This window comes from Pocillopora damicornis, chromosome 3, assembly GCF_964200805.1.
Source record: "Pocillopora damicornis chromosome 3, jaPocDami1.2, whole genome shotgun sequence".
Lineage (NCBI taxonomy): Eukaryota > Metazoa > Cnidaria > Anthozoa > Scleractinia > Pocilloporidae > Pocillopora > Pocillopora damicornis.
This window is the reverse complement of record NC_142672.1, coordinates 14,797,213-14,918,699: the sequence shown is the minus strand read 5'-3', so window position 1 is coordinate 14,918,699 and position 121,487 is coordinate 14,797,213. Positions and strand designations below refer to the sequence as shown.

The 121,487-nt window shown below is 38.7% G+C and overlaps 9 protein-coding genes, 1 long non-coding RNA gene and 2 pseudogenes across 20 annotated transcripts; 7 read left to right on the top strand and 5 right to left on the bottom strand.

The window, feature by feature from the left end:
• The first annotated feature begins 7,352 nt into the window (after positions 1-7,352).
• On the top strand, positions 7,353-8,107 carry LOC149048435 (acyl-coenzyme A diphosphatase FITM2 pseudogene; annotated as a pseudogene).
• Positions 8,108-30,532: 22,425 nt separating this feature from the next.
• Positions 30,533-35,557, bottom strand: LOC113665754 (mitochondrial import inner membrane translocase subunit Tim21). Of its 2 annotated transcripts, none has more exons than XM_089201132.1 (6): positions 35,204-35,557; positions 34,209-34,271; positions 33,495-33,592; positions 33,082-33,146; positions 32,290-32,389; positions 30,533-31,507 (listed from the first exon to the last, which is right to left on the bottom strand). In XM_089201132.1, the coding sequence occupies exons 1-6, from the start codon at positions 35,487-35,489 to the stop codon at positions 31,418-31,420; spliced, it is 702 nt and encodes a 233-aa protein (XP_089057258.1). In that variant the 5' UTR covers positions 35,490-35,557; the 3' UTR covers positions 30,533-31,417. The 2 variants fall into 2 exon arrangements, with proteins under 2 accessions (XP_089057258.1, XP_027037276.2); XM_027181475.2 differs by having other exon boundaries at positions 33,073-33,146; positions 35,204-35,556.
• Positions 35,558-40,933: 5,376 nt separating this feature from the next.
• LOC149048434 (uncharacterized) lies at positions 40,934-45,973 on the bottom strand. 2 transcript variants are annotated; one of them, XM_089201096.1, is made up of 2 exons: positions 44,725-45,973; positions 40,934-43,713 (listed from the first exon to the last, which is right to left on the bottom strand). In XM_089201096.1, exons 1-2 carry the CDS (start codon positions 45,971-45,973, stop codon positions 41,957-41,959), a joined length of 3,006 nt encoding a protein of 1,001 aa, XP_089057222.1. In that variant the 3' UTR covers positions 40,934-41,956. The 2 variants fall into 2 exon arrangements, with proteins under 2 accessions (XP_089057222.1, XP_089057223.1); XM_089201097.1 differs by having other exon boundaries at positions 44,827-45,973.
• A 78-nt stretch (positions 45,974-46,051) lies between these two features.
• LOC149048433 (uncharacterized) lies at positions 46,052-49,747 on the top strand. The gene is made up of 8 exons (XM_089201102.1): positions 46,052-46,233; positions 46,321-46,398; positions 46,520-46,645; positions 47,028-47,175; positions 47,273-47,424; positions 47,661-47,734; positions 47,984-48,065; positions 48,482-49,747. The coding sequence occupies exons 1-8, from the start codon at positions 46,158-46,160 to the stop codon at positions 48,901-48,903; spliced, it is 1,158 nt and encodes a 385-aa protein (XP_089057228.1). The 5' UTR covers positions 46,052-46,157; the 3' UTR covers positions 48,904-49,747.
• A 518-nt stretch (positions 49,748-50,265) lies between these two features.
• LOC149048431 (uncharacterized) lies at positions 50,266-66,304 on the top strand. 6 transcript variants are annotated; one of them, XM_089201110.1, is made up of 6 exons: positions 50,275-50,358; positions 55,210-55,268; positions 62,375-62,807; positions 63,680-63,920; positions 64,747-64,815; positions 65,445-66,304. In XM_089201110.1, exons 3-6 carry the CDS (start codon positions 62,394-62,396, stop codon positions 65,660-65,662), a joined length of 942 nt encoding a protein of 313 aa, XP_089057236.1. In that variant the 5' UTR covers positions 50,275-50,358; positions 55,210-55,268; positions 62,375-62,393; the 3' UTR covers positions 65,663-66,304. The 6 variants fall into 6 exon arrangements, with proteins under 6 accessions (XP_089057239.1, XP_089057234.1, XP_089057236.1 ...); XM_089201113.1 differs by lacking the exon at positions 55,210-55,268 and having other exon boundaries at positions 50,266-50,358; positions 64,906-66,304; XM_089201108.1 differs by lacking the exon at positions 55,210-55,268 and having other exon boundaries at positions 50,267-50,358.
• On the bottom strand, positions 51,814-55,199 carry LOC149048432 (uncharacterized). The gene is made up of 2 exons (XR_016185129.1): positions 54,502-55,199; positions 51,814-52,548 (listed from the first exon to the last, which is right to left on the bottom strand). It is a non-coding gene; the product is annotated as an uncharacterized LOC149048432 (long non-coding RNA).
• A 2,688-nt stretch (positions 66,305-68,992) lies between the features above and the next one.
• Positions 68,993-78,490, top strand: LOC113682614 (uncharacterized). 2 transcript variants are annotated; one of them, XM_089201099.1, is made up of 4 exons: positions 68,993-69,486; positions 75,268-76,493; positions 77,524-77,631; positions 78,110-78,245. In XM_089201099.1, exons 2-4 carry the CDS (start codon positions 75,290-75,292, stop codon positions 78,160-78,162), a joined length of 1,365 nt encoding a protein of 454 aa, XP_089057225.1. In that variant the 5' UTR covers positions 68,993-69,486; positions 75,268-75,289; the 3' UTR covers positions 78,163-78,245. The 2 variants fall into 2 exon arrangements, with proteins under 2 accessions (XP_089057225.1, XP_089057224.1); XM_089201098.1 differs by having other exon boundaries at positions 77,524-78,490.
• LOC149048430 (uncharacterized) lies at positions 69,484-70,685 on the top strand. Its single transcript, XM_089201135.1, has 2 exons — positions 69,484-70,101; positions 70,324-70,685. The coding sequence occupies exons 1-2, from the start codon at positions 69,711-69,713 to the stop codon at positions 70,566-70,568; spliced, it is 636 nt and encodes a 211-aa protein (XP_089057261.1). The 5' UTR covers positions 69,484-69,710; the 3' UTR covers positions 70,569-70,685.
• Positions 78,491-79,077: 587 nt separating the features above from the next.
• Positions 79,078-81,655, top strand: LOC149048429 (uncharacterized). Its single transcript, XM_089201100.1, has one exon. The coding sequence runs from the start codon at positions 79,199-79,201 to the stop codon at positions 80,762-80,764; it is 1,566 nt and encodes a 521-aa protein (XP_089057226.1). The 5' UTR covers positions 79,078-79,198; the 3' UTR covers positions 80,765-81,655.
• Positions 79,163-84,563, bottom strand: LOC149048428 (uncharacterized; annotated as a pseudogene). The gene has a single exon (XR_016185113.1). The product of XR_016185113.1 is annotated as an uncharacterized LOC149048428 (transcript).
• A 1,727-nt stretch (positions 84,564-86,290) lies between these two features.
• Positions 86,291-96,714, top strand: LOC149048427 (uncharacterized). The gene is made up of 5 exons (XM_089199467.1): positions 86,291-86,369; positions 88,929-90,154; positions 92,904-93,014; positions 93,436-95,122; positions 95,220-96,714. The coding sequence occupies exons 2-5, from the start codon at positions 88,951-88,953 to the stop codon at positions 96,334-96,336; spliced, it is 4,119 nt and encodes a 1,372-aa protein (XP_089055593.1). The 5' UTR covers positions 86,291-86,369; positions 88,929-88,950; the 3' UTR covers positions 96,337-96,714.
• Positions 96,715-103,030: 6,316 nt separating this feature from the next.
• On the bottom strand, positions 103,031-107,452 carry LOC149048426 (mitochondrial import inner membrane translocase subunit Tim21-like). Of its 2 annotated transcripts, none has more exons than XM_089201133.1 (6): positions 107,114-107,452; positions 106,118-106,180; positions 105,403-105,500; positions 104,976-105,049; positions 104,189-104,288; positions 103,031-103,424 (listed from the first exon to the last, which is right to left on the bottom strand). In XM_089201133.1, exons 1-6 carry the CDS (start codon positions 107,397-107,399, stop codon positions 103,335-103,337), a joined length of 711 nt encoding a protein of 236 aa, XP_089057259.1. In that variant the 5' UTR covers positions 107,400-107,452; the 3' UTR covers positions 103,031-103,334. The 2 variants fall into 2 exon arrangements, with proteins under 2 accessions (XP_089057259.1, XP_089057260.1); XM_089201134.1 differs by having other exon boundaries at positions 105,481-105,500.
• Positions 107,453-121,487: the final 14,035 nt, after the last annotated feature.

The following is a 121,487-nucleotide window of genomic DNA, read 5'->3' as shown; positions in this document are numbered from 1 at the left end:
TTGTGTTCCTTGTGACTATAAAGAGAAAGAAAAAAACGATGTTATTGGAGGTGATATGAAGCTTGGGGGCCACCTCATTCTTATGCAATCTTACTTCAAAGTTGAAGTAAAATCATCGCGTAGAATGCCTATTGTTCTCGGGACATTTACTTGCAGTAGCGAAAAAGTTATAGATCCGTAATATTAGCGGCGAAAGATATTCTGGAGAGCTTTGATTGGTCAAAGATTACGCGCTCATTCCTCCTCGGGGAATATTGATTAAGCTCCTTTACTTGTCAAGGCGGAGCTACGAAACAATTGCTTAGAAAGTTATTGTTTATGCGATTGTTAGAAGAATATCACACATTACGTGCGTGTTTTACAACCTGGAAGAGCGTTCGATTTTGAAACCGTTCGTTACATATTCATCTATTTCCTCATCTTACTCACAAACACTTTGGTTCTATCACTACCCGTGTAGGATTTGATTTTCATTGGAAAAATCCACCTGCACAGTTTTTCTACAATAGAAAGGACGTTATTAGGTCTGTAAGTCATTCTGATACTTGTTTCTACGAAACGAAATAAAAGTCACACACGAGGCAGCCAGTAAAAGAGAGCAACTCACGTGCCCTCTGTCTACTCCTCGTGTTTGAGCTTCAGGCTGGTTGGTTCCCGTGCGAGTTCTCTTTGTTTGCATCTCACAAGCTTTTAGTTCGCCTTTTTCCTTTGGTGACCATAGCGATCGCAGGAGGATTCATTAAGCTTCTAGCCGAGAGGCAGGATGCTCGCTTGGAGTAAATCAAATACTCTATGAGGCAGCCAGTAAACTCTCTGCATTTCCAGGCTACTTCACAGCTCATTTGAATCATGTACACTGGATTGCTTTCCTCAAGAAAAGGTGGAACTACTTGTATGAGATGAGGGTGGATCGGGGGTTCTATGAGCTCTGTAAAGAGCTCCCGTCACGATCATTTTTTCTTTGATCAATCACCATCGCGTAGTTTAGTTGCATAAAGCAGCTGATGCGCTAAGATCATTTTTAAAACTCGCGGTAAATGGTCTATTTTACAAATGAGTGGTTTTCTTGAATAGTTGTTTAGTTTTGACAGCCATTGTTCTTTAAGTCTGGACTGAAAACAATAGTGTCGAACTCGAAACGCGCCATTTTTCGAAAGGAACTTCGACTACAAATTTTAAAACTGCGAGGAAGTGGTTACCGTTCACCAATTTCCCAAGTTAAAACGGATTCTGTTTCAGGAAAGATCCATCTTCTATTTCCCGCTCTTGGGTTTTTAGAAGCCGGTTTTAGTTTTTGAAATATCGCTTTTGAAATCGTCCTTCATTCTAAAAATGTCCGTTTTTTTGTCATTTTCAAAGGCTCAGGAATAGTCCTCATACGTTCTCGAAATTCCCCTTTTTAAGCTTAAATCAAGGATTAGCCCTTCCTCTTCAAAACCCGCTCTTGGGTTTCTCAATTCTTGCCTCCGGCAATGGAAAAACCGAATTTTCGGCCCTTTCTTCTCTAATTATGGGCTTTTCAAGGCGTGAGTGTATTCAAATCTCCCGCTTCAGTGCTGAGGTCACGCTAAATTAACGATCGTCTCCACATACAACTTTATGATTCTTACAAGTAAAACGTCAACATCTTAAGACTAATCTTCAAGGTTTGTTATCCCATGTGCACATTTTGATCTTCATTAAAGCAAATCTCAAACTTTAAGTTATCGGCCTTTTTTCGCGTTTTGTTCGCACTTTGATCATTAAAATATCTTCATCCGAAGAACCAGCAAACACCACGAATATCCACAGAGTTAGAGATGTTGGTAAACTTGTCATACTCTTTCAACCCTCTCCAAATAATATTACAAATAGCTGTCGATCGCCCAGTTGAAAACCCGCGGAAGCGCACAGAAAATGTAAAAATGGCGCCAAACGCGCCGCAACAATTCTACTGGCGCGTGCGCGGACAAAATGGCTCTCTGCTTTACGGTCGTGATAATTTAATCGTTGTAACGTATGATTAGTAAATACTTACACAAATACAAGTCATTTCTAAACTTTACAAAGTTACAACTTGTATCATGACAGTAGAAAATGATGGGATTTACCTCCCAAACGTAATTTTGGTAAGATGCCCGAAACGTAGAAAACAGGGTACGATATAGCAAATTTCGTCTGCGATAATCCACAAGTTGACCCTAACCTATGTGTATTGATCAAAATTATCGAGATGGAGGTATGCAGTAAAGTTGAGTGAAGTAAAAGAAAGTAAGCTTAATTAGTTTAAGGCTACTCTATAATATTTCATTCACCAAGTGAGAATGATTAGCAAATCAAAAATTAAATACAAAGATTTACGAAATCCGAGACTGAACCACATGGTTAACAATGAGACTCGAGGAATGCAGCAAATTAGCATATTTAAGGCTCGCTGAATTTTACACAGTTGTAATGGCTACGTAAGAAAAGCGGGGTGAGTTTCAAAAGAAACTGTGGTGTAGCGTTGGTGGGGGGTATTTATGAACTGGGTTGGACAATGTGAATTGGCTACCGTAAAGAGATTCTAAAGCTGACATTTTGAGTGTTAGCCTCTCGTCTACCTCTCTCTACGTGGGCAATTTACATTACCATCGCAGTTGATTAAACCAAATTACCCAACTTAAGAAACGGTCCCTCTGCTTCAAATTGTTAGCACCCTATTTCCCAATGAAAAGTGCACCGTCGATTATCGTAGGGAATAAGAGAAATGAATCGCATTTCGGGTAATTAAACAAGGCAACATGAAAAATTTTATTTATGTATCTAAGCATCAATTAAGTAGATAACTACAAGGTTTTCCATGAATCAGTTTTGGAACATAATATATCGTTTATTTCCTACAGTTATATTGTTCCTGTTTCTTCGATGACTTCTTCACGATCGCTCGGACTTGAAGAAAAAAGCCAACACCCTTTATCCGCTCACAAGTTAAAAGTTACAATCCTAGCATCAGAGTGGGGATCGGATCAAGGCGAACTACCTACCTTAAACAGAGAGCTAGCAATTCAGTTGGCTAAATTTCATGAAGTCGAAGTTTCTCTCTTCGTGCCAAAATGCAGCGAGGAAGACGAAAGAACTGCTCGTCGTTACAGTATTGAAATTGTTCGAGCAAAAGCACGGCCCGGATACGGTGAAATGGAATTGCTAAGTTTTCCACCCAATGATCTGCAAATTCACGTGGTTGTTGGCCATGGTGTGGAGCTTGGGCGCCAAGCCCAGGTTATTAGAGAATCGTGCCAGTGTAAGTGGATTCAAGTTGTCCACACAGACGCGGAGGAACTTGCAATGTTTAAGTCCTCTCAAAATACCATTTCATCAGGGGAGAAAAAGCACAAAACAGAAGTGGAACTTTGTAAACTGGCGGACTTCGTTGTTGGCGTTGGGCCCAAGTTATACGAGTCAATTCGCAGATGTCTTCGTGGGTGCAAGAAAGACAGCGCTATTCTTGAGTTCACCCCTGGTGTTTTTGACGAATTTGAGAATGTCAAACACGTTGAAGAAGATTTGAAATCGTGTAGCATTCTATTGTTTGATCGAGGATTTATTGATGACTTTGAGTTGAAGGGTCTTGACATTGCAGGCAGTGCTGTTGCTGAGATTGAAGACGCCCGTCTTATTTTCGTCGGCGCTCCAAAGGGGAAACAAGAAGACATAGCACAGAGTTTTCTGAGGTGCAATTTACCTGCTAGTCGCCTTACTGTAAGAGGCCTTGTGCAAGAACGAGAAAGCGTGAAGCAGTTGTTTTGCGAAGTCGATCTTCTACTCATGCCATCCAGAACAGAAGGATTTGGCCTAACAGGTCTAGAAGCTTTATCAGCGGGTGTCCCTATTCTAGTTAGTAAGAACTCTGGATTTGGGGAAGCCCTGAGTAAAGTACCGTTTGGTGCCTCTTGCGTCGTTGATTCAGAAGACTCCAAGGTATGGGCAGAAGAGATCAAGACCGTCTGGAGGAAAAAAAGGAAGACCCGACTTTCGGAGGCTAAAGACCTACGTACCTCCTACGACGAGAAATACAGCTGGTCCACACAATGTAAAGCTCTTATTAACAAGATGATCCACATTCTGAGTGGTATGCAGTAAAATATCCAACCGTTTACATAATTTTTCAGGTCATTTAAAATAATGACGATAATGATAATAATAATAATAATAATAATAAAAATAACAATAATAATGATAATACTACTTCTCCTACTACTACTACTACTAATAATAATAATGTTGGTAATGTAATAACTGTTATAATCAAAGCGCTTATAATAGTGTCTATAATAAAGGGTGCATTTTTTGGAGTCGGGAGGGTACGTTGTAATTCTGGCCGCGAATTACGCATAAACATTAGCATTGATTGACTGAAAAGTACTGAAACCAAAATGGGACTAACTTAATTTTTAAGCAATTTCAATTCTGCTGCCATAACCTTAATAAAAACGACGAAATTGAGTAAGAAGCCCGATTTCAATATCAAAATTTGAGATTATGATATTTATGTAATTTTTTCATCAAAATAGGATGTTATTTTATATTTCTATGGTTAGATTTGGACATAATAAACACGTTTTTCTATAAGAACCTTTTTTAATAAGAACTAGGGACTGCTCTTAGTCTAATGGCACGATTTACTAAACAATAAGTCAGTTTGAAGTCGAACTTAATCTGGTTGCGTCCAAATTGATTTGTTGAAATACTATAACATACAACTTTAAGAACATGTCAAAACGTTTTCAGGCTCAAATCTGAAAAAAAAACTTGAGAAAGTTCGGCCTCAACCCCCCATAATAAGGCGACTTTATGAAAACAAAAAAGTGCAGTCCGCAGGGAGATAGAAAGTAGTTTTTGCCAAGAAGAGATTTTTATAAGTAGTGCCTCTTGACAAGTTTTGCTCCTACGATCACCTGAAATGCTCTTAAGATAAAGCACATCAGTCGTAGAAATACCCAGCAATACTACACATAAAAGGATATAATTGACATGTTTACGATCGTCACATGTTATTTTTACTCTTTTTATCACCGCAGTTGGATAATAATAGTCACAATTATAAAGATCGTACGAGCTTGAATACGCTTGTCTTTACCGCTAAGTGAGTCGCATTAATAAAGTAAAGTTCTTTTTTTCTTGTCCTGCAGATTCGTCTTTTCATCAGGAGAGAAAAAGAAATAAAGAAGCATCCGTGTCATACATTGAAACCGAAAAGAAGATGAAATCCACAAAAAGTGGTGACAATCACCAGTCAGGTACTACTGTTTTCAGCAGATATTCAACAAGTGAGTTCACTGACTCGACGTTATCCCGCCTTATATTATATCTCTCTCTTTACACTCCACCTACACACACCTTCCCCCTAAAAAAAAAATTCGGAAACTCAAATTCGAACTCTTACAAAGTAACAGTACATCAACAAAGGGGTCCTTTTGTGCTCTTAACTTACGCTCACTCAAAATTTAAAATACTGCGGTAGACTTGGAATATTCTGCGTGTTTTTCCATGACTTTTTCCTAAGACAACTGTAGGGCCGTAATTCATTACGACGAGCAACCAAAACTCGTTTGCTGTTTATGATTTTTTCCTTGTCTTGCGACAGGTATAATCTGAGTTATTATACGACTGGAGTGAGGCTCTCCTTTCAAGATCTTTTCATGCACTTTTTTTGTCGATGATTCGTGAATTATCTTTGTTTGTGTCCGTTTTCTATTTGATCAGATGTTCTAGAAGGTGTGGAGGTGAATCCTGAACGCCCCAACAAGAAGCAGTCGAAAGAATACAAGCCATCTTATGGTGCGAACGGAAATGAATTTGGTTTTATCGAGAATGAAATTAATATAAGACCTATAGGGAGAATGAGCTTTTTGATAAAGAAAATCCACACAAACTCGTTGCTGAAACTGAAGTTCTTCTTAGTGCTGTTGATGTTGTTGTTTTGTTGTTTTGTTGTTTTTGTTTATTTGTCTGTTTTTGCTTGTTTGTTTGTTTTTAAGTTCCATGTAAATGGTATTGTTTTCATTCTGCTCTATATTTTTTTACGTGTATTTAAATACGGGTGGTCTTCTAACGAAGCATGTTAAAACTTTGCTCTCTTTACAGAAGATGAAAGTGGCCCTAAGCCAGAGGCCCTTGACAAATTAACAGGTACGCTGTCACCTTCTTGTCAATTGCTTCTTACGTTCACTGGTGGCTCACATTGGACAAACCACTCGTAGTTATATTTGCCAGTGTTCATGACGGTAAAAAAAAATTCGGGTATCAAATTGTACGTTTTCAGGTTTTATGATTAAAGGAGGTAAGTTTCTAAATAAACCGAGGTGAAAATATGGAAAATTATTGAAGTTTTAAAGCACAACCCTTCGTAACACTGCATTGATGCTCAGTAAGACATGATGTCTTACAAATAATTGTATCCGTTGGAGAGACGTTTGCTACTTACTGTCTTTGTATAAAGGAATAGAAGTATTAATAAGGGTATAAGAAATTTAAAAAATTTGATTTTAAGAGGCCGCGGGGAGGTCTAGGAGTGAAGCGCTCCCCGCGGCGCGCTAACGTCAATTTTGTCTTACTAATTGTTGTTGTTGTTGTTTTTTTTTTCGCTTCCTCGACTGACTTCGCCGAAAAGGAGGGACTGCTCGTAGTCTAATGGCACGATTAACTAAACAACATGTCAGCTTGAAGTCGAACTTAATCTGGTTGCATCCAAATTGTTGATTGAAATATTATACCACACAACTTTAAGAACATGTTAAGAACGTTTTTAGGCTCGAATCTGAAATAGAATTGGGAACGTTCGGCCCCAGCCCCCCATAATAAGGCGATTTTATGAAAAAAAAATATGTGCAGTCCGCAGGAGACAGAAAGCAGTTTTTGCCAAAAAGAGATTTTTATAAGTAATGCCTCGATAAGGTTTGCTCCTACGATCACCTGAAATGCTCTTAAGATAAAGCACATCAGTCGTAGAAATACCCAGCAATACTACACATAAAAGGATATAATTGACATGTTTACGATCGTCACATGTTATTTTTACTCTTTTCATCACCGCTGTTGGATAATAATAGTCACAATTATAAAGATCGTACGAGCTTGAATACGCTTGTCTTTACCGCTAAGTGAGTCGCACTAATAAAGTAAAGTTCTTTTTTTCTAGTCCTGCAGATTCGTCTTTTCATCAGGAGAGAAAAAGAAATAAAGAAGCATCCGTGTCATACATTGAAACCGAAAAGAAGGTGAAATCCACAAAAAGTGGTGACAATCACCACTCAGGTACTTCAGGTCGAATACTCACGCCGCGTTTGTTGAAAAATTTCATGCGTCCTAGAGATTTCTACGATTGGGTTCTAATGCCGACGCATTTAAAAGTAGCCTTTTATTTGTTTGTTGTTGTGGTAGGTTCATTCCTCCACGGTTTTCAACCGCTTCCTCAGTCCTATCTCTCGAACAAGAGAAATGTCTTAAACGTGTATTTTGTCAAGTTTGGCTGGGGTTGGACACTTCTTGTTTTAATTCCCTTCATATCCTTTACTTCGTCCGTATACACTTCTTTGAATCCGTTTGCGATACTGAAACATCTAAGTAGGATGGTTGTAGCCACGTGTGGATGGTATTTCTGGGTGAATCTGTTTGTTTACATCGAGGAGTTGACCGGCTTTTGCGAAGGAGAAGAAAAATTGATTTCAAAGAGGAGCTGCTATCAAGAGGGATTTTACTGGAATGGTTTTGATATATCGGGACACTGTTTTCTTCTAACTTACGGTGCACTGGTTATTAGTGAAGAACTACAACCCAAACTTCATTGGCGTCAATAACGTCGCCTGTTGTACAAACAAATCCTGAAAATATTAATGGCTTTCAACACCGGAACATTGCTCGACTAGTAACACCTTTGGTAGAAGTTTTTTCCTTCTTTGCAGGCCTCCTGTTAATCTTGTGGGAGTTCATGCTTGTGTTCACCACAATTTATTTTCACACTTTTTATCAGAAAGTTCTTGGAGCTTTGATAGCGATATTTACCTGGTATATCACTTACAGAGTCTGGTATCATGATGCACTGTCACTAGGAATGCCTTGGGTCCCTAGTGCTGAAGTGACTGCTTGAAGTTGTTTTCACTTAACTGTGAATTTTAGCACACAAATTATATATAGAATAAATCATAGCTTTGTTCCTGAATAAGATTCCTGATACTTTATGTAGTTCCCAACTGAATTTTTCAGACTCCTTTTTTTGCAATGACTTTTATTGCAGTTCGTTTGTGGGAAGAAATTTGTCGCCTTTTATTTTGAAGTTTGCCCTCAAAAGATATTATTAATAATTATGTAATCCCAAGAACCTAAACCTTCTAATTGGAGAATCCAAGAAGTGAGTTTTGGCCTTCTGTTTAGTGTTGTTTATTGTCTGATATCAGTGCTTATGTCTAACTAACTTTTCTGTAGCCTGCAGAGCAGGCATAATTTTGGCAAGTGAGTGGTCAGTATTTTCTGAAAAAAAAGTTATGACCACCAACTTTGATTTTAAAGGTAGCGGAAGGCTGGGGAGAGAAAGAAATTTGTATCAAGGGGGTGGTAATGGTCAAAAATAAGGAGAGGGGTGGGGGAGTGAAAGCCATTGTTGTGTCTTTTTATTTATTGAATTAATCTGAGCTAATACAGCTAAGAATATTTGGACGCTCCTGAGAAGCTGAGCAGATAAAACTTTGATAATGTAGGTAAAAAGTATGAAAAATATTGATTGCATTATTAGGTGGGAAGGTCTGATTTGAAAAGCTAATGTTATCCTTTGAACATACCCCAGATGCTCTGTCTAAAAGTAAATGTCAGAAGAAGCAAGCCAATCACAGTCTGTGGTAGAAGAATGGCACAATCAGTGACCCAAGCAGACTGACTGGTGTAGATACAAACAGTAACTTGAGAAATGCTGGGCCATTTTTATGCATTTCTTAACCAACTACATATAGGGAATAACAGGTCAGGGAAAGTGCATTTACTTTAACCAGATTTATAGCCAATCTTGATTTTTTTTGTTATCTATCTCAAACTAGTTTCTATTAATTTTATGTTATCAACTGAGTTGAAAATGTAAACTGGCCACCATGGGGAGTTTCAAAGTTGATGTTTGGATTGTAAGCCCTTCGTTAGAGCAAAGGACCTGGGGCTTTTAACATTAGCTTGAAAGTCTTTACGGTGGACAATTTACGAGATTGACTCAGTTGATAATACTGAATTACCCTCTTATTCTCACCCACCGTTGCAGCACCACAGTTTCTTCAGAAACTTACCCCCTTTATTACTATTTCCTGGTAGAACTGCTCCTGTTATTGAGAACATTGAATTTTTTACTGGAACCTGGATTTTTAGTCGAATTTGATAGTACTGACAGGTCTACTTCCAGGGGTGCTTACCTCTTGGAAACAAATTTGTATTTCGGATGGCTTCCCAGAACCTATTATGCTCCCAATCCACCCCCATCTAAGTTTGTTGAGTGACTGCTTTATTCCAGTCTCTCCCAAAAATGCAAAAACTGTCAAAATACACACAGGAAAAAATACAACCATTTTCAAACAAGAAAGTAAGAGTTGTATGTAGGAGATGAATTTAGTTGATATGGTATTTTTGTAGCGTTAGTCTTTATTTTGTTTCCTTCTGTCCAGGGGTCTGTTAATTTCGCACCTAGATTCTGCAGTGAGACTGTAATTAAAAGATCTGGATACGAGACTAGGGATCTATGTCAGGAACTGTAGTTTGTAGTAGTTTTTAGTGACCACTCTGATTTTTTCGAACAATCAGGGGCTATGTGTCAGATTTTCGATAAAAGTGGCTATCTTGTTTCTGTCGTTCAAGCGGGCCACCTACGCGCCCAAGAAATCGATCGACAGTCGGCACTACAAACGGCTGAGAAGGAAAATACTAGTCGCATTCCATTCACTCCCTCGTTTCACCCTCACAACCACGCAGTTAAATCAATCATTCTTGACTTGAACGTTAAATTACTTCAAAACGATTCAGAGACTGGTGCTACCTTTTCGTAACCTCTAGTAATTTAATTCAAACGTGACGAAAACATAGGCAACTTTTTGGTCAGAAGTTCATTGCAAACCAATGACCAACCTGGAACTTTCAAATGCGCTCGCTAACAATGCAAAACCTGTCCTTTCATCTATAACGTAGAGAAAATTTCGGGCCAAGAGATCCATTGAGATCACGGATCACTTTACTGCACCTCCGCCAATGTCATCGACTGCATAACTTGCACTTATTGCAACAAGTTATACATTGGTGAAACAGGAAGACGACTAGATGACCGAATCCGAGAAAACCTTCGCCACTTAGAAAGAAATGACAAGGACGCATCCAAACCAGTCGCTAGATACTCTAACAGGATCTCCCTAATCATTCTAAGCAGCATATGGCAGTTTGCGGCCTTTCCTTACATCTAGGCAGTTCGGAAACCCGCAAACTGTAGAACAAAATTTTCTTTCAAATCGACAATCTTAATCCCCTACGGTATCAACGAGCGCTTTTCATTCAACTGATTTATTCTTGTTTTCTCGTCGCCATATTCCCACAAATAGCGTGGCTCCCACACATAACCCATTATTCCTCCAATTGCTCTGACGAAGGGCTAACACTCGAAACGTAAGCTTACAAACTCCAAACGGGGGCCAAATTACATTATCAACACAGTTGATAATACCAGATAACCTTGTTATACTCTCCCACCGATGCAGCACCACAGATTCTTTAGAAACCTACTCCCTTTTCTCGTGATACTATTTGATCTTAGAATTCCACTGCCTAAAAGGGCCATTACAACAAACTTTCCAAACAAAAAGCGGACCCCTTTACCCCCTACGCCCTTACCCTTATCTACTACTCCCTTGCGTTTTTTTCCGAAAAGCAATAAAATATTTAATGAATTATAATAGGTGTTTTTCTTTATTGTATTTCTTCCTTGTGGATTGAGGGCAATACGCAATATCTGCGAAAATAAGCCCGCAAAATTATCTTACTTTACTGCGTAACTAAGCCTGGCTTGTAAACAGAGAAGTCCTGTCCTGGAGCTACACTACAAATAACTTAATCTGATGACGTCATTACACGTACCTGTGGGCGCCCCACAATATAACTGCCTCTTTCGATTTCGGTAACAATGAAGCCAAGTTGCTGAATATGGTTCACCGGAGCATTCTTAATGCAGGTTTGTAGCTATGAACTTTCAACACTTTCAGCTTAATAGGAATCATGTTTGGCTAACATAAGTAAGTTAGATTTATTTGTAAGTTGCCTGTTGATATCGCAACTTCTGGTGGATCGACATTGATAGACATCGTTCTCCACGTGCGTGAGTTCACTTTATAATTTTACCAAAATATTATGAAGATAACCTAACAGATCTCACGGTTTTGCTTTGCGAGGCTCGGCTCCTTTAAATGTGATTTAGCCGATCTCAGAGCTGCAGTTAGTACAAAGTTAAGTCTTCAAATGAGGATCGGTTAGCGAGTGCGCGGGTGATGCATCAACAAACTGATTTTCGAACTTTGCAGTTTTGGCAGACAGTTATTGATGTGTTGGGATTGTATTTTCATTAAGCTGCTTGTATTATTGGAAATCATCAAAATTGCGTAAGGGTGAAGTTTAATCAGGTTGTTCGCGAGACAAGTGTCTTAAAGTTTGTTCTTAGTTTAGCAAGCGCGATCAGTTTACACCGTACAAAGAATTGAATTTCATCATAAGTGCATCATGTTTTTGTGTAAAAGATAAAACTCTTGTAAGTTTTATTCATTCAGTACTGCTGCTTATCCGTTTCTGCAAGTAATGTTATCGGAAGTAACGAATATTTCACTTCATCTCTCTGGAAATCAAGCTTGACTTCTCACATGGCAAAAACTTTACGAGCGTGATAATTTAATTGTTGCAATGGATGATCACTTGATGCTTACACAAATACAAGTCATTTCGAAACTTAATAAACTTACAACTTGTACCATGACAAAAGAAAATGATGGGATTTACCTTCAAAATGTAATTTTGGTGAGATACCCGAAAGATAGTAAATAGGCGGATACAATATAGAAAATTTCGTCTGCGATAATCCACAAGTTGACCCTAACTCTTGCGTATTGATCAAAATTATCGAGATCGAGGTATGCAGTAAAATTGAGTGAAGAAGAAGAAGAAGAAAGTAAGCTTTATAAGGTTAAGGCTACTCTGTAAAATTTCATTCACCAAGTGAGAATGATTAGCAAATCAAAAATTTAATACAAAGATTCACGAAATCAGAGGCGGAACCACATGGTTATCAATGAGACTCGAGCAATGCAGCAAATTAGCATTTTTAAGGCTCGCGGAAGTTTTGACAGTTGCCATGGCTTTGTAAGAAAAGCGGGGTAAGTTTTAAAAAAAAAAACCTGGTATTGCGTCGGTGGGGGTATTTACAAGATTTATTAACTGTGTTTGATAATGTGAATTGGCTATCGTAAAGAGATTCTAAAAATGACATTTTGAGTGTTAGCCTCTCGTCTACCTCCCTCTACCATGGCCAATTTACATTACCATCTCAGATGATTGAGCCAAATTATGCTACTGAAGAAACGGTCGCTCTGCTTGAAGAGTTTGACGCCAGCAAGAAATCATTTGCGGCTGGCGCGGCTACTTTTCGTGTGCTTATCTATTTTGTTTTCTCTATTCTGTTGATCAGTTATAGAAATTTGATTTTTTCACACGTTTCTTCGTAGCTCGAGATTTTAATTGGTAGCACCCTATTTACCGGGGAAAGTACATTGTCGATTATCGTAGGGAATAAGGGGAACGAAATACATTTCGGGCAATTAAACAATACAACATAAAAAGATGATTTGAATTAAAACTTACTTTCTTCTTCAATTTTGACTTAATTCTTCCAAATCATGACGAGCTTTGCTCACCAAAAGAATTTATGCAAATGAGGCTGAGGCGGATCTGAGATCCGCCTGGCAATTATTAACTGTAAGAGAAGAACTGACTTCGCGCCCACAGAACGACCGAGGTGTTGCGGATGAATTTTCAGTAATTACTTTTTTGGCACTTTTCGGCGTCCAAATTGCATGGCGAGAGTAACCCAAAACCTTAAAGCAGACCCTTCTTGTCACAATACGAATGTTTTCCAGATAGGGACACGCGTTAATGTCAGCTCCACTCGCGTGATTGCATTTTTCAAGGTTAAACCCTCGCGTGGATCTAACAACTCAAGTTTACTTCAAAGCGCACAATGTAAGCCAAAGTAATTTTATAATTTAACTCCATGATCGAAATTTTGTTTACAAAGGATAATAATGGATCGACATCGACCTAGAGCGTCAGCTTCACTCGCGGGGAGTCAACCATTTTCTCTTGCCCCTTGCGCAACATAGAATGCAAATTTGCTGACCCACTCTATTGATACACACAACTCGACAGTCGTTAAGAGTTGAAAAAGATGAAGTTTTTTTACCAAAACCATTTGTTTCCGATTTTTAAACGCTAACAAAAATGTAGTAATGGTATGTCCACTCCGGAAAATAATACCGCAAACAACAGCAAGCCCTAACCGCGATGAGAACACTCATGGATCACACAGCGCAACAGAACTCATTTTGTTTGTTTGTTTGGGTTTTTCCCGATAATATTGGCCTGTAAAGAAATATATAATGGAGTTATTTTGTACCCTCCGCCGGCACCGTATAATTGGCTAAATGCTAAGGAAGCAATATACTTTAAAGAGATCATTAAAGGAGTAAAATCTTTAGAAAAATTTTTCCTGCGGGGGTTTCCTGGCGCGCCACTGCGAACACAGCGAACCTCATGTATAAGGCTGCGAGAAAATAAACAAAGACAAGTAGAAAAAGTTCTTTACTCACAAATCTCTTTTACAATCTATGACCGATTTTACATCTCGTGTCTGAAGCAAGAGTTGGAAATGTAAATGCAATTTAATACGTTACGAGAAGAGGTATTTTACTCGTTGGTAATTTTATTCCTAAATTCGTTATTTATTTTTAAGTGAAAAATCACGGGATTTGAGGACAGACACCACCAAGGCAAACACAACATCGACGTAAAAATTACCAGTCAACGGAACGTGCACTTATGATGTGTAATTAAGTTAAGGTTGGTTGGTCATCTAAACAGGAAAACTATCTTTTTCTATTAAAATAATGATTGCTTTTTCATCACGGCTTTTCGTGGTTAACGTTCAATTAAATCTGCAAAGGAAAAAAATCAAGACAAGTAAATTTAATTATGTCGCAATTCAAAATTAGTTTGTCATAAGAGAGAGACAGAACCAAATAAAAAAAAAGGAAAGATTTTGCCTTCAGATAACAACAGCCCAAATAGGACTGACTACCCAAGAGAGACAGAACCAGGTTAAAAAAAAGGGAAAGGTTCTGCCTTCAGATAACAACAGCCCAAATAGGACTGACTACCCAAGAGAGACAGAACCAGGTGAAAAAAAGGGAAAGGTTCTGCTTTCAGATAACAACAGCCCAAATAGGACTGACTACCCAAGAGAGACAGAGCCAGTTGAAAAAAAGGGAAAGGTTCTGCCTTCAGATAACAACAGCCCAAACAGGACTGACTACCCAAGAAGGACAGAACCAGGTGAAAAAAAGGGAAAGGTTCTGCCTTCAGATAACAACAGCCCAAATAGGACTGACTACCCAAGAGGGACAGAACCAGGTGAAAAAAAAAGGAAAGGTTCTGCCTTCAGATAACAACAGCCCAAATAGGACTGACTACCCAAGAGAGACAGAGCCAGGTGGAAAAAAAGGAAAGGTTCTGCCTACAGATAACAACAGCCCAAATAGGACTGACTACCCAAGAGAGACAGAACCAGGTGAAAAAAAGGAAAGGTTCTGCCTTCAGATAGCAACAGCCCAAACAGGACTGACTACCCAAGAGAGACAGAACCAGGTGAAAAAAAGGGAAAGGTTCTGCCTTCAGATAACAACAGCCCAAACAGGACTGACTACCCAAGAGAGACAGAACCAGGTGAAAAAAAGGGAAAGGTTCTGCCTTCAGATAACAACAGCCCAAACAGGACTGACTACCCAAGAGAGACAGAACCAGGTGAAAAAAAGGGAAAGGTTCTGCCTTCAGATAACAACAGCCCAAACAGGACTGACTACCCAAGAGAGACAGAACCAGGTGAAAAAAAAAAGGAAAGGTTCTGCCTTCAGATAACAACAGCTCACATACGATTGACAAAACCGGGAAAAAAATTAAAAAATGAAGGTTCTTCCCTCACGGAGATAAGTCTGATTACACGAGAGAGTGGGTAAGAAATAACAAAAGAACGAGAGTATCTTCAGGATTCTGCTTTCGAAACTGCGAAATAGTACAGTGCGATTAGTAAGAAAACACACTAACCTGCCAAGAGCGCGTCATCTTACAGGGAAGGAATATTTGAGCTGTGATGTCAGGGTTCATTCCATAATTAGTTCATCTTGCTTATGTTAGGTTTCAACAGTTTGATAATACACCATGTGATTTTAAGCATCTGTCACCGAACTATCACAGAAATAATTCCTTCTCTTGCTTCGAAAGCACAGAAATAAAGGTAAACCTTGCTTTGCTGATTAAATGGTTTGGGCATCATCATTTTCCGCTCAAAGGTTATTAAGCAGCGAGATTTATCGCGCGTCATCATATAGCTCTAGACAGATATTATCAGGCATACAACCTTATCTAAAAGCCAAATTGGACAGGCCAGCGAGTAGAATTTCTTCCTCGCGAAGTTTTACACAGTTAAGACCTTACCTTGAGGAAAGAACGATGGCCCCTTTTCGCAGATACCGCCGAATATACTCGTACCTTCGCACAGAATTTTCGCGGGATAAGTTCCCGCGCTTACCTGATGATTGGGACTTACTAAAATGATATTTCATACTGAAAGAGCTCCTCAGTATGGACGCCAGAAAAGTATTATCAAAATATCTACCCAATCGTTTCAAGTGTTAAATGATACTCTTGTATCTCCAGAACATACTGCAGTCGAAATCTCTCTTGAAAACAAGGTCCTTACCGAGCGGCTCACCGGCTTCCATGTTGACTTAGGGTCAAAGGTCTGATCAGAGTGAAATATAAGTAGGCTAACACAATTTAATTTTGGTATTGTCGTGACAGAATAGATAATCGCTCTTTGCGTCACAAACCAATAAATCTGTAGATCACGAACAAAACATGCTGGGTACAATAACTGTTACTTGATAGTCATGTCACGCACTACAACCAGGCTATCCTCAAATGCCATGACACACTACGGCTTAGCTAAGCCGTTCTTGTCGCTGAATCATTCTACAGTTATGAAAATTGCCATTCACGCCATGAATGCGTAGTTATCTCCAAAGAGAAAATTGTGCAAAAGAGTCCTAAATTTACGTAGCACTCCTAACGCGCAAGCCGCGCGGATCCTCGCGCCTGTTTACATTTAAATTGTTAACTTCAATTAATTTCACGCTCGAAGCCAAACACCTCGCTTTCACTTGCTAATTGAGCCCTCTCGCTTTACTTTGACAAGCCTATGGATCATTTTACGCATCCCTGGTGAGAATTCTTTTCTTGAGCAGAGCTCGTCATGATTTGAATCTCAGTAGCAAGCCTTAAAATCAAGGTGGTAAGGAATCGAGGGCTGTCCAAAAGCTTGTTTACTTAGAATGGAAATTCAGTGCGAGAGGGATAACTCGAAGCATTTTACCAGAAAGAATAATTCTCACTCGAAAACCCATCAAAGTCATTAAAAGTTGATGTTATTACGTAATTTATGTATTTAATTGATGCAATGTAGTTTATGAATTGATGCAATGAAATTTATGTATTTAACCATCAATAAAGGTTACTTCCCACCTTCGCGGGTTTCCTTCGGGGAAAAATTCGTACGCGCGCTAGTTTTCCTAAAATCCCAGCGAACTATACATCAAAAGAAAGCTCTTTAACTGCAGTTTACGATAAAAATATTATTTAAACGACTTTTCCTTTAAAGAAGTGTCAGGAGCCGGTAAGGTGTGAAACGGCCGAGAGTGCTTCTATTTAAACTATCAGAGATCGGATGTCGCAGCACGAGCAAAATGGCTCCACCGTCTTTTTCACAAGGCATCCATCAACTTCATGTGTCAGGCTTTTTCAATATTCTGATTGGTTGTCTAGATATCGGTATCTAAAGTTGGAGTAACTAAAAATATGCAAGGCGTGTTGCATAAATGGACGCCACGGAACAAATATTTCAAATATCACAATTTCCCGACATTCTTTAGTTTTTCATTATTCCTGGAAAGTTTTGGCGAAATTTGACGAAAATCGGTCAAATCTAAATACCCTATGAATTCCTCAGAGTGGTTGTATTCCTCTCAATATCAAATGCGAGAGTTTAGCTCATTAAGGTTCGCAAACATCTCGCACCACGCAAGGAGATTATCTCGCCTCCTGAAACCACAAACCAATGGGACAACGGGACCTTCTGGCGTTAATAACGATAGATCAAGATTTCCCAGGAAAAATAACCCATTGCAGACCCATTTTTTCATCTCAGTCATTCAGTGGAGCGTTTAGGAGGACAACACAATGATGGGCAAAGTTGCCAAAGGCAAAGGAAAAACCCACGGCAAAAATGGAAAAAACCGGAAAATGTGCTAAGAAGCAAGACAACAAATCGACAGACAGCTTTCAAAGTTACGATTCGAAGGGACTGTTTACTTGCAATAAATAAAAGAACCTCGTTCGCGACTTCTTACGCCAGCGTGGAGCTCCACCAGCACCAGTCGCTTTCCCAAAGGATTATTTTTTTCTTGACGGAATGGTACTCTTTCTTTTTTCTATTGCCTGCCTTTGGCATGCTGGATTTGGTGAAGCCCTAAGTGAAGTACCGTTTGGTGCCTCTTGCGTCATTGATTCCGAAGATTCCAAGGTATGGGCAGAAGCGATCAAGAACGTCCGGAGGAAAAAAAGAAAGACCTGACTTTTGGAGGCTAAAGACCTACGTAGCTCCTACGACGAGAAATACAGTTGGTCCGCACAATGTAAAGCTCTTATTAAGAAGATGATCCACATTGTGAATGGTATGCAGTAAAACATCCCACCTTTTACATAATAAATTGTTCACGTCATTTGAAATGATGATGATGATGATGATGATGATAATAATGATAATAATTGTAATAATAATAATAATGATAATAATAATGTTGACAATGATAATAATTGTTATAATCAAAGCGCTTATAAAAGTGTCAATAATAAAGGGTAAATTTTTTTTGGATCCAGGAGGGTACATTGTAATTCTGGCCGCGAATTACGCGTAAACATTAGCATTGATTGACTAAAAAGTACGGAAACGAAAATAGAACTAACTTTAATTTTCAAACAGTTTCAATTCTGCTTCCTTAAACGAAGAATTTAAAGTAAGAATTTCGATTTCGAAATTTGAGATTATAGTATTTATGTAATTGTTTTATCAAAATAGGATATCATTTTATATTTTTATGTTTAGATTTGGTGTACCGAATAACACTGTGTTTTGTAGTGGACACGGGGGTACCTCATTACAATAACCACTTTTTTCTATAAGAACCTTTTTTAATAAGAGCGTACAGGCTGAAATTAACCAATTTTTTGAGAACATACTGAGAACATACCCAGGCTGAGAGTCAGTCGACAACGTCCTTATTTTTCTTAATTTTATTTTTTGAGAAGTATAAATAAGGTAAAACAAATGTAAAATTTGATTTTAAGACGCTGCAGGAAGGTCTAGGAGTGAGGCGCTCCCCGCGGCGCGCTAACCTGTTAATTATTTTTTCACTTTTTCTTTCTTCTTATTTTTTTTTTTTAACTTCCTCGAAGGACTTCGCCGAAAAGGAGGGACTACTCGTAGTCTAGTGGCACGATTCACTAAACGAAATGTCAGTTTGAAGTCGAACTTAGTCTGGTGGCGTCCAAACTTATTTCTTGAAATACTATACCACACAGCTTTAAGAACGTGTTAAGAACGTTTTCAGGCTCAAATCTGAAAAAAAAATTTGAGATCTTTCGGCCTCGGCCCCCATAATAAGGAGATTGTATGAAAAAAAAAGAAAGAAAAAAGAGTGCAGTCCGCAAGGAGGCAGGAAGCAGTCTATGCCAAAAGAGATTGTATAAGTAGTGCCTCTGACAAGTTTTGCTCTTACGATCATTTGAAATGCTCCTTAAGATTTTGCACTTCAGTTGTAAAAATACTCAGCGAGACCACACTTAATAGGATAAAATTGACATGGTTGCGATCGTCACATGTTATTTGTACCTCTGGTCCGTTGATTGAAAAAGCAAAACTGTGTTCTCGGAATGCGCGCGTGCTCATTTCTCTGATTACGTGATTTTTATGCACAATAGAAGGAGCGTGGTGCAAAACTGAGGAATCACCCTAAGATAATGATATTAAAAATGATAATTATAACATTAATAATAATGCTAGTAATGATGATAATTGCTATGATCATAGATAATTACAATAGTATCAATGATAATGAGTAAATATATTTGGATCTAGGAGAGTTAATTGTAATTTGGAAGCGAATTACGCCTAAACAGTAGCATTGATTAAATGAATGACAAGTAAAGAAACTAAAATGGAACTAACTTGAATTTTCAAGCAACAAAGTAACAAGCCCGAGTGCAGTATCGAAATTTGACATTATGATATTTATTTAATTGAAATAGGATGTCACAATTTGAATTTTTGTATAGGTTTGGTATACCGAATAACATTTTGTATTGTGCAGTGGACAAGAAGGGTACTTTATAGGATTTAGGGTTAGGGCTAGGGTATAGTAATTGCTTAGGGTTGGGGTTAGGGTAAGTGGACTTTTTTATGAGAACATTCAGCCTGACATTAACCAATATTTTAATAGTATTCTAAGAACATACCCGGGCTGAGAGTCAGTCAAGAACGTCTTTATTTTGCTCTTTTTTTTTTAGAAGTGTAAATAAAGGCAAAAGAAATCGTCGTGAAAATTTGGTGTAACAGGACAATTACCTCAATAGTTATGGATATGTTTTAACATTAGGAATGTGGTTTTCCAAGAGAATTTAAAGTGCAGTTTATATTCTCGAGGGTTTACTTATTGCACGATAGATTACGAGCAGTCCCTCCTTTCCGGCGAAGTCCGGCGCGCGCTGAAAAGGAAGTACTACTCGTTGTCTAATGGCACGATTCACTAAAGAACGTGTTAGTTTGTAGTCGACGTTAGTCTGGTCACATTCGAATCGATTTATTAAAATACTAACAATAAAAAACATTTAAAAAAATAGTAACAAGTAACAAAAGAGAGACAGAGAGCGTGTAGTCCGCGGGGTTACGGGAAGCAGTTTATACTGAGAAGAAATTTATGTCTCAAGTGCCTCTGACAAGTTTTGTTCCAACGATCACCTGAAATGCTCATTAAAATACAGCACACCAGTCGTAAAATATGCAGCGCTATCACACATCAAAGGATAAAATTCTCATGGTTGCGACCGTCACATTTTATCTCTACACTTTTCATTACTTCAGTTGGATAATAATAGTGACGAGCTTGAATATGCCAATTTTTATCACTGAGTAATTGCATTGACAAAGTAAAGTTCGTTATTCTCCTCTTGTAAATTCGTCTTTTCTCCAGGAGAGAAAAAGAAACAGAGAATCATCCTTTTCATCCAATACTCAAGCTACAAAGAAGATGAAATCCATACATAGTCAAGATACTCACCTTTCAGGTACTTCAGGTCTAAAACAGTAACCACACAGCGTGTAAATAAACGTTCTTTATCGGACTTCAAAGCTCAAACCCCCTCCCCCCCTCCCCTCCCCCCTCCCAAAAAAAAAGGGAAAAAGAAAAAGAAACTTGGAAGTGCTATGAAGTACCGGTACTCTTACAGAGGGGTTCTTTTGTGTGTGCAATATTCTTATATCACTGTCTAACAAAAACCGATTGCAGCATCGCTTTGTCTTTTAAATACTCTTACAGACTCAAAATATTCCGCATGTAGTGTTCATGGTTACTATATCAGCTTAATAATGATAGAACCGTAAAATTGTGTTAAAAGATGAATCCAATTCCACCATTTTGGAAAATGTAGAAATTATATTCTTTAGTAACGTAAATGTCAAATCTCCACTTTAAAGAAATATCTTTTCGTAGATATTTGTGAGCCAACCAATGTGATTGAGAGGATTCGGCAGCTGTACAAAATCCACGAAGGCCGACTCTGGCCAGTTCCTTGGTGTGAAGAATTCAGTTTCAAGCTGAATGAGATTTTCACCAGGCTCCGAATTGTAGGAAAAGATAAAACCAGAGGAGAAATGAAAAACGACATCTTCAACATGACAGCTGTCCTCAAACCACATGAAGAATGCGAAAAGCCACGAACCGTTTTTTATTGAAGGGGACCCAGGTACGGGTAAAACAACATATTGTCGAAAGCTGGCATATGACTGGGCAACTACTCAAGAAAACTGGGACGAGTCATTTCCAATGATTGTTCTGCTGCTAGTGCTAAGATGTCAAGATATCAAATCTGACATTTGGGAAGTCATCAGTGACCAACTTCTTCATGATAAAATGGATGAAAAATCGAAATCAAACTTATATGAGTTTATTCTTGAAAACCAGTTCAAGGTTTTGTTAGTGCTCGATGGCTTGGATGAAGCAGACCAAAGCAAACAAGAATTGTTCGTAAGACTCGCTCAAAGTAAACTGCTTCCAAATTGCCTCGTTCTTTTCACATCTCGACATGAGTCTGGTAGGGAAGTTAGGCGCCTCTGCGATACTCTGTGGGAGATAGTGGGATTCACCAAAAACGACGCAGAAAGTTTCATTCGCTAGTACTTTGGCAAGGACGAAGACCTGGCTGAGAAACTTGTCACAGAGATTCGGTCAAGATCAGATTCGCGCAAACTGATATCCAATCCAAAACCTTTGCTTTGCATTCTGTGTGAGGATTTTAGAGAAGATTTTCCAACCAGCAGGGAAAAATTGTACATTAAAATTACGCAGTGTGTTTTGAGGAGATATTAAGGAAAGAAAGGATCTCTAAGTCCCTACGAAAGTGAAGATTTAATACAAGTGTACGAAGAAGATCTTTTGTGCTTGGGGAAGCTGGCGTTAACATCACTTCTTAAAGGCGAGCCATATATTGAAGGAAGTGCAGTTACGGGAAGTAATACAATGGTTCTAACCAAGCTTGGGTTTCTTTCTGTCCAGGCCGGAGGTAGCAGACGTAAGCCTTGCTTCCGTTATGGATTTCCGCACAAAAGTTTTCAAGAATTTTTCGCCGGTTTCTACCTTGCTTCTAAATTCGTAGTTGGAGACACTGATTTGGACATTGATGTAACTGACGCAAGATTTTTGCGAGAACTAAGGCATGTTTTCCTTTTCATGGGTGGGATTATAGTCTCAAAGTCTGAGGAGAGCGCAATATATCTTTTGCGTGCTATACCTAACATGCTAACTAAGCCTCGATACTTCTTCTGATGGATTCAAAGAAGTCAATAGAAGAGTGGAGTCGGCATGTTATTTCATAAGGGAATGTGCCAAGTACAAGAAAAGCCTCCAGCCCCTGTTGCTGCGTGAATTTGGGTCTCACTTTGAAATTGTACCTTCATCTTTGAAGAGGTCTCGTCACTTGAATCTTATTCTTGAAAATCTCTCAGGCAATACCACCCTGACAACCTTAAACCTATGCAACTTTGTAATTTGTGACACCGGTGCCGAGTCCTTGTCTAAGTCTCTCTCAGACAACTCAGGTATAAACAATTTAAACCTGAGTCTTAATAACATTGGTCATGATGGTGCTAAGTTCCTCTCTGTAGGTCTTAGAGCCAATACCACTTTGACTATTTAGGTAACGAAATAAGTGATCCTGGTGCTGCTTCCCTCGCTGAGGCTATTTCAGGCAATAGGACATTAACCAATCTAAACTTAGGTTTCAATTGTATTTCTGACTCTGGTGCTACTTCCCTTTCTAAAGCTCTTTCAAACAATTCAACTTTGACGAATTTAGACTTGAGTGCCAATGACATTGGGATTACTGGTGCTCCTTCCCTTTCCAAAGTTCTTTCAGACAATTCAACTTTGACGGATTTAGACTTGAGTGCCAATAACATTGGGATTACTTCTGCTACTTCTCTTTCCAAAGCTCTTTCAAACAATTCAACTTTGACTGATTTGAACTTGAGTGACAATGACATTGGGAATACTGGTGCTACTTCCCTTTCTAAAGCTCTTTTAGACAACTCAACTTTGACTGATTTGAACTTGAGTGACAATGACATTGGGAATACTGGTGCTAATTCTCTCTCTAAGGCCCTTAGAAAAAATACCTCATTGACAAACTTGGACTTAGGGGATGATGCGATTGATTATTCTGGAGTTGTTTCACTCACTGGGGCTCTTTCGGTGAATATCTCATTGGACTTGAACTTGTCTGGAATTACCTTCAATTATTCTCATGTACCTCCTCATGTTCAAAGCCGTCTTTCTGTTTCAAGGCATCAGGAAAATGACGGTTGTGCCGATCGTGATGATGGAGATGAGATATTTGATGACGATTCCAATTCCGGGAATAGCATTTATTCTGGTGGAAACGAGTCTTGCAGTGATGAATCCACGGGTGAAACTTGTTCTAGTGGTGACACGTCATCTAGTGACGATGAGTCACCAAATAGTGAAGACGAGCAGTTTATTAATGACGCTGATGACGATGGTGAAGTTTCTGGTGAGGCTTCCGGGAGCGACGCGTCTCAGACGTCTCAGAGTTACGACTCTTTTTCCAGGAGTGACACGTGTTCCAATGTTGACCCGTCTTCCGGTGATAACAAGTCTCACAGTGATAATGAGGAGGACGAGCAGCCTATTGGTGATGCTCCTTCTAGAGAAACGTCAGATTCATCTTGAGAATAGCCTCTGTAATATTTCCTCTGTGATGTAGATTTTCTTTTATTAATTCGAAGTTGTGTAGGAAAGGCTAGTTTTAAACTTTCAAACTTAATTATTATGGCGCGCAATTGCTGTACAATATTCACTTGAGTTGTTGCACACAAAGTTAGTATGGAACTATAACTTTATTCTAGGGAATGACTGTATCATAATCTCTTTTGGTAACTCATAAGGCGTCCGTAATAACTTCAATATGTTGTAACTAAGACAGGTTAATAGTCATGATCTGGTTGGATAATTCGACGTTATGTCAATATATTTAGTGTGCGCCATCGTGCCAATAAGAAGTTCTCACCTGAAAACTTTGGAGTTTAACGACTATATTTATTTTCACAATTAAAAACATGTATTCAATTATTCATTTAACTGAGCACAGCGTCTGTTGATAATTGAAAAATGACTGCAACCGAAAATTTCAATTTAGGACGGTTTGTTTCAGAAATTACCAGAATTTCCTCGATAAAATGTTCAATGGCACATGGAGTGACTGGTTTTCAAGTCTGTCAGATCTCATTTTAATTCTGTAATTAGTTATTGCAGAAAAAGGTGAAACCTTTTTATCTGTCAAAGGTTCTTGAAAGTCAGAGTTATTAAAAAACAAACAAACATCAACAACGACCACAACAATTCAGCGTGAAAATGGCATTCGGTAATTTCATTTAACGATAGGACTAATTTCACGATTCTAGGGTAAATTTACAAAAAATTATGAGCACTAACTTCTCGGAGCACAGAAGCTGAGGGATTTGGAGAAGTGGCACCGGAAACAGCATGGCTAAATTTATTGGCTACACTGCGCGTTATCCCTAACTTTTGAGAAAGGCCCGACCCTCTGTTCATCTAATAATTTCGTGTTTAAAGACAAATTAAGCTTCCAATTCGATGTAGTTTCTCTCTCCCCCCCCCCCCTCCAACCTCTTTACAGTCACAATACAACAACAAGCAGAAATATCATGAGGGTAAAAGGAAATGTCAATTAAGGGATTACTTTATTCCATACCAAATTCTCCGCAGCAACATCGTTTAAATTGTATGTCAGACTGTAGAGCAGAGAATTTCTTCGAATTACCAATGAGATCTTGAAAGTGAAAGAGTCAAAAGCAAAAATGTCACATCAACCACGCGATTGAAGCTTGTGCCAGGGACAATAAGCTTCACGTAGGCTCTTTGCTCCTCCCCGAGAGAAGGGTGATCAGCGGCTGGTAATCGAGCCTAGGCTACTCGGAAGACGAGAAAAACAGCACGTATCAAGAAATGGCCCATCGTTCCGGATCAACTTTTCCAAACAAAAGTCCTGAGTAATTGGTAGTCCTGAGGGACTTTAGCCGAAGGGAAGCGGAAATTGCAGTGACTCATTTAAACCACCTCTCTCCATATGTAAGTCAAGTCGCCTGGTTTTTACCAGTCAGTTTTGTCAACGTACAAATATATTTTTGATCTTACTACTGGTGTTAAATACAATCGAAAGTGACGGTTTTCTGTGGAGAGCCTCGAGGCGATTAAAGACCTTGTTTCTGGCGCACAGCTGTTTTCAAACGAGGCGCTTATGATTTTTAGAACCAACATGTTTACCTAACACGAGGATCCTTCTTTGCAAAAGCGCCGAATTCGTGAAACTATGTTGATGATACAAGATATACTGATCAAAGCAATGATTTCTAGTTTTTGCGAGAGCATGTCTTTGAGTTATTTTCGTTTTCAATCAAACGCGTGGCAAGATGAGGGTGTGATGTTTTTCTCTCACAAGTCTCACAATGAAGAAGGTGTGAGTTTTTTTTATTTATCTTTTGCAAAAAAAGCAGGTCCTGCTTAAAATTAAGTCTCTCTCATTAAAAACTATCAGAGTTTTACAGCGGATTTTAACAATCTTTGTTAATGGTAAGGAGCTGTCAACAGCTCCTCCAAATTTTCGCAGAGAGCGGGCGCTGGCGCACAGCTGTTTTCTAATGAGGCGCTTACTTTCTGGAACCAACAAGTCTACCTAAGAAGTGGATTCCTGTTTTACAAAAGCACAGAATTCTTGCAACGATGTTGATGACACAAGATGTACTGATCGAGGAAATTATCTCTAGTTTTTTAGAGAACATCTATTTTGAGTTATTATCGTTTTCAGTCAAACGCGCCGCAAGACGAGAGTGTGATATTTTACTCACAAGTCTCACAATGGAGAAGTTACGAGTTTTTTTCTTTTTTGGTTTGTTTTATATTCTCTTTCGGAGAAAAAAAAACAGGTCTTGCTTGAACTTCCATAGTTTTACGACGGATTCTAACAGTCTTTATTAAAATTATAAAGCTATCAACAGTTTTCCCAAATATTCCCTTTGTAGAAAGCAGACGTTAGGACTTTATGTTTGTTCTCAATCAAGCGAGGCGGCATTTAACGAATCAAGGGGTGTGATTTTTTCGCGTGTTAAGTTTTTGCTGGGCCTATGCATTTACGCTACGGTAAACAATTAGCATTTGTATGGTAAATAGAGTGTTTCAGTAAGCAAATTCATTATCACTTACGACGAACTCATGAAAGATACATCTGTCTTGCTAAAATGCCGAAGTATCACCAAGTTTCGAAAGTTTTGGCTGTGCGAACGGTCAATAGAGATAAAGAATATCTGTTGATTTGGAAAGGGTACGGGAGCAAAGCTGGTAGCTTGGTTAAAGAAGAGGACTGTAACAGTGCCATTAAAAACTGCGCCGCATCATCACTTGAAGGTGAGTTGATCGCACGGATGAACTTTGTTTTTATTTTTAGTTCTTTGTTGTTCAAACTTGTTCTCTTCTATTCATTCCAGCTAGGGAAAAAGTAGTAAATTATCTGGTATGTGAGATCGGGCAGAAGTTGTCTACGAGAACTTCTCCGGAAAAAGGTTACGTCAGACGAACAACCGGGAAAGTTCCAGTTGACCAGAAGGTCTTTGAGGAGCTTTTTCACTCCATTGGTCAAGGTAGAAGCAAATTCAACGTTAAAGTCGAGGACCTCGACCACATACTACCTGTTGGGTGGTCAGAGCGAGCCATCCGTACCACCACATATTTAACCTAAGTTATTGCAGTAAACATGCACATGCTGCGCTGTCTCTACCAGAGGATGGTGTATTTCATCCTCAACAGAACCAAGGGGAATAACAATTTCCTCTCCTTGTACGTTTAACTTGATCTGAAACAGATCAAAGGATGTGTTCATAAACAGTATTGAGAGGGAATTTTACAAGTTAAAAACTGTCTTGTGCACTCATTCCATACACTCAAATGATAAGTTTAGACCAAGTACTTATAAGTTAACTATTAACAATCCTACCCGGAGTTAAGATTTTCAGATATCCGTCGTCATCCGTGTGCACTCTTCTGCGGTTTCAAGTCTCATAAAATCGGTTTTCAATACTAATCTAAATACTAGTTTAAGTCAAAAATTCGTCGAAATATGTATATTCAAGAGAAAACAAATTTTTGTAGAGTGGCACCCGGCTACCTGAGGGAATGCAAGCGTGATGAAACGGTGGCTTGATAATTATTTGCGGAGGTAACCGTATTAAAAATAAAATAAATAAAATCAATCAGTAACTCCAACGGTGTAGCAACAAAGAATATGAAATAAGGTAAAAACGAACATACCTCGATGGGAACAGACTCTTGGAGTCCTTTTAGCGATTGCACCACAAGGTTTTTTATCCTCCTCTTTTTGTTGTTTCTGGCTGCCTTTGTCAACTCGAAGAATCGCTTTTGCGAAGCATTAAACGATGCCTTTTTGCGTTCTTGGGAAAGGGCGTCATTTAGCTGGACGACCAACGAGTTGTTCTGATGTCTTAAAAACTCATTTTGGCCTCTCAGTCTCCTGATTTCAGCTTCGTACACTTGAATAAGTGGTAAGTGCGTTGTAAACGCGCTGGACACGGACATAACCTTAAACTTTGAGAACATTTCTCTCGCCTAGATAAGCGTGAACTAATCATCTGTTCTTCTGCTAGGTCTTTTATAGGATTGTCGCAATACTTAGTCAACCAAATCCCTAATGTAAGGCTGCCCTCATCTTATGTTAATGCTGATAATTGACGAAGGGCTAACACTCGAAACGTCAGCTTTTTTACTCTTTACGGTGGCCAGTTTACATTTTCAACTCAGTTGTTAACACTTAATTACCTGTTTTTAATTTTGTCTAGTGTTTTTAAAGCGCCTCAACGTTAAATTGTCACGATAGGATTTCAATTGAGTTTCTGTTAGGAGGCGGTTTATAGTGCGGAAGCAAATTATGGGAGGCGATTGCGCAGCGCTTTATTTAAACTAAGAAAATAGGATAGCCTACGTAGCGCGAAATTTGATTGCCCAAAAATTTGGTATATGAATCTGACAGCGTCAGTGATGTGATTGAATACACGTAACCTGTTGAGCAAAAAAAAAAGAAAGAAACTAGCAGAACATGACTATGCGAAAAAAAATCTCACCTCCTGCTATCACACAAAAGGGTGAATAGATATCAATTAGATGTCGGTTTGTGTAAACACAAAATAATTGTGGGAGGAGATAATTCAGTTTTTCTTGTTTACGAAGCGCGAAATTTAAATATGCTCGGATTTAACAGTCGAGTCGAATGGGAGAAATTGACGAGCGTGTGCGACTACTTCCACTCGCCATTGTTTTTTTTAACTCCTTTCGTTGAATTGAAATACGAAAAGAGAATTATACCCGTAAAACTACATGAATTAACGACGCGTGAGGCTTCGGACGTTATTACTAGGTTTAAATCACACGCTAGAGGAAGGAGAATATGAACCTTTTTGTGCACATCAGGAACGAAATCTCATTCACGCAACGCGAAATTTAAATACACGCACATTAAACAATGGAGCAAATGACGATAGTCTTCTACATGATTCAACGGCGTGGTAGGCTTCGGACGTTAATACCGGTTACACATGCTCTCATCACCTTTGCAACGTGAGCCTCTAATTGAATATGTCTTTCGCCAGTTTAATGCAATATAAAGGAAAAAACGGTGGCATCTCTTTACTTCAGATACGAAAGCTACAGTCACCCCACCATCCACCTCACCGTAACTATTTGCATTCTAAAAAATCTACCAGAATCACCCCCACGGGGAGGATTTGTCTCATCATCAGTTTTGCCGATGGTTTAAATCTGCCGCTCGGAAATTTTGACAAATCCCGCGTATATTTTAAAGCTGTTTCCGCCATTGTTCCAAAGTAGCCATATACGGTCATTGTTAATCGTTAAACAAAGCCTGATTAACTTTAAGCTGATCCGGCGAGTGAAAAACAACGGAGTCAGGAAAAGAAAAAATGCGAGGCGAATGTTCTTCGGCGCGGAGGCTGTCCAATGGGCTGCACGATCGTCCTTATGCTCTTCTTTTTCTTATGCGAAAAAGGAAAGACAAGACAACAAAAGCAAAAACACGCTGTTGACAATGTTCGGTTTTGCAGCCGTTTTCCTAGCAAGCGCAACTGCCTTTTAATTCGACTAAAACTAAGCCGGGAACTGAAGCTATCGCAATTTGGACAAGCGATTTTTATTATTGTTGTAGGGTTCCCGTATTAAAGGAATTGTACATATTTACAGAGCACCTTCGGGGTATGATTTCGTTGCTCTTCACCAACTAATCATCTCAGTCGTTTATACCAACCTAAGACTTTATTTCATTATCAGTTCATCTGGGACTTAACTGACGAAAGGTTTGCATCGATACTGTAAAGCTTGGCATACAAATAATGTCCTGTTTGATTTCTCTCACCGGGAAGCTTGTATTCCTGTTGCAAAAGGATTCGTTCACCAAGGAAAAGAATAATTCATTACGCTCTAAACTGTGGCTGTTCCACCACCGCGGAGGCATGTCCAGAAATGTATGCATCAAAGAAAATGGCGAAAATTCGTCAAAACCGTCACATCCGCCAAGCTGATTTTACTTTGACGAATTCGACTAGAATTCGACAAGAATTCGTCAAAATAGTCAATTCCGCCATGCTGATTTCGCTTGACGAATTTGATTAAAATCGTGGAAAAGAGTAGAAAAGATATTCTGATCTGCGAGTAATAAACTATCCTATTTGTAGAAATCAATCCCCCCATAGCCCCAGGCCGCGAAGCCATCTATTTAACTTTGAATTTTCGCGCGGATCTTGCATATAAGAGAGGTGTGAACTCGCGTCAAGGTATTCGCAAGTACGTTTTTCAGCCGTATTTCAAAAATTGTCTGGTAAATTACCCTTTCGTCGAGTTTCCCGTGTTCCTTGTGTTATTAGTATTGCCTTTGAACATATTTCTTGTTATTTGTATTTCCTATGTTACTTCCGATCTTGTAATTAGACGTTCGGATCTTGATGTACTATGTTCGTAATAGCAGGTAATTTAGTGTTAACAACTGGGTTGAAAGCGTAAATTGGCCACCGTAAAGGGTACAAAAGCTGACGTTTCGAGCGTTAGCCCTTCGTCCATCGCTCTGACGAAGGGCTAACGCTCGAAACGTCAGCTTTTTTACCCTTTACGGAGGCCAATTTACGCTTTCAACTTAGTTGTTAACACTAAATTACCTGCTATACTCTCCCACCGACGCAGCACCACAGTTTCTTTACAAACTTACCCCTTTATTCATATGTTCGTAATACTTTATTTAGAAACCACCGGTAATGGGGTGGAAATAAACTCCTTTTAAATTTATCGCCGGTGCGTTGGTTATACTATTGATCTAAAAAAGTAATCATCGATGAAGAAAAAATAACGACAAGAACAGAAACAAGTGCTCCAGTCAGTTAAGTCGTTCCGCACCCAGCTCGGTCGTTTCATACCCAAACTAATAAAGTATGTTTTTCATGTTGGCAACTGGAGAAAAAATATTAGACATACACGAGTAAAAAAATAAATGTACGAATCGATCAGCGGTTTTTGTTCGAACCGACTTGAATTTGGGTTCGAATCGACTGAGTTTGGGTACGAAACCAATGGGCAGGAAACGACCGGATACAAATATAAGTAGTCCTAGAGCCGGACTCCAGCTTGGTGTTGAGAGCAATACTAACACGGAAAGGACGAGTGCAATTCACTAGAAACGAAAGGAGACTGGTGATAAACTGTTGGTGATGGTTGATCTCATGGCCGTTCTAGGCTTGCTACCTGTCCCACTTTGCTCACACTTTCATTCGTTTATTTATCTATTTTTTTGCTTTAGTTTTTTACTTCGGCGTTTATAGCTTATTTAAAAGGGGAAAACGCTTATCATTTTTTCATGTTTATCCGTTTTTGCTATTCGTGGACGTCATACAAAAATAAATGAAAGAAACCAGCACGTCTAATATGATTGGAAGTCTGTTTAGTTCCATGACGTTGACCAACATTACATACGTCACGGCCCACGTATCACTCAGCCGGCTAAAGATGATTTACCATAAGTTGCTCAATTTGTTGGTTGTCGTCACACACTTGGATATGTTGGCTTTTTTGCAGGGAACACCTCATCGATTATCCAACACTATGATAGTCTCACCAGGTGATCCAGAGAGTTCAACGAAGATGAAGCGATAGTCGAAGCCCCCTCGTGATCCCTGGAACCGAAAAAGATGAAAATGAACACCTATATCCGTTCATGTGAAAACTTAAACTGTGCCAAGATCTCAGTCAACAGAAACAAGCCAAAAAGCAAGCGTGCGAAAAATGTCGGGGATCACGCAAAGAAGAAGTAACCTTTTCCCTGACAAACATAACCACTGTATGTCACTTGCCACTCTTTCACATCTCTCCGTTGACTGAGAGCCTAGTGGAACAGGCCATTGCTAACTACATGTTGAGTGCATTTTACATGCTCAGGTTACAAGGGAAAGGGGCAGACGATGAGTTGATGCGTGTAACTGATTCTGATGGTCAGAATCTGCCATTTAAAACTGCTATTATCGCTTGAGCGCTCTCTACTTGAGGATTGTAAACCCAACACCAAAAGTTAGAACATTGACCAATCCGGTTAACATTACTCTGGTTTCATGAGCATCAAACAACTTGGATTACTGTAAATAATCCTTGAAAGGATGTTTGTTCTTCGCCGCAGTTAACTTCTTGGAAATGTGTTACTTTTCCCTAGAAGTTTTCTATTACTCACTTACACCCCTGGGTGGAGAGAGGTACTGTGAGAGGAAACACTCTTCCTCAAGAACACCACAAAACAACACGCTAAGGTTTAAACCCAGACCTATGATAAAGAGTCCACCACAGCACCTGCCAGGACACTGACTCCTTGACCAATCATAGAGTATGACCTCACAGAAGCAAGAGTTCTGCAATTCTGCTTTCAAAACTCAGCCACCTACTTCTCAAAACTAGAAATTCAAGTTACCTCTTTCACATCAACATGAACAGTTCCTTTCCGTTTGGGTCCCGACACATAAAACTTTACTCTCATGTAGTTCTCACCATCCACTAAATATTCTTGGTAGCTGTAAAAAAAACAATGTGAAAGTATAACAAGAGTAAAAACTGACTGACTCACAAAGCTGTCAGAGTATTGCCCTGTGCCTGAAGCTAACAGAAACTCGAAGTATTGCAACTAGCCGTGGATGGGTGGATGAATATGAGTCCATCACAAATTACCCATTGCAAGTGATTTTTAAGGTTTCCCAGACCATTTACCAACATCTTGTAATACTCCTGAGTAGATAGAGGAAGTAGGACCATAAAGTGCTGTGCCCTTGAACTTGAAAAAATTACCCCTACCATGGCTTAAACTTAGAAGTTTTGAAACAGAATCCAGTGTGCTAATCCTAAGGCCACTGTACAGTATTTTCCTACTGTTACGAAGGAAAATCAGTCAACCAACCCAACATCAGAGTGAAAGGGAGGTATAAGAGTTCAAGAAAGAACCATGTTTTAGTCTTGACCAGTTTCTACTTATGTGAACATGCACACAATACATAGGCTGGGTGGATAAAAGCTATCAGTGAGTGGTCACTGGTTATCTGATGCTCCAGCAAATGCACATTGCTGCTTATGCAAATACTGTCTTCCTGCAAAACCACACTGGAAATATTTTTGTGAATCTCCTGCCGATTCAAATCCCATTTCAAAATTTTGTATTTTCGTCATTCTGAGCTCAAAGTATCTGACAGAATACAATAAGTACCTAACATGCCTTCTTCTTCCTCTTGAACTTGTTTCTCCATGTGCCATTATTGGTTCTCCAATTGCTTCAATTACCTGTATTGAGAGGCCATAAGATCAATAATTATCTGAAAATTAGGACCCATGAACCAACAGAACTAAAAAAGCTAGCAATCAATTTTAAGTTGTCTTGAGTCCTAAGTAGGTTATGACAGGAATGACCACCAATTCCCCTGAACTCCAGAATGGAGGAAAATAACTACTATTTTTTCTAGTGGTTATGCCCAAAACATTAAACCCCCTTAGAATAATATGGTGACATAATAATTGTTCTAACTGAGAAATGTATAGAAGATTTGAAGATGCTGATAAAGGGTCTATGTTTCTTAACTGTGGTTTTTAAGTTATGTACAGTTCACTCAAGTCAAGTTTTTCATTCCTCACCTCTGCACTTGCTTTGACCTTCTTAAGGGCTTTAGCGTAAACTTTATTTGCACTGAAGCCAAAAAACAACTCACTCACCACAAACCAAATTAAAATACCTGAAAAAAGAATATGCATTGTGTTTAAGCTCCCCACAGCACAAACCCATCTTTTTAACCCTTTCCACCCTAACATCAGTATACATATCCTCTTTAACATTCTCTAAACATTTCCTAAGGTGCTGAAAAGGAGAATTTGTTGAACAATCAAGAGCTTTTTTCACATGTGATCAGTTCCTTTATTCTCCTGACCTTAATATTTGATTCAGGGGTGATACTGTAAGGAGAGATTAGATGCCAGTCACTCTTAGGGGTTAAAGGGTTAAAAGGACAATAACTGAGGATGAAGGTATTTTTCATAATCCCCCCCCCCCCTTTCACCCCCTCCTGTATTTTGAACACTCGCTTGCAGAAATATTGTTGTCAATTAGGATTCAGTCATAAAGCTTGCATCTTAACCTTGAAGACCAGCTGATGTATTGTACTGAATACAAATTTAGAAGGGGAAAAGTTCTAGCAAGTTTAATAAGATAGGAAGAGCATAAGCAAAAGGCACAATCTTCAAGTCTAGATGTTCAACTATTAATTCCACAGCAACAGCTTTACCCTTTATATTTCCCTTAGGTCTGGATAAACTACTGAGTAAAAGTGATAATCAGATTATACTGACAGCTACCTGTGATGGCAAATCCAATGAGAATAATACCAAAGTAGCTGACATCTTTTCCAGCCTGTACAACTGGAGCAAAAGAGAAGAAAGAACATTAAATAAATAATAAATAAAGTAAATCTAATTTTACTATCACACACAGGAACACAAGGGAATGTAGAATGAATGACAGAAGAGAGTGCAGTCTCTTATTAGAGACATTTTAGCTTACTAATTTTTCAAAAAAAAATTTCACTAGTAAGAGTACACATTCCGTTCAAATAGGCAGACCCCCTTCCCCCAAATACTTGTCTTTTCTCTTAAACATGCATCCTCTTCCTTTTTCCCCTCTAGAGGGTGCAGCTCAAAAGCCAGTTATGAGGAATATTTCTTCTGTTTCTCTACAGTTACATTGTATGTTTATTGTTGCATAATTGTAATTTTCAAAATAGACTTGGAAAAGCTTCTGACTGTTCAAAAGATGCCAACTTCTTGATATCTGAGATCAGGGGGTATTTAATTTTGATCCCCTTATCCTCACCTAAATTTTTTTTTAGACTGCCTAAGTCTTCTGGAGTAACTGGTGTAAAAGTGAACTATTTTTCAGAAAAGGATGATCAAATTTACTTCCCTTTGGGAGATTTTATGACCTAGACAGGAGATTGAGAGATTTCTCTTGTATTTAGAGACCCTTGGATTGTCCCTAGTAGTGGTTAAACTTTTTAACAGAGAAGTATGGATTTCTATAACTGTTATTTTTATCCTGACTACCGAGGCAATACTACAGAATTATGTTATGACGATATGATATTGAGAGCCTCTAGGCCAAGGTACTCCGCCAAAAGCCAAAATCCAGCCTCAAAAATGGAATTGATGGATTCCTTTGAAATCCTTTTTCTGAAATAAAGATTATTACCTTGATCGCTCCTTTTAGACGAGGGGGTTGGGAAAGAGGTGCGGAATGGAGAGAATTATACTTCAAGGCAACAACATTTTGACGTTGATTAAAATTTTGAGCTAACCTTTAGCACCAACTGTCAGCTGTGTTTGCGGCTGCTCTTGTGATTCGACTAACTCTTGAAAAACGGAACTTTCTTTCTTATCTTGCGATGATTTCGCGGAGAAGAATCTACGTCGAGGTCTTGGAAATGCACTAGAGCACGTGAACATGTCTTCTCGTCCGACTCCATATTTGATGAGATCCTGCTTCCGAAAGACCAGAGGAGCAGAAGAGCTCTGTCTTAAGATGATAACTCTTAAGGGAATACCTTTTGGTAAAATGGTGCATACGTTTTTCCATGGAAACATCTTCGAAGCTCAACTTTCAAAAATTCTCCAATATAGACGCCATATTGATTTCTGATTACAATGTATCATGGGAGGCCTCGTCCCAGACTCCTGCAGAGCAAAAACCCAGGACTAACAAATTTGATTTTTTAAAGAACTTGAATGTAAATTGCTGTTTCTGGTGTTTTGTTTGAACGTGGCTTGCATTCATAGGAAAAATTTTAGCTCTCATAAGAGTAAGAATTATTTTGCAATCTACCTCAACACCTGTTAATTCCCAAATTACTGAAATTACTTGCCTTCTCTAAATTTTGATAATTTCACGTTGTTGTTTTGTAGAGGACAGCCAAGGAATGTACAAAGTTTTAAAACACACGTGCTGAGCTATTGTTCTGCCCATTAGATCTTTTGTTTTGTCACGTCTTCGTTGCCGTCGTCGTCGTGATTTGCTCAAGTTCCCTATTAATCGGGCACTACTTTCAACTGAACTAGGAAGCCAATGGTTGAGAGCGATCACCTAGATCACCTCGTTACAGAGATCAATGAAAAGCTTGTGGTGCCACTACCAGGTTTCCAGGCTCAGCTACTTATCCCAGGTAAATGACATTGTATTGGCTACAATAATTTTTGGATCATGTTCATTTGACCACTCAGTGGTTTAGCACATAAATCACAGATTACTGTTATAGGAAAGCTTGGCCAGTTGACGGAGGAAAAATCGAAGCCGATCCATGTGCACTACGGAGGTGATATGGCCATCGATTAGGAAGAATTCACACTCGAAGTGAACAGATGAAGGTACCGCTAGTCTATCAGGGAGCCAACCGATCCTCTCCCACAGACGTTGGTAGAAACTCTAGATGTAGCTAATGCTGCATTCTACCCAGGAATCTATGTATCAGTAAACACGCTCTTGACGTATCCTGTGTCGGCATGCGCTGCTGAGCGCAGCTTTAGTTCGATGAAAAGGTTGGAGACTCCACTACGAAACACGATGGCCGACCATCGCTTTTCATCGTTAGAAATATTTCACATCCACAGGAAAAAGAAATCGGTATTGAGAGTGTGCTCGACCAGTGTGCACAGCACAAAGAAAGACGCCTCGCTCTTTACTTATAAATGATAACTGTACTATAAAACGAAAAGCGCTGCTGAGCGCATGCTCGAGGATCCACAGCCAAAACAATGTTGTGTTTGCGCCAAGTTTGCTCAAAATAAGGGCAAGACGCTTTGTTCTTTTCTTGTATTCACACAACTATTTTGAACAAGAAATAAAGAACGCAGTATTTTTCACTCAGTTTACTCAGGTTTCTAGATCATATGTACTTGTGCGCACTTGAAAAAATGACCACGCTACGCGCCTGCGAACAACTGGCTTCCCCATAATCTTTCATTAGATGAGAAAAATTATGTCTTTAGAGAACCAATCAAGCTTTTGTTGTTCAATTAACGAAAGGTCTCCAGTTAAATCTATTTTGTACTTTCTCTGTTGACCTCTAACTTTTGAAGAGCTCAACTCCTTTCTCAGTTCGGTTGGCCACTTCCAAATCCTCGTCGTCTACCGACTGTATCGGTCGTTTTTATACTTCTGAATAATTTTCTTCTGGTAGGGCCTGAATCGTTGGTACAGCACCAGGAAGAAAAATGAATACCACAAACAACAGAATGTTCGCACGGTTCGACGAAATCGGCTATTTTCACTTGAACAAATTTCACAAATTGCCGCCACAAATATGCGTCATTTGGAAATCTTTGCATTGTATGCCCAGTTTTGTTTTAATCAGTACAAAACTGGACGACACAGCTCTTCACCATAATGAAAAAATTGAATATATTCAAGCAAACTATAAGTAAAAAAATCATGACAAGACCGGCAAACAACGGCTGTGGAGAAGACTCCTATGTGTCTCACGCGATTATGAAACGAAACTTTGGAGGTTCCACCCGTAACGTCACAGGAAAGATGGCGAATGTTTCGAATTTGGAAGAGATTTTACGAAGTGAAAATGGACTTTTGAGAAAAAACGAATGGTATCTTTGGTGTACTTGATATATTTACTAAACATCTATGTGAAAAGAAAATGAACGTTCTATGGGTTTACATGCCCTTTAAAACCATCCGCTCCCTCAGCTGCAGTATTGTGTAGACCCCGCAATGATTTCCTCTGTGTGGCCCCTTGAACTTCTAGCACTCTCCACATCGTAGATTTACTTATCGGCTGAAATCTAGTTTCTTTTCGATGATCCATTTATTGATTAATGATGGTGCACTCGGCCACTGTTCGCACCACGTTAGGTATGACAAACTCTTCACCGTTCCCAAGTTTTATGGTGCGAGTATCGTAGGTTACGTCTTGATAGTAATATAGCCTCATAGTGAACTCTTAGAAGTGATTTAGCTGACGCTGTTGTACATGGATTCTATGACGCGGGATTTTTTCAATAGGCGCTCCAGGCCCCTCACTCTTCGCCTGTGCTCTTGCCTTCTTTATTTGTCTATCAGAGAGGTTTTCAAATTGCTGATGTATGCGTTTACGCTCGTTGGCTGAGAATCTATCAGCATAAATACTCATTATTTGAGTCTTAAGTGATTTTGTGGGAGTGTTCTGATAGGCGAATATAAGGATTTGAAGGCCAATATCAATAGCTGTCTTGCACTTCTGTTCATGGTCTACGACCGCTTGGTATAACGCTTTACCATCTCTTGGAGGCATGACATCGCACACAAGCTGGTACGCTTCCTCAGCTTTTTGAAAAAATTCAGATTTTTTAGGAAAGGAGCATTTTTCCCAACGATCTACTTGGGATTCCAAATGTGTAATCCTGGGCTTCTTTTACAGCATCAGCGAGGCTATCAATGCACGCACTGAAGACTTGAATTGGATCTTGGACACTTCCTCTCGCTGGTCTGAAATCCTGTATTTCTACGCTTTCGTCAAGCGCCAACACGGCTGAAGGAGTCCACATTTCATCATTGATACTGTGGGATAGCCTGGAAGAACTTGGTAATAGGTGAGCTCATGGCTAGTTTGAATTTCTCTAGAGCAGTATCTTTGCTTGGCCTTCGATAAAAGATATGAAGTTTTAGATGAATGTTTACACTTAACTAGGTAACATGCTTTCAAAGTCAAGTGGGCGCGAGTGATTAAACCTAGCACGCACAAGTGAGAAGTCACGCGAGAGAAAGACATGGCGTCTGTTCTCTCAGATGCTTGCTAAAGGCTTTTCGCCGAGAGCCTTGTACGCAGGTTAACTATTTTAGCACTAGGAACATCTCTTTTGTAGTTTACAAAATATCTACAAAAACTGAATCGATACAAACAGAGGTATCTTTCAGTGTGTCTTGCAATTAACGTAACCAAAAGGCAACTACCTTGAGATCCTTGATACAGACAAGGCTCTAGTAAGCCTTGATAAATTACTAAAGTTATTTATTAACATTTACCGTCCGTAGAGCATTTTCATTTTGGAAAAAGGTTATGTATCTCAGCTTATGTACACAACAGCATGCATCAATATCAAACTCTATTTATTCGCACAAACTCTTTTACCTCACATAAACGCAGGAATCACTGGCTTCTTTCTCTGTGGATTCCAAAGAGACCCAAGCCTTTTTTTTTTGCACAGGAGCATTGTGCTTGTTGCGGCAGTTGATACAAATAACTGGACGTAGGAAAAAGTGGATTAATATACGAACGAGCGATTGGGGAAAAAACGGGAGAGATTGGTTGAAATCAGCCACTTATTTTAAATCACTTGTTCCTACCTGAACCTACGTGAACGAGAACGACATACATCTTAGAAATGGCCTTTGCCCCCTTGGAATCGCTACCAGGGTGTGTCGGATACTGGCACGCTAATCTTTGGCGCCAGAACTTCCCATAGGTGTGCCTATGCTTTGCGCAGACCAACATTTTTGCCATAACTGAGTCTTGTACATCGAACAGGCCAGCCCTTGCTAGGATAAGCTCTCCTTCCGCGACACTCTCTTTTAACAAATGGATTAAGGAGAGATGACTTTCTACTGAGTCAGTACACTGAAGTAAGTTAAACAAACCGGAAACTCATCGTGAGTCTCCGCACGAGCTTTCTAAGGAATGCGACAGAAAGCTGGACATCTTATTGCGAATACTACTTCATGAATTTAGTGTTGTTAATCAGAGCAAACCAGTACCGAAAGAGGTAATTGGATTACAGCTAATGAGATTACGCGCTTTACAACATAGATATGGCTAATTGTTGGAAAAATGAGGTGACACGTTACGAAATAATTTATTTTCGTTAAAAACGCGGGGTCCCTTTCCCTAAGAACTCTCTAAATTTCTGAATAGAACTGTCATAAAGACAGGTGTGAGGACAAAATTTTCTCTTATTCCTGCCGACTAGAATTCTGAGCCAAAAGACGATGTTATCGCTGATTTATTTAGATAGTAGAAGTAATTAAAGATGATTACACAATTGAATTACGTGACAGAGTCACTGGTCACGGTGTATTTTAATGTGCGCTGTTATCGCCGGTTACACTCAATAAAATCCTGTAGTTTGATTCTGGAATGTTCCTACAGGTTGAATAGCATAAGCTGTCAGAGGTCAAATATGAAATAGCAGAAGCCAATTATTTAAAAAAATAGATTACTATTAAAGGGGGTTGACTGAGCGCTAATCAAATTATGATATTCGATACGTTGTTGTTGACGTCTTTCGTCACAAGATAGTGAAGTTTGTCAAATTTTGGCCTTTTAAAATGCTAAAAGTATCAATCTGTGTGGTCTAAGAGCTCTGTCCTACTATATTTTCAACTTAAAATGGTCAAAATCTAAGATTTACTGGGCTACTTATGCGAGCTCCGCTTTTAGGCTTGGCTAAATCTATATATTAGAAAACGGTCGGAGTTTGCTCAATGAACTAATTTGCATAATCGGCTGTTACGCTAGCAAAATCAGTAAAAAAAAGTTTGAAGTCACCACGGCGAAGAAAATTAATAAGTGCAAGATGTTTTTATATTTTTCTGCTGCCAAACATCTTATTAGTAGAAATCAAGCGGAGTTTCCAGTGGTCTGGTCTGGACTTGAGCAATATCAACCAAGAAAGAAGGAGTACTTTTGACCAATTTCAGAAACACAGGAAAAAAATAGAGATACCAAACTGGAAAATCATTGGTAAATAGCTAATTTAAGATACCATTATTGGAATATTATTGGCAAATATTGATGATACCAATATAAATCCAACATCGGTAAACTTGGGAAACACATACTAAATGATCATTGGAGTTTTCTTGGAAATTTGTAGGTAAATTGATATGTTTAAAATCCAATCTGGGAATAAAATTGGTATGTTTGATTTTCCAATAATGTCCTTAACAATGATAATCCAAAAATGGGAAATTAATTACTATAACAGCATACCAACATTGGAAGATTACAGGGAACATACTGGTATCATTATAATATTATACTCCAGGCTTGGAATAACAATGGAATCTATAATTTTGTGATTAAAACCTTCCATTATTAGCCCAATGTTGGCAAAATAGTCAATTACAAGGTGTACCAACATGGGGATATTTAACGAAAATTACTGGTATATTAAGCATTTAATACTCCTAGCTTTGTGAATTCCTGGTATAGTAATATCTGTTTTCTGAAAGATGCCATTGATACTGGTAAATAGTGGTAAATAGTCAAGGCTTTGTGATACCAACATAGGTGTATTTCAGGAAATTGACTGGATTGTTAATCAAGTAAACAATTATATTCCTAAGTTGGAGTAATAATGGAAGAATATAAACTTCTAACTTTAACAATCCAATGATAACAATGATAACAAAATATGGAAATTTGTGATTTTCCAGGGAATTCACTGGTGGTTTCTTTCTTCAATTAATTCTGCAAACTTGGAATAAAACTGGTACATTGTCAATAAAAGTAAAGGTGTGGTAGATGTCCCAATGTTGGAAAAAAAGCAAGTTATTGTTTGTGAAATACCAGCATGAGAGTCATCTCCAGACCTTAATTGACTAATTAATGGAAATGCTCTAAGATATCACTGCTAGCTAACTTTGCAACCATCACATTGAAATAAATGATTAAATCATGGTGCATGAAGCAGGCCATTACATGCCAAACAGCATGTTCTTAGCAATAAATACCTTGAAATAAACCTGAATTAACAAATTACTCTTGCGCATACAAATTTAATGTTTAGAAGTGTTAATTCTTATTTCTGCTTTATACACAACTTATAATTATTGTAGTAACTATGAAGTAGGGTAGCATTTTGGGGCTTGGAAATAGACTTGTTTACTAAAGGTTTACACATGTACAATAATATTTGTGCTTAAAGCTCAAATTCCTCCCAGCGAGTGTAACAAGTGGCCCATTCTCCCATTAAGTCAATTCCAAGAACACTATTCAGATGAACATCTTGGGCTGGTGAATTCTCTGGTATCCATATTGTGCCACTATGTTTTACAAAAAATTGAACAGTCACAGTTCTCTGCCTCTAGCAGCCTCATCTGCATGAGGAACGAGCATAACTTTCCTGCTTACATTTTGAAGTGGTAAAACTATGTCAATGTCAGTTTCAGAAACAACCTTCATACCATTGTCACTTAACCCCTGTTCATCAAATTTCTTTGCTCTGAAAAAGTGTTGCCATTTGTTAACGACAAATGCACAGAAAAAATTGAAAAGCTTAACAGTCACCTCTCCATCTTGAGCTATGACGATGGCATCTTCCTTTTCTCTAAAAAGTAAGCCATCATAGCCATGGGTTGGAAACCAAGCACTACGGCAACATATGCCATCTTCTTCAACACTTGCAATAGGTACAGAGTGTTCATTAGCAATGGCTTGCTGTATCATTCCACTCACCGGAAATGGGTTTGCGCCCCCAACAAGAATGCCTGTTACATCAGCTTGACAGTGAACCTGTTCGTTGGCAAAGTACATTTTCTTGGCCTGTTCAATAGATTTTGCCCATAATTTGTTTGGATCAGTTTTTGCTGGGTTTGGTACTTCTTCTCTGGGATCTTTTCTAAACTTAAGAACTTCACGCCGTTCTTCATTGGATGCAAAAGTACATTCAATGTTTTTGTGGTTATTGGGCTGACGTACGTATCTCCTAACTGCTCTCTCCTTGTTCCAGCAAGAGTAATTGTCTTGTCCACTGAAATTCACTGTATCTTCTTTAAAATGAAGAAGATTATGAACAATCATTGTGCAAGCTGTTGGACCTTTTCGGTCTTCAAGTAAAATGGCAAACCTTAATGCCATTTGCCAGAAAGTTTCGGCATCATTTTCTGTCCACCCATGCCTTGCATGGTTCTGGAGAAACTCCACCATTCGCGCAATGCATAGCCATTCTTCTTGTTGATCTTGTGAAAGAAGTCCGTTGAACACAATCTCAGATGCTGGAAAAGCAAACTTGTTCAAATCATCAGCTTTCCAGTAGCCAAGACGTTTCTCTATACCCCTTGGGATGCGTGAACTTTTGAATTCTGTGGTCCATGGAAAATCATTTAAGCGTTCATCTGCTTTAGCCCAGTCAACTGCATTGTCCTCATCTTCTTTCAACTTAAGAATAGCATTCTTGACAATGTTAAGATGAATCGTATGCATCTCATCAAAAACCAAGTCTCTATCATACAAAAAGCCATAAAGATTATGCAGTCTATGCAAGATTGACAGTCCAGTGTAACCACTCTCTTTGGAGAGTCCCTGTCTTACACTGCTTCTTTCCTCTGTGGCTATTTCACTTAACAATTCCAAGTTGTCAAGAATACTTTTCTTTTCTGCAGGATAGCGTCCCTGTTTACGGAAGTTGGGGTAATAGTAGTGGAGTGTTTCTGCAACATACACACTTTCAGGTTTGCAACGCCGGCAACCTGATTTCCCCATCTTAGTAAATTTCCCAACTTCGCACAAGCCACAGTGATCCCCTGAAAAACACAAAATTAAATGTCTTATGGTTGTTCTTCCAGCAGGTTTACCACAAGTTGCTAGATTATAATTGACTTGGATGCCATTGATGAAGCCGTCCTCTATATCCGCTATAAGTGGTTCCAAAAAAGGATCTAAGGAAATTGGTCTTTTCTTTGGAAGCATATGTGACGGTACAAATCCTACCATGTACACCTCTTCAGCTTTGCACCTTTCTACCTTTGACATTGTTGCTATAGTGATCTCAATTGCTCCACAACCATGGAGTGATGAACTAAATGGTTGCCATCCATCCCAATGTGCTGAAAAAAAGAAAAAGTTTGTTTATTAGGCAAAAGGCATGGATAAGTGTAATTCTGAGTGGCTTATCGATCTCAAGCTTCAACTGTAAGCAATAAGACTGGTTTCTGTAATAACTTGGTTTACCCAGCTGTCTAAGAAATGTTAATGATCTAATAAGATGGGCCCAGGCCACCTGCGGCCACGCCCATCTCATGCTCTGATTCAGGATTTTATTCCAGGGATGTTATTCAAGGCTACGTATTTTCATTCGCTCAGAACAGGTCATCTTTCATCAGCCATGAGTTTAGGTGATGACAGATGTTGCTCAGCAGTTTATATGAACATTCCCTGCTTAAAGGAAGGGCTGGAATGTTACGAATTTACATGTTGCACCCTACAGATATACAGTATTTTACAGTATATTTTCAATGGGCTGAATGAAGCACTGACCAAGAACTGATGCAGAATTTCAATTTCAAAGATGCCAATGTGACTTTTGAAATGAATGCAGATTTGTGGCTCATCAGGCAAATGACCCTGGAGATCGATTATGGGAGCCAGCGAGTAACTGGTACCTCTTCAAAAAGTATTACATTGTCCTATAGTGTGACAGTCACCACACTATAGGATAATGCAATACTTTTTGAACAAGAGAAGTAGTGAAGTAATTATTAATTTTTTATATATTTTAACACTCTCATCTTTTATAAACCAAATTTATTAGCCTTGTTCAGTTCTAATCAGAATGTTCATTGAGTCCTTCAGTTCAGATATGGAAATAGTTTCAAGACCCGTCTATGAACCCACAGAGTTTCTTGTTATTTAAGCTTTGTGTAAAAAATAAAAGGGCATATGAATAATAGGACTATATGTTTGTTAACTGATATTTTAAAATGTGCCCAGATATATCTATTATTTGTGTACGCTTAATGTCAGCTTGCTTCTATGATACATGTAAATACTGGGGAAATGTTGAAAAATTGAACAAAAAATGGGGAAATGGATTGTTAACAAATGAACATTGTACTAACCATCATATGCAATATTCCTTGGATCTCCTCTAGTTGTTTGGATCTTGTATATGAAAGTATGAAAACATTCATGGCACTCTATTTCACACTCATTAACACTACCAGCAAGTTTAGGTGAGCTTGTGATAACCTCAGCAGAAATAACAGTCTTGCAGTCAAGTTGTGGACATTTAACAGGGAGAATCCACTCTTCATCCTCATTCCAAAAGTATGACAATTCAGCAAAACGTTTTTCATCCCAGAACTCCTTTTTGAGGCCCTGACCCCAGCCTATTTTTTTATCAGGTGGCAACCAGTGGGCCCTTTGTTGCCAATGAGAAGTCATTTTCATGCACATTGAAGAAGAGGAACACCACCTTTTAACCTTGCTTATGATGCTTAGGTAATAATAAGGTATGTTTCCATGTTTTCCACAATAAGGGCAACATTCTTCTTTATTTTGAAGCAAACCATACTGACAAGGGTGGCTTGAGTCTAAGCATACCCAGTACAGTTTTGGGGTGCTGTATCCAATGGTCTCAGGCAGAGAACATACTTCATCCCATTTGGAAGGCCAGATAGTGTTCGCCTCATCAACTCTATTGTTGTTTCTGGAATACAGTTTCTTTCCCCAGTCTAAGAGGTCTTCAAAATTCTTTATAGAGATTGCCATTTGATCCTTCATTTCAACAACTCGTAAAATTGCATCAAAAATGAACTTATCAACATCATCCCCTTCTTCATCGTTTCCATTATCAACATCATGATCATAAACATCATCATCAGGCCCGGCGGTATCAATTTCTTCCCAGTTATCCATTCCATTAAACTCACTGTAACTTGAACTTCCGTCGCTGCTTATGGAGTTCATTTCGTCAACATCGTTTACGTTTTCAGCAAAGTTACAAAATTCATCAGGAGTGTCTTCTGAATAAAATCCACACGCGTAAGCTGTAATTTGCTCACAATTGTCAACACTTTCTCCCGTACGACTTTCAATGTTCACCGGTTCTGCCGTGAAACAGCAATCAACTTCATCTTGAACTTCGTTATTCGAAAACTTGGCTTTCTTCGATCGCTGAAGGTGTCTCCATGCTGTTGTAGGATAGACTGGCTCGCCTGTGCACACCTCACAAGGACAATGAACATGACCATTTGATTTTAAATTTATGTTTATCGCTTCTTGGTTCACTGTACAAAAGCAAACGGAAGGGCAAGTTTCTTCGTCTAATTTTTTGCACGCCATTTTTTCCCGCGACAAATCTTCCATCCCGGAGGCGACGTCATGGTGACCAGCGGTTCATGGCTTTACGCATGCGCGATAGAACGAAAATTCTCCCGCCATTTTGCGCCCGAGTTTTACGCCATTTGTCAGTGATGCGAAGGTGTTTGGCACTTTTTTCCGGGTTTTGTAGTGTAGGAAAGAGTTTTATTTTTCTTTTAGCCGCCCAAATATGTCGACAAGTGTAAATACGGAAGAAAGCAGCGTTAATATGGATGAAGGTGTTGCTCTGCCGGAGGATTTCAGAGGTAAATAGTTCGCACTGCTTTATAAACCTACCGCCGTACTGTAGCTGGTTGTGCACAAGCATATTTTTCTTAAATCTTTATTCTCAGAATGGAGTTGTTCTGATCTAACACAGTGGATGACAGACACTGACAAATTTAAAAAGGAAGAAATTTCGCTTATAAAAGGTATGTGCTGCCGCAATATTGGAACTTGATATGCAGCAAATTTTGTGATAAGTGGACCCTGATATAACTGAGCTAAAAATTAAGCTTTGATCCAGTTCAGTTTTACGTTGCACTTTGACAGGAGCCGAAATTTCCGGAAAGTCGTTACCAATGGTGGACCGCCAAGTGTTAAAAGATATTGGCATAACGAGTGTTGGGAGACAGCTGGAAATTATCCAAGCGTTTCAGGAAGTAATTCAACCAGCAAGTAAGCCTTTGTCTTGAGCAGTACTGTAAAATAACTGTGAGGTTTTAACTTTTCTACCAGCGGGATATTTGGGAAGTTAATTGCATTTCTCCGAGAGCCAGAAATTGATCAAGTTAATTCAGTTACTTTGCAATAGTCCATTTTGGATTTCTTTGCTCCTTCTGGATAAAATAATGTAGTCCTGACAGTGCAAATTTTAAATTAACTGAATATGAGGCACACTCTGTATAACTTTTGTGCCTACCATGTTTTCATTAATTAGTAGGAAAGAAGCAAAATGACCAGTAGTAGTGATGCAAATGATCTCCATGTTTTAGTCTTTATTTAGGTCAGATTTTAATTTAATTTCTTTCAAAATAATTTCTTTCATTAATAATGCCAGGCACTGAACAAATGTGTGCTGACAGGGATCAAGAAGCAGGAACCTCAACTTTCAACGTTTCGACGTTCAACAATCAGTGGAAAAAGAAAGTGAAGAAATCAGACCAGCGTAAATGGTCAGAGTGTAACAAGAACTTATATCGTACAAAGTAGGTAGAAAACCAACACTTAATACTATCACAATTAGATTCTTTTACTTACAACAAGGCTAGAAAATGAATAACTTTGATTGACCTGATATAATAGGATTGCTGTTGTAGGAAGAGAAGTAGGCAAGATTTGGCCAGGAAATCAGAAAATCTACTTCAAACAAAACCAGGCCAACCTACTGAAGTTGGAAGAGCTAGCATCAAGACTAGCTGATACTTGCTCCATACCTGAGATTGGATTTGGACGAGGTAATAAAATTTATGTAGCTGATTCTCTGTGTGAGTAAATTATAGAAAAAAAAAATAACAGCAAGTCAAGGAAGTTCTTAAAGGTCAAAATATAAACTGTATCTACACTTTGTAGCTCTCCTAAAGAACTTCTCATTATACAGTTTAGAAAATCAGAAAGACTTATATAGCTTTTAAATATGTGTATTCCTCAAGTCTTTAAACATCCTGATGATTTATTCCTTTCCTTTTTCTAGAAGCCATTCGATCACATATCCTCCAGTGGTCTCAAGAAAAAAACCGCAGAATAGCTGATGGCTATGATTTTGAGGTATAGTGTATGCTCAAATAGCATTTTCTTCATATCATGTGTTAATATGCCTGTGAACAGGCTTCCTCTTATGAGGAGTACATCTAGTGAAGAAAGAAAATCAAATGAGTAGTGTCTTTAACTTGAGCCCCATTTATACTTCCTTCTCTTATCCCCTTTAAAAAGTTCTTCCCGTTTTTCCCAGTCTTCCCCATAGCCTATAAAGATGGAACACAATTAGATCAAAATTTTGTTACTTCAACTTTTTAGGTTGAACATACACGTGCTAAGAGGGCAAAAAAGTCAGGCATGGAAAGCCCACCAAGCACAAGTACTAGTGGCACTGACAATAGTAAGCAAACCTTCCAAACTTGTTGCTTACAAACAGTTAGACAAGTTACTTTTAATTGTGTGCTTTTTTACAGTCAGTAAGAGGCACCTTTTTACCCTCAGAAATCTAGAAAAGTCCCATAATTTTCTCTGTATGCTTACTTTCACCAAAGTCTAACTTGAAAGAAAACTGGTGGCCAAGTTGTTTTGAAGAGAGGTTAACTATATGTGGTCTTATACTAGTACACTTGCTCAGAACATTCTTACAAGACTTGGCTTTGAATTATGATTTGTGCAAACCTTTACCGCAGTGTATATGACTGAAATGAATCAGGCTTGTCTTTTTATGCATGTTTTTTTGTCCTTCATTTGTCAAGTGTCAAGTGATATATGGTACAGTTTTGTCAGTGACATTTTTTCAATTCAATCTACTTTCAGGTGGAGATACAGAAACATTGGAATCAGGAGATACTGAAGCAGAGCAGGATGTGGAACGTGACATTGAGAAAATCTCAAAGACAGCAGCCAAAGTTGTTTTGTTAGTTGCATTCAGTGTTAATTCCTTTAACTACTTATCTATTAATAGGAATCTTAATCCTCTAGCAAAACATCTGAAAGTCAAAACACGGGGAATGGGTAATTATGAAATGGCATGTTCAATAGCGAAGCAATTGTTAAAGCAACAGTATATTGTTCCAAGGGACCCTGCACAAGAGTTAAATTACAATTGTATTAAAACAACAGAAATTAAAAGCAACAAGAGCTTAAATTTCTTATTTGATAAGTCACCTAAGCCATCTTCAAGTGATGAGGAAGAAAATGATGAGAATATGGTTTTAACCCAAACTCAAAGTCATTAGACAGTTTCTGATAGTTTCTGAAATAAGGACATGTTGACCAAGTTACCATTATGGGTATAGTTTAACTCATCTTTATATCAAATTAAGTTGAAATTTGAAATTAAGTTGATACTGAAACAGAGCAGGATGTGGAGCGCAACATTGATAAAATCTCAAAAACAGCAGCCAAAGTTGTTTTGTTAGTTGCATTCAGTGTTAATTCCTTTGACTACTCATCTATTAATAGGAATCTTAATCCTCTAGAAAAACATCTGAAAGTCAAAACATGAGGAATGGGTAAATATGAATTGGCATGTTGAACAGCGAAGCAATTGTCAAAGCAACAGTATGTTGTTCCAAGGGACCCTGCACAAGAGTTAAATTACAATTGTGTTAAAAGAACAGGAATTAAAAGCAACAAGAGCTTAAGTGTCTTCTTTGGTAAGCCACCTAGTAAGCCATTTTCAAGTGATGAGGAAGAAAATGCTGAGAAAATAGATTGAGCACAAATTCAAAGTCATTAGACAGTTTTTGACAGTTTCTGAAATAAGGACATGTTTACTAAGTTACCATTATGGGTATAGTTTAGCTAATCTTCCATATGAAATTAAGTTGATGTTATTAATCAAATATATATATCTTGAAAAGTGATTACAAGTATAAGTGACAGTTTAAGTGCAAACCTTTTGTTTGGTTTATAAAACTAAATTCAAGAAGCTACAAACTGTGCATAAAATATGTTTTATTGGTTACAGCTTTATTCAGTTTTTTTCTTGACTTACAGATCTGTTTTAACTGAAAGAAGGAGATTATCACTTTATAATTTGATTTTGGAAAAAAATAAAGTTTATTTTGGTAAGGCAAATGTGGTATTACTTTGCTGGATTTAATATACCAATAGTTTTTATTGCCAACGAGCCAGCCGAGCGAAGACACTCGGCTGGCGAGGCGGCAGAGGATAGTGCCGCGCGAAGAATGGTGTATGCGAAAAAATTCTCGATCGGCGTTGAAAAGTGTAAGTGTAATGCCCCATTCACACCAAAGCTTAAACATGTTTAAAAGTTGTTTTGTTAAACACAGTTTAATTTTTTTTTCTTCATAGAAACTATTTAACCGAATATTTTTGATTTGAATGTAGCACATTGGAAACACAAGTTAGCTAGTACTTGAATCCAATGGAAAATCAAGTTTTTCAGTTCTCTGTTTATAATTTTCATTCAATGAAAACCAGTTTAACAAAACATGTTTTGCTGGTGTGAATGGGGTGTAAGGTGTAAGATGTAAGAATGTCTCAGTTTAAGCCAATTGCAAGGAAGGAACTATTCAAGCCAATGAAAAGACGTGTTACATTGTAGTTTTTAACCAATCAAGAGGCGGTACATCTAGACACTATCGCGTGGTTGTTTGATGAGCTTGTTTGTGGAAGCGTCTCTTCGTTTGGTTTGAAGTGCAAGCAGCTCGATCTTGTTGTAGAAGGTGAGTGTTTTCTTTGTTGTGGTCGTTATTGAATTGTAAAGAATTTCATAGGCTCAGAATATACAGCGGTCAAGAGACCAATAGCACTAGCGTGTTATACAGCGGTTGAGAGATCAATAGAACCAGCGTGTTCGCTACTGACTTGAACCAGCGAGTTTAGCAATCAATAGGACCAGCGTGTTCATCAATTAAACTAAAACTTCAATCGACCAGCGTTCCTTTACAAAACTCTTCATCTAATTTGAATATCGAGGAAAACTGATGAAACTAGTAAGAGCAAATCCAGAGTTCAAATTCACCGTTTGAGATACGAAATCGAACCAGCGTGTTCACCACAGAATTGAACGAGCGTGTTCATCAATCGAACTAGCGTATCAAACTGAAAGTTCATCGATCGAAGTAGCTTGTTTCCTCTCACTTTGCTCAGAATATACAGTGGTCGAGAGACCAATAGCACTAGCGTGTTATACAGTGGTAGAGAGATCAATAGAACCAGCGTGTTCGCTACTGATTTGAACCAGCGAGTTCAGCAATCAATAGAACCAGCGTGTTCATCAATCAAACTGAAACTTCAATCGACCAGCGTGCCTTCGCTCTGACGAAGGGCTAACGCTCGAAACGTCAGCTTTTTTACTCTTTACGGTGGCTAATTTACGTTTTCAACCCAGTTGTTAACACTAAATTACCTGAAGGCTCAGAAGGCCTATTTGCGCAAGACAAGGCATCAAAATGGTGCGCTGATCGAATTCGACAACCTTGGACTCGTTTGAGGGCAGAATTTCGACCAGTTCTCTTTAAGGTTCCTATTCATTTTACTTATCATTTATTAATTTCATTGGTTTTATTTTAGTAGAATTCACTCGAGTGCCATCAGAACAGCTCTTTGATCGCGATTACCATTGTGCCTCACTTTGTCCGCCATTATGAGTACCCGCTGAATTCCAAATAAGCGAATGGAATTTATCCCCTTTTTTAGCGCGCCTTCGAAACAAAGCGTTTTAATCCAAACTGGCTGAGTGTCATTGATTAAAACTAATTAAACTCAAGAAGTTCTGATTTCAACTTAATTTTAATTTATATACGGCTCATCTAAATCTGGACATTTGGAAGACCTCAAAATCCACTTTCATGAGTCAATAAATACCTTTTAAATTTGAACTTAATCTTAATAAAACGTTGCATAGTGTTAGCCATTCCCCATCTTACTTCTCTTGCGTGGTTTTCCAAATTTATTTCATTTTCATCTAATTTTTTTACCGCGACTTGGGCTTCTTCGTGGTATACTCGAAACATTTGCGAATCAGTATGCAGGTATGTCAAATCTCATGTGTCAATTTTATCATGGAAATCCAAATTAGTGACACGTGAAGGGACCAGAATTTGCTGTAAGCAATGCCATATAAGGTCACCTTTTCATTGAAATTTTGTTTTTTACATAACTCCACACGTCAGTGATTTGAATTTTGCACGCTTTTATTTCGCGCTATATGCAAATCCGGCTCCTTTAAACAGTTTATCGGCTCGTTGCTTTGCAAGTCTCGTTTTCCGCGTCGTTGCAGTGGTGAGATCAGGTTTCCGCGTCATTTTGTAGTGGTAAGTTTTGTTCCCCGTTCTTGCCTACTTATCGTTCAATGTTTTCGCTTTTCCTTTGAGTGCTCGTGTTAAGTATTTCCCTCTTTCTTCGTGAATAAAGGACAATGCTTCGAAATTAAAAAAACCCTAGTTTCGTGCTTCGTATCTCGATAAAACATGCTAACACAATCAATTATTGCTAAATTCATAGCTCATTGATAATGAAGGTAATTTTCATGTTTTGAGTTTATGCTCGCAATTTATGTTCTCAGTTCAGGCTCGCAGTGCATGTTCAAAGTCTGGGACCTCAGTTCGCTGAACTGAGGTTTTAGACTTTGACCTCTTTGACTTTGACCCTAAAATTGAGAGCCCAAGCTCTTGATGGTCTTCGTTCTGTTCGCTCGTGACTTCTTCCATCGTAGGATTTGCCTGCGCCATGGCTATTGTATGCAGTCGACAAACTCCCGCTAATATCTTGAATTCCTCCAATCTTCACTATAGCGACGCTTGATCGCCGCTAGCTGGACCGTACGAATCTCACTGATCGACACAACAAATATCGCCCCAATTTCTTTCATGGAACGCCTCCTTTATTAAATGTCGTATTTGACCGTGAAGCTAAAAATAATTGATTCACAAAATTAGCGACAAGAACATAACGGAATCGCGCCCATTGAAAAGCGTCGCCCGAGAAAAGTGGGGTACCCATGATGCTTTGCGGGCGCAATGACCTAGGAATGAATGTTGTGCCGCGTAGCACTGGGAACACAAATGGTGAAACAGAGAATTAACTCTGAAGTGTTATTTAAACCCATGAATAACCCATTGAGCGTTAGCCCTAATAAAGGGAAACAGGGAACCACACGAGGCAAAGAAAAAATCTTTTGACCTCGGTGGGAATCGAACCCACGACCTCCGGATTAGATCTACCGTTACTCTGCCGACTGAGCTACGAGGTCGCACAGAGAAAGTCGGGGACGATTTAGGATGGTGAATCGCGGCGAAGAGAAAGTAAGGGTACATATGAATGTTGTGCCGCGTAGCACTGGGAACACAAATGGTGAAACAGAGAATTAACTCTGAAGTGTCAGAGTTAATTCTCTGTTTCACCATTTGTGCTTCACATTTCACTTTCATCTACAACCGCAGTACAAATATGAATTATTTCATATAAACTTCACATCATTTCACTGCACGGGAAGATATGAACTCAATAAATTGACCTCGCTCCCAATGTGTGGCTTCATAGCTCAGTTGGTAGAGCATCGCACCGGTATCGCGGAGGTCACGGGTTCGAATCCCGTTGAAGCCCTGATTTTTTTCAGGCTTCTTCTTTCCAATTGCTTAAATTGGAAAATTTACTGCGATGATCACATTTCACTTTCATCTACAACCGCAGTACAAATATGAATTATTTCATATAAACTTCACATCATTTCACTGCACGGGAAGATATGAACTCAATAAATTGACCTCGCTCCCAATGTGTGGCTTCATAGCTCAGTTGGTAGAGCATCGCACCGGTATCGCGGAGGTCACGGGTTCGAATCCCGTTGAAGCCCTGATTTTTTTCAGGCTTCTTCTTTCCAATTGCTTAAATTGGAAAATTTACTGCGATGATCACATTTCACTTTCATCTACAACCGCAGTACAAATATGAATTATTTCATATAAACTTCACAGCACTTTAATTATCACTTCAGACCTAGGAATGAGGTTGCAAACGCTCACCGCCAACTTCGGTCGCTTTTGATCTGAATTGACAAATTCCCAAACGGGAGTTGTGAAATTTCGCTTTGCGTCCGTTTAGAGACAATGGAGATACAATTGGAGCAATTAGCATTGTTTCAAAGTGACGAAATGCTCTTTTCGTCGGTAAAGAGCGAGGGCCGCGTTTGCATATCAAAAGAGCGTGAAGTGTTCATCCGTAAGCTTATGAGCGTGAGCGTGCACCTACGTGGAGCGGGAATCTACAACGTATACTTAAGCTTTTCGAAAAGTAATTAGACTACCGAGGTGTTATCTGAAACTGACGGCAATAACGGGCCAAAAAGGAAGGTAAAATTCCGCACAGCCCCACACTACATTATAGGTTCAGTTCTTGGATAGAGTGACAAAAACAATACTTTACCATTGGGAAAACAGATTTGTTTTACGATAGTATGGGGCAGTACGGAAATTTTACTAAAAGGAATATTTCTGTGATGTTTTGCTTTCTTGGCGAAGTTGATGGTCGAACCTCGCAAATCTGCCGCATTTGAGTCTTAACACAAATTGAAAACCCGGCATTTGAAAGGTAATTTAATTTTACATCTGACCGATTTTTAAACAATATAACCTAATCAAGATAAAAGCGCTACGTTTCGGTTGTCTGCACAAGAAACAGTACTTTCGAACACTGCTTACACGGGAGATTACATGATTGACAGTCGGATTGACAGGCCTGCGTGAAGTTACGCATGCTCTCTTTCTCTTTTCTAGCTTATTTGCATTTTCCCGTGCGACGTTTTTCAATGAGCGCGATTCTGTAATGAATTAGCTATAGAAACACTCGAGGTAAATTAAACTTACATTGTTGCCGGATCTGGCGAGAGTTGACACAAAAAAGACCTTTCCTTCCTTCGATAAAAACGACAGACAATTTCTTTCTATTAAACCACGAGTGCTTGCGAAATCGATCGAATTATTGAATTGCACAATAGATCCGTTCTGTTTGGAAATGCGATACCACTTACGGAACGCGTGACGAGGCACCTAGTGTGACTTTTACAGATTATTAATTAAACGATTACTAAATCAAAACAAGGGATAAACCCGTGCCTTAGGGGCACTTACAGTAATTGAGCGGTGTAATTGAGAGCTTTAAGTTGACTAGTATTTCGGCGAAATGGGCTGCAACTTTACTTCAAGGAAGGGACTTGTTATTTACCTTAGCTTGCTTTATGGTCTCTCTTGGGTGACTGGACATGAATTGTATGTTTTAAATAAATGATAAGAGAAAAAGTCAATTGATGGCGCTTTACTTGTTCGTGAAAAAATGTTCTCACTAAAACGACATTTATCCTTCTATTTCTTCTCTATTGATACAACGTGGCAAATATGTTTGCATGAAGCGAAACCTTTTGGTTTTTCTAGTCAGTATTTCAAATGCGATTATCAATGATCTCAAATTTGTTTACCGCGTTAGAAGCATTTCATTGTATATTATTTTATGAGATATTAAGTGTGATGACCGAGAGCGACAATAAGCAAAAATAGTGTGATTTGTTTTGAAAACAGCACTGAATGGCTGTTTGTCGGAGAGGTTACAAAACACCGCTGCCGGACTTCGCGAATGCGTAAGTAGGTCAATTTTGACCAAATTTTCTGTTTATTTACCACAGGAGAAGTCTTATGCCATGCTTTGCCTTTGTCTTTCAAACGGCCGATATCTGTTTCAAACTTCTCTCTCATTACATACCTAATTTTCATTTGCGTCGACAAATTTTGCTTTAAAAGAGATCGTTTTTAACTCGTGAATTGCGCGCATGCGCAAGAGCGAGTTATAGATACGATGTGGGGAATGCCATTCGCTCGCTCGCTCGATTGGTCGATTCCTGTAAACTTTTTTTAGATTTTAGGCTTTTGAGTGCATTTTATAGTTTTTGGCGAGCAATAAACAGAGGAAATGGCGACCTTTGTTGCTAAGAATAGTGGTGGGGTGAAAAAGAAGCCAATGATAATCTTAAAAGAGTTTTTTTTTTTCGTTTTAGTTTCAACAAGCGGCGCCAGCGACTGGCAGGCATGCAAGGATTCACACTGAAATAACAGAACAACCTTCGTTTTTCATAAAATTATAATTTACAGTCCTTGAACTTGAAAACAATCCGAAGATTCATTGAAAATATCACTTACTGCGAAGCGCTCGGAGTTTACAGATGTTCAAAAGCTTTTTCTGTTATAGCGTGAGATTGAGGACAAAATTGATCATTACGTTTCGTCGCGTGTGTTTTTCCTGTGAGAAGCAACAAAAGATGCCGGCGACTGACGAAATAACAAGTTAACACGAAAATCAGATAACACCTAAACAAACAATTTTAGCTACCGATTTTCAGTGAATTTTTAAAGAACAATTTTCTTTTAAGTTTCAAGACAATTTGAAGATTCAACATACAAACAACGTACTAAAATGCGAAAGTTACACACCACAAAATTGATAAATAGGCCTGAAATGAAATTCTATCTTGTTATTGATCATACGTTGCCTAGCACGTGACCTAAATCTACCCAGGCGGAGATCCAAAATGACGGTGGCAGGCTTGGCTTAGTTATATCACTCAAAACTCGTTCCCGTTTGTCTCATTTGATAAAGAGGGAATCGTTAATGTTTTCATTAAGACAGTATTGCCTTGATTTTCTAATATTTACAACGAAAGACAGTAAATTTCACTTTTCACCCACATTTACTTCCAACCTTTTCTTTTGAACCAGAAACAAAAATGATAGACGTTTAAAACACATGACATCATCCACCTTGTCAAATGTAATAGCATGATCATTTCAATTGTAATGCCTTCTTATCCCAACGTTACTTTGTTTCTTTGCTACATTAGCGAACACTGAACTACTGCTAGTACTCTAGATATGACAATCAACCACAAAATTCCCTAAACCAGATAACATTAAACATAATCTAAAAAATCACGTGTCAATTCACGAGTTTGCTCACAGAGCACTTTGATTGATCATTTCCTGACGTTTGTGTCAACAATTAAGGTTTATAAAAACTTTCATGACGTATTTGTACTTGAGGCGAGAAGAATTTAGCAAAACTAAACGTCTAAGGTGATCTTAAGACGGCAATACTTCAAAAACGCTACCTAAAAGATGAACTTTCATTCCTCCTGAGAATTTTAACAGCGCCTCATTCCAATAACTGTTTCTAATGGTGCAAGAAAACGTGACCACATTGCCGTCAGGTTTTTTTGATAGTATGGATAGGTTGATGATTTCACGTTGTTTTCTGCGTAGAGCGATAAAAAGTGTTCAAAAAAAGAGTGCTTTCGATTGGGAAATCTGGTTTCCAATAAACCGGAAATCCAAAACACAGAAGCCGAACGTTGGAAGCGAGCAAATCCTTTGGAGGTGCCGTTATTGTAATTTGTGACTTGTCAGTTCTGCAGGTTCAACTCAAATATTTGTCATCCGATGTGCCGTGCAGAAGACCGTCGAACAGCTTTACCATCCATATCGCGCTTTCGCATTCAAATACAGTCAGTACATCACTCATTTGTTTTGCTCAATATTTTTTATAAAGGCTCCACAACTCCAGGTGCAATGTCATAAACTGTTGCACCTGACTTCAACTCATTACACCTTCAAAAAATATCAGCTTTTCTACCACGATCAGGGCCATCTTTTAAGGAAAGACCAGACCAAGCTTTCAAATTTTTTCTGTCCTTCAATCGGAAGTTTTTTTTCGTAACAGCGGTGATCAGAAAAAATATCCTCACCAGTGAACTGAGGAAACGAATTAAATTATCAAAACACAAAGCATTTCTTAGAAAAGGGTGTTTGCGAACCAGTTTCGAGCGACTGAGACACCATTTTGATGAGATCGAAAGAAAGTTTGTTGCTTTAAAATGTGGTTAAAACAAATAAGAAGTGATAATCGCATCGTTCGGTTTCGTTCTGAGCAACATAACATTAGGTACCTTCCTAGGTATTGGACTTAGGACTTAGAATTTTTCAATGAATAATAAATTAAGTATTTTCGTCGTATTTAGACTGAGCGCAAAGCGAATGAAAAAAAGAGTTCTTGCGTTATGGTTGCATATGTTTTTGAGGCCTCTGAGCTCAGATAGTTACTATAAACTTTTTATTAAAAAGTGAGTATATTTTTTAAAGACAGAATTTTCTCGGAAAAAGCTGTTTTCAGATTTCATAATTCGTTAACACATTAACATAGCTCGTTAACACGCTAACCTTAATAACTTTGCAAAGGAATTTGATCACAACCTGCAAAGGAGGACTAAACAGTTCACATCAGTAAGTGCCGTTCGAAACAAATATGCTACGAATCGGGACACCTCTAGTTCTGCAGGTTCATATCAAATATTTATGGCCCGATGTGCCGCGCCAAAGACCGTCGTACAGCTTTATTATCCATATCGCACTTTCGCACTCAAATACAGTCAATACATCACTCATTTGCTTTGTTCAATATTTTTCTTGAAAGCCAGACATCTTCAACTGAAATTTTATCAATAGTTGCAGCTGACTTGGACTCAATTCCGCGTAGATGATATGTTTGATTTCTAACACGATCAGGGTCATCTCAAGAAAAGACTATATCAAGCCATGCACTGTTTTGTTTCCTTTAATCGAGTCTTTTGAAATAACAATAATGGTCCATAAAGAAACTCAACAGGAATGAACTGGAGACATTAATCAACTTTTTAAAACAAAATACGTTTCTTGGAAGAGACTGTTTGCGAATCATTTGCGTGCCACTGAGATGCCATTTAGATGAGCCTAGAGAAACGGAGATCCTACTAAGTTTTTCTGCTTTGAAATTCCGTTAAGACAAGAGAAGAAATAATAATCACATCGTTTAGTTTGGTTCTGAGAAAATAAACATTGTGAATCTTTTCCGGGCATTGGAGTTAGTTTGCTGACTCCATCTTGTTAATGAATAATGAATGGTGTTTTTGAGAACTTGGACGTTAAGGAGATATTTTAATTAAGGCCAAAGTGAAAGCTGCTACTTTCGAAATTACAAGTAGACTTAAAAAACCGAATTACTGACAGTATATTGTAAGATCTATGGCTTTGGAACCTGGATGCCGATCAGATTTTCTGAGTCTCCTGAGATAATCTAGCGACGGATGGCCAAGAAGGAAACACTACTGTAACTTAAGGTCAACTTTTGAAGGCATTAAAATAGGAAACTCAGCATGTTTTTTCTCTCGGAAAACAACTTGAAAGCTCCAGAATCTCGTTAATAAATAACGTTTTTGAGAACTTGAAGGTTAAGGAGATATTTTAATTAAGGTCAAAGCGAAAGCTGCCACTTTCGAAATTACAGGTAGATTTAAAAATAAGAATTACAGACGGTATATTGTAAGATCTACAGCTTTGGAACCTGGATGCCGATCAGATTGTTTTGATTCTTCCTTGTAATCTTACGACAGATGATCAAGCAGAAAACACTGCGGTAACTTAAGATCAACTTTTAAAGGCATTAAAGGTAGGAAACTTCGAAATGTTTATTCTCTCGGAAAACAACTTCAAAAAGCTACTTAACTCTCACTGATTGATCGTCTCGACTAGTTTGAGGTAGGCTTAATTAATGCTTACCTTTGGACCTTTCCCACACAAGTCACACCCTAATGACTTTCTACAATCACTATGCGATCACGTGCATGGTCTCTAAATTGAAGTCACAACGAGTCTGATTGGAAGAAAATTACCCTTATTGTTGGATTCTGGGAGTCTTCAGACTGAGACAGCTGCGGAAAGATAAGGCCTCCAAATAGAACAACTAAACACTTTAGTTTGCTTTGAAGGTGGAAGTTTATTTCCTAGCTGTTCAAAGTTTATTCAGCTTTCCTTCGAATTCGCCTGCCTTTGTGTGATTTCTGGTAAGTCATTCTAATGTCCTCCAGAGCATCTAATCGTTCAGAAGGCCGAGTTTTTGTTCGTGTCGTTGGCTTTCAGCACTACACATCGATTACTAGCCAGCACAACCTAACTCTCTTCGCTGTTCGACTTAGGTTTCTCTGTTGCTGACACGATTTAAATCGACCGCTTGTTTCTTTTAAATGTAAAGATTTACAAATCTTAATCTTTTAATGCTCAGTGTGAGGAAATTTCGATTGGTTCCGACAAGTTTAGCATATGTGTTACATTATTTCAAATACTATCATCGCGCATCTACACTCGACGCGAGCATAATTTAGCAAAATCCATATCATAAATGGCCAAGAAATAGAACAAAAATCTTCCTATCGAGTCAAGCACCTTTAGATGAACGTGCAAAAAGGACTGAAAAAGCTAGGCTGAAGGCTCGAAGGCTGAAGGCTCGAAGGCTGGAGGTTAGGTTCGAAGTGTGGACTTCGGTGTGGTTCCTTGCTGCGCTGTTGTCCATTCTCGGATCAAAGGAACTCAACATTGACTACAGTGCATGCTGTTTACTCAGGCCTGAGCAGTGTTACGAAACTGCGCAGCTTAGCAGAAGCTCGGCACAACCTGTTAAATGACGATAAAAATAGTGTTATGTACTAACTTAAATTCCGAGGAAGAGAAATGGTCAAAAAACGATTCTAAGATCTGTAACATTTATTGAGTATTTTTCTGTGCGAGACTTTTACTAGCCACCTCATTTGTCTTATATTTTCGAGTGTTACTCGTATACATAGGCTCGAAACTTTGGGAAAGCTGTCAAAAAATTATAAACATTATTATGCAATAACTTGAACTCCAACAGGGAGAGAAACGGCCAAACAACATCCCTGAGAGCTGTCGAGTTTGACAAAAATTTATTTTGCGAGACTTTTACTTTTTGGGACCTTTCCCACTTATGTTTATACGTTTGGATGATATCACGGCATTGAAGTGATAAAGTAGAGCATTGGTATCCAACAACGTTTTTCGGAAAATAGCAATTGTACATAACATTTCATTATTTTTTCGATTCGACGACTACTGCTTGCTTTTCTCTTTGTAAAATAGCTCTTTCGCAAAAGTTGATGTAGGTTTGCAACCTGTTGAAGGGTAAATTCTTCGTATAAGGAAACGTTGAACTAATTTTTGATTTTTTGTCACGTTTTCAGCTGGCTTCAAGGAACTTTTTCACTCTAAACTGAGCAGATCTTAGTTTAAAAAAAGGAATTTCTCGGTAAAAGCTTTTTTTTTCTTGCAGAGCTCATTAAAAATTAATTAACTCGAGAGAGCCATACATTGTGCAAGATTACTTCGACTCCTTGATGGAGAGAAATGATCAAAGGAAGAGCAGAGCAGATCGTATTTTCTCTTGTTGAAGTAAAAGTTCTTCAAAGCGCAAACTTCTTTTGATTAATACGGTTAATGACGGTTGATTTTTTTCGCAAATTATAACTTCCATGTCAAACCAGTCGCTGTTAACAATTCCCAACTTCAGATATGAAGGCCGATAACTCTATTTGGGGAAAATTTGAATATATTTAGGGCGTTGGCCTACACTGAGGGACTGTGTCTGTGTTGTTCGTGGAGAATAAAGTTACGCCATTAAAAAGAGGACGGTAACGAATGATGCATCTTTTTAACGAATCATATGAGAAGTTCTGTTTGGTTCCAATGGAAAAGAAAGTGGTCACCTAAATGACATAAATCGAATCGATAAACCAAGTATGGGCCAAACTCTTCGAAGAGTTTCTGTGCCTCAGTGATGGAGCTTCGGAGAGCGGAGTCCGAAGGTTTGAAGTTCGATTCCTCATGCGCACCCGTGGAAATTTTTATTATCCTCGGCCTGTGACAAGACGAAGAAACACCTTTCTCTATTTTGAGTTTTCGAAAGATAATAAGTTTCTTGGCAGAGGCTGTTTGTGAATTGTATGTGACCGAGGTACCTGTTTGAAGAGTTGAAGAAATGAAGCCTGTCTAAACTGATTCTGGTTTTAAATTTCTTTATGGCAGAAAACATGATGCAGCTTTCCAGCCCTTGGAGTCTATTAATTGTGGTCTAAAGAATAGCGTTTTTTTAAGAGATTAAACGTTACCATTTTAAGAAAATATTCCTATTAAGCCCAAAGCGAAACTTACCATGTAAGAATCTCAGGTAGACTAAGAATCGTACCATCTACGGCTTTTGGGCCTGAAGGCCGGGCACAATCATGTTGTGCCGATTTGTATCGACGATTAAAGGAATCTATCAAACATTCCGGTAAGCTGCTATGCGTGTAGTGTAGATCATGTGAACTTTCAGTTCAAATTTTGGCCTTAAACAGATTAAACTACATCAACAGCTGGCAAATCTTACCACAGTTCCCACTTCGAGTTACCTTACTTTGTTACTGGCTCATTCTTAGTCTGTCATTCGACTAATTTTCATTATTCTCGCTTAACGGGAGATTATGATGGAAGGGTTGTTCCCGAACATTTTTAACTCACACTTAAATTACTTTTACTTGTACCATCATTAGGCGCAAAATTTGCTGTTCTCGGCATCAGCTTTTCCATTCGCATGGAAAAAACATACAACAAAAAAATAGTGGCGAGCGGGACCGAACAAGTCATGTGATAAATATCCATATTATCCTATATATTTCTACCACTAGAGATTCTATTCTTACGGATTTACTTTGTGTTCTGTTTAGGTGTTATTGAGAGCCTTAAGTTGATTAGTATTTAGGCGTAATGGGCTGCAAATTCACTTCACGAAAGGGACTTGTTACCTACCTCAACTTGCTTTGTGGTCTCTCAATAGGTAGGGAAGTTTTGATACGATGGCTGACTTTTCAAAGATTTGCCAGGAAAGCTTAGAATCTGTAAAACAGTTTCTGGAAGAAGCCAACGCTAATACTCCAGAAGTAAATCAGCGACTGGAAAGACTTAACGAAGTCGCGCTAATTTTATCCAGCTCGATCCAAGATGAAGAGGTAAAAGTCAACCAGAAGTGGCTAGAGTCAATGAGAAACCTTTGCAAAAGACTTCTGTTTGGTGGTTGGACGAAGTTGATTATGACAATGGCTTGTCACTCAAGTTTTCTCAATGGGGTCGAAACCCAACAGAGAGCTGATGAAACAATTAAACTTCCATCACACATGCAGAAAAAGGTCGACGAGATAACGAAATACTCGAAAAGATGCCAAGAAATTTTGGAGAGGACCGACGAAATAATGCATTCCCTAATAGAAAAAGTGAGAATTCACTTAATTACTGTTGGGGTCATATTCAATAATCATTTTTATTGTCTCTGAATGTTCTATACCATCGGGCCTAATTCCTATTTCTCCATTCCTTTTAGAATGTAACCAATTTACTCCATTAATGATTTCTATTCTTAGTTTATTTCACCCACTCTCGGATCCATGGGGTACACCCTAAAAATCTACTTGAATTCGGCTTATTCGCGGACCCGTGTACATTTGCGAGCTCCAAATCTGCGAATTTAGCTTAACCCACAAAGGTAAACAATTTTCCTATCTTAAGAAATCCGTGATCTGTGCTGAATTGAAATCAATACCATCTAGAGGTATAAGAGAAGAATTAAAGGACCAGTTGTATAAATATTTTTTACGCACATTCATATGCAAGTCCATAACTTGCTTTTTCTTTTTTAAGCCAGAATATACGAATCAACGTTAACGAGCGTTCTCTTTGCTCTGTTAACAGCAATATTAAGGCTGATAATAGCATCTGGTATACATTTGCATTCTTCCGATCTTGTCAAGCAACAAAACCACAATTATCTCACTTGTGTTATGGCTGCTCATCAGTTCAAGCCAGTCCAATCGAGAGAAAAAAACCGGCAAGCTATAGAATCTGTGGTTCAAAATTTGTGATAACTTGAACGTGTGTAGGCGGGGCAGAGTGTGTTTCAATGATATGGTTATGAACACAAAAAATTTTACCCACACGGCTGACGCTCATTATAGCATATGGTTCCTATAGTGAAGGTGTAGATTTTCGCAAGCATAGTTGTTGACTTTGATATTAGCCTCAGGTCATTTCAACTACGTTTTAGGTACGGGATCACTTGTGAATGTTGACACTTTTAACTATCCTACAGGTGTGTAAGGCAAAAAACGATAATTTCGAGGGAATCGCTGATAAAGATATTCGTACTTTGCAAACGGCTCTTGAAAATCTGGAAGGCGACCTAGAAGCGAGTGAGATATACTTGAAGAGTTCTCGGGAGGCATTCAACGAGCTCAAGTCAGATATAGATGCAGAAAAAAAGTGGAACGACAAAGTTAAGGTTGTTACCATTGCAGCTGGATGTCTTGCCATCGCCATAACGATTGGTGGAGGTTAGTACATGCATAATTTCTAATGAACTACGTACTGGACTTAAAATCTTTTGTTTTTCTAAGCCTGTGCGTGGTGCCATTCATCTCTCCAAGGTCTAAAGTTTTCTCTAGTTCTTGATCTTACGGCCGTTTTAAAATATGTCTTGGCAGCTAGAATTGTGAAATGATATTGGAGGCCCGAATTTGCCAGATAAACACAAATTCTTCAGGAATTATGGCTTATATTCGGACTTACTGTCTGGAGTTCGAGCGAATAAAACTTCAGAGTGAACCAAAGCCTTGTCACTCCAAAAGATTTACTATTATAAAGGTTTATGTTACGTGATAGAGCGGGCGCTCAAAAAAATATTTTAAATCAATAATTCATGACGACATTAAAAATGCTGTGCAGTTCACCTGTACGTATTTTTTATTTATTCATCTATTTATTTTTATCTACTTCTACTTATTTATTTATTTATGTTTTATCATTTTCCATGTTTCGTTTCTAGAGGTTTTATTGGTTGTCCTTTTGTTGTAACTTGGAATCTGCTTCATCGCGCTGCAAACCATTAACTTTTACTTTGTATAGTAAGCTGAATTAAGTGCACATTTTGATTGGCTCAAACTTACTATCCATTGAAGGACAGACACATTAATGATGTCATCATTGCCTGGTTTTTGCTTCTCAAACAACACGGCAGACGCCCGCCAACACGGAATTTATTTGTTAATCACAAAAATGATTTTGAGCATCCCTTGCTCAGATTCCTCCTTCATTTTGAGCATTCTATGTTTTTTCTTTAATATTTTCAAATTGATTTAACTTTATTTTATTACTTCCTAGTTGTGTTACATGTGAGTTTACCGATTGCAAGCCAAATGGGAGCCGTTCAGAAGTTTAATGAACTTCTAGGTAAGTTGGGACCAGCTGAACTCAGTACATTTATGATCGGAGGTGGGCTTGCATCAACAGTTTTAGCCGTTTCTATTTATTGCTACATAGATTTCTACGACAAAAAGCTCTATGAAAAGCTTTCAGGTGTCAAGGCTGATTTGCGGAGTGCAGAAACAGAGTATAACGCCCAAGCAGAGAAATTCAATAAGAATTTGAAAAAAGTGAAGGAAGCGTTAGAGTAATTACCCCTTTACCAGTTAAAAGCTCCTTGACATGATTGTTAGACAAAAGTTTCAGAACATAAGAGGATTAAAATGTAGAAAGCATCCCCTCACATTCCAGAAGAGAAATTCTCTGGTAGTTAGCTCTTAAATTAAAGACGCTAAAGTAACCCCCTGGGACTGTATCGTTTTGGACTTAATAAAAAGTTTATTTGTGAGAGTAGAGTAACAACTAGGATAAACTTTTCTGAAATTAAAAATTCTTTATTGATAACACAGACTAAATTTTACCCCTATACGACTAAACTGCATATAGTGATTACAGGGGAAAAAAGTACGAACAAAGAAACAAGCAAGCAGAAATTTCAAAACTGGATTTGGAAAAAGGTTAATTTTATCTAATAATTGTGTAATTTGTTTTCATAGTCCCACCATTTGGTCTTGCAGTGGTTACCGGAACTGCTTCCTTCTTGGTCTGGATAAAATCGGTTTCTGGAAGACAATATTTTCCGAAACTACATTTTGTTCTAAAAGAAAAAAGTTACTGGAATTTATTGACGGTCTTTCACAATTACTCGCAACTAATGCAAGAAAGGGACCGCGTACTTCTCAGAATAGAAAAATTAGCAAAAGAGTCTCTTTGATTTCTGGCTTTTATTTTGCTAAAATATACTTTTCATTCGTTTAGTTTGGAAGGTTGATTTGACAAGTACAGTCCTGCTATAACAGTCGTGGCCGAAAAATATGCAATTTAGGATATCTTCGAGCTCAATCTAAACGCATCAAGGTTTTTTATAACATCTTTCTGTTCACCAGTCAAAAATCAGTTAGCGTAATAGTTGAACGTTTCAAAAACTGGGGTTACTTTAGCACATGGTGTAGTGTTTTATAAATAACGGTAATAGGACCGAGTGGAGTCCAATTCTTTCTGTAATCATAATTGACAAGTTTTAGCTGTTTTTGGTAATGTCGAAAGTGTAAGGTTTCGTTAATTCTTGGTTTTTTTCAAACGAATTATTTGATTAAGGGATGAAGGGATTGATTAATCACTAAGTTTATCAGAATATTATTGTAATATTAAGCTAAGAGACTGGGTATAAACTCTGGGTCTTTGCAATGTATTATCATTTGTTTAAGAGAAGAGTGTAATTAAAATTCTTCTCGATTAATTTGTATCGGTACAAGTAAGCACTCTACAACAAACTTTGCAATCGTGTTGTATTATATATAGGCTCCTATCGCACGGTCAAGAAGTGCTTATATTAATAAAATCCATTTCAAACTATGGATACAACACTTATGGTAAAACACTTCTGATGCCCTATCCACGTCTGTTGGGTTGAGGTTTTAAGGGTCGCGCTACATGCCATCTCACCGATTTCAATTAAACTTTGCCAGTTTGAAGGGTCTATCCCAAAACTCAAAAAGGCAAACTGGTTCCTGTTTTGGTTATTTTCGAGGGAAATAGACCTCCCCTGGTTTTTCTTGGTTTTCACCATGGAAATCGCTTCAAAATAGGCTTGTCAATCAAGAGAGGCAAATAAATGACCGTGTTTTTAGACTTTTCGGCTGTTACTTGGTGTAGAAGAAACAGTATACGTTACAATAGAATTTCATCAGAACCGGAAATAAGAAAACAATGAAAACAATAGCGTGACGTATACTGTGTCTTCTACACCAAGTAAGAGCCGACTTTTCGATCCATCCAAATATTAGATAACTTGGATGTCATATATCACCCTTGCCAGAAAGCTACAACACTAATTCTTAATTCCCCTTTATAATTCATCACTTCATCTCTGAATACCATCAAAAAATCCTCGGGCACTGCTGCATTTTTGTCTTGGATGCCTTTTAAAATCTGTGACTATGACAAGCTTCTCTTAACCACACCTGTCTCGCAGTTCTTGCTCTGGGTGGTCACTTGAGCAAATAAACCCACATCTTACAGCTCGTTATGCAGGTGGGCGGAATGTTGATGGGAAAATCGTAGCGTTTCCTTCTTTTGTCCCTCTGCGGAGATTTGCTAAAATTAGCAAATATAGCTTTTGAACGGCACAAAACATTCATAAGTCTATAATTTGATTGTTTATTATCATTATCGCACAGATCACAACAGGAGAGGAAATTTTAACGTCACATGTCGCGTGCTTGTTGACTTATAAGTTCCCTTGACGTGGGTAACAACTTCGGCTAATCCAGACCGCACGGATGACGGGACACTCGGCCCCCCTCGTTTGAAAGGAAATATCATTAGCCCCATGAAATTCATAAACTACGCTACTTTTCCAGAAAATGGGACTGGAAAATCTTGCTTCCACTTACCACCATCAAGAAATTCCACCTTATTTCCCCTACTTGTAAAACTCCTTTGTGAAGTCTGCTATTGTCAGACAAAACGTGTGGGAGATAAATACAAGTTTTTACTTTCTCAGTTTGTGCAGTAATGCTCTCTTATTTGTTCCGTCAAAAACAGAAAAAATGTGAATTCGCGTCGACCTCGAGTGAAAAATTAAGCCTACCCTGTCATAATCAGTGGTTTGATACCGTAAGTATCAATCACGGTACATCATTACGCTTTGATCGCAGAAAATTCCTCACGCTCTCGACAATTATTATTGCATTTGAAAAATTATTTCACTCATTCACGTCTCGACTCTGGCCGGCGATAATTGACGACGATGCGGCGAGGTGACCTCCTGACTGAGCCCCTTTAAATTATTGTCAAATGCTTTAAGAACTTCGGCTTCCCTCGGTTTGCACGCAAAAGAAGAAAGACAAATTCCGAACGCTATTTCATAATAGTTTATTAAATAGTCAATTTACGAACTGTTTAACAACAGCCCGAGGAAAAAAAAAAATGTAATTTCTGACGTTTGAGTGACATGGGAACGAATTAGTCAGAAATTAATATTCTGATGGCACGTTAAAGAGGTCCGCGTGGCATCACGGAAGTTTCGGATTATTTAAGCGTTTCGCGGGACAATTATGTCATTCTTGGTCGATCAGTCTTATGTTCAACCTCTTTCCCTTTTGTATTTGGTGCAATTTTGGTATTCCAACCCTGTAAAATATCATTATAATCATGGATTTTTCTCTCTGACTTGTATTGCAAACAGTGATCAGTTCAATAAAGAAATTACACTTGTAGATTCTACAGTTGTAAAAAACGCATGTAAAGTCCGACTTGTAAATACAAGAATTCAATAAAAAAAATTCAAACACTGGAATTTACACGTGTACAAGCAGTCTTACTACAAGTGGTAATTACAATTGTAACCGTACAATTGTAAATAGCACTGAGTGGATATGTAAACTACAAGTGCAAATTATTTCAGCTCAGTGCGGAAAATTTATTTCGTAGACCGCGTCGATTTTTTCCCTGTCGTTTCATAGGCGGCCCAAGCTCACGTCTCGAGAAAAAGCCAACGATGAATTCATGAACGCGTCACGCGTTGTGTGACTCGGTGTTAAGTTACGGGAGGAACCGTTGAAAATTTGAACACGTTATAAGGCATAGTATGGGGAACGACATATGGTCGATTTACAACGATAAATATTTCGAAATCTGAATATTTTACACGTAAAATCAATAAAAACTTACTCATGCCCTGTGTATCCGTCGTAGTTTCTAGCGATTTCTGCTGTTTTAAGCTTGCTTTACCATCACTGTTATCCATGTCAAAAGACGAAGTCAAGGCTGCACACTCCGATTTCGACCTTGGTCCACGCGGAGGTGATTTGCGCCCCGAAAATCCTCCCGATCGGCATTTTTCTCAGCCACACTTTACGATCTAAGATCGCTGCACCCTGGGACATGTCTCAATACCAAAACTTCACGCGCATTTCGCTGGAAACGAGTGTTTTCTACCTGAATTTCCAAGTTCGCTTCTTTCTGATTATGCTTTGAACACGAAGACTGGACACGGCCACGAAAGAGACTTGGGTACGAGGTCAATTTTCTCTCTCAAATTTTGTACGTTGTTTATCTGTTTTACTTTCGACTCGCTGTCTGATTGGTTGATTAGGACAATAGGTTAAGGCGAGTTGCCTCTGTGGAGATGGGGTAAGTATTGTACATTAATCGACCGTACCACTCGCGGTAGAGAGAAAATTGACCTCGTACCCAAGTCTCTTTCGCGGCCGTGTCCAGTCTTCGTGTTCAAAGCATAATCAGAAAGAAGCGAACTTGGAAATTCAGGTAGAAAACACTCGTTTCCAGCGAAATGCGCGTGAAGTTTTGGTATTGAGACATGTCCCAGGGTGCAGCGATCTTAGATCGTAAAGTGTGGCTGAGAAAAATGCCGATCGGGAGGATTTTCGGGGCGCAAATCACCTCCGCGTGGACCAAGGTCGAAATCGTAGTGTGCAGAATTGACTTCGTCTTTTGACATGGATAACAGTGATGGTAGAGCAAGCTTAAATCAGCAGAAATCGCTAGAAACTACGACGGATACACAGGGCATGAGTAAGTTTTTATTGATTTTACGTGTAAAATATTCAGATTTCGAAATATTTATCGTTGTAAATCGACCATATGTCGTTCCCCATACTATGCCTTATAACGTGTTCAAATTTTCAACGGTTCCTCCCGTAACTTAACACCGAGTCACACAACGCGTGACGCGTTCATGAATTCATCTTTGGCTTTTTCTCGAGACGTGAGCTTGGGCCGCCTATGGTCGTTTCAGCATGTTGTCGAAATCTCAGAAATTGCTATTAGCGCAGCTTGTGAGGGATAACAAATCAGTTGTTTTGGCTCCATTTTCCTCGGCTGTAACGAAAAAGGCGAAACAGGAGGCGTGGGAAAGCATCTTAAGACAACTGAATGGTGTTGGAGCGAACGTCGACAACATAAAAACCCTGAGAGATGTTATCTGGGCAAACATTCGCCGCGGTACGATAAAAAAAGTCAGTGACTCGAAAAAGACCGGTGCAGGAGGGAGTGAACTCACAGAGCTGGACGATACAGTCCTTGATATACTTGGAAGAGAGAGCGCAAACTTGGAGCCTGTGAAGGTTGAAGACACACCAATTGTGTTTGAGAGTGAAGAGGTTGTCTGCACTACACCTGAGACCGAAGGTGAGATAATTTAGAATAACCAGAAACAACATTTATAAATCAAAATGTCCTTCTTTCGTTCCTCTGCGAGCAAGTTGTCAATTTGAAGCTAGGTCAGGCGCGATTATCGCGTTCCCAAATGAAAATGTTTCTTTCTTACTTTAATCGCAACTTAGCTTCGTTCAAACGCGATGAGTTTAAAGATGAGATTTTCATGTATCTACCAATCTTTTGTTCATTTAGATGCAAAAGCAAAGCATGAAACAAAACCTTCAGCCAAACCAAAGGAAGCCAAAGAAGACAAGACATCAGTATTCCAAAAGCCTACCATCAAATCGAAGAAGGGGCTGAAAAAGGCCACTGTCAGTTCCACAGCAGAATTAGAAGAAGACATATTACGAATTAGGAAAAGAAAACTACTTTTAGAGTGTTCAAAGTTGTCCTTGGAGATTAAAATATTGAAGAAAGATTTCGAGGCGATGGATTAATAGAAATAATTTGACTGTTAAGTTTGAGAATTGCGTAAGTGCGATCAAGAGAATGAAAGCTAATAATGTCAATAATTTACAGAATTGTATCACTTTGTTAGAAAGTAATCACGCCGTTAATAAAAACAATTATTCTTAGAAGGTTGGTGGTTTGCAATCATTTGTTTAATTATTAGAGGGAGGGCAACGGACAAGAGGATATCAATAATTATTGAAATGACTTCAGGGTTTAGGGTTAGACCATGGTTTAATGAATTCAATGACAGCTTCTGTTCTTTTCAATTTCATATTTGGGCTAGGGGATCGTCCTAAGCATATCATTATAGTTTTATAAATACAATATCTGCAAATAATGAAGATCGAATAAGAAATGTAAACTAAATGTTTTTAAGGCCCTTAACAATTTGATTTCACATCGATCGACATTGTCTCACTTTAATTCAAAGAAAATGCGCCAAGAGCTCTTGTAGTCTGTCCTCCTGCCCCTCGTCTTGCTCGGCAGATTCCCCTTCATCAATTTCCAGATCTTCGTCATCCAAAAGATCAGCACCATCATCGTTAAATAGTATGCAAATGTTGTGTAGTATGGCTGCACACTGGATAAGTTCAGCAGCTCGTTCCATACTTCTGACTCTTAAGCCTGTTTGTAGAGTGTAGAATCTTTTTTTTATAACACCATTGGCTCTCTCTATGGTGCTTCTGGTTTTCTTGTGCGCCTCATTAAACCTGAGGCGAGCACCTTCTACATCTCCACTGAAAGGAGGAATCAGCCAGCTGTTGCACGAGTAGGCAGAGTCGCCTAGAATTACTGCTCCAGGGAATGGCCTCTGAGCATTTTCTTCAAATGCAGTCCACAGAGTACTCTCTTTGAGAACTCGCGAGTCATGCCATCTCCCAGGACATCGGCTGCTACAGAAATATATTGAGTAATCTGGGCCGCAAACCATGGCCACATTGAGGGATTTCGTATGATGCCGATTCACGCATGCATCTTCATCACCAGCCGGGGGATTTACCAGAACATGGGTTCCATCCACGCAACCAGCAACACAAGGAAACCCAGCTATATCATGAAACTTTGAAGCGATTCGAAGGGGCTGCTTGGGCCAACAAACAAGTTCTCGCTGTAAACTTAGTATTGCCGGCGTAACGCGGTCTATGACATTCCAAACCGTTAATGTTGAAATTCCATGGCACGAATGCATCACATGGTAAAACGAGTTCGTACCAAGGAAGTGGAGAAATACTAACAATTGTTGTCTCGCCGTCAACGCTCTGTTGCGCCGTATTCTGTGTTCCAATGGCGGACCCACTGCTGCCAGTAAATGTTCGAATGCATCGACTGGGAGACGAAACTTCTGTCGAAATTCGCGTGGATTTTCTACGTCGAAAAGCCGTCTTTCCTCAAAATTCCTCGGCTGTCGTCTTATTCTATTTCTCAAAAGTTCATCTATTTCTTCTTCACTCGAAGATGACATGCTATCTCTTTAAATGAGGCCAACAACAATTTGCTCTCGAAGTTTACAAGTGACTTATGACTTGTAATTTGCTCTTGTATTTTACAAGTGGACCGCAGGCCAAAAACAAGTTGGACTCCTGTAAAACGTCTTTTTGAACTGACCTAATTTCACATTCTACACGTGTAGCTCTACACCTGTAACTACAAGTCGGACACTTGTAACTTTGGCTTGTAAAGACAGTTATTGAATTGGATTTTTTGCGCGCTTGTAAAAGCAACGGTCCAACGTGTAAAATACAAGTGTAAAAGTTTTATTGAATTGACCCCAGCTGGAAGCTTAAAACACTCAGGAACATGACAGTATTTCAGCGGATCACTCCTATTCTTTTCCAATGAAATTTGGACAAAACTTTCAAAAACTTTATCCATAATTTTACAGTTGCCAATAAAGTATAGACACTTGTTGCATATAAAATAAGCTAGTCGAGGCACGTTGCGTGGAGAAAACCAAAAATTGATAATTTGAACCAGTAGTAAGGTTCTAGTACTAATGACAATCTCTTGAATACCAGCTTGCCACAGTAAATATCACAGGTATCCAGTCTGTCAATAGTACCAACTATATGTAATGGGGTTACTTCTCCCTAAACAGCAGAGAACATAAAAGTTAATTCCCATCATCAGAAATAAAAATTGAAAGATCAAGATATTTCTGGCAAAATGGAATGCAAGTCAAACTGGTTTGAAGAAATTTTAAACTGAAAACGACAGAAATACTGTAGTAAACATTCCAAAGAAACAAGAAGTTCCAGCCACTATACGAGTGATATGGTATCACTCGTATCATATTTTAGGAACCAGAAAAAGTTTGATAATTTTAATCTGCGAGTTTCATAGTACACTTCGACTTAAAATTTATTTCGCATAGCAGAAGTATTCTACTGAAATAAACAAAACAGAATGAAGCTGGCGCCATTCGTTTCGAGTAACACATGAACATGAAGAAAACGGCACCAGTTTAAACTCATGAGACAAAGCCCACGCATTTTTTTTAGGTAAATGAACTGGTTAAACCAAAAGCTAAATAAATAAACAATGAACTGACGGTGGTGAGGGACTTGGGGGCCATGTGATAAATAAGTTTTACCGAAGTTTATCCTATAGCTAGCTCTTCAAGCTCAAAAAGGCAATTAGTAAAATTCCCACCAAAACACAGCAAAAAAATAAGATAAAACCAGAGATGATTGAGCTAAGACTATGACTATTGTTAAGACGCATGCCTACATACCATGTACAACAGTATTGGAGAGCAAAAAGGCCAAAGACGGTTGTGAGCCATGACTTGGAAAATCCACCTCAACCTTCCAAAAACGAATTCGCCGAAGGTTGTGATAAGAAGAACTCAATCCTAAAGCTGGCAATTTTTTTTTAAGTCTTGTGTCCTATGTGACTACAAAGAGAAAGAAAATACGATGTTATTTGAAGTGATATGAAGCTTGGGGGTTACCTCGAACTTAATGCAATTTTACTTCAAAGTTGAAATAAAATAAGACTACCTTCTAAATTAACATCTCTCATCGGATCAAATATCTCACGATCGTCTCCACATACAACTTTATGCTTCTTACAAGTAAAACATCAAAATCTTCAGACTAACCTTCGAGGTTTGTTATCCCATGTGCACATCTTGATCTTCAGTAGATCAAATCTTAAACTTCGAGTTTTCGGGCTTTTTTCGCGCTTTTTGGCACTTTGATCATTAGGATATCTTCATCCGAAGAACCAGCAAACAACACGAGTATCCACAGAGTTAGAAATGTTGGTAAACTTATTATACTCTTTCATCCCTCTCCAAATAATATTACAAATAGTTGTCGATCGCCCAGTTGAAAACCCGCGAAAGCGCACTGAAAATATGAAAATGGCGCCGAACGCGCTGAACAAATTCTATTGGCGCATGCACGGACAAAATGGCTCTCTGTCTACAGTCGTGATAATTTAATCGTTGCAATGGATGATCAGTTGATACTTACACAAATACAAGTCATTACTAAACTTTACAAAGTTACAACTTGTATCATGACAGTATAAAATGATGAGATTTACCTCCAAAACGAAAATAGGATACGATATCGCAAATTTCGTCTGCGATAATCCACAAGTTGACCCTAACTTTTGTGTATTGATCAAAATTATCGAGGTTGAGGTATGCAGAAAAGTTGAGTGAAGTAGAAAGTAAGCTTTACTAGGTTAAGGCTACTCTGTAAAATTTCATTCACCAAGTGAGAATGATTAACAAATCAAAAATTGAATACAAGGAATTACGAAATCCGAGAACGAACCACATGGTTAACAATGAGACTCGAAGAATGCAGCAAACTAGCATTTTTAAGGCTCGCTGAATTTTCTACAGTTGTCATGGCTACGTAAGAAACGCGGGGTAAGTTTAAAAAAAACTGTGATGTTGCGTTGGTGGGGGGTATTTATGAACTGGGTTTGACAATGTGAATTGGCTACCGTAAAGAGATTCTAAAGCTGACATTTTGTGTGTTAGCCTCTCGTCTAACTCTCTCTACGTGGGCAATTTACATTACCATCGCAGTTGATTAAACCAAATTACCCTACTTAAGAAACGGTCCCTCTGCTTATGGATTTTGACGCCAGCAAGAAATCATTTGCGACTGGCGTGGCTACCTTTCGCGTGCTTATCTATTTTGTTTACTCTATTCTGTTAATCAGCTTAAGCACTTTGAATTTTTAAATGTTTCTTTATAGCTCGAGATTTAAATTGTTAGCACCCTATTTTCCAGTGAAAAGTGCACCGTCGATTATCGTAGGGAATAAGGGAAATGAATAACATTTCGGGTAATTAAACAAGGCAACATGAAAAAGAGGATTTAACTTAAAAATTACTTTCTTCTTCAAATTCGACTTAATCCTTCCAAAATGTTTAAATCTCGGTAATAAGTCTGAAAATCAAGGTAATAGGGAATCGAGGGTTGTCCAAAAGCTTGTTTACTTGGAATAGAAATTCAGTGCGAGAGGGATAACTCGGAGTGTTTTACCAGAAGGAATAATTCTCACTCGAAAACCTATCAAAGTCATTAAAAGTTGATGTAATCGTGCAATTTTTGTATTTCATTAATGCAAGGTAGTTTATGTATTTAAGCATCAATTAAGTGGCTGCAAGGTTTTCCATGAATCAGTTTTGGAACATAATATATCGTTTATTTCCTACAGTAATATTGTTCCTGTTTCTTCGATGACTTCTTCACGATCGCTCGAACTCGAAGAAAAAAGCCAACCACCTTTATCCGCTCACAAGTTAAAGGTTACAATCCTAGCATCAGAATGGGGATCGGAACAAGGCGAACTACCGAACTTAAACAGAGCGCTAGCTATTCAGTTGGGTAAATTTCATGAAGTCGAAGTTTCTCTCTTCGTACCAAAATGCAGCGAGGAAGACGAAAGAACTGCTCGTCGTTACAGTATTGAAATTGTTCGAGCAAAAACACGGCCTGGGTACGGTGAACTGGAATTGCTAAGTTTTCCACCCAATGATCTGCAAATTCACGTGGTTGTTGGCCACGGTGTGGAGCTTGGGCGCCAAGCCCAGGTTATTAGAGAATTGTGCCAGTGTAAGTGGATTCAAGTTGTCCACACAGACGCAGAGGAGCTTGCAATGTTTAAGTCCTCTCAAAATACCGTTTCATCAGGAGAGAAAAAGCACAAAACAGAAGAGGAACTTTGTAAACTGGCCGACTTCGTTGTTGGCGTTGAGCCTAAGTTATACGAGTCCTTTCGCAGATGTCTTCGTGGTTGTAAGAAAGACAGCGCTATTCTTGAGTTCACCCCTGGTGTTTTTGACGAATTCGACAATATCAAACACGTTGAAAGAGATTTGAAAACGTGCAGCATTCTATTGTTTGATCGAGGATTTATTAATGAATTTGAGTTGAAGGGTCTTGACATTGCAGGCAGTGCTGTTGCTGAGATTGAAGACGCCCGTCTCATTTTTGCCGGCGCTCCAAAGGGGAAAGAAGAAGACATAGCACAAAGTTTTCTGAGGTGCAATTTACCTGCTAGTCGCCTCACTGTAAGAGGCCTTGTGCAAGAACGAGAAAGCGTGAAGCGGTTGTTTTGCGAAGTCGATCTTCTACTCATGCCATCCAGAACAGAAGGATTTGGCCTAACAGGTCTAGAAGCTTTATCAGCGGGTGTCCCTATTCTAGTTAGTAAGAACTCTGGATTTGGGGAAGCCCTGAGTAAAGTACCGTTTGGTGCCTCTTGCGTCGTTGATTCAGAAGACTCCAAGGTATGGGCAGAAGAGATCGAGAAAGTATGGAGGAAAGAAAGAAAAAACCGACTTTCGGAGGCTAAAGGCCCACTTACCTCCTACGACGAGAAATACAGCTGGTCCACACAATGTAAAGCTCTTATTAACAAGATGACCCACATTCTGAGTGGTATGCAGTAAAATATCCAACCGTTTACATAATTTTTCAGGTCATTTAAAATAATGACGATAATGATAATAATAATAATAAAAATAACAATAATAATGATACTACTACTACTACTACTGCTACTACTACTACTAATAATAATAATAATAATAATCATAATATTGTTGGTAATAAAGGGTAGATTTTTTAGAGTCGGGAGGGTACGTTGTAATTATGGCCGCGAATTACGCATAAACATCAGCATTAATTGACTGCAAAGTACTGAAACCAAAATGGGACTAACTTAATTTTTAAGCAATTTCAATTCTGCTGTCATAACCTTAATAAAAACGACGAAATTGAGTAAGAAGCCCGATTTCAATATCAAAATTTGAGATTATGATATTTATGTAATTTTTTCATCAAAATAGGATGTCATTTTATATTTCTGTGGTTAGATCTGGACATGATAAACACGTTTTTCTATAAGAACCTTTTTTAATAAGAACTAGGGACTGCTCTTAGTCGAATGGCACGATTTACTAAACAATAAGTCAGTTTGAAGTCGAACTTAATCTGGTTGCGTCCAAATTGATTTGTTGAAATACTATAACATACAACTTTAAGAACATGTCAAAACGTTTTCAGGCTCAAATCTGAAAAAAAAAACTTGAGAAAGTTCGGCCTCAACCCCCCATAATAAGGCGACTTTATGAAAACAAAAAAGTGCAGTCCGCAGGGAGATAGAAAGTAGTTTTTGCCAAAAAGAGATTTTTATAAGTAGTGCCTCTTGACAAGTTTTGCTCCTACGATCACCTGAAATGCTCTTAAAGATAAAGCACATCAGTCGTAGAAACACCCAGCAATACTACACATAAAAGGATATAATTGACATGTTTACGATCGTCACATGTTATTTTTACTCTTTTTATCACCGCAGTTGGATAATAATAGTCACAATTATAAAGATCGTACGAGCTTGAATACGCTTGTCTTTACCGCTAAGTGAGTCGCATTAATAAAGTAAAGTTCTTTTTTTCTTGTCCTGCAGATTCGTCTTTTCATCAGGAGAGAAAAAGAAATAAAGAAGCATCCGTGTCATACATTGAAACCGAAAAGAAGATGAAATCCACAAAAAGTGGTGACAATCACCACTCAGGTATTTCAGGTCGAATACTCACGCCGCGTTTGTTGAAAAATTTCATTCGTCCTAAAGATTTCTACGATTGGGTTCTACTGCCGACGTATTTTAAATTAGCCTTTTATTGGTTTGTTGTTATGGTAGGTTCATTCATCCACGATTTTCAACCGCTTCCTCAGTCCTATCTCTCGAACAAGAGGAATGTCTTAAACGTGTATTTTGTCAAGTTTGGCTGGGGTTGGACACTTCTTCTTCTGATTCCCTTCATATCCTTTACTTCGTCCGTGTACACTTCTTTGAATCCGTTTGCGATACTGAAACATCTAAGTAGGATGGCTGTAGCCACATGGGGATGGTATTTCTGGGTGAATCTGTTTGTTTGCATCGAGGAGTTGACCGAAGAAGAAACATTGATTTCAAAGAGGAGCTGCTATCAAGAGGGATTTTACTGGAATGGTTTTGATATGTCGGGACACTCTTTTCTTTTAATCTACAGTGCACTGGTTATTAAGGAAGAACTACAGCCGAAACTTTATTGGCCGTCAATAATGTCACCTGTTGTACAAACAAGTCCTGAAAATATTAATAGATTTCAACACCGGAACATTGCTCGACTAGTAACACCTTTGGTAGAAGTTTTTTCCTTCTTTGCAGGCCTCCTGTTAATCTTGTGGGAGTTCATGCTTGTGTTCACCACAATTTATTTTCACACTGTTTATCAGAAAGTTCTTGGGGCTTTGATAGCGATATTTACCTGGTATATCATTTACAGAGTCTAGTATCGTGATGTACTGTCACCAGGAATGCCTTGGGTCCCTAATGCTGAAGTGACGGCTTGAAGTTGTTTTCACTTAACTGTGAATTTTAGCACACAAATTATATATAGAATAAATCATAGCTTTGTCCCTGAATAAGATTCCTGATACTTAATGTAGTTCCCAACTGAATTTTTCAGACTCCTTTTTTTGCAATGACTTTTATTGCAGTTCGTTTGTGGGAAGAAATTTGTCGCCTTTTATTTTGAAGTTTGCCCTCAAAAGATATTATTTATAATTATGTAATCCCGAGAACCTAAACCTTCTAATTGGAGAATCCAAGAAGTGAGTTTTGGCCTTCTGTTTAGTGTTGTTTATTGTCTGATATCAGTGCTTATGTCTAACTAACTTTTCTGTAGCCTGCAGAGCAGGCATAATTTTGGCAAGTGAGTGGTCAGTATTTTCTGAAAAAAAAGTTATGACCACCAACTTTGATTTTAATGGTAGCGGAAGGCTGGGGAGAGAGAGAAATTTGTATCAAGGGGGTGGTAATGGTCAAAAATAAGGAGAGGGGTGGGGGAGTGAAAGCCATTGTTGTGTCTTTTTATTTATTGAATTAATCTGAGCTAATACAGCTAAGAATATTTGGACGCTCCTGAGAAGCTGAGCAGATAAAACTGTGATAATGTAGGTAAAAAGTATGAAAAATATTAATTCTTGGTTTTCACCCACGTGACTTTCGTCTTGACGACGGTTGCTATCCGCCATGTTGGTGCCCAAACAAATAGTTACAAATGCGCTTATAGTAAGGTGAACGTGAGATAGTAGAAATGGTTCTTTGTGTAGTTTTCGGCTGTGGCAGTAGAAGCGATCGGGAGAAAGGGATTGGATTTTATCGAATACCATCAGTTGTCAAAAATAAGTCTACCTTCGAAGAAGAATTGACAACAGAGAGGAGAGAAAAGTGGATACAAGCGATAAGTCGGGGCGACACAAAAGCAAAAGACGTTCTCAAAAGCGAACGAGTATGCGGCAAGCATTTTGTCTCTGGAAAGCCATCTCCTTACTGGGACAAGCACAATGTAGATTGGGTGCCAACTTTAGAGCTCGGAAAGAAAAGTTATGGCCGTGAGATAGACTATGAAGCGAGAGCAAAGAGGCAAGAAAGAGCGAAGAAAAGAGAGAAACACGCCATCGAGCAACAAGAACACGAAGCGGCAGAGAAGCGTCAGAAACTCATCGAAAGCAGTCTTCCTGTGGCCCAGATCGACTTTAATCAGCCAAGCACCTCCACAGAAGAAGAAAAAACTGGAAACGAAGATGCCTTTTCCGGTGACCTTACGGCATGTGATGAAGGCAGTGAGTCTGATGAAATCAGAACGCAAATTATGAGAGATGCCGAGTGCCAAGCAGACACAGAGCTAAAGGATTCGGAATGCCAAACCACCGAATTAGAATACATGTTTCAAAAAAGCACGTATCGGGCACCGGATAAAGAGTTCTTTGACTCTGACGAGAAGGTTCGCTTCTATACCGGTCTACCTTCCTTGGAAGTGCTAATGGTTGTGTTTGACCATGTAGCTTCACATGTAAAAAGGCAAACTCAGTCACTCGATAGGTTCCAAGAGTTTATTATTGTACTCATGAAACTTAGGCTTAATGTACCGTTACAGGACCTTGCCTACCGTTTTGTTGTATCGATTTCAACTATTTCAAGAATATTTTTCCATTGGATTGTGGTAATGGACAAGAGACTGTTTCCCTTTGTTTACTGGCCAGACAGGCATCAACTTTGGAAGACAATGCCCCAGTGTTTCCAGTATGCCTTTGGCAGGAAAACAACTGTTGTTATCGACTGTTTTGAGGTGTTTATTGAAAGACCATCAAACTTGCTTGCCAGAGCACAGACATTTTCCAGTTATAAACACCACAACACTATCAAGATTCTTGTTGGTATAACCCCCCAAGGAACGATTTCTTTTGTTTCAGAAGCCTGGGGAGGTCGTGTCTCTGATAAATTTGTAACCGAGAACTGTGGTTTTCTGGACAAGCTTCTTCCGGGAGATATGGTGATGGCTGACCGAGGATTTACCGTTAGTGAAAGCATTGGTCTCAAGCAAGCAAGACTGGTAATCCCAGCTTTTACAAAGGGAAAATCTCAGCTGGACCCAGTGGATGTGGAGCAGACTAGAGGAATTGCAAATGTAAGGATCCATGTTGAACGTGTGATTGGATTGCTCAGACGAAAATTTACGATTCTAGAAGGTACCCTGCCAACTGACTATCTTATATCTAATCATGAAAACTCTGATCGCTACACTCCACTGGTGGATCACATGATAAGAGTTTGTGCAGCTCTTGTTAACTTCTGTCCTCCTATTGTACCTTTCGATTAGGCAAACCTCCCATTTCAAATAGTTATGTTGTGTACGATTGAAGATAAATTTAGAAACAAAGACACATGGAACTCTCCAGAAATGTGGATATTCCAATAAATATTTTTAATGTACTTTACCATTTTTTTAATTTGTAAACCTTGGATGTTACAGTGCAATTCAAAAAATGGTGAACAACTGAAATATGCCTGAATTGTTACTGTGAACATTGTTTATTACTTTTTCATCAAACTGTGTTCTATCCAGAATACCCCAATCAGGTTTGTGCTACTTGACTAATACCCACGACTTATTTTGGTGTTCACATTTTTTTCTTAGTTGTACTGTAAATAGTGAAATAATATTGTATCTGATGATCGAGGAATTCTCCATGAGGGTGTCAACAATATACTTCAAACCCTTGATCATTCTTTAAAAAAAAATTTAAAGCCTTGGAAAGAGAAACCAAACCCTTGTTTATGTCCCCTTTTAATTAGATATTGCTTGTTGATTCCTTCCTTTGAAACTGGAGGGTTGTTTGACATTGTCTTTATGTGGGTGTGCCATTGTCGAAATGAGAGGAAAAGAAATGAAACATTGATTTGACTTAATGTTGGCATGCAGATTGGATGAAGAATGCATCCAGCCCTGTAATCTTTAATTTATAATTATGTTAAAACAAGAGATATTTTAGCATTCAATTACCATTGGCTGTTGTGTGTCTTAGTAGGGAAAGCAAAGAATACCATGAAAATTACAACTGAGGTACAAACAACTTTGACTGGCAAGTGTGATTAAAAAAATTGCCCTGCAAAACTTAGTTTTCTTTTATGAACAAAGTAAATGATCTTCTCATGCATGTAATGTACATAGATTGAGAACTGAAATTGATTAAAAACAAAATAACATGGATTTTATCCTTCACTTCAGACTGTATGCATAATCAGTGTACTTAGAATGTAGGGAACAAAGTAAATTTGCCATTACTTAGACATGATGCTAAGTGAGTTCTCATACTTTGAGTATCAAAATTTATGAATGTGGGATCTTCTCCAAAGACCAGGCAGGTGGAAAATGCAATTGCAAAAACCCCACAGTCACTTCCATTTGTTTGCTGCTGCACTGGCATAGGGTTAAGAGCAACCAAACAGCCCCCTAACAAGTCATTCGTTTGTTCTTCAACCTCTTGGGTTAAAACAGAGTCATGATACAGGCTGTCATAAAGATTGACATGTCCCAGCTCACATCCAATTGAGCTTACACACACCCAGTGACTGTGACCAGTGTGCAAAATTTGTATGAATTCACCACTGACAACATCAAAATTTCTAACTGGGCCAAGTGTTGGTCGCTGAAAGCCTTCTATGCTTGAATTCTCACCACGCAGCAAAACTTGAGCTTGGTGAATAATGTCACAGTCTAGCCATCCAGTGGGACTAAGAATTAAATCAAAATGGGAGTCAGTTAGGTTTCCCAGAGGACTAGACTTGTCACTGCTTCCATGAGTGACTTTAATGATAGAAATATCACTTTCCTCTTCACCACTTGAGGAATCTGATGAAGAACAATACTTGGTAAGGGTGGTGGCTGAATGGACAGTGGCAACTTTATTGCATTCAGAACATTTCCAGGTTGTTTGATAATTGTTGGGCATTCTGTTTAAACCGAGGCAGGAAAGGTGGAAAAATTTTCCATTTTCACAGTTGTCTCCATGGCATTCTACAACCTTCTCTGTTGTACTAGGCTTAGTCTTGCAGATGCAGATGCTGTCCAATTTCATAGCTGCCTGAATAGATGCTGTAGGGGGTTGTGCTGATGTCCTGGTACCACCTCTTCTCTTGAACTGGGGAAGTCGAGAGCAGTGAGGGCAATACCAAGTCTTTGGCTTTCTCAAGGCAGTGAGCGAAAGACAGGAAGGGTGAAACCTTTTGTAAGGGCAATTTTTGTTACTGCATGAAATGGTTTCCTCATGTCTGATTTTCCTGCAAAAACAAATACCATCCTTATCTGGTAATTTGGGAGGCACTGTACATCTTCTGGTATACCATCGCCCTAGAATTTCTGGAAGAATACATATTCTCCAAAATGTTTCCAATTTGGGCAGTACAGAGTTCCAATGCTGCACATCTGGATATATGCGCAGCACTATTAAATTCATGCTCTTTTTCTCATCAATGGCACAAACCACAAACTCACAATACTTGATTCCAGGCACAGAGAAAAGCTGCTGCTGCACCTGATAGTAGTAGCTGTGATTTTTTCTAAGCTGTAAATGTCCATTCACTTTTTCTAAGCAGGAATTCTTCTGCTGAGCAAAGTTCTCAAAGTTGCCATCTTTGATTATAATCGGGCACTTCACTTCACCGCATCCAGTGCCACAACAGTCACATGAAACTAAGAAATCAGGAGTGGCATGGAGAAATTCATGTTCTTTGTTAATAAACAAGCCACACTTCTTAACAGTTAAGTTCACATGACCAGTTTTTACAGCAGCTTCGTATGCATTTACAGCATCACTTTCATGCCTCTTACCATGCCTGGTAGCTTTAGTGTTAACTATGTAGAGGCTTGGGTAACAAATTGTTTTAATCAGAGACTGAGAGGGCTGTGCAATGTTTGTGTGAAATGCTGCGTGACTTTCAGACGCACCAATTCTGCCAGCACGATGTCTAAAAATCCCGACCCACTGGCTTGATCTCTTGTGTTGAGTTCCACTTTGTTTACGTGCTCATCAGAAATATCCAATGTCACTTCAACACATTTTCTTAGTAGTTCTGGATAAGCAAGATCAACATTTCCCGTTTCAAATAGATCGGGAATAATCGGCAGGGAGCGGCTCTCATCGATAAACTGGTCAGCATAGGGATCGATGAAGCTGAGAACAGCAGCTTTAATTTTGCAAGCATTTAGCTTCGCATACACAGCCTGCATTTCTTCTCCTGATAGAGACGCGATGGGCGAACTTAGATCGTCCTTCTCCGCTGAGTTTTTCTGTTGTTCCCCGAAATTTGGGTGCAGGGAGTCGATTATTTGGTCCAGCGTCTTTTTAAGCTTTTTCGCGGACGAAAAGTCGATATCCCGCACCTTCGAGTACGGCACTTCTCTAACATACGTTGGCAGAATCCACGTGCACTTAGTTTGAGTACATGCGAGTTTCCCTTGGATTCTTGTCACTGCTTCGATATAGAAAAGGACACTTGCTACGTGCGAGCAGGATTCAGCAAGGCCTGCCTTGCAGCCTAAGCAATGAGCTGAAAGAATGGTACCATCACTTTCTGCGATGATCCAAATGTCTATCAGAGGATCGTTCATCCGTTGCGAATGTTTCACCTTCGCCACAACAACAATCTTGTTGAGAATCTCTGCTCCTTGAACCGAGTTTACGAAGCCAGACACCACTTGCTTGTACGCTTCAAGACTTTTGAAAGCTTTAAACTGCTTATTTGTATAGTAACTTGTCTCGAGAACTAAATAGGAAAGAAGGTCCGAGACTTCAATCGGGGGCAAACATTCTGAGTGGAACTGCTCCTTTGGAATGGCTGCTGGATCGACACCGACCACAGAAATTTTCTTTAAATATCGCTCTCGAACACGGCTTTCTAGGCCCTCCGCATAGCTCGAAAGCACGGGTATCCTGAGAAGAATATTCTCTTGCGATTCTGGATTTTTTTCGCTTGAAGTATCCATAGAACAAAGTATTTGAAAGAGGGCACTATGGAGATGGCACTATATTTGCATGAAATTTCACACCTGAGATGAGCACCAACATGGCGGACGATTAATTTGCATAAATGTATGACGTCAGCTGCAAACCAGCAATTGCATTATTAGGTGGGAAGGTCTGATTTGAAAAGCTAATGTTATCCTTTGAACATACCCCAGATGCTCTGTCTAAAAGTAAATGTCAGAAGAAGCAAGCCAGTCACAGTCTGTGGTAGAAGAATGGCACAATCAGTGACCCAAGCAGACTGACTGGTGTAGATACAAACAGTAACTTGAGAAATACTGGGCCATTTTTATGCATTTCTTAACCAACTACATGTAGGGAATAACAGGTCAGGGAAAGTGCATTTACTTTAACCAGATTTGAAGGCAATCTTGATTTTTTTTGTTATCTATCTCAAACTAGTTTCTATTAATTTTATATTATCAACTGAGTTGAAAATGTAAACTGGCCACCATGGGGAGTTTCAAAGTTGATGTTTGGATTGTAAACCCTTCGTTAGAGCAAAGGACCAGGGGCTTTTAACATTAGCTTGAAAGTCTTTACAGTGGACAATTTACGAGATTGACTCAGTTGATAATATTGAATTACCCTGTTATTCTCACCCACCGTTGCAGCTCCACAGTTTCTTCAGAAACTTACCCCCTTTATTACTAGTTCCTGGTAGAACTGCTCCTGTTATTGAGAACATTGAATTTTTTACTGGAACCTGGATTTTTAGTCAAATTTGATAGTACTGACAGATCTACTTCCAGGGGTGCTTACCTCTTGAAAACAAATTTGTATTTCGAATGGCTTCCCAGAACCTGTTATGCTCCCAATCCACCCCCACCCCATCGAAGTTTGTTGAGTGACTGCTTTATTCCGGTCTCTCCCAAAACTGCAAAAATTGTCAAAATACACACAGGAAAAAATACAACCATTTTCAAACAAGAAAGTAAGAGTTATATGTAGGAGATGAATTTAGTTGATTTGGTATTTTTGTGGCGTTAATCTTTATTTTATTTCCTTCTGTCCAGGGGTCTGTTAATTTCGCAACTAGATTCTGCAGTGAGACTGCAATTAACGCTTGACCGTAAAAGATCTGGGCACGAGACTAGGGATCTATGTCAGGAACTGCGGCAGTTTGCGGCCTTTACTTACATCTAGGCAGTTCGGAAACCCGCAAACTGTAGAACAAAATTTTCTTTCAAATCGACACTCTCAATCCCCTACGGTATCAACGAGCGCTTTTCATTCAACTAATTTATTCTTGTTTTCTCGTCGTCATATTCCCACAAATAGCGTGGCTCCCACACACAACCCATTATTCCTCCAATTGCTCTGACGAAGGGCTAACACTCGAAACGTAAGCTTTCAAACTCTAAACGGTAGCCAAATTACGTTATCAACAAAGTTGATGATACCAGATAACCCTGTTATACTCTCCACCGATGCAGCACCACAGTTTCTTTAGAAACCTACTCCCTTTGTTCGTGATGCTATTTGATCTTAGAAATCCACTGCCTAAAAGGAATACTACAACAAACTTGCCAAACAAAAAGCAGACCCCTTTTACTCCTTACGTCCTTACCCTTATCTACTACTCCCTTACGTTTTTTTTTTTCTTTCGAAAAATAATTAATTTTACTTCGCAGTACTTTTCTTCGTTATAATCATTCCGTGTGGATTGAGGGTAGTTCGCAATATCTACGAATATAAGCCTGCAAAATTATCTTACTAAACTGCGTAACTAAGCCTGGCTTGTAAACAGAGAAGGTCCTGGAACTACACTACAAATAACTTAACCTGATGACGTCATTACACGTCCTCATGTGCGCGTTAAGATAACTGCCTCTTTCGATTTCAGTAACAACGAAGCCAAATTGCTGAATATGCTTTACCGGAGCATTCTTGATGCAGGTTTGTAGCTATGAACTGTCAACACTGTCAGCTTGATATAATGTTTGGCTAACATAAGTAAGTTAGATTTATTTGGAAGTTGTTTGTTGACATCGCAACTTCCGGTAGATAGACATTGATCGACATCGTTCTCTAAATGCGTGAGTTCATTTTATAATTATGCCAAAATATTATGAAGATAACCCTACCAGGCCTAACGGTTTTGCTTTGCGAAGCTCGGCTCCTTTAAATGTGATTTAGCCGATCTCACAGCTGTAGTTAGTACAAAGTTAAGTCTTTAAATGAGGATCAGTTAGCAAGTGCGCGGGTGATGCATCCACGAACTGATTTTCAAACTTTGCAGTTGTGGCAGACGCTTATCGATTTGTTGGGATTGTATTTTAATTAAGCTGCTTGTATTATTAGAAATCATCAACATTGCGTGAGGGTGAAGTTTAATCAGGCCGTTAGCGAGACAAATGTAAAATTCGTTCTTAGTTTATCAAGCGCGATCAGTTTACACTGTACAAAGAATTAAATTTCATCAAAAATGCGTCATTTTTTTGTGTTAATATAAAACTCTTGTAGGTTTTATTCATTCAGTACTGCTGTTTATCCGTTTCTGCAAGTAATGTTATCGGAAGTACGAATGGTTCGCTTCATCTCTCTGGAAATCAAGCTTGACCTCCCATAAGGCGAAAACTTTACGAGCGTGACAATTTAATCGTTGCAATGGATGATCACTTGATGCTCACACAAATACAAATCATTTCGAAACTTTGCAAACTTAAACTTGTACCATGACAATAGAAAATGATGGGATTTATCTTCACAACGTAATTTTGGTGAGATGCCCGAAAGGTAGAAAATAGCCGGATACAATATCGCAAATTTCGTCTGCGATAGTACACAAGTTGACCCTAACTCTCGCGTATTGATTAAAATTATCGAGATCGAGCTATGCAGTAAAGTTTAGTGAAGAAGAGAAAGTAAACTTTATAAGGTTAAGGCTACTCTGTAAAATTTCATTCACCAAATGAGAATGATTAGCAAATCAAAAATTGAATACAAAGATTTACGAAATCCGAAAGTCACGAAAAGTTTATGTTATTACGTAATTTATGTATTTCATTGGTGCAATGTAATTTATGTATTTAACCATCAATAAAGGTTACTTCCCACCTTCGCGGGTTTCCTTCGGGAAAAATTCGTACGCGCGTTAGTTTTCCTAAAATCCCAGCAAACTCTACATCAAGAGAAAGTTCTTTAACTGCAGTTTACGATAAAAATATTATTTAAGCGACTTTTCCTTTAAGGAAGTGTCAGGAGCCGGTAAGGTGCGAAACGACCGAGGTTGCTTCTATTTAAATTATCGGACATCGGATGTCGCAGCACGAGCAAAATGGCCGCACAGTCTTATTCACAAGGCATCCATCAACTTCATGTGTCAGGCTTTTTCGATATTCTGATTGGTTGTCTAGATATCGGCATCTAAAGTTGGAGTAACAAAAAATATGCAAGGCGTGTTGCGTAAATGGACGCCACGGGGCAAATATTTCAAAAATCAAAATTTCCCGACATTGTTTCGTTTGTAATTTATTCCCGGAAAGTTTTGGCGAAATTTGACGAAAATCGGTCAAATCTAAATACCCCATAAATTCGCTCAGAGTGGTTATATTCCTCCCAATATCAAATGCGAGAGTTTAGCTCATTGAGGTTCGCAAACATCTCGCACCACGCCAGGAGATTATCTTGCCTCCTGAAACCACAAACCAATGGGACAACGGGACCTTCTGGCGCTAATGACGATAGATAAAGATTTCCCGGGAGAAATGACCCATTGCATTTTTTCATCTCGATCATTCAGTGGAGCGTTTAGGAGGACACAATAATGAGCAAAGTTGCCAAAGGCAAAGGAAAAACCCACGGAAAAATGGAAAAAACCCGAAAATGTGCTGAGGAGCAAGACAACGAATCGACAGACAGCTTACAAAGTTACGATTCGAAGGGTTGTTTGCTTGCAGTAAATAAAAGAAACCTCGTTCGCGACTTCTTACGCCAGCGTGGAGCTCCGCCAGCACCAGTCGCTTTCCCAAAGGATTATTTTGACAGAATGGTACTCTTTCTTTCTTCTTTTGGGCCTGCCTTTGGGACTTTTATTCCGCTTTTGATTTTCCCATGAGCAAAGATTTTTCCACAAGCAAAGAGCTTCCGCGTGTGAATTTTGTCAAGTATGCGGTGTTAACAAAATATGCAAATGACATGAACAACGAGCCCCAAGATTGGCAGTTGCGCGAAAATTCCCCCGGGGATTTGCCTGGGTACGAGAGTTTGACGCCATCCCGATTTACCAACTTTTATTAGAAAATACGTTTTGTGTAAATAACTCGGGTGCCTTTAGGGATTTCAAAAATTTTTTTGTAGGAAAACGTTGGGTCAAATATTTGAGTCACTTTAGTCAAATAAAAGAAAAATCGACTTTTTCGGCTTCTGAAGGTGGGAAGTAACCTTAACTAGATATTTGCAAGGTTTTTTTCATAAATCAGTTTTGAAAAATTGTGTATCATTTATTTCCTATAGTAATTTTGTTCCTGTTTCTTGGATGACTTCTTCACAGTCGCTCGAACTTGAAGAAAATAGCCAACCACCTTTATCCGCTCATAAGTTAAAGGTTACAATCCTAGCATCAGAGTGGGGATCGGATCAAGGCGAACTACCGACCTTAACCAGAGAGTTAGCTATTCAGTTGGCTAAATTTCCCGAAGTCGAAGTTTCTCTTTTCGTAACAAAATGCAGCGAGGAAGACAAAAGAACTGCTCGTCGTTACAGTATTGAAATCGTTCGAGCAAAAGCACGGCCTGGTTACGATGAACTGGAATGGCTGAGTTTTTCACCCTATGAGCTGCAAATTGACGTGGTTGTTGGCCATGGAGTGGAGCTTGGGCACCAAGCCCAGGTTATTAGAGAATCGCACCATTGTAAGTGGATTCAAGTTATCCACAAAGACGCGGAGGAGCTTGGAATGTTCAAGACCTCTCAAAGTACCATTTCATCAGGGGAGGAAAAGCACAAAACAGAAGTGGAACTTTGCAAAATGGCGGATTTCGTTGTTGGCTTTGGGCCCAAGTTATGCGAGTCCTTTCGCAGATTTCTTCGTGGGTGCAAGAAAGACAGCGCTATTCTTGAGATCACCCCTGGTGTCTTTGACGAATTTGAGAATATCGCACACGTTGAAGAAGATTTGAAATCGTGCAGCATTCTAGTGTTTAATCGAGGATTTACTGATGACTTTGAGTTGAAAGGTCTCGACATTGCGGGCAGTGCTGTTGCTGAGATTGAAGACGCCCGTCTCGTTTTCGTTGGCGCTCCAAAGGGGAAACAAGAAGACGTAGCACAAAGTTTTCTGAAGTGCAATTTACCTGCTAGTCGCCTTACTGTTAGAGGCCTTGTGCAAGAACGAGAAAGCGTGGAGCAGTTGTTTTGCGAAGTCGATCTTGTACTCGTGCCATCCAGAACAGAAGGATTTGGCCTAACAGGTTTAGAAGCTTTACCAGCAGGTGTCCCTGTTCTGGTTAGTAAAAACTCTGGATTTGGTGAAGCCCTGAGTGAAGTACCATTTGGTGCCTCTTGCGTCATTGATTCCGAAGATTCCCAGGTATGGGCAGAAGCGATCAAGAACGTCTGGAGGAAAAAAAGGAAGACCCAACTTTTGGAGGCTAAAGATCTACGTACCTCCTACGACGAGAAATACAGCCGGTCCACACAATGTAAAGCTCTTATTGAGAAGATGATCCACATTGTGAATGGTATGCAGCAAAACATCCAATCATTTGCATAATTTTTCAGGTCATTTAAAATCATGATGATGATGATAATAACAATAATAATTATAATGATAATGATAATGATAATAATAATAATAATAATAATAATAATAATAATAATGATAATTTTGGTAATGATAATAATTGTTATAATCAAAGCGCTTATAAAAGTGTCAATAAGAAAGGGTAAATTTTTTTGGATCCAGGGGGTACATTGTAATTCTGGCCGCGAATCAGCATTGATTGACTGAAAAATACTGAAAGGAAAATAGAACTAACCTTAATTTTCAACAGTTTCAATTCTGCTGCCTTAATCCTAATTAAAACGACGAATTTAAAGTAAGAATTTCTATTTCCAAATTTGAGATTATAGTATTTATGTAACTGTTTCTTTAAAATAGGATGTCATTCTATATTTTTATGTTTAGATTCGGTGTACTGAATAATACTGTGTTTTGCAGTGGATACGGGGGTACTTCATTACAATAACCTCCTTTTTTTTTGAGAACCTTTTTTAATAAGAGCGTACAGGCTGAAATAAACCAATTTTTTAAGAACATACTGAGAACATACCCAGGCTGAGAGTCAGTAGAGAACTTCCTTATTTTTCTCAATTTTATTTTGTTAGAAGTATAAATAAAGGTAAAACAAATGTAAAATTTGATTTTAAGACGCTGCGGGAGGTCTAGGAGTGAGGTGCTCCCCGCGGCGCGCTAAAATGTTCATCATTTTCTCACTTTTTTCTTTTTTCTTTTTTTCCTTTTCGACGGACTTCGCCGAAAAGGGGGGACTGCTCGAAGTCTAATGGCACGATTCACTAAATGACATGTCAGTTTGAAGTCGAACTTAGTCTGGTGGCGTCCAAATTGATTTCTTGAAATACTATACCACACAGCTTTAAGAACGTGTTAAGAACGTTTTCAGGCTCAAATCTGAAAAAAAGATTGAGATCGTTCGGCCTCAGCCCCCTATAATAAGGAGATTTATGAAAAAAAAATGTGCAGTCCGTAGGGAGACAGGAAGCAGTCTATGCCAAAGAGATTTGTATAAGTAGTGCCTCTGACAAGTTTTGCTCCTACGATCACCTGAAATGCTCCTTAAGATTTTGCACTTCAGTTGTAAAAATACTCAGCGATACCACACTTAAAAGGATAAAATTGACATGATTGCGATCGTCACATGTTATTTCTACCTCTGGTCCATGGATTGAAAAACAATACTGTGTCCTCGGAATGCGCGCGCGCTCATTTCTCTGATTACGTGTTTTTATGCGCAATACAGGATGCGTGGTGCAAAACTGAGGTATCACCCTAAGATAATGATAATAAAAATGATAATAATAACAATAATAATAATGCTGGTAATGATAATAATTTCTATGATCATAGACAATTAAAATAGAATCAATGATAATGAGTAAATGTATTTAAATCTAGGAGATTAAATTGTAATTCTGGAAGCGAATTACGCATAAACAGCAGTATTGATTTGAATGACAAGTAAAGAAACTAAAATGGAACTAACTTGAATTTTCAAGCAACAAAGTAACAATCCCGACTGCGGTATCGAAATTTGACATTATGATATTTATCTAATTGAAATAGGATGTCTCAATTTGAATTTTTTTATAGGTTTGGTATACCGAATAACATTTTGTATTGTGCAGTGGACAAGAAGGGTACTTTATAGGGGTTAGGGTTAGGGTTAGGGCTAGGGTTTAGTAATTGCTTAGGGTTGGGGTTAGGGTTAGTGGACTTTTTAATAAGAGCATTAAGCCTGTCATTAACCAATATTTTGATAGTATTCTAAGAACATACCCAGAACTGAGAGTCAGTCAAGAACGTATTTATTTTGCTCTTTTTTTGGTGAGAAGTGTAAATAAAGGCAAAAGAAATCGTTGGGAAAATTTAGAATAACAGGACAATTACCACAATAGTTATGGACATGTTTTAACATTAGCAATGTGGTTTTCCAAGAGAATTTAACTACAGTTTATGTTCTCGTGGGTTTACCTATTGTAGAAATCGTTCACACTGTTCTATAATTAAATTAATCAGTGACATCGGACACTGCGTTTTGTTCGGCATATTCTTGTTTAACTGGTTTGATCACGTGCGCATTTTTTAAAATAATATCCTGATTTCGTTTTAAGAGTTTCAATGTTTTTCGATCGAGCGAATTGATGTATGAGTAATTCCTACAAAATAAACAAGTTTAACGGAGTTTCGAGTACGATTATTATACCTATTGCATGATAGATTACGAGCAGTCCTTCCTTTCCGGAGAAGTGCGGCGAGCGCCGAAAAGGAGGGACTACTCGTCGTCTAATGGCTCGATTCACTAAAGAACATGTTAGCTTGTAATCGACGTTAGTCTGGTCACATTTGAATCGATTTATTAAAATACTAACAATAAAAAAACATTCGAAAAAAGTAAAAAGAGAGAGAGAGAGAGCGTGTAGTCCGCGGGAAACAGGAAGCAGTTTAAACTGAGAAGAAATTTATGTAAGAAGTGCGTCTGACAAGTTTTTAAAATACAGCACATCAGTCGTAAAATATGCAGCGCTATCACACATCAAAGGATAAAAATCTCATGGTTGCGACCGTCGCATGTTATCACTGCACTTTTCATTACTTCAGTTGGATAATAAAAGTAACGAGCTTGAATATTCTCATTTTTACCACTGAGTAATTGCATTGACAAAGTAAAGTTCTTTACTCTCCTCTTGTAGATTCGTCTTTTCTACAGGAGAGAAAAAGAAACAGAGAATCATCCGTTTCATCCAATACTCAAGCTACAAAGAAGATGAAATCCACACATAGTCAAGATACTCACCTTTCAGGTACTTCAGGTCTACAACAGTAATCACACAGCGTGATAATAAGCGTTCTTTATCGGACTTCAAAGGTCAGGCCCCCTGCCCCAGGCCCCCTGCCCCTTCCCCTCCCCAAAAAAAAAAGGAAAAAGAAAAAGAAACTTAGGAAGTAGCGGTATTCCAACAGAGGGGTCCTGTTGTGTGTGCATATTCTTATATCACTGTCTAACAAAAACCGATTGCAGCATCTCTTTGTCTTTTTAATACTCTTACAGACTCAAAATATTCCGCATGTAGTGTTCATGGTGACTATATCAGCTTAGTTATGATAGAACCGTAGAATTGTGTTAAAAGATTAATCCAATTCCACTACTTTGGAAAATGTAGAAATTTTATTTTTTAGTAACGTAAATGTCAAATCTCTACATCAAAGAAGTATTTTTTGTAGATATTTGTGAGCCAACCCATGTGATTGAGAGGATTCGGCAGCTGTACAAAACCAACGAGGACCGACTCCGGCCAGTTCCTTGGGTTGAAGAATTCAGTTTCAAGCTGAATGAGATTTTCACCAGGCTTCGAATTGTAGGAAAAGATAAAACCAGAGGAGAAATGAAAAACGAGATCTTCAACATGACAGCTGTCCTCAAACCACATGAAGAATGCGAAAAGCCACGAACCGTTTTTATTGAAGGGGACCCAGGTATGGGTAAAACAACATATTGTCAAAAGCTGGCATATGACTGGGCAACTACTCAAGAAAACTGGGACGAGTCATTTCCAATAATTGATCTGCTGCTACTGCTAAGATGTCAAGATATCAAATCTGACATTTGGGAAGCCATCAGAGACCAACTTCTTCCCCATGAAATGGATGAAGAATCGAAGTCAAACTTTAAAAAGTTTATTCTTGAAAACCAGTCCAAGGTTTTGTTGGTGCTCGATGGCTTGGATGAAGCAGACCAAAGCAAACAAGAATTGTTCGTAAGTCTCGCTCAAAGTAAACTGCTTCCAAATTACCTTGTTCTTTTCACATCTAGACATGAGTCTGGTAAGGAAGTTAGGCGTCTTTGTGATACTCTGTGGGAGATAGTAGGATTCGCCAAAAAGGACGCAAAAAGTTTCATTCGCAAGTACTTTGGCAAGAACAAAAACCTGACTGAGAGACTTCTCACAGAGATTCGGTCAAGATCAGATTTGCGCAAACTGATATCTAATCCTCTTAACACAACTTTGCTTTGCATTCTGTGTGAGGATTTTAGGAAAGATTTTCCAACCAGCAAGGCAAAACTGTACATTGAAATTACGCAGTGTGTTTTGAGGAGATATAAAGGAAAGAAAGGATCTCCAAGTCCCTACGAAATTGAGGATTTAATGCAAGTTTACGAAGAAGATCTTTTGTGCTTGGGGAAGCTGGCGTTGACATCACTTCTTAAAGGTGAGCCATATATTGAAGGAAGTGCAGTTACTGGAAGCAATACAAATGTTATAACCGAGCTTGGGTTTCTTTCTCTCCAGACTGGAGGTAGCAGACGCAAGCGTTACTTCCGCTATGGATTTCTGCACAAAAGTTTTCAAGAATTTTTCGCCGGTTTCTACCTTGCTTCAAAAGTTGTAGCTGGAGACAATGATTTGGAAATTGATGTAACTGACGCAAGATTTTTGCGTGAATTGAGGCATGTTTTCCTTTTCATGGGTGGGATTATAGTCTCAAAGTCTGAGGAGAGCGCAATACATCTTTTGCGTGATATAACTGAACATGCCAACTCGCTAAGCCTCGATACTTCTTGTGATGGATTCAAAGAAGTCAATAGAAGAGTGGAGTCGGCATGTTCTTTCATAAGGGAATGTGCCAAGTACAAGAAAAGCCTCCAGCCCCTGTTGCTGCGTGAATTTGGGTCTCACTTTGAAATCGTACCTTCATCTTTGAAGAAGTCTCGTCATTTGAATCTTATCCTTGAAAATCTGTCAGGCAATGCCACCCTGACAACCTTAAACCTGTGCGAGTTTGTAATTCGTGACTCCGGTGCCGAGTCCTTGTCTAAGTCCCTCTCAGACAACTCAGCTATAACCAATTTAAACTTGAGTTTTAATAACATTGGTCACGATGGTGCTAACATGACAGGACGGAAAAACGCGTGAACTGTAAGTACCTCCCGTTGTCCCATACAAAGCCTTAGAAAACTTTTCTAAGGCTTTGTATGGAACAACGGGAGGTACTTACAGTGCATGCATTATCCGTCCTGTCATGTTCCTCTCTGTAGGTCTTAGAGCCAATACCACTTTGACAATTTTGAACCTGAGAGGTAACGAAATAAGTGATCCTGGTGCTGCTTCCCTCGCTGAGGCTATTTCAGGAAACAGGACATTGACCAATCTAAACTTAGGTTTCAATCATATTTCTGACTCTGGTGCTACTTCCCTTTCTAAAGCTCTTTCAAACAATTCAACTTTGACGGATTTAGACTTGAGTGCCAATGACATTGGGAATACTGGTGCTACTTCCCTTTCTAAAGCTCTTTCAAACAACTCAACTTTGACTGATTTGAACTTGAGTGCCAATAAAATTGGGAATACTGGTGCTACTTCCCTTTCTAAAGCTCTTTCAAACAACTCAACTTTGACTGATTTGAACTTGAGTACCAATAAAATTGGGAATACTGGTGCTAATTCCCTTTCTAAAGCTCTTTCAAACAATTCAACTTTGACTGATTTGAACTTGAGCGACAATGACATTGGGAATGCTGGCGTTAAATCTCTCTCTAAGGCCCTTAGAAAAAATATCACATTGACAAACTTGGACTTGGGGGATAATCCGATCGATAATTCTGGAGTTGTTTCACTCACTGGGGCTCTTTCGGTGAATATCTCATTGAACTTGAACTTGTCTGGAATTACCGTCAATTATTCTCATGTACCTTCTCATGTTCAAAGCCGTCTTTCTGTCACAAGGCATCAGGAAAATGACGGTTGTGCCGATCGTGATGATAGAGATGATATATTTGATGACGATTCCAATTCCGGGAATAGCAGTTATTCTGGAGAAACGAGCAGTGGTGAATCCACGGGTGAAACGTGTTCTAGTGATGACACGTCATCTAGTGACGATGAGTCACCAAATAGTGAAGACGAGCAGTTTATTAATGACGCTGATGACGATGGTGAAGTTTCTGGTGAGGCTTCCGGGAGTGACGCGTCCCAGACGTCTCAGAGTTACGACTCTTTTTCCAGGAATGACACGTGTTCCAATGTTGACCCGTCTTCCGGTGATAACAAGTCTCACAGTGATAATGAGGAGGACGAACAGCCTATTGGTGATGCTCCTTCTGGAGAAACGTCAGATTCATCTTGAGAATAGTCTCTGCAATATTTCCACTGTGATGTAGATTTTCTTTTATTAATTCGAAGTTCTGTAGGAATGGAGATGCTAGTTTTAAACTTTCAAACTTTAATTATTATGGCGCGCAATTGCTGTACAACATTCACTTGAGTTGTTGCACGCAAAGTTAGTATTGAACTATAACTGTATTCTAGGGAATGACTGTATCATAATGCCTGTTGGTAACTCTTGAGGCGTCCGTAATAAATTCAATATGTTGTAACTAAGACAGGTTGATAGTCATGATCTGGTTGGATAATTCGACGTTATGTCAAAATATCCAGTGTGCGCCATCCTGACAATAAGAAGTTCTCACCTGAAAACTTTGGAGTTTAACGACTATATTTCTTTTCACGATACAATTATGCATTTAACTTAGCACAGCGTCTATTGATAATTGAAAAATGACTGCAACCGAAAATTACAATTTAGGACGGTTTGTTTCAGAAATTACCAGAATTTCCTCGTTAAAATGCTTCAATGGCACATGGAGTGACTGGTTTTCAAGTCTGTCAGATCTCATTTGAATTATCTAATTAGTTACTGCTGAAAAAAGTGAGACCTTTTATCTGCCTAAGTCAGAGTCATTAAAAAATAAACAAACATCAACAACGACCACAACAATTCAGCGTCGAAACGGCATTCGGTAATTTTATTTAGCGATAGGGCTAATTTCACGATTCTAGGGTAAATTTACAAAAAATTATGAGCACTAACTTCTCGGAGCACAGACGCTGAGGGATTTGGAGAAGTGGCACCGGAAACAGCATGGCTAAATTTATTGGCTACACTGCGCGTTATCCCTAACTTTTGAGAAAGGCCCGACCCTCTGTTCATCAAATAATTTCGTGTTTCATGACAAATTAAGCTTCCAATTCGATGTAGTTTCTCTCTTCCCCCCCCCCCCCAACCTACTTACAGTCACAATACAACAACAAGCAGAAATATCATGAGGGTAAAAGGAAATGTCAATTAAGGGATTACTTGATTCCATACCAAATTCTCCGCAGCAACATCGTTTAAATTGTATGTCAGACTGTACAGAGAATTTCTTCGAATTACCAATGAGATCTTGAAAGTGAAAGAGTCAAAAGAAAAAATATCACATCAACCACGCGATTGAAGCTTGTGCCAGGGACTATAAGCTTCACGTAGGCTCTTTGCTCCTCCCCGAGAAAAGGGTGATCAGCAGCTGGTAATCGAGCCTAGGCTTCTCGGAAGACGATCAAAACAGCGCGTATCAAGAAATGACCCATTGTTCCGGGTCAACTTTTCCAAACAAAAGTCCTGAGTAATTGGTAGTCCTAAGGGACTTTGGCCGAAGGGAGGCGGAAAAGCCCGTAACTGATCGAGAAAATTATCGGAGTGACAATTTTGCTGCACTGGGGGAGTGGGTAGTTTAAACATGCAATAGTAAAATCAATCTCCATCGGTGTACCCAGGGGTAGACTTAACCCTTGTTTAGCGCATCGAGCCAAAGGCTCGCAAATTCAAAAATAATTAAATTTATCCGTATTGCAGTGACTCATTTAAACCACCTTTCTCCATATGTGAGTCAAGTCGCCTGGTTTTTACCAGTCAGTTTTGTCAACGTACAAATATATTTTTTGGTCTTACTACTGGTGTTAAATACAATCGAAAGCGACGCTTTTCTGTGGAGAGCCTCGAGGCGATTAAAGACCTTGTTTCTGGCGCACAGCTGTTTTCAAACGAGGCGCTCATCATTTTTAGAACCAACATGTTTACCTAGCGCGAGGATCCTTCTTTGCAAAAGCGCCGAATTCGTGTAGCTATGTTGATGATACAAGATATACTGAACAAAGCAATGATTTCTAGTTTTTGCGAGAGCATGTTTTTGAGTTATTTTCGTTTTCAATCAAACGCGTGGCAAGATGAGGGTGTGATGGTTTTTCTCTCACAAGTCTCACAATGAAGAAGGTGCGAGTTTTTTTCACTTACCTTTTGCAAAAAAAGCAGGTCCTGATTAAAAGTAAGTCTCTCTCATTAAAAACTATCAGAGTTTTACAGCGGATTTTAACAATCTTTGTTAAAAGTAAGGAGCTGTCAACAGCTTCTCCAAATTGTCGCAGAGAGCAGGCGCTGGCGCACAGCTGTTTTCTAATGAGGCGCTTACTTTCTGGAACCAACAAGTCTACCTAAGAGGAGGATTCCTGTTTTACAAAAGCACAGAATTCTTGCAACGATGTTGATGACACAAGATGTACTGATAGAGGAATTAATCCTTAGTTTTTGAGAAAACGTCTATTTTGAATTATTCTCGTTTTCAATCAAACGCGCGGCAAGACGAGGGTGTAATATTTTACTCACAAGTCTCACAATGGGGAAGTTGCGAAATTTTTTTTGGTTTGTTTTATATTCTCTTTCGGAGAAAAAAAACAGGTCTTGCTTGAACTTACATAGTTTTACGACGGATTCTAACAGTCTTTATTAAAATTATAAAGCTATCAACAGTTCTCCCAAATATTCCCTTTGTAGAAAGCGGACGTTAGGACTTTATGTTTGTTCTCAATCAAGCGAGGCGGCATTTAACGAATCAAGGGGTGTGTTTTTTCGCGTGCTAAGTTTTTGCTGGGCTTATGCATTTACGCTACGGTAAACAATTAGCATTTTTATGGTAAATAGAGTGTTTCAGTAAGCAAATTCATTATCACTTACGACGAACTCATAAAAGATACATCTGTCTTGCTAAAATGCCGAAGTATTACCAAGTTTCGAAAGTTTTGGCTGTGCGAACGGTCAATGGAGATAAAGAATAACTGTTGAGATGGAAAGGGTAAGGGAGCAAAGCTGATAGCTGGGTGAAAGAAGAGGACTGTAACAGTGCCATTAAAAACTGCGCCGCATCATCACTTGAAGGTGAGTTAATCGCACGGATGAACTTTGTTTTTATTTTTAGTTCTTTGTTGTTCTAACTTGTTTTCTTCTATTCATTCCAGCCAGGGAAAAAGTAATAAATTATTTAATATGCGAGATTGGGCAGATGTTGTCTACGAGAACTGCTCCGGAAAAAGGTTAGGTCAGACGAACAACCGAGAAGGTTCCAGGTGACCAGAAGGTCTTCGAGGAGCTTTTTCACTCCATTGGTCAAGGTAGAAGCAAATTCAACGTTAAAGTCGAGGACCTCGGCCACATACCACCTGTTGGGTGGTCAGAGCGAGCCTTCCGCACCACCACATATTTAACCTAAGTTATTGCAGTAAACATGCTCATGCTGCGTTGTCTCTACCAGAGGATGGTGTATTTCTTCCTCAACAGAACCAAGGGGAATAACAATTTCCTCTCCTTGTACGTTTAACTTGATCTGAGACAGATCAAAGGATGTGTTAATAAACAGTATTGAGAGGGAGTTTTACAAGTTAAAAACTGTCTTGTGCACTCATTCCATACACTCAAATAATAAGTTTAGATCAAGTACTTATAAATTAACTATTAACAATCCTATATGGAGTTTAGATTTTCAGATATCCGTCGTCATCCGTGTGCACTCCACTGCGGTTTCAAGTCTCAAATAATCGGTTTTCAATACTGTCTCTACTCCAAACGTTTTCGAAAATTTTAGTACGAGTCAAAGTCCAAAATTCGTCGAAATATGTATATTCAAGCGAAAACAAATTTTTGTAGAGTGGCACTCGGCTATCTGAGGGAATGCAAGCGTGATGAAACGGTGGCTTGATAATTATTTGCGGAGGTAACCGGGTTAATAATTGAAATAAAATCAATCAGTAACTCTAACGGTGTAGCAACAAAGAATATGAAATAAGGTAAAAACGAACATACCTCGATGGGAACAAACTCTTGGAGTCCTTTTAGTGATTGCACCACAAGATTTTTTATCCTCCTATGCTTAGTCAACCAAATCCCTAATGTAAGGCTGCCCTTATGTTATGTTAATGTAACCAAACCATAGTTGATGAAGCGAGAATAAACCCAGAAACGTTTGTTGAACAAAGCATTGTTGTTGTCATTCATTTAAGCACTTTGAGCCTGCTTGAAGTTGGAGTGACCGTTCTTCTTTTAAGAAAGGAAAAGCAGATCTTGCTCGTACAAGACTTTTCTAAAAACTGTCAAAACTGAATTCTAGAAATGTTTTTAGAATGAAATACTGCTAAAAGCAAGTTTTTCGAGGCTTTCGCAGAGTGCGTTTGTTATCACTTTTTATTTGATCCTTTTGTCTTTTACCTCCCACAATTTTTTTGTGTTTACACGAACCGACATCTAATTGATACCTATTCATCTTTTTGCGTGATAGCAGGAGGTGAGATTTTCTTGCTTACGAAGCGCGAAATCTAAATATGCTCGGATTGAACAGTCGAGTCGAATGGGAGAAATTGACTAGCGTGTGCGACTATTTCCACTCGCAATTTTTTTTTAAACTCCTTTCGTTGAATTGAAATACGGAAAGAGAATGATACCCGTAAAACTACGTGAATTAACGACGCGCGAGGCTTCGGACGTTATTACCAGGTTTAAATCACACGCTAGAAGAAGGAGAATATGAACCTTTTTGTGCACATCGGGGACAAAATCTCATTCACGCAGCGCGAAATTTAAATACACGCACATTAAACAATCGAGCAAATGGCGATAGTCTTTTACATGATTCAACGGCGTGGTTGGCTTCAGACGTTAATAACAGGTTAGAAATGCTCTCATCACCTTTGCATCACACAGTGAGCCTCTAATTGAATATATCTTTCGCCAGTTTTAAGAGATATAAAGGAAAAAACGGTGAAATCTCTATACTTCAGATACGAAAGCTACAGTCGCCCCACCATCCACCCCCCGGAATTATTTGCATCCTAAAGAATTCTACTAGAATCACCCCCACGGGGAGGATTTGTCTTATCATCAGTTTTGTCGATGGTTTAAATCTACCGTTCGTATGATAATCGGAAATTTGGAAAAATCCCGCATACATTTTAAAGCTGTTTCCTGCCATTGTTCAAAAGCAGCCATATACGGTCATTGTTAATCGTTAAACAAAGCCTGCTTAACTTTAAGCTGATCCGGCGAATGAAAAACAACAGAATCAGGAAAAGAAAAAGTGCGAGGCAAACGTTCTTCGGCGCGGATTCTGTCCAGTGCGCTGCATGATCGTCCATATGCTCTTCTTTTTCTTATGCGAAAAAGGAAAGACAAGACAACAAAAGCAAAAACACGCTGTTGACAACGTTCAGTTTTGCAGCCGTTTTCCTAACAAGTGCAACTGCCTTTTAATTCGACTAAAAACTAAGCCGGGAACTGAAGCTATCGCAATTTGGACAAGCGATTTTTATTTTTGTCGTAGGGTTCTCGTATTAATGAAATTTTACATATTTACAGAGCACCTTCGGGGTATGATTTCGTTGCTCTTCACCAACTAATCATCTCAGTCGTTTATACCAACACGAGACTTTATTTCATTATCAGTTCATCGGGGACTTAACCGACGAAAGGTTTGCATCGATACTGTAAAGCTTGGCATACAAATAATATCCTGTTTGATATCTCTCACCGGGGAGCTTGTATTCCTGTTGCTTAAAAAGGATTCGTTCACCAAGGAAAAGAATAATTCATTACGCTCTAAACTGTGGCTGTTCCACCACCTCGGAGATATGTTCAGAAATGCATGCATCAAAGAAAATGGCGAAAATTCGTCAAAATCGTCACATCCGCCAAGCTGATTTTGCTTTGTCGAATTCGACTAGAATTCGTCAAAATAGTCAATCCCGCCATGCTGATTCGCTTTGACGAATTTGATTAAAAGCGTGGAAAAGTGTAGAAAAGATACTCTGATCTGCGAGAAATAAACTATCCTATTTGTAGAAACCAATCCCCCCTAGCCCCAGGCCGCGCGGCCATCTATTTAGCTTTGAATTTTCGCGCGGATCTTGCAGATGAGAGAGGTGTGAACTCGCGTCAAGGTATTCGCAAGTACGTTTTTCAGCCGTATTTCAAAAATTGTCTGGTAAATTGCTCTTTCGTCGAGTTTCCCGTGTTCCTTGTGTTATTAGTATTGCCTTTGAACATATTTCTTGTTATTTGTATCTCCTATGTTACTTCCGATCTTGTAATTAGTCATTCGGATCTTGATGTACTATGTTCGTAATACTTTAATTAGAAACCACCGGTAATGGCGTGAAAATAAACTCCTTTTAAATTTATCGCCGGTGCGTTGGTTATACTATTGATCTAAAAAAGTAATCATCAGTGAAGAAAAAATAACAACGACAAGAACAGAAACGAGTGCTCCAGTCAGTAAAGTCGTTTCGTACCCAGCTCGGTCGTTTCATACCCAAACTAATAAAGTATGTTTTTCATGTTGACAACTGGAGAAAAAATATTAGACATACACGAGTATAAAAAATAAATGTACGAATCGATCAGCGGTTTGTGTACGAACCGACTTGAATTTGGGTTCGAATCGACTGAGTTTGGGTACGAGACCAATGGGCAGGAAACAACCGTGAGCACGAAGCGACCGGATACAAATATAATAAGTCTGAGAGCCGGACTTCAGCTTGGTGTTGAGAGAAATACTAACACGGAAAGGACAAGTGCAATTCACCAGAAACGAAAGGAGACTGGTGATAAACTGGTGGAGATGGTTGATCTCATGGCCGTTCTAGGCTTGCTACCTGTCCCACTTTGCTCACACTTTCATTCGTTTATTTATTTGTTTGCTTTGTTTTTTATTTCGGCGTTTATAACTAATTTAAAAGGGGAAAACGCTTATCATTTTTTCATGTTTATCCATTTTTGCTATTCGTGGACGTCATACAAAAATAAATGAAAGAAACCAGCACGTCTAATAAGATTGTAAGCCTGTTTAGTTCCATGACGTTGACCAACATTACATACGTCACGGCCCACGTATCACTCAGCCGGCTAAAGATGATTTACCATAAGTTGCTCAATTTGTTGGTTGTCAGCACACACTTGGATATGTTGGTTTTTTTGCAGGGAACACCTCATCGATTATCCAACACTATGATAGTCTCAGCAGGTGATCCAGAGAGTTCAACGAAGATGAAGCGATAGTCAAAGCCCCCTCGTGATCCCTGGAACCGAAAAAGATGAAAATGAACACTTATATCCGTTCTCGTGCAAACTTAAACTGTGCCAGGATCTCAGTCAGCAGAAATAAGCCAGAAAGCAAGCGCGCGAAAAATGTCGAGGATCACGCAAAGAAGAAGTAACCGCTGCTTGTCGCTTGCCACTCTTTCGCATCTCTCCGCTGACTGAGTGCCCAGTGGAACAAGCCAGTGCTAACTACATATTGAGTACATTTTACAAGCTCAGGTTACAAGGGAAGGGGGCAGACGATGAGTTGATGCGTGTCACTGATTCTGATGGTCAGAATCAGTCATTTAAAACTGCTATTATTGCTTGAGCGCTCTCTACTTGAGGATTGTAAACCCAACACCAAAAGTTAGAACATTGGCCAATCCGGTTAACATTACTCTGGTTTCATGAGCATCAAACGACTTGGATTACGGCAAATAAACCTAAAAAGGGATGTTAGTTCTTCGCCGCAGGTAACCTCTTGGAAATGTATTACTTTTCCCTAGAAGTTTTCTATTACTCACTTACACCCCTGGATGGAGAGATGTATCGGGAGAGGAAACACTATTCCTCAAGAACACCACAAAATAACACACTAGGGTTTAAACCCAGACCTATGATATGGAGTCCGCCACAGCACCTGCCAGGACACTGTGACTCCTTGACCAATCACAGAGTATGACCTAACAGAAGCAAGAGTTCTGCAATTCTGCTTTCAACACTCAGCCACCTGCTTCTCAAAACTAGAAATTCAAGTTACCTCTTTCACATCAACATGAACAGTTCCTTTCCGTTTGGGTCCCGACACATAAAACTTGACTCTCATGTAGTTCTCACCATCCACTAAATATTCTTGGTAGCTGTAAGAATAAAAAAAAACTCAATGTAAAAGTATAAAAAGAGTAAAACTGACTGACTCACAAAACTGCCAGAGTATTCCCCTGTGCCTGCAGCTTACAGAAACTCGAAGTATTGCAACTAGCCATGGATGGGTGGATGAATATGAGTCCATCCCAAATTACCCATTGCAAGTAATTTTTAAGGTTTTCCAGACCGTTTACAAACATACAATACTCCTGAGTGGATAGAGGAAGTAGGACCATAAAGTGCCGTGCCATTGAACTTGAAAAAATTACCCCTGCCACGGCTTAAACTTAGAAGTTTTGAAACAGAATCCAGTGTGCTAATGCCAAGGCCACTGTACAGTATTTCCTACTGTTACAAAGGAAAATCAGTCAACAAACCCAAAATCAGAGTGAAAGAGAGGTATAAGGGTTCAAGAAAGAACCATGTTTTAGTCTTGACCAGTTTCTACTTACGTGAACATGCACACAATACATGGGCAAGGTGGATAAAAGCTACCAGTGAGTGGTCACTGGTTACCTGATGCTCCAGCAAATGCACATTGCTGCTTATGCAAATACTATCTTCCTGAAAAACCACACTGGAAATATTTTTGTGAATCTACTGCTGATTCAAATCCCATTTCAAAATTTTGTATTTTCATCATTCTGAGCTCAAAGTATCTGACAGAATACAATAAGTACCTAACATGTCTTCTTCTTCCTCTTGAACTTGTTTCTCCATGTCCCATTATTGGTTCTCCAATTGCTTCAATTACCTGTATTGAGAGGCCATAAGATCAGTAATTATCTGAAAATTAGGACCCATGAACCTACAGAACTAAAAAAGCTAGCCAACAGTTCTAAGTTGTCTGGAGTCCTGATTTAATAGTGGGTTGACAGGAATGACCACCAATTTAGCTGAACTCCTGAATGGAGGAAAATATTTAGTATTTTTTTGAGTGGTTATGCCCTAAACATTAAACCCTCTTAGAATAACATGGTGACATAACAATTGTTCAAACTGAGAAATGTAACAAAGATTTTAAGATGCTGATAAAGGGTCTATGCTTCTTAGTGGTGGTTTTTAAGTTATGTACAGTTCACTCAAGCCAAGTTTTTCATTCCTCACCTCTGCACTTGCTTTGACCTTTTTAAGAGCTTTAGCATACACTTTATTTGCACTGAAGCCAAAAAACAACTCACTCACCACGAACCAAATTAAAATACCTGAAAAAAGAATATGCACTGTGTTTCAGCTCCCCACAGCACAAACCCAACTTTTTAACCCTTTCCACCCTAACATCAGTATGCATATCCTCTTTAACATTCTCTAAACATTTCCAAAGGTGCTGAAAAGGAGAATTTGTTGAACAATCAAGGGCTTTTTTCACACGTGATCAGTTCCTTTATTCTCCTGACCTTAATATTTGATTCAGGGGTGATATGGTAAGGAGAAATTAGATGCCAGTCACTCTTAGGGGTTAAAGGGTTAAAAGGACAATAACTGAGGATGAAGGTATTTTTCATAAGTCCCCCCCCCCCCTTTCACCCCCTCCTGTATTTTGACCACTCGCTTGCAGAAATATTGTTGTCGATTAGGATTCAGTCATAAAGCTTGCATCTTAACCTTGAAGACCAGCTGATGTATTGTACTGAATACAAATTTAAAAGGGGAAAAGTTCTAGCAAGTTTGAAAAGATAGGAAGAGCATAAGCAAAAGGTACAATCCTCAAGTCTAGATGCTCAACTATTAATTCCACAGCAACAGCTTTACCCTTTATATTTCCCTTAGGTCTGGATAAACTACTGAGTAAAAGTGATAATCAGATTATACTGACAGCTACCTGTGATGGCAAATCCAATGAGAATAATACCAAAGTAGCTGACATCTTTTCCAGCCTGTACAACTGGAGCAAAAGAGAAGAAAGAACATTAAATAAATAATAAATAAAGTAAATCTAATTTTACTATCACACACAGGAACACAAGGGAATGTAGACTGAATGAGAGAAGAGAGTGCAGTCTCTTATTAAAGACATTTTAGCTTACTAATTTTTCAAAAAAAAATTTCACTAGTAAGAGTACACATTCCGTTCAAATAGGCAGACCCCCTTCCCCCAATTACTTGTCTTTTCTCTTTAACATGCATCCTCTTCCTTTTTCCCCTCTAGAGGGTGCAGCTCAAAAGCCAGTTATGAGGAATATTTCTTCTGTTTCTCTACAGTTACATTGTATGTTTATTGTTGCATAATTGTAATTTTCAAAATAGACTTGGAAAAGCTTCTGACTGTTCAAAAGATGGCAACTTCTTGACATCTGAGATCAGGGGGTATTTAATTTTGATCCCCTTATCCTCACCTAAATTTTTTTTTAGACTGCCTAAGTCTTCTGGAGTAACTGGTGTAAAAGTGAACTATTTTTCAGGAAAGGATGATCAAATTTACTTCCCTTTGGGAGATTTTATGACCTAGACAGGAGATTGAGAGATTTCTCTTGTATTTAGAGACTCATGGATTGTCCCTAGTAATGGTTAAACTTTTTTACCAGAGAAGTATGGATTCCTATAACTGTTATTTTTATCCTGACTACCAAGGCAATACTACAGAATTATGTTATGACGATATCATATTGAGGGCCTCTAGGCCAAGGTACTCCCCCAAAAGCCAAAATCCAGCCTCAAAAATGGAATTAGTGGATTCCTCTGAAATCCTTTTTCTGAAATAAAGATTATTACCTTGATCGCTCCTTTTAGACGAGGGGGTTGGGAAAGAGGTGTGGAATGGAGAGAATTATATTTCAAGGCAACAACATTTTGACGTTGATTAAAATTTTTAGCTAACCTTTAGCACCAACTGTCAGCTGTGTTTGCGGCTGCTCTTGTGATTCGACTAACTCTTGAAAAACGGAACTTTCTTTCTTATCTTGCGATGATTTCGCGGAGAAGAATCTAAGTCGAGGTCTTGGAAATGCACTAGAGCACGTGAACATGTCTTCTCGTCCGACTCCATATTTGATGAGATCCTGCTTCCGAAAGACCAGAGGAGCAGAAGAGCTCTGTCTTAAGATGATAACTCTTAAGGGAATACCTTTTGGTAAAATGGTGCATGCGTTTTTCCATGGAAACATCTTCGAAGCTCAACTTTCAAAAATTCTCCAATATAGACGCCATATTGATTTCTGATTACAATGTATCATGGGAGGCCTCGTCCCAGACTCCTGCAGAGCAAAAACTCAGGACTAACAAATTTGATTTTTTAAAGAACTTGAATGTAAATTGCTGTTTCTGGTGTTTTGTTTGAACGTGGCTTGCATTCATAGGAAAAATTTTAGCTCTCATAAGAGTAAGAATTATTTTGCAATCTACCTCAACACCTGTTAATTCCCAAATTACTGAAATTACTTGCCTTCTCTAAATTTTGATAATTTCACGTTGTTGTTTTGTAGAGGACAGCCAAGGAATGAACAGATGAAGGTACCGCTAGTCTATCAGGGAGCCAACCGATCCTCTCCCACAGACGTTGGTAGAAACTCTAGATGTAGCTAATGCTGCATTCTACCCAGGAATCTATGTATCAGTAAACACGCTCTTGACGTATCCTGTGTCGGCATGCGCTGCTGAGCGCAGCTTTAGTTCGATGAAAAGGTTGGAGACTCCACTACGAAACACGATGGCCGACCATCGCTTTTCATCGTTAGAAATATTTCACATCCACAGGAAAAAGAAATCGGTGTTGAGAGTGTGCTCGACCAGTGTGCAAAGCACAAAGAAAGACGCCTCGCTCTTTACTTATAAATGATAACTGTACTATAAAACGAAAAGCGCTGCTGAGCGCATGCTCGAGGATCCACAGCCAAAACAATGTTGTGTTTGCGCCAAGTTTGCTCAAAATAAGGGCAAGACGCTTTGTTCTTTTCTTGTATTCACACAACTATTTTGAACAAGAAATAAAGAACGCAGTATTTTTCACTCAGTTTACTCAGGTTTCTAGATCATATGTACTTGTGCGCACTTGAAAAAATGACCACGCTACGCGCCTGCGAACAACTGGCTTCCCCATAATCTTTCATTAGATGAGAAAAATTATGTCTTTAGAGAACCAATCAAGCTTTTGTTGTTCAATTAACGAAAGGTCTCCAGGTAAATCTATTTTGTACTTTCTCTGTTGACCTCTAACTTTTGAAGAGCTCAACTCCTTTCTCAGTTCGGTTGGCCACTTCCAAATCCTCGTCGTCTACCGACTGTATCGGTCGTTTTTATACTTCTGAATAATTTTCTTCTGGTAGGGCCTGAATCGTTGGTACAGCACTAGGAAGAAAAATGAATACCACAAACAACAGAATGTTCGCACGGCTCGACGAAATCGGCTATTTTCACTTGAACAAATTTCACAAATTGCCGCCTCAAATATGCGTCATTTGGAAATCTTTGCATTGTATGCCCAGTTTTGTTTTAATCAGTACAAAACTGGACGACACAGCTCTTCACCATAATGAAAAAATTTAATATATTCAAGCAAACTGTAAGTAAAAAAATCATGACAAGACCGGAAAACAACGGCTGTGGAGAAGACTCCTATGTGTCTCACGCGATTATGAAACGAAACTTTGGAGGTTCCACCCGTAACGTCACAGGAAAGATGGCGAATGTTTCGAATTTGGAAGAGATTTTACGAAGTGAAAATGGACTTTTGAGAAAAAACGAATGGTATCTTTGGTGTACTTGATATATTTACTAAACATCTATGTGAAAAGAAAATGAACGTTTTATGGGTTTACATGCCCTTTAAAACCATCCGCTCCCTCAGCTGCAGTATTGTGTAGACCCCGCAGTGATTTCCTCTGTGTGGCCCCTTGAACTTCTAGCACTCTCCACATCGTAGATTTACTTAACGGTTGAAATCCAGTTTCTTTTCGATGATCCATTTATTGATTAATGATGGTGCACTCGGCCACTGTTCGCACCACGTTAGGTATGACAAACTCTTCACCGTTCTCAAGTTTTATGGTGCGAGTATCGTAGGCTACGTCTTGATGGTAATATAGCCTCATAGTGAACTCTTAGAAGTGATTTAGCTGACGCTGTTGTATATGGATTCTATGACGCGGGATTTTTTCAATAGGCGCTCCAGGCCCCTCACTCTTCGCCTGTGCTCTTGCCTTCTTTATTTGTCTATCAGAGAGGTTTTCAAATTGCTGATGTATGCGTTTACGCTCGTTGGCTGAGAATCTATCAGCATAAATACTCATTATTTGAGTCTCAAGTGATTTTGTGGGAGCGTTCTGATAGGCGACTATAAGGGTTTGAAGGCCAATATCAATAGCTGTCTTGCACTTCTGTTCATGGTCTACGACCGCTTGGAATAACGCTTTAACATCTCTTGGAGGCATGACATCGCACACCAGCTGGTACGCTTCCTCAGCTTTTTGAAAAAATTCAGATTTTTCCCAACAATCTACTTGGGATTCCAAATGTGTAATCCTGGGCTTTTTTTACAGCATCAGCGAGGCTATTAATGCATGCACTGAAGACTTGAATTGGATCTTGGACACTTCCTCTCGCTGGTCTGAAATCCTGTATTTCTACGCTTTCGTCAAGCGCCAACACGGCTGAAGGAGTCCACATTTCATCATTGATACTGTGGGATAGCCTGGAAGAACTTGGTAATAGGTGAGCTCATGGCTAGTTTGAACTTCTCTAGAGCAGTATCTTTGCTTGGCCTTCGATAAAAGATATGAAGTTTTATATGAATGTTTTCACTTAACTAGGTAACATGGTTTCAAAGTCAACTGGGCGCGAGTAATTAAACCTGGCACGCACAAGTGAGAAGTCACGCGAGAGAAAGACATGGCGTCTGTTCCCTCAGATGCTTGCTACAGGCTTTTCGCCGAGAGCCTTGTACACAGGTTAACTATTTTAGCACTAGGAACATCTCTTTTGTAGTTTACAAAATATCTACAAAAACTGAATCGATACAAACAGAGGTATCTTTCAGTGTGTCTTGCAATTAACGTAACCAAAAGGCAACTACCTTGAGATCCTTGATACAGGCAAGGCTCTAGTAAGCTATGATAAATTACTAAAGTTATTTATTAACAATTACCGTCCGTAGAGCATTTTCATATTGGAAAAAGGTTATGTATCTCAGCTTATGTACACAACCGCATGCATCAATATCAAACGCTATTTATTCGCACAAACTCTTTTACCTCACATAAACGCAGGCATCACTGGCTTCTTTCTCTGTGGATTCCAAAGAGACCCAAGCCTTTTTTTTTGCACAGGAGCATTGTGCTTGTTGCGGCAGTTGATAAAAATAACTGGACGTAGGAAAAAGTGGATTAATATACGAACGAGCGATTGGGGAGAAAACGGGAGAGATTGGTTGAAATCAGCCACTTATTTTAAATCACTTGTTCCTACCTGAACCTACGTGAACGAGAACGACATACATCTTAGAAATGGCCTTTGCCCCCTTGGAATCGCTACCAGGGTGTGTCGGATACTGGCACGCTGATCTTTGGCGCCAGAACTTCCCATAGGTGTGCCTATGCTTTGCGCAGACCAACATTTTTGGCATAACTGAGTCTTGTACATCGAACAGGCCAGCCCTTGCTAGGATAAGCTCTCCTTCCGCGACACTCTCTTTTACAAATGGATTAAGGAGAGATGACTTTCTACTGTGTCAGTACACTGAAGTAAGTTAAACAAACCGGAAACTCATCTTGAGTCTCCGCAGGAGCTTTCTAAGGAATGCGACCGGAAAGCTGGACATCTTATTGCGAATACTACTTCATGAATTAAGTGTTATTAATCAGAGCAAACCAGTACCGAAAGAGGTAATTGGATTACAGCTAATGAGATTACGCGCTTTACAACATAGATATGGCTAATTGTTGGAAAAATGAGGTGACACGTTACGAAATAATTTATTTTCGTTAAAAACGCGGGGTCCCTTTCCCTAAGAACTCTCTAAATTTCTGAATAGAACTGTCATAAAGACAGGTGTGCGGAAAAAATTTTCTCTTATTCCTGCCGACTAGAATTCTGAGCCAAAAGACGATGTTATCGCTGATTTGTTTAGATAGGAGAAGTAATTAAAGATGATTACACAATTGAATTACGTGACAGAGTCACTGGTCACGGTGTATTTTAATGTGCGCTGTTATCGCCGGTTACACTCAATAAAATCCTGTAGTTTGATTCTGGAATGTTCCTACAGGTTAAATAGCATAAGCTGTCAGAGGTCAAATATGAAATAGCAGAAGCCAATCATTTAAAAAAAGAGATTACTATTAAAGGGGGTTGACTGAGCGCTAATCAAATTATGATATTCGATACGTTGTTGTTGACGTCTTTCGTCACAAGATAGTGAAATTTGTCAAATTTTGGCCTTTTAAATTGCTAAAAGTATCTGTGTGGTCTAAGAGCTCTGTCCTACTATATTTTCAACTTAAAATGGTCAAAATCTAAGATTTACTGGGCTACTTATGCGAGCTCCGCTTTTAGGCTTGGCTAAATCTATATATTAGAAAACGGTCGGAGTTTGCTCAATGAACTAATTTGCATAATCGGCTGTTACGCTAGCAAAATTGCTAAAAGTTTGAAGTCACCACGGCGAAGAAAATCAATAAGTGCAAGATGTTTTTATATTTTTCTCTGCTGCCAAACATCTTATTAGTAGAAATCAAGCGGAGTTTCCAATGGTCTGGTCTGGACTTGAACAATATCAACCAAGAAGGAAAGCGTACTTTTGACCAATTTCAGAAAGCTGTCTAACGAGTGTTTTTAAATAAATTATGAAGAACCTCTGAATAAACAAATATCAAAATTGAAATGCTTTTTATTAACCTTACATATCACACAGTTTAATGATATAAGAGAAATTTTGCTGCATGCGGTGTGATACGAGGACCGGGCTTTTTAACTTTTGAAATTTTCGATGTCGTAAGCGGTCAAAAAAGGGCCTTTTGCAGCTTTGACTATTGAGAGCTCTAAAAATTTTATTTTAACGTATTTCCAGAAACCAATGTGGTTTTATTTACTTGCTACCAACGATAGATTATTGGGCAAAGTTTGAGGGAAAACTTTGTTCCGACGCGAAATGCCCTGGACCGTTGTTACAGAGATCGCCACTTTTAAGTAAGTTTTTAAGTAACACTTTAAAGTGTTTCATAAGCTTCCAGCAACATTTCTTAGATAATAGCAAATAGACATAACAACGCAGCAATGTTTTACTCCATGAATACTACACTCTTTTCGGCAGCGAGTCATTAGTTTACATCACGTCATGAATTTTTTCTTTCCTTTAATCGAGGCTGTTTAAATAACAGTGATGGTCAACAAAGAGCATCAACAACAATGAACTGGAGACATTAATTGATTTTTTAAAACAAATTACGTTTCTTGGAAGAGACTGTTTTGCATGCGAGAGACGAGACGCCATTTTGATGTGCGTAAATAAACAGATATTCTACTAAGTGTTTCTGCTTTGAAATTCCGTTAGGACAGATAAGAAGTGATAATCACTTCGTTTGGTTTCGTTCTAAGGAAGAAAACATTTTAAACCTTCCCAGGCATTGGAGTTAGGTTTTTTGTTTTTTTTGTTTTTAAAAGCACGAAGCACGTTATGAATCACTTTATACTGAAACGTTATTATTTTAACTTCGTTTGTTACTTTAAATGGAGTTAGGTTACTGACTCCATTATCTTGTTGCGTTCGACGTTAGGAGAACGCTTCGTAATCTTTGGGAATCCTGTGGTCGATGGGATACCTGTGCATGCCAGGCGTGAAGATTCGAGATTTTTGGTTACTTGGACGGGCGATGTTCAAAATCTGCGCCATTTTGAATAATTATTAAGCGCGCGCACGAATTTTAAGCCCAATAGCCGGCCAAAGAAATTGCGGGCTCACCTGGTGGACATGCGCACACAACTATTTTTATGCGCAAGCAACTATACCTCGTGCGAGTGCGCACGCAACTATACCTCGTGCGATTGCAAGCTGCTCGTGCGTCCGTGTCGCCTCCGTGGATATCTTTGGATTATTCGGTAAGTTCATTTATTTTTCTCAAACTTCATGCGATGTTTCTTAAAAAGTTCATCGCTTCAACTTGTCAAAGCCTTACCAGGAAACTTTTTAGTACTCCAAGAGCATGTAGAAAGCCCGATGTCGGCGTTGTCCGAACTACAACAAACCGAAGACCTTCGCTGCCCTCCTGCTTTGAATTGATGTCCTCGAATTTGCCGAACAACAAAGCAAATCAACCGATAACTCTGACACAAAGTTGTCTCAAAGCAAATCTACCAAGCCATTGTGCTTTGACCCATAGCGGTCACAAATACAAACCAAACAAACCGAGTCATTGTACTCGGTGGCCATTGCGCCAAATGACCCGTTGTGGTCACAAAGCAAATAAACCGAGTCATTCTGCTCGATGGCCATTGCGCCAAATGAAAAGTGACAAAAGTCAAATGGTTACCGGGCTGATAAGTGGTGATTGTAGTTCACAAGATCATGATAAGGCTTTGACAAGTTATTCTTCTGAGAAAATTGAAAATCATAGTGTAACTATTTCTGAAAATGTTGAAGTTCGTAAGAAAAGAGTGAATTGTCAGAGGAAAAGGGACAGGGAACCATCTCGCGTTCCTGTTAAAATAATTCTAAAGGCACTAAGTAATACGAAGTCTAGGAATAGAATCAAGTCTTTTGTAAGACAACATCTTCCAGACAGTTCTTTTATCACTAATTTATGTAGAAATTACAACACCTGGAAATTCTGGTATACCAATGATCATTATTATAGTAAATTTGTTTTTTACATGAACATACAGAAAAGAAAATTTACAACAACAGATAACTATTCTACATGTAACTGTAGACAAACACATATCCTTGTGGCAGATTTAATGAATTCTGGTGGAAAAAGCTTTCCTCAAACTCATAATGATAATTCAAAATTAAATGGAGGTATGTCTCCTGAGAATGCTGTTAGTCATGATTTACCATGGGATTGTTTAACTGAAAGGCTTCGTCTCATAGGACTTATACCACATGATGTAGGTGGATTTGGAGATTGTTTCTTTAAATCAGTTTCGCACTAACTGTATAGGACTGCTGACTTGCATCTTGAAATTCGTATGGCTGGAATTGGCCATTTACAGAGTTACCCAGAATTGTATATTGAAAGAATTTCTAATGATCACTGGAATAACTATATTCAACAAATGTCAAAACAAGGCACATGGTGTGATAACATCATAATGCAAGCTGTGGCCAATGCATACAACTGTGTCATTCATATCACACAGTCTAATATAAATTCACCTGAAAGTACAATCTTAACTCCTGTTGCTGATCAGGATGGACGAAAGACAATATTTATTGGATATATTAACGAGTTGCATTATGTTTCAACATTGACTGACAAAAACAGTAGATATAAAAACAAACTCACATGCATAAAGAGAAAATTATCAGAAACCAATGAAAACAGACATGGTAGACTTCTTAAGCACAGAAATTACATGAAAAGAGTCAAATATACAGAAAAAGCTAATGAAAGGGCAAGCAGACTTGAAGATAAGAGAGGCACTTATAGAAAAACAATGTCTGAAGAAACTGCTGAAAAGCGAAAAGAGAGACTTAAAAATAATAGAGACACTTATAGAAAAAGAGTGTCTGAAGAAACTGTTGAAAAGCAAAAAGAGAGACTAAAAAGTTACTAAGACTCTTATAGAAAAAGAACGTCTGAAGAAACTGTTGAAAAGCGAAAAGAGAGACTTGCAAATAGGAGAGCCAGTTATAAAAGGTCTCAAACAATTTCTGCAGGACAAAAAGAGAGCTCTGCTGGTCCAGTTCACGAACAAAAACATGCACAAAATAACATGAACGATTTTCATAAGTCCAATCAGTATTCAGTTTGCCAATGCACTGTCTGTTTTGAAGCATGGCCATTGAAATCCAGTCCAAGGAAGGTTGATCACTACCAGTGTCAGAGGTGCATACGAGATAAACAACAACCAAAAAAGTTTTCGCTAACCCACGATTAAAGCTTAATCAAAGATTTAATCTCTTTTGTTTAAAAAGATTTCAAAAGCTAATTATAAGCTGCACATGAAGTCAAATCGAAAAATAAAACTAAAGAGCAAGAATCCTTAAGAAAATCTCTTTTGGTTATTAATTTAACTGGAATAAAAATTGACGCTAACCCTGGGTTTGCTTAATCGCGCTTTGAACAACCCGGCCCTGGTTACTGTTAAGATAAGAAAAATAGTTAAACAATGCTATGACACACAAACACGAAATATTTAGACATGAAAAAAAATCTAAGTTTCATAGCATTTTGAACTTCATCACAGCTTCATGTTCCAGTTGTTGTTATAAAATTTAGTCTATCTATGTTAAACTATGGTATGACATGCAAACACCAGAACTTTTAAACATTGCAAAAAGTTTCATAGCATTACCAACTTCATAACTTTCTTGAAACTATTCAATTTACTATTATTCATGTTACCGTTACAAAAATTAGTCTCACTCATTTAGTATCTGAACTACATTGTAAATGAGTAGATTGACATGTTTTAATTATTGCATTTTACCTTGTGACTAATCGAGTTAGTATCATCCAGGTTACTGTTAAGTTAAGAAAAATTGTTAAACAATGCTATGACACACAGACACGAAACGTTTAGACATGGAAAAATCTAATTTTCATAGCATTTTGAACTTCATCATAGCCTCATGTTGTTGTTATAAAATCTACTCTATCATTTTCAGTTTTTCAAGATACTGAGTAGACTAACATGTTTTGTTACATTTTCCCTTGCAACTAACCAATCCCTTGTAACTATTCAAGTTACTATCATTCATGTTACTGTTACAAAAGTTAGTCTCCCACAATCAGTATCTAAACTACATTGTAACTAAGTAGATAAACATCTTTGGTTACATATTTGGGTTTCACTATTAAAGTTGCTATTGTTCATGTTGCTCTTTAAATACTTCGTCTTTCTCATTTAATCTCTCAACTAATTTCCTCCTATGTTTTTGTATGATTTTAGCTAAATTCATTGAACTTCTAACGCACTTATTAATCTTTGATTACTACTAGTTAATAAATAATGAATGATGTTTTTGAGAACCTGAACGCTAAGGAGTTAATGTTTACCTTTAGACCAATCTAATCTTAAGACATACCCTAATGGCCTTCTACAATTACACTGAGTCTTATTGGAAAAAGATTACCCTTACTGCTGGGTTCTGGGAGTCTTGAGACTGAGACAGCTGCGGGAGGAGAAGGCTTCCAAATAGAACAACAAAGCGTTTTTGGGTTGCTTTAAAGGTGGAAATTCATTTCCTAGCTGTTCAAATTTCATTCAGCTTTCCTTCGTCCTCCTGCTCTTACATTATTTCTGGTAAGTCATTCTATGTCTTCCAGAGTATCTAATCATTTAAGGCAGAGTTTTCGTTTGGTTGGCTTTCGGCACTACACATCGATTACTAGCTGGCACACCCAAGCTCTCTTCGTTATTCGAATTAAGTTTCTCTGCTGCTGACACGATTTAGATTGATCGCTTGTTTCGTTTTAAATGTAAAGATTTATAAAACATATTGTTTTAATGCTCAGCGTGAGGAAATTTCGCTAGGTTCCGACAGGTTTAGCGTATAAGTTATATCATTTCAAATACTATAATCACGCATCTACGCACGAAGATCACGACCACCATTATCATGGGTGGGTAAGAAATAGAACAAAAATCCTCATATGGAGTCAAGCACCTTCATGCGGACATGCTAAAAGGACTGACAAAGCTGAAAAGCACCAGAGGACTTTTAACAAGCTTTGTTTCTTGAAAATATTGAAAGAATTGTAGGGGTCTTGTCATTCAGTAAAAGATTTGAGAGTAAAAAATATGCATAAACTTTCAAAAGACATGTTTCATCGGTTTATTTCTTTTCCAAAAGTATAAGGAGTTATAACAGAGCTTTCTCTTGTGGTGACAAACTTTGTTTCCTTCAAATGCAAGACTGAGTTGTTTCGCTCTTTATATTTATCGTTGGGTTGTTAGCAGTCAACTATCTTGATATTTATACATAGGAGACCACCATATGACCTGAATGGTATTTCTTTTGGCTAAGAACAAAGCACGTAAAATAACTTGTACTGAGGTAGTTTTCCGATGGGATAATTGCGGCAAAACTTTCTGCAAGTATCACTACGATAGTTATACTGATCAAGAACGTGACCTATTTCATAAGAACGAAACTTCTACGACTTTCAGAAACGTTTCTCAGAAAATAGCCAATAGACATGAAAATGCAACAGCGTTTTATTCCAGGAATACTGCACTCTTTTCACATTTTTATGCAGTCCTTTTCATTAACATGAAGTAACCCTTAGTTGCCATTTGTTGGTAAAACACTTTGATTAACATATAATCATAGCTTCGATGAGAAGAGTGGTTTTACGAAACGCACAATTGTTTTTATATCTTTATTTGCATGCACTCTGCAACTTAAATTTAAGTAGCAGAGCTGTTTTAAGAGCTTTTTTACGGAGTTTCCAAGAAAACGATACATCATCACAGAGTGCTTGCAAATAAAGGTATCAAAACAATTATAAGAACTCTTTCACTCGGACTGAAACAGTGTGATATGAGTTGGATGTCTTTGAACAAATGCGCTAGCAAGGGAGTAGCGTAAATGTACAGAGACATTTCGTATTTCAAAATTTGCCCTGGTTCCGACAGGTTTAGCATACGATCATGTCATCATAATTGCGCATTTACACTCGAAACGAGCAGAATTAAGCAAAATCCAGATCTAGGTGATGAAGAAATAGAACAAAAATCGTGGTCCGAAAATATTCAACCGATGTCGAGTTAAGCCTCTTCATATGAATATGCAAAATAGACTTAAAAAGCACCGGAAGATGACTCTTAACTAGATTTTTTCTCGGAAAAGATCTAAGGATGTTTTAATTAAGGCCAAAGCGAAAGCTGCTACTTTTTAAATTACAGGTAGATTTAAAACTCCGAGTTACTGACGGTAGATTGTAAGATCTACGGCTTTGGAACCTAGATCCTGGTCAGATTTGCTGAGTCTACTTAGATAATCTTAGGACGAATAATCAAGAAGAAAACACAACTGTAACTTAAAACTGAACTTTAAAAGTATCAAAGATGGGAAACTTGATATGTTTGTTCTCTGGGAAAACAACTTAAAAAGCTATTTCACTCTCATTCATTGATCGTCTCGAAAATGTTGGGGGAAGGTTGATGAATGTTATCTTTGGACCTTTCTCACGCAAGCCTCATCCTAATAACTCTCTACAACACACTATGATGACGTGCGCGGCCCTCTAAATCGAAGTAACAAAGAGTCTTATTGGAAGAAAATTATCCTTTATAAGTTGCCCGGCTTTTAACTAATGAAAATGCCTTACATTATGAAGATTCGATAGAAAATTGGAAAACTAGAACCAAAACTGGAAATAAATACGAGAATTATTGATGCCTGAATATTCCGAGGGCGCCATTTTGTGTTGCACCAGTGTATGACGTACTACATTAGCCATGATCATAATCAACCAATAGCTCTTTGACATTCAATGGTTTTAGCCCAGGAGTAAGCTCTGATCGTGTAGTTTGATCGTCGGAATGTGAATAATCCTGTTTTACTCAGGTCACAATGAAATTTGTAAACCATTATGTGTTGAAAAATGTCTGGCTTTCTCTCTCTCTCAGATGTTGATTTCATTTGCGCGATACAAATACTTAAAGGAATCAAAGTGAAAGCTGGTCAGCAATGATAGATTGTGATCTTCTTTGGCTATTTCCCATATAAAATTTCTCGTGGAAGTAGAGTTTCCATCTGAATCACGCCAATTTGTTAAACTTTTCTTAGGAGAATGTCCACTTTCAGAGCATCATTTTAAACCCGCCTGTCGCTTGATGTCCGTTAGTCTTGCTTTGAATTGAGCTTTATTGGGTTTATTAGAAATGTTCTTTATCTATAGATACCTACATAATCATTTTCAAAAACGTTGCAATTTCAAAATACGCAGTAAATATATAAACTTACACCTTTAAGTGTCTCTTTTTGATGACAAAAGAAAAGGTTGATATATTCAATATATGTTTTCAACTTTGTAACGTTTTTGAAAACGAAAATAAAAATATATGTATGTATGTTTATATACATACCGTAAAATTCCGAAAATAAGCCCTGGGGCTCATATTTTTCAAAGGACCTTTTCGGGGGGCTTAGTTTTGGAAGGGGCTTATTATAGGAGGGAAATTTGCGTTTCAAAATTGGTTGGGCCTATAATTGGAGGGAAATTTGTGTCAAATTTTTTTAATGTGCAACTAGTAATACTAGGGTTTTGGCTAGAAATTCGTAACAAATTAATCACACTGAAAATGCCAAGTTCAAACACAACGGCAATAAACTTTATTAAGACGTAAATACAGTAAAAACGGTAACGTAGTTCAGACTCAAAGTTCATGATAACTATGAAAGCTCATATCGTTTGAGGAGTATCAGAGAGAGTTAAGGTGCAGGGTAGCGGGATCGAACTCCCTTGTAAATACTTAGTCTACGAACCGAAGAAATTCAACGCGCGAGTGAAGAACGAACTGCGTAAAAGACAATAAACTTTAGCACTTGTTGACCACATTGCTTTGGTGCAATTTATCATTCTTTTATGACCGAAAAAAGGCTTCCTGATAATGGTGATTATGTGTGGTTTGCTTTGGTTTGTTTAATTGAGGATAATTTCTAAATACAAGCCCGCGGGGGCTTATGTTCGGCGGGGCTTATTACAGGAGGTATTTTTGCGTTTCAGATTTGGGGGGCTTCTATACGGAAGGGCTTATACATGAAGGGGCTTATTTTCGGAATTTTACGGTATCATCCTACATATGAATATATTGTGTACTTATTGACTGAGTGGAAGGGCCGGATGGGAACATATTTGGCTCGAGGTCGTGACGCACGGACCGGGTGCAGCGAGATTCGTGCATCATGACCTCGAGCCAAATATGTTCCCTTCCGACCCGACCTTAACCACTTGAGCCAATACGCATTTTATCATATGACCACTGACTAATTTTTGAACGATTCGCAAACTTTTTTTACTTAAGTAGGACGCGATAGACTGACGGGCGCGGAAAAACCAGATTCTACATCAAAAACCTTTTGTTTGTTTTTTCGAGTCGGAACAAGAAAACACAACTTATCGAAAAACGTGAATTATTTTCTAATTTTTGCTTACCGCCGTCACTCAACAGAAGCGAAAAAATTTTCCTTTTTCTTTTTTCTCTTTTTTGCAACAAAGCAGCACAAGCCCGGCGGGGCCGGACAGGTCATATGATAAACATCCTTATCATCCTATATATTTCTATCACCAAGAGATTCTATATATGTTATAGATTTACTTTGTGTACTTGAGATGTAATTGAGCGGTGTAATTGAGAGCTTTAAGTTGACTAGTATTTCGGCGAAATGGGCTGCAACTTTACTTCAAGGAAGGGACTTGTTATTTACCTTAGCTTGCTTTATGGTCTCTCGATAGGTCGTGAAGTTTTAATACGATGGATACCTTCTTAAATACTTGCCAGACCAGTTTGGAATCTGTAAGACGGTTTATGGAAGAAGCTAACGCTGGCACTCCAGAAGTCGATCAGCGACTGAAAAACTTTAACGAAGTCGTGCTAATTTTATCCATCTTGATCCAAGATGCAGTCGTAGGCGTCGACTAGGAGTGGCCAGAGCTTGCGAGAAACCTTTGCAAAACACTTCTTTTTGGTGATTGGATGAGGCTGACAATGACAATGGCTTGTTACTCAAGTTTTTTCAATGAGGTAGAAACCCAACAGAAAGCAGATGAAACAAGTAAACTTCCATCACACATGCAAACAAAGGTCGACGAGATAACTGAATACTTGAAAAAATGCCAAGATATTTTGAAGGGGACCGACAAAATAATACATTCCCTAATAGAAAAGGTGAGAATTCACTTAATTACCGTTGGGATCATATTCAATAATCATGTTTGTCGTCTCTGAATATTTTATACTATCGGGCCTCATTCCTATCTCCTCATTCCTCTCAGAATGTAACCAGTTTACTCAATTAATGATTTCTATTTTTGGTTTATTTCACCTACTCTTGGGTACACCTTAAAAGTCAACTTCAATTCGGCTGACTC

Coding starts and splice junctions, on each gene's coding strand:
- LOC149048427 (XM_089199467.1), top strand. CDS start 88,951: ATGACTTCTTCACAGTCGCTCGAACTTGAAGAAAATAGCCAACCACCT. Junction 93,015..93,435: donor TCAAGATACTCACCTTTCAG/GTACTTCAGGTC, acceptor TATTTTTTGTAG/ATATTTGTGAGCCAACCCAT. Junction 95,123..95,219: donor ATGACAGGACGGAAAAACGC/GTGAACTGTAAG, acceptor CAGTGCATGCAT/TATCCGTCCTGTCATGTTCC.
- LOC113682614 (XM_089201098.1), top strand. CDS start 75,290: ATGACTTCTTCACGATCGCTCGAACTCGAAGAAAAAAGCCAACCACCT. Junction 76,494..77,523: donor GATGACCCACATTCTGAGTG/GTATGCAGTAAA, acceptor CTTGTCCTGCAG/ATTCGTCTTTTCATCAGGAG.
- LOC149048434 (XM_089201096.1), bottom strand. CDS start 45,973: ATGGAAGATTTGTCGCGGGAAAAAATGGCGTGCAAAAAATTAGACGAA. Junction 43,714..44,724: donor AAGGAATATTGCATATGATG/GTTAGTACAATG, acceptor TCTTTTTTTCAG/CACATTGGGATGGATGGCAA.
- LOC149048430 (XM_089201135.1), top strand. CDS start 69,711: ATGTTGTCGAAATCTCAGAAATTGCTATTAGCGCAGCTTGTGAGGGAT. Junction 70,102..70,323: donor CACTACACCTGAGACCGAAG/GTGAGATAATTT, acceptor TTGTTCATTTAG/ATGCAAAAGCAAAGCATGAA.
- LOC113665754 (XM_027181475.2), bottom strand. CDS start 35,489: ATGTTTCCATGGAAAAACGTATGCACCATTTTACCAAAAGGTATTCCC. Junction 33,593..34,208: donor CATTGGATTTGCCATCACAG/GTAGCTGTCAGT, acceptor TTCTTTTTTCAG/GTATTTTAATTTGGTTTGTG. Junction 31,508..32,289: donor TTCATGTTGATGTGAAAGAG/GTAACTTGAATT, acceptor TTTCGGTTCCAG/GGATCACGAGGGGGCTTCGA.
- LOC149048429 (XM_089201100.1), top strand. CDS start 79,199: ATGGTTCTTTGTGTAGTTTTCGGCTGTGGCAGTAGAAGCGATCGGGAG.
- LOC149048426 (XM_089201133.1), bottom strand. CDS start 107,399: ATGTTTCCATGGAAAAACGCATGCACCATTTTACCAAAAGGTATTCCC. Junction 106,181..107,113: donor GCTGACAGTTGGTGCTAAAG/GTTAGCTAAAAA, acceptor CTTTTGCTCCAG/TTGTACAGGCTGGAAAAGAT. Junction 103,425..104,188: donor TTCATGTTGATGTGAAAGAG/GTAACTTGAATT, acceptor TTTCGGTTCCAG/GGATCACGAGGGGGCTTTGA.
- LOC149048433 (XM_089201102.1), top strand. CDS start 46,158: ATGTCGACAAGTGTAAATACGGAAGAAAGCAGCGTTAATATGGATGAA. Junction 47,176..47,272: donor AAGAACTTATATCGTACAAA/GTAGGTAGAAAA, acceptor CTGATATAATAG/GATTGCTGTTGTAGGAAGAG. Junction 47,735..47,983: donor CTGATGGCTATGATTTTGAG/GTATAGTGTATG, acceptor TCAACTTTTTAG/GTTGAACATACACGTGCTAA.
- LOC149048431 (XM_089201108.1), top strand. CDS start 62,394: ATGGCTGACTTTTCAAAGATTTGCCAGGAAAGCTTAGAATCTGTAAAA. Junction 63,921..64,746: donor CGCCATAACGATTGGTGGAG/GTTAGTACATGC, acceptor ATTACTTCCTAG/TTGTGTTACATGTGAGTTTA. Junction 64,816..65,444: donor GAAGTTTAATGAACTTCTAG/GTAAGTTGGGAC, acceptor TTGTTTTCATAG/TCCCACCATTTGGTCTTGCA.